General features: G+C 34.9%; 15 protein-coding genes across 17 annotated transcripts; 1 reads left to right on the top strand and 14 right to left on the bottom strand.

The window, feature by feature from the left end:
- Positions 1–1,875: 1,875 nt before the first annotated feature.
- On the bottom strand, positions 1,876–2,391 carry LOC132631335 (miraculin-like). Its single transcript, XM_060346922.1, has one exon. The coding sequence runs from the start codon at positions 2,389–2,391 to the stop codon at positions 1,876–1,878; it is 516 nt and encodes a 171-aa protein (XP_060202905.1).
- Positions 2,392–3,173: 782 nt separating this feature from the next.
- On the bottom strand, positions 3,174–5,564 carry LOC132631334 (proteinase inhibitor type-2 CEVI57-like). Its single transcript, XM_060346921.1, has 4 exons — positions 5,513–5,564; positions 5,406–5,419; positions 5,310–5,368; positions 3,174–3,627 (listed from the first exon to the last, which is right to left on the bottom strand). The coding sequence occupies exons 1-4, from the start codon at positions 5,562–5,564 to the stop codon at positions 3,174–3,176; spliced, it is 579 nt and encodes a 192-aa protein (XP_060202904.1).
- A 4,802-nt stretch (positions 5,565–10,366) lies between these two features.
- LOC132632425 (kunitz trypsin inhibitor 5-like) lies at positions 10,367–11,242 on the bottom strand. The gene has a single exon (XM_060348350.1). The coding sequence runs from the start codon at positions 11,224–11,226 to the stop codon at positions 10,591–10,593; it is 636 nt and encodes a 211-aa protein (XP_060204333.1). The 5' UTR covers positions 11,227–11,242; the 3' UTR covers positions 10,367–10,590.
- A 646-nt stretch (positions 11,243–11,888) lies between these two features.
- LOC132631332 (proteinase inhibitor type-2 CEVI57-like) lies at positions 11,889–14,284 on the bottom strand. Its single transcript, XM_060346918.1, has 4 exons — positions 14,233–14,284; positions 14,126–14,139; positions 14,030–14,088; positions 11,889–12,342 (listed from the first exon to the last, which is right to left on the bottom strand). Exons 1-4 carry the CDS (start codon positions 14,282–14,284, stop codon positions 11,889–11,891), a joined length of 579 nt encoding a protein of 192 aa, XP_060202901.1.
- Positions 14,285–30,796: 16,512 nt separating this feature from the next.
- On the bottom strand, positions 30,797–31,697 carry LOC132632428 (miraculin-like). The gene has a single exon (XM_060348352.1). It carries the CDS (start codon positions 31,651–31,653, stop codon positions 31,024–31,026), a length of 630 nt encoding a protein of 209 aa, XP_060204335.1. The 5' UTR covers positions 31,654–31,697; the 3' UTR covers positions 30,797–31,023.
- Positions 31,698–35,839: 4,142 nt separating this feature from the next.
- Positions 35,840–36,710, bottom strand: LOC132632429 (miraculin-like). The gene has a single exon (XM_060348353.1). It carries the CDS (start codon positions 36,664–36,666, stop codon positions 36,037–36,039), a length of 630 nt encoding a protein of 209 aa, XP_060204336.1. The 5' UTR covers positions 36,667–36,710; the 3' UTR covers positions 35,840–36,036.
- An 8,355-nt stretch (positions 36,711–45,065) lies between these two features.
- Positions 45,066–45,973, bottom strand: LOC132632426 (miraculin-like). The gene has a single exon (XM_060348351.1). It carries the CDS (start codon positions 45,896–45,898, stop codon positions 45,269–45,271), a length of 630 nt encoding a protein of 209 aa, XP_060204334.1. The 5' UTR covers positions 45,899–45,973; the 3' UTR covers positions 45,066–45,268.
- A 9,015-nt stretch (positions 45,974–54,988) lies between these two features.
- LOC132631331 (uncharacterized) lies at positions 54,989–67,093 on the bottom strand. Its single transcript, XM_060346916.1, has 4 exons — positions 66,937–67,093; positions 66,103–66,663; positions 55,801–55,854; positions 54,989–55,699 (listed from the first exon to the last, which is right to left on the bottom strand). The coding sequence occupies exons 1-4, from the start codon at positions 66,980–66,982 to the stop codon at positions 55,140–55,142; spliced, it is 1,221 nt and encodes a 406-aa protein (XP_060202899.1). The 5' UTR covers positions 66,983–67,093; the 3' UTR covers positions 54,989–55,139.
- On the top strand, positions 58,064–58,929 carry LOC132632431 (serine/threonine-protein phosphatase 7 long form homolog). Its single transcript, XM_060348356.1, has 2 exons — positions 58,064–58,339; positions 58,423–58,929. Exons 1-2 carry the CDS (start codon positions 58,202–58,204, stop codon positions 58,909–58,911), a joined length of 627 nt encoding a protein of 208 aa, XP_060204339.1. The 5' UTR covers positions 58,064–58,201; the 3' UTR covers positions 58,912–58,929.
- Positions 67,094–76,442: 9,349 nt separating the features above from the next.
- Positions 76,443–84,534, bottom strand: LOC132632434 (uncharacterized). Of its 3 annotated transcripts, XR_009579387.1 has the most exons (11): positions 84,406–84,534; positions 82,507–82,727; positions 82,244–82,411; positions 81,960–82,136; positions 81,280–81,421; positions 79,878–80,015; positions 79,226–79,788; positions 78,582–79,041; positions 77,832–77,924; positions 76,739–76,791; positions 76,443–76,649 (listed from the first exon to the last, which is right to left on the bottom strand). XR_009579387.1 is itself a non-coding variant. In XM_060348359.1 (5 exons), the coding sequence occupies exons 2-4, from the start codon at positions 82,718–82,720 to the stop codon at positions 81,964–81,966; spliced, it is 555 nt and encodes a 184-aa protein (XP_060204342.1). In that variant the 5' UTR covers positions 82,721–82,727; positions 84,406–84,534; the 3' UTR covers positions 80,992–81,421; positions 81,960–81,963. The 3 variants fall into 3 exon arrangements, 1 of the variants encoding a protein (XP_060204342.1); XR_009579386.1 differs by lacking the exons at positions 76,443–76,649; positions 76,739–76,791; positions 77,832–77,924; ... (1 more) ...; positions 79,226–79,788; positions 79,878–80,015 and adding an exon at positions 80,146–80,984; XM_060348359.1 differs by lacking the exons at positions 76,443–76,649; positions 76,739–76,791; positions 77,832–77,924; ... (1 more) ...; positions 79,226–79,788; positions 79,878–80,015 and having other exon boundaries at positions 80,992–81,421.
- A 2,769-nt stretch (positions 84,535–87,303) lies between these two features.
- On the bottom strand, positions 87,304–88,160 carry LOC132632430 (miraculin-like). The gene has a single exon (XM_060348354.1). It carries the CDS (start codon positions 88,114–88,116, stop codon positions 87,487–87,489), a length of 630 nt encoding a protein of 209 aa, XP_060204337.1. The 5' UTR covers positions 88,117–88,160; the 3' UTR covers positions 87,304–87,486.
- An 8,017-nt stretch (positions 88,161–96,177) lies between these two features.
- On the bottom strand, positions 96,178–97,641 carry LOC132632433 (proteinase inhibitor type-2 CEVI57-like). Its single transcript, XM_060348358.1, has 2 exons — positions 96,973–97,641; positions 96,178–96,887 (listed from the first exon to the last, which is right to left on the bottom strand). The coding sequence occupies exons 1-2, from the start codon at positions 97,019–97,021 to the stop codon at positions 96,343–96,345; spliced, it is 594 nt and encodes a 197-aa protein (XP_060204341.1). The 5' UTR covers positions 97,022–97,641; the 3' UTR covers positions 96,178–96,342.
- A 3,416-nt stretch (positions 97,642–101,057) lies between these two features.
- LOC132632432 (proteinase inhibitor type-2 CEVI57) lies at positions 101,058–102,153 on the bottom strand. The gene is made up of 2 exons (XM_060348357.1): positions 102,049–102,153; positions 101,058–101,773 (listed from the first exon to the last, which is right to left on the bottom strand). The coding sequence occupies exons 1-2, from the start codon at positions 102,092–102,094 to the stop codon at positions 101,211–101,213; spliced, it is 609 nt and encodes a 202-aa protein (XP_060204340.1). The 5' UTR covers positions 102,095–102,153; the 3' UTR covers positions 101,058–101,210.
- Positions 102,154–126,599: 24,446 nt separating this feature from the next.
- LOC132632424 (serine protease inhibitor 5-like) lies at positions 126,600–127,673 on the bottom strand. The gene has a single exon (XM_060348349.1). The coding sequence runs from the start codon at positions 127,524–127,526 to the stop codon at positions 126,849–126,851; it is 678 nt and encodes a 225-aa protein (XP_060204332.1). The 5' UTR covers positions 127,527–127,673; the 3' UTR covers positions 126,600–126,848.
- An 11,450-nt stretch (positions 127,674–139,123) lies between these two features.
- Positions 139,124–139,823, bottom strand: LOC132634161 (serine protease inhibitor 5-like). Its single transcript, XM_060350455.1, has one exon. The coding sequence runs from the start codon at positions 139,808–139,810 to the stop codon at positions 139,139–139,141; it is 672 nt and encodes a 223-aa protein (XP_060206438.1). The 5' UTR covers positions 139,811–139,823; the 3' UTR covers positions 139,124–139,138.
- Between the last annotated feature and the right edge of the window lie 4,356 nt (positions 139,824–144,179).

Here is a 144,179-nt window from a genome sequence, read left to right as displayed (position 1 = left end):
GTGAATCCAACAAAATAATATTTCCAATACTGGTAAAAAATTTAAAAGTCACCAGTTCCAAAGGAGGACTAATTGTAACAAATTAACAATAACAATAAGGAGCATGGTAGGGTAGAAGATAACAACCTAGTTTTGCCACTTAATCGATATTTTTACGTAATTAACATTACAATTATTTGATCAAGGTCAACCTCCATCAGTAGAAGGTGACAATTCTAGTGTTCACCAGAAACAAAATTCACAAAACATCAAGTCAATACTCATTACCCTAAAGACTAACAAATTATACAAAATTAAATAAAAAAATAAAGCTGATAACATGAAAAAGTAGAGAAAGAAAAATAAGATGTTATGTAAAGCTAAGCAAGATTCATGAAAATTAAACATTAAATCACGCATCAAATAATCAAAATATAAGTTGGAGTTCAAAAGATGAAAGCAAAAATAAAGAGAAAGAAGAAGGTATGATGTGTTGTAATGGATAACAAAATATCCTTTTACTTTATGCAAAGCAATTGTATTCCTGTGCTACCTCGAATTGGAGTTATTAGAAGCTCATAAAACTCTTCTACTGCTCAACGTATTGTCCTGGTGGGATTAGTAACCTTAAATATTAGGGTTTTCTTGTTCAAGCAAAATTAGATTATTAATATTACAAAGTAATTAAATTATTTAAGGAAAATAGTAAATGACGATTTTATCTATTGTAAAATCTTTTAATGAAGGGCAAAAAGTTCAATCAATATTTCTAAGGGCCTTCACACTTTTATAGTATAGATTATTTATGATTATAGGCGACTGATAATTAAGACAGAATGCCCAAAAATTAAAGCACACTTATAGAGAATAAAGTGGCAGATGAGCTGGCCAAGAGTGGAAGAACTTAGATGTTTCTGAGAACTTAATATTATATGATGTACCTTTTGCTTTTGTGATTTTTCTATCCAACATATTGTCTAGATATGGATCCTGAACAGATATAACCTATGGTAGTGGACTCTGGTTAAAATAGGCGACTCAAATATACTTTAACTTTAAAATAGGTGACTCAAATATACTTTCACTTCCGTCCTCTGCCTTCTCACTTTAAAACTCCCCACTGAAGCTACTTTCTTCAGCCTTGAAATGGTAGTGGACTCTGCTTAAAATAGGTCACTCAAACATACCAATATTAGTAATATTAGTTTTATGAAGTTAAATTTTAGGGGAGATCTCTGGAATAATTCCAAAAGTTTAACAATGTATTACTCTCTATTCACAACATTCTGTGGTTAGCTAACAGAGTAAATTAGTACAGTAAATTACTTAGAAGTTCATCACTGATAATGTGAAGTTAATTCTAACTTCTACATAAACTTCTAGCACGGTATGTAATTCCCAAGTGACTGTTATACTTCAAATTGCGTTAATTTCAAGCATGATTATTTTACTGCAATCAATAAGGGTAGCGATGGATTGAATAAGATCCCTCCATTTTTAATAAGAGATCTTGAATTTTAATCGTGGATATGAAAAAAATCCTGTTAGGGTGCACTTCCTGCTTGAGGAGACCGCAACACAAATCCAAATTAGTTAGGCCACAATGCGGATACCGGAGGATAGGAAGGAAAAAAGTTTATCTTATTGCAAAAAGAGAACACACAAATTTAGGCCAAAAACAACACAATTGCTTACAAACACTGAAACACCCATAAAAGTTCATGCCATGTCGGCTTATTACATAAGTAGCACTTACTTATTATACTACTATGTTATTAATTATCATAATTCACAATTAGTTGTGCATTGGCTTTTGCCCCACCCGCTAAAGCAAGATGTTTTGTGCATCGGGCTGTCACTTTTACAATTAGTTGTGCATTATTGCTTAGACTAATTTCATGCGTCCTTCACAAACTTCACCTCAACCGGAACATCACTTAAACCCAAACGCTTCTGCCCATTAAATTCAATTACGCCAACATCCTTGCACATTACCTTGCAATCACTGCACACCGATGGGCAATACCTAATCTTATAATTATCACCAAACACCTCAATCTTAAACCAGTTCTTTATCGTCTCTCGACCAGGATTTTCTTTCACTCCGCCAAGTACTAAAAAGTAACTTTTGGCCCGTCGATCGTAAGGGCCCACGGTCCAGATGACATCATTGGACTTAGTACACACTGTGTAGGACAAGTTATAGTCAATGTTCAAGTCGGTGGACAAGCGAATAATGCTCTTTTTAGGATTCGCGGATGAAAATAGCAGTGGGGTGCCAGGGTAATAGTCTTCTTGAACTATGCCCAGTGGGCATGGTTTGTGATGATTGTTAATGCTGGCTAGTTCAAATCCCCAGGCCTCGTCAGGATAAATCGGTTGGACATAATAATTAGCTCCCGCTCGTAACATATTTCCAGTAGAATCATGCACCGGAATGGGTTCGGGTTTGGTTGCTTCACAAAGTCTTGACTTTGTGAAACAGTTGGTCGCAAAGAGGAGTGAAACGAAAAGCAGAAAAATCAATTTCATTATGAAAGCTGAGTGATTAAATAATAGAAAGGATGTTAGCAAATGAATGATAAAATTAGTGATTATATAGACTTTTTTCCCTCAGCAATTTGACATGCATGAAAGTAGATTAGAGCATCAAGTTTATGAATTACAATAACTGAGTCGATGGTGGTCAAAAGCAAATCCTCCTTGAAGTAAACGGGTTTTGACTTCAATCCAAAAATAAAACATAAAAATATTGTCTTTGGTATTGTATTTCATTTTCCGATTTTCGCTATATTTAATTTGATTACCTTTTAAAATCTGACCGAAATATTAATTAAAGCCGCTTGAAGGATTTGATGGGCTTTAACAGTTTTAGTGTTAAATGTGCCCTCGGATTAATTGCAATATTAAGTTTGTGCACTTTTGATTTCTTAAAGTAAAGTTAATTAAGTAAACTAAATAGTACTAGAATTTAGAAGTAAAAGACATTGACTTTTAAAGTAAAGTAAATCAGTAAACTAGCTAATACTAGAGTTTAGAAGTAATTAAAAGAAACTAGTCCTTTATTAATCTCTTGCGCAAGCTGTGGAAAAAGCTCGAGATTAGCATGACTATGCATATATCGTAATGCTTTTATTTCATACAGATACATATTATAGATTGATTAGAAAGCAACAGCTCCCTTAAGAGGATTATTAATGATTTTTAAGATTCCCAGTACAAAGTAAAGATCCATCATGACCATAAAGTTTGCAACCCGCTTTTGCGGTACAACAATTGGTGCAAATTTTAGTAAGCTTGGTCAATTTATTAGATGGGCAAGTCATGTAAGCAACTTTAGGGTCACATTCCAGAGTACAAGCCTTGGATTCAATACTTTCTCCTTCACAGGCAAACTTGCCGTCATGACCAAAATAGTAGCAACCCTTGTAGCCCGTGCAACAGGTGGTGCATCCGGTAGGTTTAATTATCGTCTTTCCTTCTGGAAGGGGACACTTTGAATAGGCAATTTTTGGATCACAATTGAAGGGACAAGCGTTTAGCTTTTTGGGGTCAGATTTTCCTTCACAAATAAAAGTTCCGTCAGCACTGTAATAGTGGCAACCCTTGTAGCCTGCACAACAGTTGGTGCATATGGGATTTTTTGGGAGTCCGGAGCCAAAATGGCTTATTTTTACAGCCATTAGATAAAAATAGTATGTTTTTTTTTTTAGACCAAAATGAGTATTTCGTTGGTTATCCAACGAAATACCCACACAACGTACTGTTCCGGTGCCGATGATTTCTTGCATTTCGCTACATGTGTAGCGAAATGCAAGATTTTTTTTTTTTTAAATTTTCCTTTGCATTTCGTGAATCAATTCACGAAATAGGCATTTTTAATTTTTTTTTTTTGCAATTCGTGCAATTAAATAAAACTGTTTTTTTTTAGCATTTCGTGATGCAATTCACGAAATGGATTTTTTTTTTATTTCGTCAATTAAATGAACGAAGTTGATACGAAATGCAAAAAATTGCAAAAAAAAAAAAACAAAAAACAAAAAACCTATTTCGTGATTTGATTCACGAAATGCAAGATTTTTTTTTTTAATTTTCCTTTGCATTTCGGGAATCAATTCACGAAATGGATTTTTTTTTTTGCAATTCATGAAATTAAAACTGTTTTTTTTTTTGAAATTAAAATTAAAACTTTATTTTGAATATAAATCTAATTCAATTAGATAAAAATATAGGAGAAAGAGTAGTTGTAAATTGTTGAAACTTTAAACAGTCATAACTTTGCGCTCGGATATCCGATTTATGCAATTTTTTTTTTTTGATTTTGCATATTTTTCCGAGATCTAACAGCGCAAACCGGCCGGGCCGATTTTTTAGAAAACCTCTTTTTTCCCTTCCAATTTTAATTTTCCCCCAAATTGGCGGGAAATTTTTAGTTTTCTTTACTTATATTATGATGATGCGCAATAGACTTCAACATAAAAATTTCGGAGTAATGTAGCTATGAATGTCAATTTCACTTATGTGGTTTCAATTTTTGAAAATAAAGCTGACTAATTTTCTCAACATATAGGATAAAACTAATTTTTTTTTATCCTATTTCGTTTTTTAATACACGAAATGCAAAAAAATAATAATTATACTTTCCTATTTAAAGTTTAAACTTTAAAGTTTCACCAATTTACAACTACTCTTTCACCAATTTACAACTACTCTTTCTCCTATATTTTTATCTAATTGAATTAGATTTATATTCAAAATAAAGTTTTAATTTTAATTTCAAAAAAAAAAAAAAACAGTTTTAATTTCACGAATTGCAAAAAATAAAATAAAATTAAAAAATCCATTTCGTGAATTGATTCACGAAATGCAAAGGAAAATAAATAAAAAAAATCTTGCATTTCGTGAATCAAATCACGAAATAGGTTTTTTTTTTTTTTTTTTTTTTGCAATTTTTTGCATTTCGTATCAACTTCGTTCATTTAATTGACGAAATAAAAAAAAAACCATTTCGTGAATTGCATCAAGAAATGCTAAAAAAAAAACAGTTTTATTTAATTGCACGAATTGCAAAAAAAAAATAAATATTAAAAATGCCTATTTCGTGAATTGATTCACGAAATGCAAAGGAAAATTAAAAAAAAAAAAATTCTTGCATTTCGCTACACATGTAGCGAAATGCAAGAAATCATCGGCACCGGAACAGTACGTTGTGTGGGTATTTCGTTGGATAACCAACGAAATACCCATTTTGGTCTAAAAAAAAAAACATACTATTTTTGTCTAATGGCTGTAAAAATAAGCCATTTTGGCTCCGGACTCGATTTTTTGGACTCCCTTCTGAACGTGGGCATATTCCATAGGCAAAATTGCCGCATTCTTTGGTACATTTCTTGGGATGAATATGTTCCACCGTGCTGCATGCTTACAAGTAGAAACATTCCTACAACAAATATAGCTCTATATTAAGGAAAAGCCACACTACTTCTGTATGTGTCAAAGAAGCAAAGAGAAAAACGACAAAGGCAAATCTTACCAAGAACAAGTAGTAGGTGAGCAAGGAAACTAACTTCTTTGTGTACAGCCATTATTTAAAGCAACCTTGTTTTCTTTTTTGGGTAAGGATAGTCTATCTTCCTCCATCTATTTAAAGCAAACGAGTGATCAGATTCAACAAAGAGAAAGTCAGATATATCTATTCATTATTTGCTAATTGACATTTACATACAGCTCGCTCAATTGGTAGAATTTGATTTTTTCTTGTACTTGCTTGTGTAAGTTTGGCAAGCTCTTTGTAGCCATTTGAATTATTAACTTTATTTTTGTCAAGTGGAGATACTAATATCCAAAGTAGAAGTGCTTAGGTTACCAAGTCTAGCTAAATTACTACAATGATCCGAAACTTTAGCTATTCTATTACGGGTATAAGTACTATGACTTTATAAAAAAGTGAAGCCCTTGGACGACCAAGGCCAAAACTGTCATTCTACTCAATTATGAAAATCAACAAAAAGCTCTAGAAGCCTCCTTCAGTCTCTCTACCCGGAAAATAAAAGCATGACTACTCTTCTCTTTATTATTCCAACAATCATCATCAGTTTCATAATTCATACTACTATCTCAGTGGGTGTCGCCACCATTTCAGAGATGCTTATGTTTAGTGATAGTAGAGGTGGTTAGTGACGGTGGGGTAAGGGATGGATGGGGCATGGGGGAGGGGGTGGATGGGGATGGTGGTGGGGTTGGGTAACACCTCGGGTCTTCAGACTAATGCTTGACTCGTTCTAAGAGAGTATAACGGAATTTAGAAGGTTGCGTGTTTTCACAAAAGTGACCAAGAGGCCTACTTCAAGCAACCATAACCCCTTGATAAGTTGAGAATTTGGAAAAGCTTCCTTAATACAAGTTGTAGTATGTTGAAATGCCTTTTCATCCATAGGACCAGACCAATCAGATATCGGAGTAAGAAGTTATGAGCCTTATAAAAATGCTGCAGGAGCAGGCCACGCGTAGTGCACAGGACGCGTTCGCGATGGCCATACGTCACGGGCCTTGCGCACAAAAACTATCTCTCTGACCAAAAGCAGGACCTTCCCTTTCCTTTGACCAACGGGCCCTCAAACCTTTATGATTTCGTGCCTGGTCTCTATCTTCGAACTTCTCGTTCGATGAGACCCCGACGCTGGTATTTGCTTTCCCTTACTCCTGAATAGTGAAAGATTGAGACTTTTTTGTTTAACCCAAGTGTTGGAGTTCTAGAACACACTCTACCTTTACGGGCGCATGATCTCATTGCAGGGCTTGACCACTCATGCTCATCTCGATAAGAAGACTAGACCTCGTTCGCTAGGGCAGCTGATAGCTAGCTTAGGCTTCTCGGCCAGTTTCCCCTGTATTGATCCATTGTCTGGTGAAAGTGGGCATGCTTTCATCGCTTTCGTGCTCCTAGTTTTCCATTGCATTGCCGGTGTACTCTTATCGCTAACCCCGAGAGAGGCTATACTCTAAGAGCCAACCGACTCATTATCCCTGACCGCAAGGATTAAGAAATAGCAATGTATCAGGGGCTGAGCGTACCTTCCGCTCAGGAACAAGAAATGGAGATATTAAGTGTTGGTGCCACTTTCCTTTTTCTAGCTCTTCTTTGGAAGTCTGCAGAGTACCCCGCGATACGGATGGGCCGGGTTTTGGGTCAAATTTTCGAATTTCGTATTTTAAGCCTATATCTAAGGTTGGGGTTTATTTCCCTAGCTCCCTAAAGCTAAAAAATTACCCTAGAGATAGAGAAAACAAGTCTCAAGCCTTAAGAACCTTTCAAGATAAGTTCTTTGATGATTCTAGGTTGAATTCAAGTCCCTAATGCCTTACTAACATGATTAAGCCCTTCTAATCCATAGAATTTTGATTCGGGCAATATTGATTGGTAAGGAACCCTTTTTTATTTTGTTTTTTGTACCAGTGGATATGAATATGACCAAGTTTGGTGTTCATCTTCCATCTATATGCTCATGTTGTTCTATACACCAACAAGAGGATGCATAACATTTGTTTATGAACAGCAGGATCAGTCAACAGGTATGGTTATTTTTTAATCAATTATTTGGCATAACCTTTGGCAATGCAGGCCTGAGGCATCATATCTTCAAATGGTGGATAAATAAAGGAGCTAATCCTCTTACAGAGATGGTAACACAAGTGCTACCAGGAATTATTGTGTGGCAAATATGGAAATCCAGATGCAGTAGCAGATTTGATAACATTAAGATGCAACAATCCAGTACAATTTATCAAATCTAACAACAGCTCATTTTGATAATCCACAAAAAATTTCCAATCATCCCTCCTTTTATGAACTGGAACTTATTTTTGATATCTCTGGAGTATGCTAGAAAAGATGTGAGAGTGCTAGCTGTGAAATGGAAACCACCGAAGGCTGGTTATGTGAAGATCAACTCTGACGGGTGTTCAAAGGGAAATCCAGGATGCAATGGTGGAGGAGGAATAATCAGAAATGAACATGGCCAGCTGATCAATGCCTATGCAGAACCATTTGGGAATATGACTAATAATATGGTTGAGGCTATGGCATTAAGGACAGGAATAGAATGGTGTATCAACTCAGGGTTCTCGAAGATAGAGATTGAATGTGATTCTAAGCTTCTTACTGACTGGATCTTTAAGCATAGTGATCCTCCATGGAGTTTAAGTGATATTATTATGGAGCTACAGAACAAAATTGAAAATTTTGACAACTGGAGCATTGAACACTGTTATAGAGAAGGCAATAAAGTTGCTGATATCCTGGCCAACTATGGACTGAAGTGTACTGCTCTTGTCAACATGAACTCATTTCAGTCACTTCCCAAGGAGGCTAAGGGAGAAATTCATATGGATAAACTTCAACTAGCTTCATTTAGAAGGACAATTCAGAAGAACTCCTTTGTTTTGCACCAGAATATGTTTAGATTTTATAATTTTGATGTCCCTTGAAGGTATCCATGAACTGGAATAGGAAAGGAGGCAGATCCCCTCCTGTGATACCTTCCTTCTTTTGTGAGCTAAGATGAAATCCTACTCTTTGTATAGAATGGAGCCTGTTCCATTCTGAGTAGGTGCAGGGAGATAGCACTCCACTGTTATGTATATTCTTCTATATATATATATATATATATATATATATATATATAAAACGCTTCCACTCTATATATAGAGATGGAGGAAATTGATAAAAAAAAAAATGTGAATCCAACAAAATAATATTTCCAATACTGGTAAAAAATTTAAAAGTCACCAGTTCCAAAGGAGGACTAATTGTAACAAATTAACAATAACAATAAGGAGCATGGTAGGGTAGAAGATAACAACCTAGTTTTGCCACTTAATCGATATTTTTACGTAATTAACATTACAATTATTTGATCAAGGTCAACCTCCATCAGTAGAAGGTGACAATTCTAGTGTTCACCAGAAACAAAATTCACAAAACATCAAGTCAATACTCATTACCCTAAAGACTAACAAATTATACAAAATTAAATAAAAAAATAAAGCTGATAACATGAAAAAGTAGAGAAAGAAAAATAAGATGTTATGTAAAGCTAAGCAAGATTCATGAAAATTAAACATTAAATCACGCATCAAATAATCAAAATATAAGTTGGAGTTCAAAAGATGAAAGCAAAAATAAAGAGAAAGAAGAAGGTATGATGTGTTGTAATGGATAACAAAATATCCTTTTACTTTATGCAAAGCAATTGTATTCCTGTGCTACCTCGAATTGGAGTTATTAGAAGCTCATAAAACTCTTCTACTGCTCAACGTATTGTCCTGGTGGGATTAGTAACCTTAAATATTAGGGTTTTCTTGTTCAAGCAAAATTAGATTATTAATATTACAAAGTAATTAAATTATTTAAGGAAAATAGTAAATGACGATTTTATCTATTGTAAAATCTTTTAATGAAGGGCAAAAAGTTCAATCAATATTTCTAAGGGCCTTCACACTTTTATAGTATAGATTATTTATGATTATAGGCGACTGATAATTAAGACAGAATGCCCAAAAATTAAAGCACACTTATAGAGAATAAAGTGGCAGATGAGCTGGCCAAGAGTGGAAGAACTTAGATGTTTCTGAGAACTTAATATTATATGATGTACCTTTTGCTTTTGTGATTTTTCTATCCAACATATTGTCTAGATATGGATCCTGAACAGATATAACCTATGGTAGTGGACTCTGGTTAAAATAGGCGACTCAAATATACTTTAACTTTAAAATAGGTGACTCAAATATACTTTCACTTCCGTCCTCTGCCTTCTCACTTTAAAACTCCCCACTGAAGCTACTTTCTTCAGCCTTGAAATGGTAGTGGACTCTGCTTAAAATAGGTCACTCAAACATACCAATATTAGTAATATTAGTTTTATGAAGTTAAATTTTAGGGGAGATCTCTGGAATAATTCCAAAAGTTTAACAATGTATTACTCTCTATTCACAACATTCTGTGGTTAGCTAACAGAGTAAATTAGTACAGTAAATTACTTAGAAGTTCATCACTGATAATGTGAAGTTAATTCTAACTTCTACATAAACTTCTAGCACGGTATGTAATTCCCAAGTGACTGTTATACTTCAAATTGCGTTAATTTCAAGCATGATTATTTTACTGCAATCAATAAGGGTAGCGATGGATTGAATAAGATCCCTCCATTTTTAATAAGAGATCTTGAATTTTAATCGTGGATATGAAAAAAATCCTGTTAGGGTGCACTTCCTGCTTGAGGAGACCGCAACACAAATCCAAATTAGTTAGGCCACAATGCGGATACCGGAGGATAGGAAGGAAAAAAGTTTATCTTATTGCAAAAAGAGAACACACAAATTTAGGCCAAAAACAACACAATTGCTTACAAACACTGAAACACCCATAAAAGTTCATGCCATGTCGGCTTATTACATAAGTAGCACTTACTTATTATACTACTATGTTATTAATTATCATAATTCACAATTAGTTGTGCATTGGCTTTTGCCCCACCCGCTAAAGCAAGATGTTTTGTGCATCGGGCTGTCACTTTTACAATTAGTTGTGCATTATTGCTTAGACTAATTTCATGCGTCCTTCACAAACTTCACCTCAACCGGAACATCACTTAAACCCAAACGCTTCTGCCCATTAAATTCAATTACGCCAACATCCTTGCACATTACCTTGCAATCACTGCACACCGATGGGCAATACCTAATCTTATAATTATCACCAAACACCTCAATCTTAAACCAGTTCTTTATCGTCTCTCGACCAGGATTTTCTTTCACTCCGCCAAGTACTAAAAAGTAACTTTTGGCCCGTCGATCGTAAGGGCCCACGGTCCAGATGACATCATTGGACTTAGTACACACTGTGTAGGACAAGTTATAGTCAATGTTCAAGTCGGTGGACAAGCGAATAATGCTCTTTTTAGGATTCGCGGATGAAAATAGCAGTGGGGTGCCAGGGTAATAGTCTTCTTGAACTATGCCCAGTGGGCATGGTTTGTGATGATTGTTAATGCTGGCTAGTTCAAATCCCCAGGCCTCGTCAGGATAAATCGGTTGGACATAATAATTAGCTCCCGCTCGTAACATATTTCCAGTAGAATCATGCACCGGAATGGGTTCGGGTTTGGTTGCTTCACAAAGTCTTGACTTTGTGAAACAGTTGGTCGCAAAGAGGAGTGAAACGAAAAGCAGAAAAATCAATTTCATTATGAAAGCTGAGTGATTAAATAATAGAAAGGATGTTAGCAAATGAATGATAAAATTAGTGATTATATAGACTTTTTTCCCTCAGCAATTTGACATGCATGAAAGTAGATTAGAGCATCAAGTTTATGAATTACAATAACTGAGTCGATGGTGGTCAAAAGCAAATCCTCCTTGAAGTAAACGGGTTTTGACTTCAATCCAAAAATAAAACATAAAAATATTGTCTTTGGTATTGTATTTCATTTTCCGATTTTCGCTATATTTAATTTGATTACCTTTTAAAATCTGACCGAAATATTAATTAAAGCCGCTTGAAGGATTTGATGGGCTTTAACAGTTTTAGTGTTAAATGTGCCCTCGGATTAATTGCAATATTAAGTTTGTGCACTTTTGATTTCTTAAAGTAAAGTTAATTAAGTAAACTAAATAGTACTAGAATTTAGAAGTAAAAGACATTGACTTTTAAAGTAAAGTAAATCAGTAAACTAGCTAATACTAGAGTTTAGAAGTAATTAAAAGAAACTAGTCCTTTATTAATCTCTTGCGCAAGCTGTGGAAAAAGCTCGAGATTAGCATGACTATGCATATATCGTAATGCTTTTATTTCATACAGATACATATTATAGATTGATTAGAAAGCAACAGCTCCCTTAAGAGGATTATTAATGATTTTTAAGATTCCCAGTACAAAGTAAAGATCCATCATGACCATAAAGTTTGCAACCCGCTTTTGCGGTACAACAATTGGTGCAAATTTTAGTAAGCTTGGTCAATTTATTAGATGGGCAAGTCATGTAAGCAACTTTAGGGTCACATTCCAGAGTACAAGCCTTGGATTCAATACTTTCTCCTTCACAGGCAAACTTGCCGTCATGACCAAAATAGTAGCAACCCTTGTAGCCCGTGCAACAGGTGGTGCATCCGGTAGGTTTAATTATCGTCTTTCCTTCTGGAAGGGGACACTTTGAATAGGCAATTTTTGGATCACAATTGAAGGGACAAGCGTTTAGCTTTTTGGGGTCAGATTTTCCTTCACAAATAAAAGTTCCGTCAGCACTGTAATAGTGGCAACCCTTGTAGCCTGCACAACAGTTGGTGCATATGGGATTTTTTGGGAGTCCGGAGCCAAAATGGCTTATTTTTACAGCCATTAGACAAAAATAGTATGTTTTTTTTTTTAGACCAAAATGAGTATTTCGTTGGTTATCCAACGAAATACCCACACAACGTACTGTTCCGGTGCCGATGATTTCTTGCATTTCGCTACATGTGTAGCGAAATGCAAGATTTTTTTTTTTTTTAAATTTTCCTTTGCATTTCGTGAATCAATTCACGAAATAGGCATTTTTAATTTTTTTTTTTTTTGCAATTCGTGCAATTAAATAAAACTGTTTTTTTTTAGCATTTCGTGATGCAATTCACGAAATGGATTTTTTTTTTATTTCGTCAATTAAATGAACGAAGTTGATACGAAATGCAAAAAATTGCAAAAAAAAAAAAACAAAAAACAAAAAACCTATTTCGTGATTTGATTCACGAAATGCAAGATTTTTTTTTTTAATTTTCCTTTGCATTTCGGGAATCAATTCACGAAATGGATTTTTTTTTTTGCAATTCATGAAATTAAAACTGTTTTTTTTTTTGAAATTAAAATTAAAACTTTATTTTGAATATAAATCTAATTCAATTAGATAAAAATATAGGAGAAAGAGTAGTTGTAAATTGGTGAAACTTTAAACAGTCATAACTTTGCGCTCGGATATCCGATTTATGCAATTTTTTTTTTTTGATTTTGCATATTTTTCCGAGATCTAACAGCGCAAACCGGCCGGGCCGATTTTTTAGAAAACCTCTTTTTTCCCTTCCAATTTTAATTTTCCCCCAAATTGGCGGGAAATTTTTAGTTTTCTTTACTTATATTATGATGATGCGCAATAGACTTCAACATAAAAATTTCGGAGTAATGTAGCTATGAATGTCAATTTCACTTATGTGGTTTCAATTTTTGAAAATAAAGCTGACTAATTTTCTCAACATATAGGATAAAACTAATTTTTTTTTATCCTATTTCGTTTTTTAATACACGAAATGCAAAAAAATAATAATTATACTTTCCTATTTAAAGTTTAAACTTTAAAGTTTCACCAATTTACAACTACTCTTTCACCAATTTACAACTACTCTTTCTCCTATATTTTTATCTAATTGAATTAGATTTATATTCAAAATAAAGTTTTAATTTTAATTTCAAAAAAAAAAAAAAACAGTTTTAATTTCACGAATTGCAAAAAATAAAATAAAATTAAAAAATCCATTTCGTGAATTGATTCACGAAATGCAAAGGAAAATAAATAAAAAAAATCTTGCATTTCGTGAATCAAATCACGAAATAGGTTTTTTTTTTTTTTTTTTTTTTTTGCAATTTTTTGCATTTCGTATCAACTTCGTTCATTTAATTGACGAAATAAAAAAAAAACCATTTCGTGAATTGCATCAAGAAATGCTAAAAAAAAAACAGTTTTATTTAATTGCACGAATTGCAAAAAAAAAATAAATATTAAAAATGCCTATTTCGTGAATTGATTCACGAAATGCAAAGGAAAATTAAAAAAAAAAAAATTCTTGCATTTCGCTACACATGTAGCGAAATGCAAGAAATCATCGGCACCGGAACAGTACGTTGTGTGGGTATTTCGTTGGATAACCAACGAAATACCCATTTTGGTCTAAAAAAAAAAACATACTATTTTTGTCTAATGGCTGTAAAAATAAGCCATTTTGGCTCCGGACTCGATTTTTTGGACTCCCTTCTGAACGTGGGCATATTCCATAGGCAAAATTGCCGCATTCTTTGGTACATTTCTTGGGATGAATATGTTCCACCGTGCTGCATGCTTACAAGTAGAAACATTCCTACAACAAATATAGCTCTATATTAAGGAAAAGCCACACTACTTCTGTATGTGTCAAAGAAGCAAAGAGAAAAACGACAAAGGCAAATCTTACCAAGAACAAGTAGTAGGTGAGCAAGGAAACTAACTTCTTTGTGTACAGCCATTATTTAAAGCAACCTTGTTTTCTTTTTTGGGTAAGGATAGTCTATCTTCCTCCATCTATTTAAAGCAAACGAGTGATCAGATTCAACAAAGAGAAAGTCAGATATATCTATTCATTATTTGCTAATTGACATTTACATACAGCTCGCTCAATTGGTAGAATTTGATTTTTTCTTGTACTTGCTTGTGTAAGTTTGGCAAGCTCTTTGTAGCCATTTGAATTATTAACTTTATTTTTGTCAAGTGGAGATACTAATATCCAAAGTAGAAGTGCTTAGGTTACCAAGTCTAGCTAAATTACTACAATGATCCGAAACTTTAGCTATTCTATTACGGGTATAAGTACTATGACTTTATAAAAAAGTGAAGCCCTTGGACGACCAAGGCCAAAACTGTCATTCTACTCAATTATGAAAATCAACAAAAAGCTCTAGAAGCCTCCTTCAGTCTCTCTACCCGGAAAATAAAAGCATGACTACTCTTCTCTTTATTATTCCAACAATCATCATCAGTTTCATAATTCATACTACTATCTCAGTGGGTGTCGCCACCATTTCAGAGATGCTTATGTTTAGTGATAGTAGAGGTGGTTAGTGACGGTGGGGTAAGGGATGGATGGGGCATGGGGGAGGGGGTGGATGGGGATGGTGGTGGGGTTGGGTAACACCTCGGGTCTTCAGACTAATGCTTGACTCGTTCTAAGAGAGTATAACGGAATTTAGAAGGTTGCGTGTTTTCACAAAAGTGACCAAGAGGCCTACTTCAAGCAACCATAACCCCTTGATAAGTTGAGAATTTGGAAAAGCTTCCTTAATACAAGTTGTAGTATGTTGAAATGCCTTTTCATCCATAGGACCAGACCAATCAGATATCGGAGTAAGAAGTTATGAGCCTTATAAAAATGCTGCAGGAGCAGGCCACGCGTAGTGCACAGGACGCGTTCGCGATGGCCATACGTCACGGGCCTTGCGCACAAAAACTATCTCTCTGACCAAAAGCAGGACCTTCCCTTTCCTTTGACCAACGGGCCCTCAAACCTTTATGATTTCGTGCCTGGTCTCTATCTTCGAACTTCTCGTTCGATGAGACCCCGACGCTGGTATTTGCTTTCCCTTACTCCTGAATAGTGAAAGATTGAGACTTTTTTGTTTAACCCAAGTGTTGGAGTTCTAGAACACACTCTACCTTTACGGGCGCATGATCTCATTGCAGGGCTTGACCACTCATGCTCATCTCGATAAGAAGACTAGACCTCGTTCGCTAGGGCAGCTGATAGCTAGCTTAGGCTTCTCGGCCAGTTTCCCCTGTATTGATCCATTGTCTGGTGAAAGTGGGCATGCTTTCATCGCTTTCGTGCTCCTAGTTTTCCATTGCATTGCCGGTGTACTCTTATCGCTAACCCCGAGAGAGGCTATACTCTAAGAGCCAACCGACTCATTATCCCTGACCGCAAGGATTAAGAAATAGCAATGTATCAGGGGCTGAGCGTACCTTCCGCTCAGGAACAAGAAATGGAGATATTAAGTGTTGGTGCCACTTTCCTTTTTCTAGCTCTTCTTTGGAAGTCTGCAGAGTACCCCGCGATACGGATGGGCCGGGTTTTGGGTCAAATTTTCGAATTTCGTATTTTAAGCCTATATCTAAGGTTGGGGTTTATTTCCCTAGCTCCCTAAAGCTAAAAAATTACCCTAGAGATAGAGAAAACAAGTCTCAAGCCTTAAGAACCTTTCAAGATAAGTTCTTTGATGATTCTAGGTTGAATTCAAGTCCCTAATGCCTTACTAACATGATTAAGCCCTTCTAATCCATAGAATTTTGATTCGGGCAATATTGATTGGTAAGGAACCCTTTTTTATTTTGTTTTTTGTACCAGGATTCTTTAAGGAGAAAGAACGTCAAAAAGGTAATTCGATCACCCTATAATAGATTATAGTTATGAATTGGTGATTAGACTCTAAGTTCTTGAGAGATAAGTTAATGGGTTTGATAATAAGAAACTTATGAACTATTGTATGGTTTGGACTATTGACTTAGCGTTGTTGTAATCATATGCGTGATAAAGAATGATGTTAATTATATCTATTTGAGATTTGTAGAATCACCTAGAAGCAAGAGGTTGGGTAATTAGGTGAAGAAACACCATTAATGAAGGTTGTGGAGCTTCATGCCCACCAAATGTTTGATAAAATGCTTAGATGACCAAAGCATGAGTGTCCTTGCTAATATTGGTTCCCCTTAACTTTATTTCTATAGCTTAAAGTTGAAAGGGGCGACAAACATTGTATTACGCTTAAAGGCCGGAGTTAGGGTATGTTAAGCTAACTCTCTACGTGTGGAATGTTTATGATTCTCCCCACGCAACGTTCTTTTACGACTATTCTGAATTGCCTCAGAAATAGAGTTAAGCCTTAGTTTTATGGAAAGTTTCATAACTTCCGTTCTCTAAACGATATAGTTTCGTAATTCGTTCATGATTGCTATTCCGAATATCGTGAACTCATTACTTAGTCAGTATAGACGCGTTGTTGACACCCAATTTTGTCCCTCCTTTATTTGATTTTATCGGGTTTCTAAATTTACTGACGAGCTAAATACTTTATTTTCAAAATATTTTATTGCTACTACTATTAATATCATTACTTATACTTTTCGACGTTATGAGCGTTACTTTATCATAAATTTTGAACAGTTAGTCATCGTTTTCGTTTCGGGTTCGGATTCGTTAAATTAATTACATGACAATACTTTGTAAAATCCTTACTTTCCATATACTAATTACTATTTATCTTCACATAATAAATATTGTACTGGTTACTAAATTAGAAGCTCGAAAATAATTAAAATAGCGGAGGAAGGACCAACATTTTTCAGCCAAATTATCAGCCCATACTCTAATTAATTCAACCAACCCACATTATTCCCTACCCAAAACAATTCAGCCCACATTATTTCCCTACCCAGCCCATTACCTAATTATACCCGGTCCAACCCAAAAAACTACCCGACCCGGTCCAATTCCGCCCTAAAACCTAATTCCCTCATCTTTCTCTGTCTTTTCCTTTTTCTTTCTTTTCCGCCTCATCTCTCCCTTTCCCCTTTTCTCTCCCACTTCTCCGCCTCCCTCATCTCTCTCTCTCTTCTCCTTCCTCCCCACACCGCTACCCCACTCCACGCTCCTCCGCTACCCCACTCTCCACTCATCGCCGCACCCCGCTCCTCCTCTACCATACCTCTCTTTCTTTTCTCCTTTTTATCATCATTGCCGCTACCCCACTCTCCACTCACCGCCACTCCCCTACGCTCCTCTTCCTCCGCTCCACTACGCTCCTCCATTTTTTCCATAAAAAGGGGAATCGAGAACAGAGTTAGGGGGGATTTTTGGGGTATCTTGAAGGATTTTTGATTTTTAGGAATTGATTCAGTGTTTAGGGACACACACCATTTTCCAACCATAGTTTTCACTTTTCCGGTGAACTTTAGCCGGATATTACTCTAAAATCACCATATTTTTATACAATCAAATTTTGGGTTTTAATCGAAGCATCGTTTGTTCGTTGTCTTCGAGTAGATTCGAGACCCCATCGCCCATTCACTGCACCAACAAAAGGTCAGTGCTATCTTCTTTTTCTCTTGCCATTTTGTTCAGATCTTAAGGTGTGTTAATGGTTCTGTGTTAGTCCAAGTATTGTTTTTATATATATGTGTTGTGTATGTAGTCTAAATATCAGTGTATGTGTTAGAATGGTTGGTTTCCTGTTGTTAAGTCTACTAGGCACAATTTGGTGTAGTTAGTCCCCTGTTTGGTTCAGTTTCGTTTTCGGGTGGTTACCCTCTTGTTTTGATTCTGTGTGCAACCGTATACATGATTTTCTTTAGTTTCAATACCTCAGCATGATTTCCCCTTTGATTGTTTCTATTTGGTATGACTGACTTCAGAGGAGTGTTAAAGGTGGGTAAGCTCGAGGCATTCAGTTTCATACCCGTTTAGACGTGCATTAATTGGTATATTTAGTATATAAGGGGGTTGAAAAGGTTTCAAATCAGTCGCATGAAGTTCTTATATGTAAAAAAAAAAAATGAATTCGAGATAGCAGTTAAAAACTCTAGTATGATTATTCAAGCTTATGTGCACCCAATTTGATGTAGAGATTGCATTGAGTTGCTTTACATTAAGATAATACGCCTTAGTCTCTTAACAAAAACATTCCATATATATTCTCTTATATCGATCGGGAGTTAAGCATGAAACTGCCTCTCTACATCATATCTGTTTACTTGCATGATTTCTTTGTGGTTTATGATGTATCAATAAAAGTTCAGGGTCTGTTTGTTCCCTAAGTGTCGTTTGAATTGCTTTATACTTGTTTTGACTCTTCAGTAACTTACTTGAGACTAAACATCTGAGTCTTGTGCCAAATACTTGCCTTGCTTTAAGTCAGGCAATCGTAGTCTAGTTTGACGTTCCTTATCCTTGTCTGATTATTCAAAACTTGTGGAAGAGTTTTTCTCATTTTTGCTTTACAAAGTCTAAATCGCTGAGTCCTGTATAAACCTTTGGTGTCGTTCAGTTATTAATTTTTCTAGTGGAAGGTCTGTCAGGCAAATGAGCTTAATACATAATCACATACGACCTCTGCTGACTAGTTTTAAATACTTGCAAGACTGTTGAGAAAGCCATTTTAATACAATGGTTTGGAACTTAAGAGTCATGTTTTCCCAGGTTGTTACTGTAATGATCTTGTTTGAAGGATAATACTTGGTTTATTGCAGAAAGCAAGAAAGTCTTGAGGTTTATGAGTCATTTGTTTAATTAGAAAAGTTTCATCTAGTAATAACTAGGAATTGGAACTGTTGCTATTATGTTCTTCTTTTTCTTCTCGCTCTCCTCTTCCATGTGAGGTCTGGGTTATGCATTAATTAAATGTGTGAATGAACCAAGTGTTGCCACAAAGGTCCTATTTTCTTATTTATTATCTGACACTCTCAGTTGAGTTTAAATGAGATACAAGCTGATCTGACCCTGGCCCTGGGATGTTCCATCTTTGGTGATTTTGTTCGAAAACCATGAAGCTGGCACCTTTAATTTGGTGTTGGTTCTGGTATTATTAAAAAATCAGAATGGATTCAAAAGCGTCTAAGCATTTAAAAGCCCAGTTTAACAATTTTAAATCTATCCAAGTGACCTGCTGAGTTTTGTGAGGATGTTTGAAACTTCTTTTGTTGGTGAAACATACTAGCTGAGTACTATTTGATCATTTTTAATAAATTGAATCTGTTTGCGTTCACCCGGGGGAATTCTGTAAATTGGATGCATGTATACTATTGTAGAATACTTGTTTGGATCTATATGAAGGGAGGGATTACTGTAGTCTACTGGTAAGCCTAACGAAATGTCACAGTCCTGCTTATGCGAGCGAATGCCGACTGTTTTATGCCCAGATTTGTTTATAGCTATTAGTTGGAATGCTGCCTGCTGGTTTTGTTCTATAAAAGAATAGAAACTACATCAGATAGACTGGCCATGCCTGTGGTTGAAATGGTCCCCCATGCTTGGTGCATGTTGTTGTCCTTTAAAACACTGGCTGCACTGGGAGTTATGCAACTTCTGAGGTGATCACAAGTAAAATAGCAAAAACAATGCATAGAGGCATAAAGTTCTTGGGTTGCTAAAATTGATGGTTACATTAACTAAGTACCAGACTAGTAATTACTAAGTTGGCAGATTGATAGATTATTTATACTCGACTTTTCCATAAAGCATCTACAAAAGGATTTCTCCTAAATAACAGTACATGGTCGCATTTCCTTTAGCTAGGGCAAAGTATATTACATATGACTGAGAATTGGCTGTGAATTGAACACATCATGCCTTGTGCATTTAATATCTTGATATCTTTCTGGAAGATATACACTAACCTAGCTAGTGTCTTGACATAAGCTGTCTCCAAAATGTTATAAAGTGTTGAGTTACTAGCTCAGAAACTAACGCTCCCTCAGTTCCGTTGACACTATCTTTTTTTTTTTTTATCAGTCTCAATAAATTAAAAATGACATCTTCTTATATCTACTATAGAACAATTTAACTTTAACTTATAGCTTTATCCTTAAAAGAACAAACAGATTGTGATTGCTTCTATGTTCCCTATGAATTTGTATACATGGAATATACTAGTTATACATAGCACGTATATGAGTTAATGTGAGTTGTTAATCTGTCCTTCTCTTGAGTTTACATTATGTATGTTTAGCTTTATTCATCAATCATATACTAATCTTTTTCTTTCGTTTTATGCATGACATCTCGTGCGCGAGTTCAAGCGACTTGTCGTCTCCTTCCGCACTTGGCGTTGGGCTAAAGCCCAACACAACTCCTCTCGAATCAGCCCCCATATAGTAGCGGCCAATCCGCAGCCAAACAAGGAAATAAAATTTGGGCCTAAGCCCAATAAATGTGAACAGCAACAGTGACGCAGCAGCAGTCCCTGGAAATGGGCTGAACCCATTTAACCTATTTGCTCCTCCACTTTATTTTTTGTGCATTTAATTGGTAATTGTATGACTGATACTTGTTTATTTTCTTAGAGTAAGTAAACCTTAGCAGAATTAGTAGTTTAGTATGGGTAGTTAATTCCACAAATCACATTCACTTCTATTTTTAAAATTATTTACAGTATCTATAATATATATATTATGCTTACTGTCTTAGAAGTTTAAAACGTCACAAATCTTACACTAACGTTAGCTTATTCTAAGAAATAAAAAGCAAATTAGTTTCAACGGATAACTTTTTTTTTTCACTTTAGTTTCTGTTCAACACTTGAAATACATATTTGTTTGAAACAACTTTAGCACAACATATATACTAGTCTTTATATGAAACCTTTAAAATTTATTTAACATTAATCTTACAATAATCCTTTTAATTTGTGAGTCGGCATAATTCACTTTTTTTCCAAATACAATATAAACATCACATGTTTCGCTTCTGTTAGTTTACTTTAACTAAACTCTTTTATGCAATTACTACTTTTTACCAATTTTACTTTAAACAACTTTATCAATACTCAAAGAAAAAAAAATCATTTTCTTTCTATAATATTATATTTACACTTAGCCTAATTAAATTTTAGTTCGGTCGGTTAACCATTGTTAATGGGTCTTAAAGGTGCCTAATACCTTCCCTTTAGACTAATTGAACCCTTACCTAGAATCTTAAGTTTCGCAGACCTTAAACAGAGTTCACTTTACAAAAATAACTTTAATAAACTTTAGGTGTCCTAATTCACCATAAAATAATTAGGTGGCGACTCCTTAAAACAAATCAACAAAAATAGGAATCTCCAATATGTTGTACTCTAATTTAACTCTCCGGGGTTAAAAAGGGGTGTGACACGCGTGTTTGATATCCCATGAGTCTCAGTCTTAAAAACTCAGTATGCTTATGAACAATTAATGCTTTAAACTCCATAATCAGTTCATGAATACATGTCTCAACATAGTAATGTTCAGTATTCCAGTGATTTGCATCTCAGTATGATTCTCAGTTCCTTAATATGAATATTGAATATATGTATCTTTGCCCGAGGGCACAGTCTCATGTATACGCATACCTGGCCTAGGCCATAAACTGACACACTTACTTGGCCAAGGCCACCGATTTGTGTACTTATTTTGGGCCGAGGCGCCATACTATTAACTTTACTTTACTTCTCTTGTTCAGTTCAACTACCAATATGTTTAGTTTCAATTTTAGTTACAGTACATTATCTGTTTGTTGATTTGGGCTGCCTTTTCCCGAGCACCCCATTTACAGTTCATCTTTCAGTTGCTTTACATACCAGTATAATTCAAATGTACTGACGTCCTTTTTGCCTAGGGCCTACATTTCACGATGCAGCTACACATTTACTGGACGACGGTTCTGCCTGCTAGGATTCGCGTATCAGCTGCTTAGTGAGCTCCAACTCTTTCGGGGCGTTATCATATTTTCAGTCTTTACAGTAATTTAGTCAGTGAGGTGTGCCGGAGGCCTTGTCCCGGTAAACATTTAGTATTTCAGTACTCTTTAGAGACTTCATAGACTATAGCTGCAGTCAGTCAGAGACTTTTATTTTAGCAATGTTGGGCTACAGTTTATGTCTCAGATTATATCAGTGTTTTCACACTATGATTTATTTCATTCAGACTTTTAGAGGATTAGCAAATGTTAGTTTTATTTCCCCATTCCTTATGTTTAGTTTTTGTTTCCCCATTCCGTATGTTTTGATATCACATGTTGATTCAGCCAGCCAGTTGGTTCGCTCGGTCACATGTAGTTAGGCACCGTGTGACGTGTTACGTCCAGGCCCAGGTTCGGGGTATGACATTGGTGGGGTTGGAGGGTGGGGAGGGTGAGGGTGGGGGTAGAGCTGGTGGTTGTAGATAAAGGGACGGTAAAAATTATTGAACAAAAATACCTCTTAATGATATTAAGACTTTGTTCAGGATCTTAACGATTAAGACGTATTCAGACCAAATAAGTGCTTACATCTTAGTGTAAACAAATGCACTTAATAACTTAAGCTCTGAACCATTCATATTCAGACCTCCATTAAGTGCAGACGAATGAGGCCTAAATTAACCGATGTCTTTCGCCAAAAATTTTCATAAAGGTTGAAATAGTGGAGTATTGGGATTTGGAAAAACTATTAAAAAAAAGAGTAACTTTGGAAAAAATCAATTAATAACCTCTTGGACTTTGAAATATTTATTTATTTATTTATTTTGGATGAAGAAAAAGTCTCAAAAATTCATTTATTTTGAAATTGGGGGGAGTATTAAGAATAACTAATCTGGCATGAACAGTCACTTTAGTTCCACTAAAAAACAAAAAGTCCGCTATTTTGCTTTCTTGTTCTCATGACAGTGATCCTGTGGCATAACATTTACTAATGTTTTTACAGATTAGTACTCACATTTTGCTAACTTTAATCCTATACTTGGGAATGCTAATAAATTGGCGCTAACCTCATTTATAAATGTTAACATTATAACGAGTTACGGATGTTCTACTACTAACTTTTGCAAACATGAGGGGCATAAATGGAAATAACGTCAAGAAATTTACTTTAAAGTTACAAAAATTGCACGAAAGCGAACTCACTAGGACTTGAGCAGTTTAGAGTTGATGTCGGACTTATTAATTATTTGTAAAACTTTAGGATAAGGGACTTTTCTTTAAACTTAACTTCGTAATTGTTATACCCCATTTTAACCGGGTTGAAGCGGAGTACAACATATTGAAGATTCCTATTTGTTTTATTTTTAAGGAGTCGCCACCTAATTGATTTTACGGTGAATTAGGACACCTGATTATTAACTAAGGTAAAGCTAATTAAACCTCCGTTAATAGCCTGCTTAATCAGTGTGATTCTAGGTAAGGGTTCTATATCATCCTAAAGGGAAGGGGTTAGGCATCCTTTAGAATCCGTCAAATACGGTTATCCGGCCAAACTTAGGTTAATTAATTAATGCTAAATAAGATGTCTGAATTTTTAAGAAAAGAGCTAAGAAATGTTGCTAAGGTTTTTAAGAAAAATGTAAGAATGCTGCTTAAGATAAGATTCAGAGAAAATATAATGATTTGCATAAAAGTAAATTTTAAATGCCATTTAGAATAAGATATATAGAAAATATAATAATTTGCATAAAAGAAAACTTCAAAAAAAAAGCCATTAAAATAAACTTATAAATGTTGCAAAGACTTTAGGTAATAATGCTATTTAAAATAAAATTTGCATAAAATATATAAATAGAATGAAACGCGAGTTTATGCAATGCTTTAATAAATGTTTGAAACGACTCAAATGGCAAGACATTAATTGATTTCGCGATTTAAGAGCATAAACGAACTATAAAAAAAAAAACAGCTTATGTGAGCTTTCTTTATCCTTTTATTAACTATGCTAAAATATGCGTAATTGACTCAAAATTTAAAAGGTTATTTATAAAATATATTTTGAGGTTATGCTTGCGTATTAGTGGTATTAGAATTCCCAAGATAATGAAATATGATTCCTTTAACTCGGAAAAATGTGAATTTTACGCTATTGAAAATCCATTATTCTAAAAGTGAATATTATAAATACTATAAGTAACTTTAATATAAAGGGAAAAATGAAACTTGTGGAATTAATTATTAGTTTTTCCTTAAATTAACTACCCCTTACTAACACTGAATTCTATACTAATCTACTAAGGTTCATTTAGCTAAGGAAACAAACAAATAAAATGTTAGTTGCACAAATACAAATCAAATGCATAGAAAATGAAATAAGGGAGAAAATAATATCAAAATGGGCTCAGCCCACTTTCGGACTGCTGGTTGGGCTGCTAGTAGGAGTGGGCTCAGCTCACATTTTTTAATGCTGCGTTCAAGGAGCTGCTGTTGGGCTTCGGCCCAATAACAAACTTTCATGGCTGCTGTGGGGGTGGATACGAGAGGAGTCATGTTGGGCTTTTAGCCCAACGCCAAATGCGGAAGAAGAACGAGTCCCTAGGACTCATATGCGATGGTCATGCATAAACAAAAGAAAAGACAGATTAGTATACGATCAATAAGGCTTAAACATGTAAAGATACAAATTCAAAGCAAATTCCATGGATTATATATGTACTATGTATATTTAAGTATATTTCGTACATGCACAGTCATATGGATAGGGATGTATTAAATACACTAACATATATGAATTCAAATAAACCCAAATTTCACACAGATCTGATCCTACCCTCTTGAACCTTTCTCGAGACAGTTTGAGGGCAAGAAAACAGCAAACCAATATTCCAAAGTATACTTACTAAGTATAACAGTCTAGTTAATATATCAGCAGCTTCCAAACAACTAAAAAAAATGAGTTGACAGGTATGAAACTGGACAAGATTAAGTAACACTCTTAACATGCAACTAATATTCCAACACATTAGACATCACAACCACAAGTCCTTGAATTCATATTCATTGCCACAGATAAGGTCAACATGGTTTTAGCATAGACTTCTATAACTCTGACTCCTACGTTCATTGATCAAACAGATAAGATTATACTTCTTACAGTCTTAAATTAACTCTGTCAAAACTACATTCTCAATGACAGATTTGGGAAAAAGGGTCTCTTAGTACAACTCTTCTTTAGTCAACATATAAAAGAGGAAAAGGCATTGAATTGAGTCTCAGACCAGAAAACACACAACTGCATGTTTCCTCAATAAAGAGTTTCAACTATTGATCACAAGCTTCAACAGAATGCCCACACAGTTTTAAATAGCCGGGATTGAATTTAAAAGCTTTTGACCCAAAAAAGAAAAAATATTCTGAGATTGTAGATACCAAAACAAACAACAAGTTGATAACATAGGCCACACGGTTTAAACAGAGTCATTTAAGGGAGCATACAAAGGTCTTGGTTACTTTAATAACTCAAGTCACGTGACATTTCACCCTCAAAAGGTGCAATTTTAAGTTTAGCAGGCATAAAGGTGTTGTCGTAGAGTCAACTAGGCACCTTGCAAGCAATAATGGGTTCAAACAACATATCTCAGATACATTACTCTAGCATATTACACACCATAAGCCATAAATAACCTTGAAGATGACTTAAACAAGTATCGGCATGCTTTAAATGTCCATTCCAGCTTATACATTAGTCTAGGTCAGATAGCAGGTAGGCAAATATATGAGCTTATATACTGCATAGCATGCTCACATCAGGTTGAGCAGTTACAATACACATTAGTGAAAATTAAGCATAAAAAGGCAACAAGATAGCCAATCACAGGGAAACCAACTATATTAATATGATTTTCATATTTCTAGACCATAGCAAAGTGTGACATTAAAACAGTGCCATAGTAGAGAGAGCTAAGCAAACCCATGTTTTAGCTAATATGCAAGGATCAACCATGGCTTTCTTGGTAGTGCTTAAGTCAACAAAACAAACATGATGAGGTTCAGACTAATTGGTAGTGTTATAAGGCAGGGATTACACATTCAAACATAGTCATCTTGACAAAGGAGAGTCTGAACATGCACTTAACAACAACACACTTGAGTTATTTATAGCATCTCTTTATCATTTAACCAAACTATATTTCTATATTTAGCACAATAAATAAGCTAACAAGATTATAAATAGGATTATATCACGTGCTTGGGAAAGTGGCAGGCAGAACATAGACAAATATACACATAACAGCCTGATTCAGGACCGTAATACTTAGATCTTACTACACAGCAGTTCACTAATCTATTTTAACCGAAGCAACACATAAATCAACTAAACTAACATATCATATATTCCTACCTTAAATATACCGGACCAACGTAATACTTAAGACATATTCAATTAAAACAAGCTAAACTAAAACCTAAAACATGCTCAACAGACCTTGCCCATACGTTTCAGGCTAGACTAAGGCATTTCCACGCATAAAACTACATAAATCACATAAGATAGGCTTAAATACATAATTGACATTATCTAACTAATTTACTAACATATCAAAATGCTTTAACTACTGATTCAGCGTAAAAAGAACAGGGCTAGCAAATTACATAAGAGCTAAACAAGTCCAAAACTAATACACAAACAGATCATCCTACTAACATAAACTAATCAACATGCTTAAGCTAAACACATAACACATAACAAGTAATAAAAAAAATAAAATGTAGAAAGAATTAAATAGAAGGAAGATTACTGACCTTTTGCAGGTGCAGCGAAGTGGAGCCTCGAGCCTCCAATCTACCTCGAAATAACACAAACTCCGAGCTCTCGGTACTCAAACTCGAACGAGCAAAAACAGGATGGATTTATTATTTTTTGAGGTAATATCCAGGAAACTGAAACTAATATTAAAAGGGAATTTGAGCGATTAAAGACTTTGTATTTTCGGGTATTCAAAAGGGATTGAAATAACTCCTATTTTTTACGGATTCGAAGCAGCCATGAATAATATTTCTTAGGGGGATCTCTCCCTTGTTCTTTTCAAGGGATTTTCGGGTTCTAGAAGCTTAATATCCTTAAAGGGGTTTCTTGCAATTCCCGAACTTGATTTTTTTTTTTTTCCGATCTCCCTTTCCTTATTTCGAAACTCCTATTTATAAGGGAATTTCTCTCGTTTGCTTTGCACTGTGTTGAATAAAAATAGATACGCGTGGGGAACTGGGGGAATTTGGTAGCAGTGAGCGTGGGGAGCAGGAGAAGATGGGGGGTGGTGACAACGTGTGGAAGTTCAGTGGAACAGAGGGATGGAGAACAAGGGATGGAGAACACGAGAAAATGGAAGTGTCAGAGGAAACGTGGGGAAGGCATGGGAGAGCAGAGAGGGAGAAGAGAGATGAAGGGGGGGAGCGTGTGCGGCGGCTAGGGTTTTAGGGGTAAAGGGAAAGAGGAGAAGAGAAGAGGAGGCGGAGGTGAAAAGGAAAATGAGAATAAAATGGATCGGACCCGGTCCATTTGTGGACTGGGTCGATTTTTAGACCGGGTATTAAAAGAATGGGCTAATAAATTTAAATATGGACTGGTCTAAAATTTGGGTCAAAATATAGGCTGGTCAAAAAATATTTATGAGTTGATTGGACTTTGATTTGGAATCCGATAAATCAAAATACGGACTGAGTGCAAGAAATAGTTTGGCTTCTAAATTTGAATAAAAGACCCATTTTAATTAACGATATACTGAGGGTGACAAAATATTACTTAATACAAAATGTGTGATTATTAGGACTCGGGTAATAAAATGATATGATGTTGCAATAGCCGTGCAATAATATTTTAACAATAAATAAACGTTGTCATTAAAATGCGCGAAATAAAATGCGATGTGTATGCGGAAGTGGGTAAAACATTGAAATGCACATTTTAATAATACTAAATAATAGTAGCGAGTGAATAGCGGTAATAATACTGCTAATAATAACAATGGTACTATTTGTTGTAATGACCATAATAATAATAATAATAATGATAATGGTAAATATAATAATAATCAATAATAATAATAATAATAACTTAATAATAATGATAATAATAGTAATAATAATAATGGTAGTAATGACAGTAGTAAAAGATAATGACAGGATAATGAAATGCCGGTATTAATAAGCTAATTATAGTAAAAAATGCAAATAATTATTTTTTAAAGTTGCAAAAATATTAGAAGTGAAAAATAGGTATTTTGAAGGAAAGGTGGGACAAAATTGGGTGTCAACAGTAATATAAACTTCTCTTTTGATAGTGATCACACACACACTTCAATTTTACGTAGTAACTATTTTAAACTATTTATCATTAATGTAAAAAAAAATAAAAAAATTTATCATGGTACTCAAAGTTGGGCTGGATAATGCAATAGAAAGGAACTTAATCCCAATATAGATAGAAACGGGTGTACCGATTTGTGCACTTATATAGGGCCAAGGCACCATACTATTAACTCAATTAATACAAGTGATTTCATATTCAGAATAGGGAGCACTTATTACTTTACTTATCTTGTTCAGTTCAACTATCACTATGTTCAGTTTCAGTTTCAGTTACAGTATATTATCTGTTTGTTGATTTGGGATGCCCCTTCCCGAGCACCCCATTTACAGTTCATCTTTCAGTTGCTTTACATACCAGTACAATTCAAATGTACTGACATTCCTTTTGCCGGGGGCCTCCATTTCACGATGCAGGTACAGATTTACATAATGACGGATCTGCCCGCTAGGATTGGCATATCAACTGCTTGGCGAGCCCCAACTCTTTCAGGGCATTATCATATTTTCATTCTTTAAAGTATTTCATTCAGTGAGGTATATCGGGGGCCTTGTCCCAGTAAACATTCAGTATTTCAGTACTCTTTAGAGACTTAATAGACTATAGTTGCAGTCAGTCAAAGACATTTATGTTAGCCATGTTAGGCTACAGTTTATGTCTCAAACTTATATTAGTGTTTTCGCACTATGATTTATTTCATTCAGACTTTTAATTAGTAGATTAGCACGTGTTAGTTTTATTTCCCCATTCCGTATGTTTTGATATCACATGTTGATTCAACCAGCCAGTTGGTTTGCTCGGTCACGTGTAGTCAGGCACCGTGTGACGTGTTACGTCCAGGCCCAGGTTCGGGGCGTGACATGGATTGGGTTAGAGGGTGGGTGGGGTGGGGAGGGTGAGGGTGGGGGTCGAGCGGGTGGTTGTAGATAAAGGGACGGTAAAAATTATTCGCACAAAAATACCTCTTAATGATATGAACACTTTGTTCAAGATCTTAATGATTAAGACGTATTCATACTAAGTAAGTGCTTAGATCTTAATATAAATAAATGCATTTAATAACTTAAGCTTTGAACTAGTCATATTCAGACCTCCATTAAGTGCAGACGAATGAGACCTAAATTACCCGATGTCTAAACTTTTCTTAAAGGTTGAAATAGTGGAGTTTTGGGATTTGCAAAAACTAGAGCAACTTTGGAAAATTCCATTAATTATAACCTCTTGAACTTTGAAAAATTTACTTATTTTGGACGAAGAAAAAGTCTCAAAAATTCCTTTTTTTTTTTTGAACGGAGGGAGTATTAAGAATAACTAATCTGGCATGAACAATCACTTTAGTTCCAGCGAAAAAGAAAGTCCGCTATTTTGCTTTCTTGTTCTTGTGACACTGATCTTGTGGCATAACATTTAATAGTAATATTTTTACAGATTAGTACTCACATTTTGCTAACTTTAACCCTATATTTGGGAATGCTAATAAATCAACGCTAACCTCATTTATAAATGTTAACATTATAACGAGTTACAGAAAGTTCTACTACTAAATAAAGTTAAAATACTGACTATAAAAACTAGCCCAAGTTGTTATCTAGACGGCCAATTATAGCTATCTAGTTGTAATCTTTGAATAGAAATATTAAAATTATGGGAACTTTCCGTACATAGGCTAAGCTTCTCAATAGTCAAGTCATTTTTTTTTTGCCTCGATTCACCTTTTATTCAAAGGTGAAAATCTATTCTCAAGTTTACTTATTTTCTTATGTTTGGTGCGTAACCGAAAATATTATCCCAAAAGAATTTGTGTGTAATCTACAAAAATACTATGAGAGGTGGGCCGGAGGGGTATATATTCCGGGAAAATACTATGGGAAGCCCTATACCTATAAATATAACTCTTTCTTCTCCATGCGATATAGAAAAATATCATAGTGTGCATAAACAAGTGAGATTGGTGTTGCGGAAAAAGAGAATGGTGAGAATAAAGAAAAAGTCTAAGTCCCGACTTAGTTATAAAAGAGAAGTTTAATTTGTTGAAAGAAAGTGTTCTTGGTGAAGTTTTGGACTCAACAACTAGTCTGTATGTTGTTTGAGGCATTGAGTTACTATATTTTTGTGGGAATAATATATAAATCAGAATTATTATTATTATTAGACTCATGAAGATTTTATAAAAGTCGACACGAATCTCTTTAAAAAGAACGTACATCGCAATTTACCAACAATTTGTTTATGAGATAGATATAAACACCCATAATGATCATGCCTTATCGGCTTATTACATAAAGTAGAACTTATCTATCAAAGAAATACATACACACACACACGGCACTTCATAGAAAAGAAATACAAACACACACCAAGCATGCATTATTATCACAACAACGGTGTCGTCAAACCAGTCCTGCATACTCAAAACTTTTTCATTAGAGACTTTACTCTCACTGTAAGACCTTCACAAACTTCACCTGAAGCGGAATATCACTTAGCGCCAAACGCTTTTGCCCATTGTATTCAACTATGCCAACATCTCTGCACATGACCTTGCAATCCCTGCACACCGATGGACAATACGTAATCTTGTAATTATTACTAAACTCCTCAATCTTAAACCAATTACTTATCGTCTCTCGACCAGGATTTCCTTTCACTCCACCGAGTGTTACGAAGTACTGTCCGGATGGTCGGTCGTACTGACCGACCTTCCAGACAGTATTCCACCCATCACAAAGCGTATACGTGTTGAAATCAATGTTTAAGTCGGTGTATAAGCGAATGACGCCTTTCTTAGAGTTTACCGGTAAAAATTGTACTGCAGTGCCGTTGTAATAGTCTTGTCCAACTATGCCCAATGGACAACGCTCATCCCTCCCGCCAGTACGGCCAAGCTGAAACCCCCAGCCATCGACTTCTCGATGTACTGGTTGAATAAAATAATAAGTTGTTGCACGGACCAATTTTCCAGTACTGTCACGCACTGCAGGGGGTTCGGCTGCTTCACAAAATCTTGAATTTGTGAAGCAGTTAGTGGCAAAGAGAAGCGAAATGAAAAACAGAATTATCAACTTCATTGCCAGGTTGATGTTTACAAATTACACTGTTTGTTAAGTTCTGATTTAAGAATGTAAAGATGTGAGCAAAATGAAATAAATAATATGTCATTATATAGTGCTTTTTCACCACTAGCAAATCGAATTTTATTGAAGTAAACGGATTTTGACTTCACTGAACTTTATTCTTTCTTATCCTTGGCATTGTATTCAGTTTCCAATATATTCAATCATACCAATTGAGCCACTGATAAATTCATTTGTTTTAAATTCTTACCGGTTGTCTAGTGCCCTGGGATTGCAATCCACATTTCTTTAATGGTATTAAAGGGTAAAGCAAAATTCCAAGAGCCAATGCCAGTAGATTATTAGAATTAAATTTGTGCGAAAATTGATTAGGACATTTAAATATTTAATACAATGAGTATGCTGGGAAATATAAATAGTAGTCTAATACAATTAGTTCTCACTGGAACGCCCTTCCTGTGGATCCCCTAGGAGACACCTAACTATTGCAAACATGAGGGGCAGAAACGGAAATAACGTCAAAACATTTTCTTTAAAGTTACAAAAATTGCACGAAATCGAACTCACCAGGACTTGAGCAGTTTAGAGTTAATGTCGGACTTAATAATTATTTGTAAAACTTTAGGATAATTTCAGAGACTTTTCTTTAAACTTAACTTCGTAATATAAACTTCTCTTTTGATTGTGATCACACACACACACTTCAATTTTATGTAGTAATTATTTTAAACTGTTTATCATTAATGTACAAAAAAGAAAAAAAAATCATGGTACTCAAAGTTGGGCTGAATATTACAATAGAAAGGAACTAAATCCCAATATAGATAGAAACGGGTATACTGATTTGTGCATTTATATTGGGCCGAGACGTCATACTATTAACTCAGTTAAAACAAGTGACTTCATATTCAGAATAGGGAGTACTTATTACTTTACTTCTCTTGTTCAATTCAACTATCAATCTGTTCAGTTTTAGTTTCAGTTAGGGTATATTATCTGTTTGTTGATTTGGGATGTCCTTTCCCGAGCACCCCATCTACAGTTCATCTTTCAGTTGCTTTACATGCTAGTATAATTCAAATTACAATATAATTCAAATGCACTGACGCCCCTTTTGCCTGGGGCCTGCATTTCACAATGCAGGTACAGAATTATAGGACGACGGATCTGCCCGCTAGGATTCGCGTATCAACTGCTTGGTGAGCCCCTACTCTTTCGCGCGGGGCGTTATCATAGTTTCAGTCTTTAAAATAATTCACTCAATGAGGTATGCCGGGGGCCTTGTCCCGAAAAACGAGGTATGCCGGGGGCCTTGTCCCGATAAAAGAGGTATGCCGGGGGGGGCCTTGTCCCGATAAACATTAAGTATTTCAGTACTCTTTAGAGACATCACAGACTATAGTTGTAGTCAGTCAGAGACTTTATGTTAGCCATGTTGGGCTACAGTTTATGTCTCAGACTTATATCAGTGTTTTCGCACGATGATTTATTTCATTCAGGCTTTTAGTAGATCAGCACATGTTAGTTTTATTTCGCCATTCCGTATGTTTTGATATCACATGTTAATTCAGCTAGCCAGTTGGTTTGCTTAGTCACGTGTAGTCAGGCACCGAGTGCCGTGTTACGTCCAGGCCCAAGTTCGGGGCGTGACGTGGGTGGGGTTAGAGTGTGGGTGGGGGTGGGGGTGGAGCTGGTGGTTGTAGATAAAGGGACGGTAAAAATTATTCGTACAAAAAAACCTCTTAATTATATTAAGACTTTGTTTAAGATCTTAATGATTAAGACGTATTCAGACCAAATAATTGCTTAGATCTTAATATAAAGGGAAAAGGGTCAAATATACCCCTCTACTTTAGTTTAACAGTTAAATATACCTTCCGTTAGTCAAAATAGATAAATATACCCCTTCCGTTAGTCAAAGTAGATAAATATACCCCTTCCGTTAAGAAAGTACACAAATATACCCCTCAGTTGATAGAATCCCCAATTCCACCATTAATTACCCGATTTAACTTTAAAAAACCCATGTCCAACCCGCCCCTACCCGCAAATTAAATTCTTTTCATCCAAATATACCCACCGCCACTACAACCGACCCAACACAACCACCACCACCATCGCCACCACTGTTTAGTACTTCCCCCTTTGGTTGATCATATTTCGTCCTTTTCCTTCCTTTGGATCTTTGACGTGCTAAATGGCAGCTTATGTTGCTCTTCAATCTGGTGTAGTATTTATAATCCTCTAGACTTGCCATGTTATCTTTCAGATGCATAGTGGAAAGATTCAATTTCCTAGATTTGTCTGTGATAAAATTCGTCATGTTGCTAATAAGTGATAAGTGCATGAACTTCTTTTCCCGTTAGACATGAATTTGTCCTTTTGTTTTGGAAATTTTCCATTTCCATGTTTATGAATTCATCTTTGAATCAAAAAATTTCCATAATATCTGATTAAAAAAATTAATGCGAAGGGCTGGAAATTTTGTACTATCCTCAATTGTCCATGTAAATTCCAATTTTCGCCCACAGTTTCATCCCTTCTGTTGATCATTTTATTGAATGTCTTTGTCCATGTTGTGTCTTATTATTCATGTTAATACTATATTTTTAATAAACATTTCCCGATGTTGGAAAGGCATGCGTGTTTGAATGATATATGTACATAGGTGGCGGTGGTGGTGGTTGTGTTGGGTCGGTTGCAGTGGTGGTGGGTATATTTGCATGGAATGAATTTAATTTGCGGGTTGGGGTGGGTTGGGCATGAGTTTTTTAAAGTTGAATCGGGTATTTAATGGTGGAATTGGGGATTCTATTAACTGAGGGGTATATTTGTGTACTTTTTTAACGGAAGGGGTATATTTATCTACTTTGACTAACGGAAGGGGTATATTTATCTACTTTGACTAACGGAGGGTATATTTAACTATTAAACTAAAGTAGAGGGGTATATCTGACCCTTTTCCCTAATATAAACAAATGCACTTAATAAATTAAGCTCTGAACCAGTCATATTCAGACCTCCATTAAGTGCAGACGAATAAGGCCTAAATTACCCGATGTCTTTTGCCTAAACTTTTCTTAAAGGTTGAAATAGTGGGGTGTTGGGATTTGGAAAAACTATTAAAAAGAAGAGTAACTTTGGAAAAATTCAATTAATAACCTCTTGGATTTTGAAAAATTTACTTACTTTGGATCCAACTGGGTATGTTGTTGTTGTTGTTACTTACTTTGGACGAAGAAAAAGTCTCAAAAATTCATTTATTTTGAAATGAGGGGACTTTTAAGAATAACTAATCTGGCATGAACAATCACTTTATTTCCAGCAAAAACGAAAGTCCACTATTTTGCTTTAATGTTGTCGTGACGCTGATCTTGTGGCATCACATTTACTAGTAATATTTTTACAGATTAGTACTCACATTTTGCTAACTTTAATCCTATACTTGGGAGTGCTAATAAATTAGCGCTAATCTCAATTATAAATGTTAACATTATAACGAGTTACGGAAAGTTCTACTACTAAATAAAGTTAAAATACTACAAAAACTAGCCCAAGTTGTTATGTAAGACGGCCAATTATAGCTTATCTAGTTGTTAGCTTTGAATAGACATTAAAATTATGGGAACTTTCCATACATAGGCTAAGCTTCTCAATAGTCAAGTCAATTTTTTTTTTTCAAATTTTTATTCAGAGGATGAAAATCTATTCTCAAATTTACTTATTTTCTTGTATTTGTTATGTAACTCAAAATATTATCCCAAAAGAATTTGTATGTAATCTACGAGAATACTATGAGGGGTGGGCCGGTAGGAATGAGATTTGTATATATTCTAGGAAAATACTATCGGAAGCCCTATACCTATAAATATAAAAGTCTTTCTTCAGCACCTGATATAGAAATCATAGTGTGCATAAACAAGTGAGATTGGTGTTGTGGAAACAGAGAATGGTGAGAATAATAAAGAAAAAGTTTAAGTCCCAACTTAGTTATAAAAGAGAAGTTTAATTTGTCGAAGAAAGATGTTGTTTTGGACTCATATTTTGTTTGAGGCATTGAGTTGCTATATTTTGGTGGGAATACTAAGTCAGAATTATGATTATTAAACTCATGAAGATTCTATAAAAGTAGACATAAAACTGTTATTATATTACCAACAATTTGTTTACGAGATAGACACAAACACCCATAATGATCAGGCCTCTTCGGCTTATTACATATAGTAGAACTTATTTATCAAAGAAATACATACACATACACATGGCACTTCATAGAAAAGAAATACAAACACACACCACGCATCTAAATTGCTTTATTATCACAACAAAGGCGTCATCAAACTAGTCTTGCATGCTTAAACTTTTCCATGAGAGACTTTACTGTACGAGCTTCACAAACTTCACCTGAATCGGAATATCACTTAGCGCCAAACGCTTCTGCCCATTGTATTCAACTATGCCAACATCTTTGCACGTGACCTTGCAATCCCCGCACACCGATGGACAATATCTAATCTTGTAATTATTACTAAACTCCTCAATCTTAAACCAATTACTTATCATCTCTCGACCAGGATTTCCTTTCACTCCACCGAGTGTTACAAAGTACTGTCCGGATGGTCGATCGTACTGACCGACCTTCCAGACAGTATTCCATCCATCACAAACTGTATACGTGTTGAAATCAATGTTCAAGTCGGTGTATAAGCGAATGACGCCTTTCTTAGAGTTTACCGGTAAAAATTGTACTGCAGTGCCGTTGTAATAGTCTTGTCCAACTATGCCCAATGGACAACGCTTATCCGTCCCGCCAGTACGGCCAAGCTGAAACCCCCAGCCATCGACTTCTCGATGTGCTAGTTGAATAAAATAATAAGTTCTTGCACGGACCAATTTTCCAGTACTGTCACGCACTGCAGGGGGTTCGGCTGCTTCACAAAATCTTGAATTTGTGAAGCAGTTAGCGGCAAAGAGAAGCGAAACGAAAAGCAGAATTATCAACTTCATTGCCAGGTTGATGTTTACAAATTACGCTGTTTGTTAAGTTCTGATTTAAGAATGTAAAGATGTGAACAAAATGAACTAAATAATAAGTCATTATATAGTGCTTTTCCACCACTAGCAAATCGAATTGTATTGAAGTAAACGGATTTTGACTTCACTGAACTTTATTCTTTCTTCTCCTTGGCATTGTATTCCGTTTCCAATATATTCAATCATACCAACTGAGCCACTGATAAATTCATTTGTTTTAAAATCATACCGGTTGTCTTGTGCCCTGGGATTGCAATCCACATTTCTTTAATGGTATTAAAGGGTAAAGCAAAATTCCAAGAGCCAATGCCAGTAGATTATTAGAATTAAATTTGTGCGAAAATTGATTAGGACATTTAAATATTTAATACAATGAGTATGCTGGGAAGTATAAATAGTAGTCTAATAAAATTAGTTCTCACTGGAACGCTCTTCCTATGGATCCCCTAGGAGACACCTAACTTTTGCAAACATGATGGGCAGAAATGGAAATAACGTCAAAATTTTTACTTTAAAGTTACAAAAATTGCACGAAATCGAACTCACCAGGACTTGAGCAGTTTAGAGTTAATGTCGGACTTAATAATTATTTGTAAAACTTTAGGATAATTTCAGAGACTTTTCTTTAAACTTAACTTCGTAATATAAACTTCTCTTTTGATTGTGATCACACACACTTCAATTTTATGTAATAATTATTTTAAACTGTTTATCATTAATGTACAAAAAAGAAAAAAAATTATGGTACTCAAAGTTGGGCTGAATATTGCAATAGAAAGGAACTAAATCCCAATAGAGATAGAAACAGGTGTACCGATTTGTGCATTTATATTGGGCCGAGGCACCATACTATTGTCACACCCTAATCCCGCTAGGGTGTGATGGGCACCCGACCCCATACTCGGAGCCGAGTGAACCCGCTGACTCTTATTACATACATAATCTTTTGGACTTTTAAATCAAATGAAGATGAAACGCATAGCACAACTTTCAGAAATATTCTTTTTCGTTGCTTTCAAATCAAACAAAATCTGTAATCATATAGAACTTATATCATAACACAATGACACATCGGCTGATGGAGCCGCTTACAGAACTGACAACCAATACCCACGACTCTGTCTGCAAAGTCTCTAACTTCGAACAAAACTTCATAGCACACATACTCTGACTCGGCAACACTCCAGGAGCAAATGGAGTTGCCAATCCAGCTGAAGCATCTTCTAGCAATGTCCTTTACTCATCTGGGTGTACCTGCGTGGCATGAAACGCAGCCCCCGAAGAAAGGGGGTCAGTACGGAATATGTACCGAGTATGTAAGGCATGAAATACAGAAGACAGAACCATAACCGATAAAAAAACCAGTACCAGAGTAGGTACATTATCCAGAATACCAAAATGTTTACCTTCCAGACACAATCGTGTATACCGATGTCGTATGTCAGAAGAAATACAGAAAATAAGTGAATCATCCAGAGTGCCAAAAGAGCTTACTTTCCAAACACGGATCATGCATGTCAGAATCATATATCATATATGCATATAACGTGCCCCGACCCTCCAGTGAGGGGCGCGGTAAATCATATATCATGTATGCATATAACGTGCCCCAGCCCTCTTTTGCGGGACGAAGTGAATAGAATCATCATATGCCATCCTGGCCACCGCCCCGTCATCATATCATCATGTCATCATATCATATATATCGTGCCCCGGCCCGCAAGTGAGAGGGACGCGGTGAATAATGCAGAGAAGTACGCACGGGAACATATCCTGGCCCGGGCTCAGTGAAGGACATACTAAGGCTTGCACGAACAGAGTAGTGCGAAACCATATGCACACAAAACAAGACTCGATAGACAAGTATACTTACCGACACCTGAAGGCTCAGAACAAGTTTCAGATCAATCAGATTTAGTATAAGAAAGTTATGAGCATTTGAAGTACAGAACTTTCTACAAACGTTTCAGAAGCCATTTTTGGAAAATCAAAGCAACAATCATGTTAGGCACCCTTCGAATATCGTTAGGGATCAAGTCAATATGCCGACATCATATATACATATAACCGATTCATGCATGCATACTCATAGAACATCATACAGTGTATTGTTGCGGAACGTGCAGCCCGATCCATAAATATATTGCTGTGGAACGTGCAGCCCGATCCATGAATATAATATATTACTGCCGAGGAACGTTCGGCCCGATCCAAGACTGTATGCAAAAGTTAGAAACATTAATACTTACAGAACCATTTTTAAGGACAGGAACTCTTATACTTGGCTCATTATCCAATTATGCCATAATCTCAACCATACTAAGTATACTCATATCAATAGGCCAATAAGAATCGTAAACAAACTCGGAAGCTCATCAAATAGAGCTTCGGAATCATGGATACGTATCGAAACCATATGAAGTGGCTTATGGAGATCAAGGGTATTAGCCATTCTAGTGGCTCTAAGAATAGGAATTTCTTTGAATTCATAAATATACGTCATTTGCTCGTTTCATAGAGATCATGCCAAAAGAAAGAAAGGGTAAGCCTTACATACCTGTCCCGCGACCAATTCGCTACGCTTATTCGTCCAAACTTGCCAGTCTACATTCAAGAGAATTGACATAATCATTAGACTCATCATCATATACTTGTCTGGATCCTTCAAATGAATTCGTTTATAATCTGCCGAAATTTCGGCAGCATTTCCCCTGTAAATACACCATCCCCGAGAATCTAACTCGGCCAATTTATCAACAACAAACCCGAGAATTCAACTCGGCCAAATTATCAACAACAATAATATCAACAATCATACTAGCAACTTCAACAATCAATCCAAAATATATTCTAACATTAACAACTTTCGTCACACAATTCAACGGCATTCCATTTATATTCAATTCATAATTGTTCACATATTCAAATACTAATCCGAAACCATTCAACAATATTCAAGAACACTTCAACAACCCGCACAACATTCCAAACAGCCCAACCAACACATTCCTTTCTTTCAAGTTCAATTACAACAACCCAACTTACAATCTTCCAAACACATGTCTCACTTTCAAATTCATGAATTATATCTACAACCTACACATTAGCAACTCTATTCTTATAATTATAAGGAACCATACTAATATCGCATTAACTTCTTCCATAATCCGCAAACGATTACAACTTCATTCCCAACCATTAAATCTTCATTTAACATCATAGAATCCACAACACAATAATCAAAATGCTAAATAAAATCAATTCATCATATCTACACAATCACTACCCCTATTCAACCATAATCCCTATATCCATATTCGTAAATTTCATTCATTTCCACCTACTACAACATGCATAAACCATCCATAACATATGTAAAAGAGGATTGAACACATATCTTTCTCACTCCACTTCTTGGCTTGGCTAAGGTTGTAAACTTGCACGAATGAATGATTTTATTGCTCCAACAACCACTCCATGTTAAAGAGGACGTTCCAATTGGTTGGAATACTAGTAGAAATAATTTTTTCTTGATCAATTTTTCATGGCTCAATTTTTGGAGCCATGGCCGAATACTACTATATATTCTCTCTTCTTGAAACTTCTTCAAGTTTCTTGAAATAAAAAGAAGATGAATAATAATCCATGGGCCATATTTTATTTATACACATTTAGCATCCATATGGGCTTTGGCCCAACTAATTTGGACGGCCACATGGCCTTTTAGTTCAAGCCCAACCCCTTTTTTTTTTTTTTGGAATTCATGAAAAATTATTTTTCCCAATTCCAAATTTGCCCTTAGCCTTCCGCCATATTACCATAAGCCATCTTGTGAATTTCTCTTTTTACCCTTAGCCTTTCTCAATATTTCCCACATCCATAATTTTCGCAACGACTTGTACATTAAAATAATTTTGGAAAATAGTCTTGCCCTTAACTTCTCGCCATTATCTTGAATTATCCGAACGTACAAAATACGGGCTATAACAACTATTAACTCAGTTAAAACAAGTGACTTCATATTCAGAATAGGGAGTACTTATTACTTTACTTCTCTTGTTCAGTTCAACTATCAATATGTTCAGTTTTAGTTTCAGTTAGGGTATATTATTGTTTGTTGATTTGGGCTGCCCTTTCCCGGGCACCCCATTTACAGTTCATCTTTCAGTTGCTTTACATGCCAGTAAAATTCAAATGCATTGACGCCCCCTTTTGCCGGGGCCTGCATTTCACAATGCAGGTACAGAATTATAGGACGACGGATCTGCCCGCTAGGATTCGCGTATCAGCTGCTTGGTGAGCCCCTACTCTTTCGGGGTGTTATCATAGTTTCATTCTTTACAATATTTCAGTAAGTGAGGTATGCCGGGGGCCTTGTCCTGATAAACGAGGTGTGCCGGGGGCCTTGTCCCGATAAACATTCAGTATTTTAGTACTCTTTAGAGACTTCACAGACTACAGTTGTAGTCAGTCAGAGACTTTACGTTAGCCATGTTGGGCTACAGTTTATGTCTCAGACTTATATTAGTGTTTTCGCACTATGATTTATTTCATTCAGACTTTTAGTAGATCAGCACATGTTAGTTTTATTTCGCCATTCCGTATGTTTTGATATCACATGTTAATTCAGCTAGCCAGTTGGTTTGCTCAGTCACGTGTAGTCAGGCACCGTGTGCCGTGTTATGTCCAGGCCCAAGTTCGGGGCGTGACATGGGTGGGGTTAGAGTGTGGGTGGGGTGGGGTGGGGAGGGTGAGGATGGGGGTGGGGGTGGAGCTGGTGGTTGTAGATAAAGGGACGGTAAAAATTATTCGTATAAAAATACCTCTTAATGATATTAAGACTTTGTTCATGATCTTAATGATTAAGACGTATTCAGACCAAATAAGTGCTTAGATCTTAATATAAAGGGAAAAGGGTCAAATATACCCCTCTATTTTAGTTTAACAGTTAAATATACAATCCGTTAGTCAAAATAGATAAATATACCCCTTCAAAGTAGATAAATATGCCCCTTCCGTTAAGAAAGTACACAAATATACCCCTTAGTCGATAGAATCCCCAATTCCACCATTAATTACCCGATTTAACTTTAAAAAACCCATATCCGACCCGCCCCTACCCGCTAATTAAATTCTTTTCATCCAAATATACCCACCGCCACTACAACCGACCCAACACAACCACCACCACCATCGCCACCACTGTTTAGTACTTCCCCATTTGGTTGATCATATTTCGTCCTTTTCCTTCCTTTGGATCTCTGACGTGCTAAATGGCAGCTTATGTTGCTCTTCAATCTAGTGTAGTATTTATAATCCTCTTAGACTTGCCATGTTATCTTTCAGATGCATAGTGGAAAGATTCAATTTCCTAGATTTGTTTGTGATAAAATTCGTCATTTTGCTGATAAGTGAAAAGTGCATGAACTTCTTTTCCTGTTAGACATGAATTTGTCCTTTTGTTATGGAAATTTTCCATTACCATGTTTATGAATTCATCTCTGAATCAAAAACAATCCATAATATCTGATTAAAAAAATTAATGCAAGGGCTGGAAATTTTGTACTATCCTCAATTGTCCATGTAAATTCCAATTTTTCGCCCACAGTTTCAACCCTTCTGTTGATCATTTTATTGAATGTCTTTGTCCATGTTGTGTTTTATTGTTCATGATAATACTATATTTTTAATAAACATTTCCTGATGTTGGAAAGGCATGCGTGGTTGAATGATCTATGTACATAGGTGGCGGTGGTGGTGGTTGTGTTGGGTCGGTTGCAGTGGTGGTGGGTATATTTGCGTGGAATGAATTTAATTTGCGGGTTGGAGTGGGTTGTGCATGAGTTTTTTAAAGTTAAATCGGGTAATTAATGGTGGAATTGGGGATTCTATCAACTGAGGGGTATATTTGTGTACTTTCTTAACGGTAGGGGTATATTTATCTACTTTGACTAACGGAAGGTGTATATTTATCTACTTTGACTAACAGAGGGTATATTTAATTATTAAACTAAAGTAGAGGGGTATATTTGACCCTTTTCCCTAATATAAACAAATGCACTTAATAAATTAAGCTTTGAACCAGTCATATTCATACCTCCATTAAGTGCAGACGAATAAGGCCAAAATTACCCGATGTTTTTTGCCTAAACTTTTCTTAAAGGTTGAAATAGTGGGGTGTTGGGATTTGGAAAAACTATTAAAAAAAAGAGTAACTTTGGAAAAATTCAATTAATAACCTCTTGGATTTTGAAAAATTTACTTACTTTGGACGAAGAAAAAGTCTCAAAAATTCATTTATTTTGAAATGAGGGGACTTTTAAGAATAACTAATCTGGCATGAACAATCACTTTATTTCGAGCAAAAACGAAAATCCACTATTTTGCTTTCATGTTGTCGTGACACTGATCTTGTGGCATAACATTTACTGGTAATATTTTTACAGATTGGTACTCACATTTTGCTAACTTTAATCCTATACTTGGGAGTGCTAATAAATTAGCGCTAATCTCAATTATAAATGTTAACATTATAACGAGTTACGGAAAGTTCTACTACTAAATAAAGTTAAAATACTATAAAAACTAGGGAATTCTACATAGCATAACTATCTCTACTACATATTTATATATAGTAGCTATAGTTTAAAATAATTACATTCCATAGCTAAAAGTTGTATGTTAATGATACTTATTAGCTATTAAGGTAAAAATACAGAACTCTCTCCTCCTCCTCCTCTCTCTAATGTCTACAACTCTCTCTCTGTCTCTCTCTCTCTCTCTCTCTCTCTCTCTCTCTCTCTCTCTCTCTCTCTCTCTCTCTCTCTAACGTCCCTTCTGCTCTCTCTTCCATTTTCTCTCTCCTTACCGCCACCACCATGGCCGACGTCACCACCATCCTCAGCTCCTTCCCCTTCTTATCGATCTCAAGAAATAAGGATGGAGGAAAAAGAAACAGAAGTTGGGGAAGCTTACCAGAACATCGATCTCAAAAAATAAGGATGGAGGAAAAAGAAACAGAAGTTGGGGAAGCTTACCAGAACATGGATCTCAAGAAATAAGGATGGAGGAAAAAGAAACAGAAGTTGGGGAAGCTTACCAGAACATGGAGAAGAGCAAAATGAGCCATTATGTATCAATTAAAAAGGGTCGAATTAAGACACACCACCTCATTTTTCCTCCAGATCTGTCACCACTATCGGCACTGCTCCTTCCCCTTCTTTCTTCGGTCATCATCTTCTCCAAATCTGTTGAATTTTATTTTTGTATTTAGTATTTGAGTGTATTCATTAGTTGTTGTTGAATACAGTGAATTTTGAAGTGTATACAAATGAATATAGAGAAATTTATTTCTTTGTATTCAGTTTTTTAGTGTATTCATTAATTTTTTTAGTGCAAAATTCTGTGTTTTGGGGTGTATTTTGAAGGGATTTTTTTTTTTTTTTGTATACAATCGATTTTAAATACAATGTAAAAGTAGCTATAGATGAATACATTTGACATGAATACAGTTGAGTTGAATACATATGACTTGAATACAGTTAAAAGAATTTTTGAAATTTTTTTATTCACTGTATTCATGAATACAGCTAGGCCGTTTTATGAATACAGCGAGCCATTTTTCGAATACAGCGGGGTAACTGTAGCTACGAAATGTAAATATTGAAACTGTAGTTATGGCAAAATTTAAACCCCCAAAGTGTAGTCATTTATGTAAAATTCCCTAAAAACTAGCCCAAGTTGTTACGTAAGACGGCCAATTATAGCTTATCTAGTTGTTAGCTTAGAATAGACATTAAAATTATGGGAACTTTCCATACATAGGCTAAGCTTCTCAATAGTCAAGTAAATTTTTTTTTCCCCAACTTTTTATTCAGAGGATGAAAATCTATTCTCAAATTTACTTATTTTCTTGTATTTGGTATGTAACTGAAAATATTATCCCAAAAGAATTTGTACGTAATCTACGAGAATACTATGAGGGGTGGGCCGGAGGGGTAGGAATGAGATTTGTATATATCCTAGGAAAATACTATCGGAAGCCCTATACCTATAAATATATAAGTCTTTCTTCAGCACCTGATATAGAAAAATATCATAGTGTGCATAAACAAGTGAGATTGGTGTTGTGGAAACAGAGAATGGTGAGAATAATAATAAAGAAAAAGACTAAGTCCCAACTTAGTTATAAAAGAGAAGTTTAATTTGTCGAAGAAAGATGTTGTTTTGGACTCATATTTTGTTTGAGGCATTGAGTTACTATATTTTGGTGGGAATACTAAGTCAGTATTATTATTATTATTAAACTCATGAAGATTCTATAAAAGTAGACATAAAACTGTTATTATATTACCAACAATTTGTTTACGAGATAGACACAAACACCCATAATGATCAGGCCTCATCGACTTATTACATATAGTAGAACTTATTTATCAAAGAAATACATACACACACACATGGCACTTCATAGAAAAGAAATACAAACGCACACCACGCATCTAAATTGCTTTATTATCACACCAAAGGCGTCATCAAACTAGTCTTGCATGCTTAAACTTTTTCACGAGAGACTTTACTGTACGAGCTTCACAAACTTCACCTGAACCGGAATATCACTTAGCGCCAAACGCTTCTGCCCATTGTATTCAACTATGCCAACATCTTTGCACGTGACCTTGCAATCCCCGCACACGGATGGACAATATCTAATCTTGTAATTATTACTAAACTCCTCAATCTTAAACCAATTACTTATCGTCTCTCGACCAGGATTTCCTTTCACTCCACCGAGTGTTACGAAGTACTGTCCGGATGGTTGGTCATACTGACCGACCTTCCAGACAGTATTCCATCCATCACAAACAGTATACGTGTTGAAATCAATGTTTAAGTCGGTGTATAAGCGAATGACGCCTTTCTTAGAGTTTACCGGTAAAAATTGTACTGCAGTGCCGTTGTAATAGTCTTGTCCAACTATGCCCAATGGACAACGCTTATCCGTCCCGCCAGTACGGCCAAGCTGAAACCCCCAGCCATCGACTTCTCGATGTGCTGGTTGAATAAAATAATAAGTTCTTGCACGGACCAATTTTCCAGTACTGTCACGCACTGCAGGGGGTTCGGCTGCTTCACAAAATCTTGAATTTGTGAAGCAGTTAGCGGCAAAGAGAAGCGAAACGAAAAGCAGAATTATCAACTTCATTGCCAGGTTGATGTTTACAAATTACACTGTTTGTTAAGTTCTGATTTAAGAATGTAAAGATGTGAACAAAATGAACTAACTAATAAGTCATTATATAGTGCTTTTCCACCACTAGCAAATCGTATTGTATTGAAGTAAACGGATTTTGACTTCACTGAACTTTATTCTTTCTTCTCCTTGGCATTGTATTCCGTTTCCAATATATTCAATCATACCAATTGAGCCACTGATAAATTCACTTGTTTTAAAATCATACCGGTTATCTTGTGCCCTGGCATGGGATTGCAATCCACATTCCTTTAATGGTTTTAAAGGGTAAAGCAAAATTCCAAGAGCCAATGCCAACAGATTATTAGAATTAAATTTATGCGAAAATTGATTAGGACATTTAAATATTTAATACCATGAGTATGCTGGGAAATATAAATAGTAGTCTAATACAATTGGTTCTCACTGGAAGGCCTTCCTATGGATCCCCTTGAGACTTCTAACTTTTGCAAACATGAAGGGCAGAAATGGAAATAAAGTCAAAAAATTTACTTGAGCTGTTTAGAGTTAATGTTGGACTTAATAATTATTTGTAATATTTTAGGATAATTTCAGAGACTTTTCTTTAAATTTAACCTCGTCATATAAACTTCTGTTTTGATTGTGATCATGCACTTCAATTTTATGTTGTAATTGTTTTAAACTATTTATCATTATAATGCAAAAATAATGAACTCAAAGTTGGGCTGGATGTTGCAATAGAAATGAACTTAATCCCAACATAGATAGAAACGGACTGTAAAATATAATAGGAATAATTACTTGACATAATTACTTTTAAGAGCTATTTATGGATAATAAATACTATTTTCAACAATTATGTTTCGTAGCTACATTTTCATTTCGTAGCTACATGATACAACATCAAGCGGTCGTGCTGGAGTGATTATCGGGTGTAGGCTTTGCCCGTGTAGGTTCGAACATGTATTTTTAATGTACACAGTGTATTTTGAAATTTTGTTGAAATACATTCAAATACACGTGACATCAGATAAGGTTGGATATAACTGAACCGTGTATTCAAATACACTCAAATACAGCGAAAATGTCTAATGGTAGCTACGAATTGTAAAAATGAAAAAGATAGTTACGAATGCTTAATTGCTTCTAAAAAATAGTTATTTATGCAAGTTGCCCAAAATAATATTAAGCTGTCAAAATTATCCAAGTTGCTTTCATTGTTGGCTAGATCATTTGTCACTTTATTTCCTTCTCGAAAGCGTGCTTTATTTCTAACAAAATATGTCTTAGTTATCAATATGTTAACTAACACAAACAATCTTCATTCAAATATTATTTTGACAAATGATCTTGCCAAGAATGAAAGCAACTTGGATAATTTTTACAGCTTAATATTATATGATGTACTGTACCTTCTGTTTTTATTGTTTCTAAAATGATTACCTAGAGACCATGTATCCGGCCCAGACAAATTAAGCTATGTAATAATCCTTTTTAATAAGAGATACTATGATTTGAGTAATATTCCATTACACTCTTTTGTTATTAACTTTGTGAATACATACCATTTTCTTAAAAAATCATTTCCATTATATTCTCTGCTCACTGTTCCATCGTATAATTTATTATTTTCTTTCAATGTTATGCCTATGTAGTGATATAGAGTATCATTAGTCATTCCTAAGAAAATACTTTCAAATTGCATAAATTTCAAGCATGATTATTTTATGGGTTGCATAGAGGAAACTACAGATTTAGGCCAAGAACAACAATTGCTTACAAACACTGAAACACCCATGAAAAGTCATCGGCTTATTAGTGATCAATTACATAAGTAGTAGTACTCAAAATGGAACACAGGGAGTAACTCTTAAGAAATTGATATACTTCAAATTGCATAAATTTCAAGCATGATTGTTTTATGGGTTGCATAGAGAAAAATACAGATTTAGGTCATGCCATACCGGCTTATTAATTATTAATTGCATAAGTAGTTATACGACTATGTTATATAATTTCACTAAAAAAAAATGGATAATCTACGGCGGTTGAAAGTAGCAATTCGCGGAGGTTTTAGCCTCCGCTAGTTGCTAAAAGAGGCTAAAACCTCTGCGAATTGTGACTTTTAACCTCCGCACATTATCCATTGTTTTGTAGTGTTATCACAATTCACAACTAGTTGTGCATTATTGCTTAGACTAATTGTTGACGTTCACGACATTTGATTATACATTGCAATATACATTGTAATTACTTTGTAATGTGGGCTGGCCCATTTTAATTAGATCAGATTAGTTAGCAGTCCATTTACTCAGATTAGATAAGTTAGCCCATTTGATTATTTGTATCCGGGTTAAGGCCCATTATATATATGGACCATAGGGTCCTTCTAGAACACAGATTTCATTTTTCAGATTTGGGAATAAAAGAATTTTCTCTCTCTATCTCTCGTTTCTCTCTCAATGCCTCATTCGAAGTTCTTCAATATTTGTTCAAATCTCCTATTTTAACATGGTATCAGAGCGCAGATTCTAGTTCTCCATGTATTAGCTTACCTAACGGTATTAACCCGAAGCAATTTCGTTGGGATTTGCGATTTCGAGTTCGAACATTTAGGGTTTCGAATTTTGAGATCGATTTGCTGGTTTGCTCTGTATCTTTGCGAGATTTCTTCAGTTTTGTGGCTCATACTCCCGTGATTCAGCCTTCTCGTGTTTCTTTGAAGGATTTTGATGGTAAATTCGCTCCTTACTCAAGTATCTTAGTTGTGCTGATATTTGTTCAAGGATTTGTGCTTATTTTGGTGATTCGACTTATGAATATGCAGTTCTTGTTCATCTCTTTAGCTATTGTGAAGATTGGTATATGCTGTTGAGTCGTGTTTTTTTTGTGTCTTCCTTTTCATTTCGAATTGTTGTTGCGTGATTTTGTAATCATCTATATCGTTTTATCACGATAGTAATCCCTAGCAACTCGACTGAAACCACTAGTGCACAAACAGGAGCTACCAGTACAACAATAGATTACACCAACCCTATGTACTTGTCCTCTTCCGATATCCCTGGTATAGCCCTTGTACCAGTTCCCTTTTCTGGTACTGGTTTTGGGGGTTGGAAAAGAAATATGATAATCTCTCTATATGCTAGAAACAAGTTTGGCTTTGTTGATGGCTCTTGCCTAAGGCCACCTGAGGGTTCCCCTCATGTTAGGCAATGGGATAGATGCAACAACTTAGTCATATCTTGGATGACTAGCTCTTTGACATCAGACATTGCCGAGAGTGTACAATACTCAGACACTGCTGAGAGCATTTGGACCCAATTATGTGCCAGATATGGATCTGCTAGTGGGACTAAGGTCTTCGAGCTTAAAAAAGAACTAGCCTTCACTACCCAAGGGTCTCTTGACATTGCCTCATATTTTAACAAACTAAAGAAATTGTGGGATGAGCTCAAATTTCTATGTACCAACCACATCAACACTTGCACATGTTCTGCTAAAGCTGGGCTTCAAAAGGAAGATGAGGAAAACAAAGTCTATCAATTTCTCATGGGACTAAATGATACTTACATTGGGGTTAGGAGCCACCTACTCATGCTCCAACCATTACCTTTCCTTGACACTGCCTATAACATCTTACTTCAGGATGAAAGGCAGAGGCAAGTGACTTCAATTACTCACTTCTCACCTGATTCCTCTTCTTTCCAAGTCTCACTTAACAAGAGAGCACCTTACCCAAATGCTCATCCAAATGCCCAGAGTTCTTACCCTACTATACCTAGGCAAACTTACAATTCCAACTCTGGTAAACAACCATACAATCCAAGAGTTAACTTTGACCAAGACAAGTCCTCTCTGTTCTGCAAATACTGTAAAAGATCTGGGCATTTAATGGAGAAGTGTTACAGGCTACATGGTTACCCACCTGACTTCAAATTCACTAACTCCAAGGGTAAGAGAGTTGCTGCTAATGCAGAGATGACCATTTCTGGTCCTGCAACTGCTCAGTCCACTTCCTCTTCTGATACCTTTAATGATTTGGCTTCCATGCTTGCTGGTTTGAGCAAGGAACAGTGTGATCAAGTCATGCATCTACTGCAATCAACCCACCTGTCCCCAGACTCTCACTCCAGCCTGCTGGCATCTGCTCACTTTGCTGGTACAGTCCCTTCCATAGATAGCTGTATAGGCAACATTTCGTATGGTGCATGCATGATCACTAAGGTAGACAAATGCATTTGGATTATAGATTCTGGAGCCACTGATCACATGACATCCAACTTAGACTTGCTCTTTGATATTCAACCTCTAGTTGTTCATTCCCTACTTAGTTAGTCTTCCCAATGGATACAAAGTTAAGGTCACCTCTACTGGATCCATCAAATTTTTTTCTCTTACTCTGCATCATGTTCTCTACATACCTAGCTTCCAACACAACCTAATTTTTGTTTCCAAACTTATATCTCAGTTCGATTGTTTTGTTTTGTTTACCAAACTCTCATGCATTATACAGGCCCTTTCAATGAAGAGGCCACTGGAGATTGGTAAGCTGCAAAATGGTCTGTACAAGCTTGTGCAAGCATCTGATTCTGGTCCTAATGACACTAGTAGTTCTCTTTTAAATAATGTCTCTCAATGTAACTCTTCCTTTCCTATTCCTTCAAGTTTAAGTGAGTCTGACTGTAATGTCCCCCCTGATGTGAATAAAACTGAGATTTTGTGGCATAATAGACTTGGTCATGTACCTTTTGTTAGGATGAAGGACATTCCTCAACTCCCTTATAAATTGTCATCTAAACAGCTTTTCATTTGCTCAATTTGCCCTCTAGTTAGGCAGTCTAGACTACCATTTCCTGATAGCTCTATTAAAACCACCCATCCTTTCCAACTCATTCACATAGATACCTGGGGTCCTTACAGCACTCCAACCTACACTGGTCATAAGTATTTCTTGACCATTGTTGATGATTTCACTAGAGCAACTTGGACCCACCTTATGGGGTCCAAGAGCAATGCTTTTCCCCTGATTCAAGCCTTCCTAGCTATGGTCAAGACCCAATTTCATGCTTCTGTTCATACCATTAGGACTGATAATGCCCTGGAGCTAGGTTCTAGCAATTCAGCCAGCCAATTCTTTCTTGTACATGGAATTTTACACCAAAACCTCTTGTTCTCACACACCACAACAAAATGGTGTTGTAGAAAGAAAACATAGACATTTGTTGGAAACCTCTAGGGCTCTACTGTTCCAGTCTAAATTACATCTAAGGTTCTGGGGTGATTGTGTCCTTACTGCCACATATCTTATCAACAGATTTCCTTCCAAGCTCCAACACAACAAAACTCCTTTTGAGCTGTTACATGGACAGCCTCCCTCTTACTCTCACTTTAATACTTTTGGTTGTTTATGCTTCTCCACTATCCCTAAATGCCATAGAGACAAGTTTCAACCTAGAGCTGACCCTTGTGTTTTTATTGGCTATCCTACTTCTAAAAAATGTTATAAACTTTACAACTTGGTGACCAAACTAACTTTTATTTCCAGAGATGTCACCTTCCATGAATTTCACTTTCCTTTTGCTTCTTCTCCCTCCACTTTTCATCCTCTATCTACCCTTTTGCCTTCAGATCACTATCCTAATCCACCTGTTCTGCCTATTATACCATCTGTCCCTGCTGATCCTCCCATTCCTTCCTCTAATGTCAACCCTCTTCCCTTGAGGAGGTCTAGCAGGTCCCACACTTTACCCTCTCACCTTACTGAATTTCATTGTGATTTGCCTCCTTCTATTTGTGGATCTAGTTCTAGTTCCCCTTCCACTGGTCCCTCAGATGCTTCTGTTGCTCTGTAACCCCACTCTTATAAACAAACAGCCTTGGTTCCAGCTTGGCAACAGGCAATGCAGGATGAGTTTGAGGCACTACAGGCCAATGATACTTGGTCCATAGTTCCCTTGCCTGCTGGTAAGAAACCAATTGGTTGCAAGTGGGTTTATAAGATAAAATACAAAGCTGATGGGTCAGTAGAAAGATGTAAAGCAAGGTTGGTAGTTCGAGGTGATACTCAGGTTGAAGGGGTCGATTTCAATGAAACTTTCTCTCCAGTCATTAAATTTACTACTGTTAAGTGTTTGGTTGTTGTGGTTGTCAAAAAGGGTTGGACCCTCTTCCAACTTGATGTCAACAATGAATTTTTGCATGGCGACCTGGATGAGGAAGTTTATATGAAATTGCCTCCTGGTCTGACTACTGATTCTCCTCCCAGCAGTTCTGCCCCTCTTGTCTGTCATCTTCAAAAGTCCTTATATGGGCTCCGACAAGCCTCTAGACAATGGTATGCCAAGCTTTCTCAGGCTCTTCACTCTAGGGGTTATTCCCATTCTCCTAATGATCAATCCCTCTTTATCAAACGATCTCCTTCCTCAATTGTTTTACTTGCTGTCTATGTGGATGATATTATTCTCTCTGGTGATGATTTGGAGGAACTGTCTGATTTGAAGTCCTTCTTAGACTCTCAGTTTAAGATTAAGGACTTGGGCACTCTTAACTATTTCCTGGGGATTGAAGTTTGTTATACTGAGTCTGGTTTGCTACTGCACCAAAAGAAGTTCATCCAAGACCTTCTCCAAGAGTACAATTGTGACATTGCCAGCCCTGTTGCCTGTCCCCTTGACTTATCTGTCAAACTTAAGGCTGGTGTGGGTGATGCACTTGCTTTCCCCGACTCTTATAGGAGCCTGGTGGGAAAGCTTAATTTTTTGACACACACAAGACCTGATTAATCCTTCGCTGTCCAGCATTTGAGTCAGTATTTGCAAAATCCTACTCACATTCATATGAAGGCAGCCCTTCACCTCCTTAGGTACCTCAAGGGTACTTCTGACATTGGTGTTTTCTTCTCCAACGAGCCTGTTTTTTCCATCTCGGCCTATTGTGATAGTGACTGGGCTGCTTGCCCCGACACTCGCAGATCTGTTACTGGGTTTTGTGTCTTGTTGGGTGGTTCTTTGATTTCATGGAAGGCCAAGAAACAGCCTGTGGTTTCCTTATCTTCTGCCGAAGCTGAGTATCGATCCCTGAGTAAGGTTGTAGCTGAACTAGTCTGGTTGTTACGTTTACTCTCTGATTTTGGTGTGGTTGTTGCTCTGCCTGTTCCTGTTTTCTGTGACAACCAGGCTGCCATTCATATCGCCAAGAATCCTGTTTTTCACAAGCGTACCAAGCATATTGAAGTGGATTGTCATTTTATCCGCACCAAACTTGCTGATGGCTTAATTGCGCTGTCTCATGTATCTACATCATCTCAGTTGGCTGATGTGTTCACCAAGCCATTGACAGGACTTACTCACCACTCCATCCTACTCAAGTTGGGTGTTCACAGCCCCTCCAACTTGCGCGCGCGCGCGCGGGGGGGGGGGGGGGGGGGGTGACATTCACGGCATTTGATTATACATTGTAATTACTTTGTAATGTGGGCTGGCCCATTTTAATTAGATTAGATTAGTTAGCAGTCCATTTACTCAGATCAGATTAGTTAGCCCATTTGATTATTTGTATCCGGGTTAAGGCCCATTATATATAAGGACCATAGGGTCCTTCTAGAACACAGATTTCATTTTTCAGATTTGGGAATAAAAGAATTTTCTCTCTCTATCTCTCGTTTCTCTCTCAATGCCTCATTCGAAGTTCTTCAATATTTGTTCAAATCTTCTATTTTAACACTAATTTCATGCATCATTCACAAACGTCACTTCAACCGGAACACTACTTAGACCCAAACGCTTTTTCCCATTATATTCAATTACGCCAACATCCATGCGCATTACCTTCCAATCCCTGCACACCCATGGACAATAGCCAGGGGCGGATCTAGTCATTGCCCAGGGTGTTTGGGTGAACATCCTGGGCAAAAAATTACAATATGTATTTAGGGTAAATTTTTGTGTTCATGTACATATATTAACTTTTGAACACTCTGAACAAATGCAAAAGGCTAGCTCAAGTGGTTCAATTATTTTTCCGAACACCCTGAGTGAAAATTCTGGATCCGCCAATAACAATAGCTTATCTTATAATTATCACCAAACACCTCAATCTTAAATCAATTCCTTATTGTCTCTCGATCAGGATTTCCTTTCACTTCACCGAGTAATAAAAAGTAGCTTTGGGTCCGTCGATTGTAAGGGCCCATAGTCCAGATGACATCATTGGACTTAGTATCACTGTGTACGACAAGTTAAAGTTAGTGGACAAGGGAATAATAATGCCTTTTTTAAGATTCACTGATGAAAATAACACTGGGGTGCTAGGGTAATGGTTTTCTTGAACTATGCCTAGTGGGCATGGCTTGTGATGATTGATAATGGTGGCTAATTCAAATCCCCAGGCCTCGTCTGGGTAAATTGGTTGGACATAATAATTAGTTCCCGCTCGTAACATATTTCCATTAGAATCATGTACCGGTAAGGGTTCGGGTTTGGTTGCTTCGCAAAGTCTTGAATTTGTCAAACAGTTGGTGGCAAAGAGGAGTGAAATGAAAAGCAGAAAAATTAGATTTCATTATGAAAGCTGAGTGAAATTCGATTTCATTATGAAAGCTGAGTGATTAAATAAAATAAAATACTAGGATGTGAGCAAATGAATGATAAAATTACTGATTATATAGAATATTTCCCTCAGCAATTATGCATGCATGAAAGTCGATTAGAGCATCAAGTTGATGAATTACATTAACGGAGTTGACGGTGTTCAAAAGCAAATCCTCCTAGAAGAACGGGTATTGACTTCACTCCAAAAAAAAAAAAAAAACCTCCTTGGTATTGTATTCCATTTTCCTAATTCACTATATTCAGTTCGATTACCATTTAAAATCTTGCCGAACCGTTAATTAATTCTTTTTATACAAATAAATGTTAATTAAAGCCAGTTAAAAGATTTGATGGCCTTCAACGTTTTAGTGTTAATTGTGCACTTGGATTAATTGCAATACTAAGTTTGTGCACTTTTGACTCTCAAAGTGAAGTAATTAAGTAAACTAGCTAACACTAGAGTTTAGAAGTAATTAAAAGAAACTAATGCTTTATTAATCTCTTGCGCAAGCTGTGGAAAAGCTCCAATGCCACATTACAGAGATTAGCATGACAATGCATATATCGTCATACTTTTATTTCATCTATAGACAACTGCATAATTATAGATTGATTAGAAAGCATCAGATCCCTTATGAGGATTATTAATGATTGTTAAGCTCTCTAGTACAAAGTAAAGATCCACCATGACCATAGAGTTTGCAACCCGCTTTTGCGGTACAACAATTGACGCAAACTGGCTTAAGCTTGGTCAATTTAGAAGATGGGCAAGTCACGTAAGCAACTTTATGGTCACATTTCAAAGTACAAGCGTTGGGTTCAATACTTTCTCCTTCACAGGCAAACTTGCCATCGTGACCGAAATAATAGCAACCCTTGTAACCCGTGCAACAGGTGGTGCATCCGGTGGATTTAATTAGCGTCTTTCCTTCTCGAAGGGAACACTTTGAATAGGCAATTTTTGGATCACAATTGAAGGGACAAGCGTTTGGCTTTTTGGGGTCAGATTTTCCTTCACAAATAAAAGTTCCGTCAGCACTGTAATAGTGGCAACCCTTGTAGCCTGCACAACAGTTGGTGCATATGGGATTTTTTGGACTCCCTTCTGAACGTGGGCATATCCCATAAGAAAAATTGCCGCATTCTTTGGTACATTTCTTGGGATGAATATGTTCCACCGTGCTGCTTACAAGTAGAAACATTCCTACAACAAATATAGCTCTATATTAAGGAAAAGCAACACTACTTCTGTAGTTCTGTATGTATCAAAGAAGAAAACAGAAAAAGGACAATGGAAAATCTTACCAAGAACAAGTAGTAGGTGAGCAAGGAAACTGACTTCTTTGTGAACAACCATTACTAGTGGTTAACTGGGGATACTAATATCCAAAGTAGAGGTGCTTAGGTTATCAAGTCTAGTTAAATTATTATTACAACTATCCGAAACTTTAGCCATCCGATTATTGGTAGACATAAGTTAATGATAATAACCTGTTAAATATAACAGATTAACACATTGAGCAAAAACTACATAGACAGGTAATTCAGTGGGGTCCGGAGCCTAAAGGGTATAAAAATACACGGTTTTTACCAAAAGGGAACGTTAAAAATTTATTATACCAAAACGGGTATATCGTGGGCTGATCCACGATATACCCCAATTTTTTTTTTTTAAATTATCAGAAAACGAAAACGAAAAAAAAAAAAATTACAAGTATAACGTGGACTGATCCACGTTATACAATTAAAACTTGTAGAACGTGGACTGATCCACGTTATACAATTTATATTGTATAACGTGGATCAGTCCACGTTATACAAGTTATATTGTATATTTTGACTGATCCTTTTGCCCTAAAATATTTACCTTCGTTCCCTCCCCCTAAAATCTTCCGCCGCTTCTTCATTCCCTTCGTTGTCTTCTTCATTCCCTTCGTTGTCTTGCTAAAATCTTCCATTCTCCTCCATTAATTACAGAAGCTCTATCTTCTTCTACTTTTCCTTCTCCTCTATTTTTTTTAAACCCTGCAAAACAATCTAATTTTTGAAGTAGCTTCTTCAGCTTTATCTATTATTGCTATTTAAATTGAGGTATTTTTTCTAACTCATATAATATTGTATATTTATAATAGATATAGATCTGTTTGTCTTATATATCTTAATTGTTATTTTTTATTTGTGTTATTTAATACGTTTCTGTTATTTTGTGTTATTTTAATTTGAACTTAAAATATGATTGTTAGAAGCATTATTATATAAAAGGTCCTATTTGTTTAGTAGCACTTTTGAAGAAATTTGTTGTTATGTTACTGTTATTTTTGTGGATTCTTATATATAAAAGATCTGAATAACTAAATAATATATTTTGTTAGGAATTGTTATGTTGGTGTTATTTTTGTTAGTGTTGTGGATGTTTGTAAAACGTGGACTGATCCACGTTATACAAAATATAGTGTATAACGTGGATCAATCCACATTTTACAAGTTGAAACATTGTGGAACTGGATATTGCCAATAATAGACCGATGATGACATTTTCGGTACAGGAAAAAAGAATTGTGAAATGTGTCAAAGAATCGAATTTTTTCCTCTCTTTTTGTGAATGTTGCTTTGTTTGATGTATTTATGCATTACCATAGTAATTTATGACTGCAGAACCTGTAATTTCTTCAGTATATTTTGTTATGGATTTTTATACAATATATTTTGTTATGGATTGTTATACAATATATTTTTTTAATAGTGAGTTACTCCAAATAACTTGATCTGGATTTCATTTTTTTTTTGTATAAGGTATGGAGTTTCCACGGGTATGCGTACATCCGGGGCCAGAAGTGTACGATGTGTTAACACTCCAGGAGAAGCATCGATCAGAGGCTGTGTGGGATGGTTCCTTGAGAGGACCGACCGGATGCCTGTTTCCTCGCCGCGCGGATACTGAATTTTGGAAGCATGTGAGGCGTCATCCTTTTCATCCTCGCATCCTTGACTACTTTGGCCTGTGTGGATTTAGGGGAGTAATATAGGTAGGATGTGTATCATATGATTGGGCAGTCATCACTGCACTTATAGAGAGATGGCGTCCTGAGACGCACACCTTTCATCTGCGTACAGGTGAGGCGACCATCACATTACAAGATATCGAGGTCATGTTTGGCTTGGTTGTTGATGGTTATCCCTTGAATAATCTTAATGCTAGATATATCGATATTGGTGGGTGGCAACAATTGATCCATGAGCTTACTGGTTGGGCACCCGGTCTGGATTGTTTTAATGGTGTTAGTAGGTTAGAAGTACATAAATTAATTGAATATATTAGAGGCTTAGATGATATTACAGATCAAACCCCAGAAATTGATGTGCAACAGCGGGTTAGGTTGTACTTGCTATGGCTTTGTGGCGACACGATATTTCCGGATAAGTCCGGTGACTTACTGAATTTAGATTATTTGCTTGATATGCGTGACCTTAGAGCAATGAATGAACAAGCTTGGGGAGCGGTTGCATTGTCATATTTGTATACTTGTTTATGCCGTGCTTCGTTGAGGAAAGCAAAGGATGTGTGTGGATTCATTTCCTTATTGCAGGTACGTGACCTTTAAAATTATATAATTTTATTTGGTTGTCCTATTTGATAGTTATAAGGTTTTTATGTATTTATTTTTATTTTTTAATATAGGTTTGGGCTTGGGAGCGCATTATACCGATGCAGCCACCATGCAGGGCTCTTCCGCCACACACGGCTCTTGCACGAAGGTGGACTCATCGTAAATCCCACGAAAATGAGGCACGTGATGTTTTACCCATATGTAGGGATGTATTGGACAACCTAATAGATGGCCAGGTATTTTATCATAATTATGGTTGTTAATGGCGTTTTGATTGAATAGTTATGCTTATGTGTAATTTATGTTCTTTCTATCGTAGTTTGTGTGGCAGCCTTATTCAGAGGCCATCATCAACAGACTCCCTGAGTGGTGTCTGCGTGGCCGAGATATTTGGATGGCGAAAGTTCCCCTTATTTGTGGGATCTATCGAGAGTGGCACATGGTAGACCGCGTTCTCAGACAGTTTGGTAGGAAGCAACATATTCCGGGTCCATGTGCAGAGATTTATCCTTTTCATTACAAACGTGACAAGCGGTATGCTATAAAAGTGGAGGATCAAGAATATTTTACAGAAACAGACTTTTTGTGGGGAAATCGTCGAGATAGTTTAATTCAGGCCGAGTATGAAACTCAAGATCCACAGTCACTATCAGAGTATCTTTGTTGGTATCGACGTCACTCGCGCACTTTCATAGGAAATCCTGCGCATAAAGTGGATAGAGGATACCAACACATGGCAGGCAGGCATGAGGCACTGGTACGTACATTACATTCCATTAGATGTTTGATGTCTTTATATGTGTCTTAGACCACTATCAAATATCGATTTTTTTTTAGGCTTTAGGACATGAAGAATCATACAGGTTGGCTCAGCAGACTATCCAAGATCCAACCAAGTCTAATGAAGTGAAGGAAATAGCAGAGATGTTTAGCCACATTAATACAGAGTTCATGGCTGCTGCCTCTCTGGGGACGATGTTGAGTTTCGCTCCATATTATACACCACCGGCAGAGTATGTTGAGCCGCCTACTATGCAAGTGCCTCGTCATCAACGACCTAATGTACCAAGACCTGCGGCGCGTGGTAGAGGACGCCAATCAGGTAATAGACGGGGTCGAACTCCCGTGGATCACCAGTTGGTTGATGAGGAAGAGGTTCGTTTTGATCAAGATATGCCCAGCTCAACGATGCATGCAGATGCTGATGCATATCACCCAATAATAGATTTTATGTCCAGCTCATCGACATAACTTTGGTTGGACTATGCAGAGCTGTGATATTCCTGGACCGAGTAGTGCTCCAGATACAACTGAATTAGATGGCGGGAGTATAGTTCGATATCACCCTACTCAAGTAGAGTCATTTACAGAAAGGTAAATATAACGATGTTTTATGAAAACTTTCTCATTTACGTTCTATTCAATGTCTTTGTGCGTTTAACCATCACAAGAATACAACATATTATTTAGTTCTCATGTACTATTTTATAATATAACTTTCAGGATAACTATGTAAATTATTATACTGCAAATTCTAACTAACGTCTTTCATTGTTCATTCATGGAAAATAAAAAGAATACAACATGTTATTTTGTTCTCATGCACTATTTTTATAATATAACTTTATTTTTATTTTTCATTTTGTAATCAGCATGTTATTTTGATTATTTTTTATTTTTTAATTTGTCCTTGGGGTTAATATAATCTTTTTAAATTTTAATTTTATTTATTTATGTAGGTGTAACGATTTTGAAGAAAACCCCGTGTTGACTCAACTCACACAAATTGTGAGCAATAATGACGTAGCTAATGATCACTCCGATAAGTCAGATAGTGATATCCCATTAGATCAAATAGAAACAGACGATGATCACTCATCTGATGGTGATGGTCATTCTGATGAAGACATTACTACTCCGAGTGATGGTAACGTTAGCTACCATTCTAATGCGATTCCATATTTGGACAACACAGAAGAAGGCCCGGATGATTTTGCCTTCATGAGAGATGACGGTCCAATTCGATCTGCACTTTGGGATTGTAATAAACCTGAATTTATCAGATCAGGTTAGTATGGTGACAATGAATATTCTTTTTATTTATTGGACCATTTTTAAGGGGTTGATAATTTTTCTTGTACTATGCAATTAGGTATGTTATTTCAGAACAAGCAGGAAATGAAAGGCGCAGTGAGACTATATTGTCTCAAAGAAAAGAAAGAGTTCATTTGTGATCAATCCAAAGGTAAATTTTGGAGGGTTATTTGCAAGCGTCATATGTTGGGGTGTGAGTGGATGATCCGTTTTAGAGAAATTTCAAGTGGTATGTGGAAGGCAGGCAAAGCGGATCTCCACCACAGTTGTCTGACGGATGATTACAGAAAGGATCATTCCAATTTGAACAGTCACCTAATTGCTACTACGTTGATACCATATATTATGGTCGATCCATACATCAATATTAAGTCTGTTCAGCAAAAAATAAAAGGATTGCATTTTTTTACTCCTAGTTATAGAAAAGCACAAAAGGGGCGTAAGAAAGCTATTGAAATGGTATTTGGTGATTTTGAAACCTCTTTCAAGACATTGCCCCGATACATGGCTGCCTTAAAATATTTCAATCCGGGGACCGTTGTTGAGTGGGAGCACCAATCAACTACAATGCAAGGTGAACACATCTTCAAGTTTCTGTTCTGGGCTTATAAACCAAGCATCGATGGATTCAAAAGTTGCAGGCCTGTCATCTCAATAGACGGTACTCATCTGTACGGTAAGTATGAGATGAAACTGCTAATTGCTGTTGGAATTGATGCAAACAATAACATTTTTCCACTTGCATATGCTATTGTTGCACGTGAGAGCTTTGAGTCCTGGACGTGGTTCCTTGTGTTGTTGTGGAGACATATTGTTCGTGAGAGACAAGGAATTGGACTTATTTCTGACCGTCATCAAGGAATCTTGCAATGTGTCCAAACACATGATTGGTTACAACCACCATCCACACACCATAGGTTTTGCGTTCGGCATTTGAAAAGCAACTTCAATAAAAAGTTCCTCAATACTGACCTTGAGAAGCTAATGTGGTTGGCGGCTACAGAGCACCAGAAGAAGAAGTATAAAATGAGGATGAAACAAATCAAAACAATGTCATCTCCAGCGTATTTGTGGTTAAAAGCTCTTCCGGAGGAAAAATGGACATTGCATAAGGACAACGGTCATAGGTGGGGGGCTATGACAACGAATGTCTCCGAATCTTATAACGGTTTATTGAAGAAAGCTCGTGGATTGCCAGTTACTGCCATGGTCTGTTATACGTTTAAAAATCTTGTTGATCGGTTTGTTGAGAGAAGCACCCTTGCTGATTTGTTGATTGCGGATAAAAAATTTTGGCCGCGCGCTGTTGAAAAGAAGTTTGATGAATACTGGGAGAGGTCCCTAAAGCATACTGACATGCAGCAATACAATGCAACTGAAGGGGTCTTTGAGATTCTAACATTTGCACACGAAGGTAAGGGCGGAAATATACATAAAGTCTCTGCCGAAGGGAAAAAATGTTCGTGTGGAAAGTGGAGAAACTACCATATTCCATGTTCACATGCAATTAAATTTTGTGATATTCGCGGAATTCAACCAAAGACCTATGTTAGCAAGTACTACAGTTGCAGGTTTTATAAGCAAACGTACAGTGAAAATTTTTCACCGTTGGGTGATGAGGCATATTGGCCACCTTCTCCCTTCAGTTTAATTGCAAACACTGAATACGAGCGAACTTCAGGAGCGCGGAGTACAACTAGAAGGAGGAATGAAATGGATATAGCTCCTGCTCGCATGGCTAGAAAGTGTAGTACGTGCAAGCAAACAGGTCATAACAAGAATCGCTGTCCCGATAGAAATCAGTAGTTGTTGTTGCTTGTTGGTTTTTATGTTTTTTCTTAACTTGCACAATTGTTGTTTCTTTATGTACTCTTTCAAGAATATATAACATGTCTTGTGCAGTTTAATAGTTAGTATGTAATTTAACATTTACCATTTAGTTAATGTGTGACGTTTATTTAACTTATATTTAATTTTTTATTTCTGTTCGCATATATAACACATTTAATTATTTGCATGTGTTAAAATATTTATTTGAGTTAATCATGCTTTAAAAATTTAAAAAATCAATAAATTTTTTTTATTGATAACATAACCGAATATGATTTAAATCTAGACAACGTTATTTGGAAAACGAAAAAAAAAATATTTACAAGTATAACGTGGAAGGATCCACGTTATACAATATAAATTGTATAACGTGGATCAGTCCACGTTATACTTGTAATTTTTTTTTTCGTTTTCGTTTTCTGATAATTTAAAAATAAAATAAAATTTGGGGTATATCGTGGATCAGCCCACGATATACCCGTTTTGGTATAATAAATTTTTAACGTTCCCTTTTGGTAAAAACCGTGTATTTTTATACCCTTTAGGCTCCGGGCTCTAATTCAGTGGCTGGTTGTTCAGTTAACAAATTAAGTTGCAATAGACATATCTAGATGAAAAAACAGCATAGAAACATAAATGTCATTAATATGTTAAAGAAATGGATCTTGAGCCTAACTTAACCTAAAAGCTAGCTCATGATAGGAGGATTGCCCCATTTACCTTAAACTCAATGATGTGGGATCCAACAAAATAAATAACAATTCATTTTGTTTATTTAGAAATATAGGAGTAATGTATAACTTTGTGATTTTTTTTTGTCTTCCTAATGTAATAAATAAATAAATAAAATACATTTATTTGTAATATAATGATATGTGAATTTTTTTTTCCGACCTCTTGGAAATGGGAAGACGGAAGAATCTAGCTGAAATTTTTAACAGTATTTCGAGGAACTTGATAGCCTTTTTGTCCAAGTAGTTAAATTTAGAGTGCTATAATATGCAACTTTTCAGAATTATTCAATTACTAAGGTAAAGTTTCTAAATTCTTTATTTTATCCTCAAATTGAAAATGCATACCAAGTCATCTTAAGAACTTGAAAAAGAAATCACATATATATATATATATATATATATATGGCACGAATAATCACTTTATTTTATTTCCAGCAAAAACAAAAATAAACTATTTCTCATGACACTAATCTTTTAGCATAACATTTACTACTAATATTTCTACAAATTAGTACTCGGATTTTTGCAAACTTTAATCCTATACTAGGCAATGCTAATAAATTAGAGCTAACTTCATTAAAAATGTTAACATTACAACGAGTTACGGCACGTTCTACAAAAGGTAAATACTATAAAAACTAGGAGAACCTTAATCTATTCCTTAGTTGTGATCTAAGACGGCCAATTATAGCTATCTAGTTGTTAGCTTTGAATTGAATATTAGAAATGCTAAAATTATGGGAACTTTCCATAGATAGTCAAACTGCCCGATAGTCAAATGATTTTTTTCTTTTACCTCGATTCACTTTTTATGAAACATATACACGATTGTCTGTGTTTTATAGATGTTATTGGGGGGAGTCCCTGGATGGAGCGTATTAAAAATGGACTGGGGAGATCTGGAGGCGAAAGTATTGGGCGAATTTTTATTTCGGGAAGTAAGTTCAAAAACTCTCTCCAAATTAGATTGAAAATTGCTAAACAAGTGCTTAATTTAGTACCAAAAAACACTGAAATTAACGCTTTCTTCGTCTTCTACTAGGTAAAGGAAAAGATTAAGAATTTATTAACTGCAAAACAATAATGCATCATCCTTCATAATTTGCTCTGGTGGACGCCTTTGAATGTGGGTTCCTTCTTTGCTTTTATTTCTTTACAAGTCATTTTGTGCTTTCAAGTTTGTTTATAAATTTCTACTCATTTTTTAAAGAATATAATTAGTTTTTTAATGAAATAATTTTAATTATTTTTTAGACAATTGCTGATTTTATTAGTGTTTAAGATGAAGCAGTTTATATAATTATTTTATTAATTTAAAAATATTAAATTCATTGGGCTAACGCCCAGTGCCTCGAGGCTAACGCGACGCCTCATATCATGAAAAATGCATTGCTTTACATCCCGGCCTTTTAAAACACTGTTGTAGATTATAAGAGTGCTTGGCTTGTAGCAACTCTTTCTCATGTTCAGGGAAGATTTTTATTTTTTGGCAATAATCTCATAGAAATGCTAAATTAATTGATACAAGGAGTAAAGCACCATTTTGAAGTTCGCAAATGGGGCTTCTCTCCATTTTTCCTTCACTCCATCTTCCGGCGTTCTTACTTGGATTTGTACCCTTACAACTTGTTTGGATATGTATAAACACTACATATACATTGTATATATAATGTGTATGTTTTGTATAATTATGTATAAACACACAAAAACAACTCAAATTGTAGTATATAGATAATATGTATGTTCCTAGTTTTCCTATTTTCTAATTGTAATAAAGTAAACAAAATAGACAACTCTTAGTGTCGTTTGGCGAATAAGAACTTTTGTCTGAATGCTAAAAGTAAATATGTGTCTTAGCCAAAAATTAATGAAGCAATAATAGGAGAGAGTCGTCAATTAGTTCCGTTCACATGTAATCACTTTGTCATCAGCAATGCACTAGTCCAATAGATTCTTTATTATCCTTTACTGTTTGTTTATAAGCAGTTTTTTAATGGCTAATTATTTCTCCATTAGTGTCTAATCCTTTCTCTGTCACTGCAAGTGTTCAGCAGACGCTAGTTATTATAATGCGTAACTTATGTTTCTCTAGGCATAAGTTCGATTTTGAAGAGCAAAATTAAAAACCAATCCATTTGAAGGGAAAAAATTAAAAACCAGCACAAAACAGGGACAAAAGTGCAAATGACCCCCAGTCTCTCACTTTGGGCCCAGTGTATACTCAACTACACATTCAATTTTGGGTCATTTGCACCTTTGTCCCTATTTTGTGCTGGTCTTTAATTTTTGTCCCACAAGACAAATAATTTTTGCGCAGTTAAGATTATATTTTTACATCATAATATTTCATAAATTGTGCCGAATCTCTTAAAGAACTTATACCTCGATAGGCATAAGTTAGTTTCTGAAACCAGAAATACAAGAATAACATATCTTTTAAAATATCACTATAAATATAGCAAGTTTCATAACAGACATAGCATTTGGAAAAGAAATATGGGGTCAATTTCCATCAATGTATTTTTTACTACATTTCCTCTTTTCTCTCTCTCTCTATGTGAGGCGCGAGTGTCGTTAGGTGCCTATGGGAAAATTGAAGAAGAAATTGCACGGTTTAATTTACCCTTCAAATGGGCTGGTCTTTAATTTATGAGAGAGAGAGAGAGAGACCACTCGATAAGGACAATGCATTTTGACTCACATTTTGGAGGGACACAATACTATTTTGACGAGGTCCTAAAGTTGATTGAGAAGGATGCATTTATGTGAAACTTTTATATGTCACGGGGTATGGATTTCTCAAGCCACAGTAATACTTTTGAGGAGCTAAGGGATTTTAGCCATACTTAATGTGTTTCCCAAGTTATATTTGCTACTGTATCATTTATGATTTTGACTACATGAATATATAACTATGTATTTTAATTTGATAAACTTAAAATACCTAACCAATGAAAGAAAATATAAAACTTAATACTGCTTGTATTAGACATAAAAATCTTCTTTATTGCATTGATTTATGCAAATTTAGATTGTGTGAGATGAGATGTATTTTAACTAACTGATTAGAGTGGGAGTGGCTTAATTAACATGTTTGATCTGAGATAGATTTGTGCACTTTTGACTTTTAAAGTAAAGTAATTGACTCGACCAGCTAGTACTAGATTTTAGAAGTAAAAGAAACTAGTGCTTCATTAAACCCTTGAACACCTTTGTGGAAAACAACTTTAATGCCCACATCACAGAGATTAGCATGACATGATTGCATATATCATCATGCTTTTGTTTCATACATTAATAGACATACAAAAAATTATTGATTAGAAATAAGCAGGTGCCTTATGCTGCGGAGTTATAGCTTTGAGGCTCCCCGGTACAAAGTAAAGATCCATCATGACCATAAAGTTTGCAACCCTCTCCTGCAGTGCAACAGTTGACGCAAACTTGATTAAGCTTGGCCAATCCAGATGATGGGCAAGTCATGTCAGCAACTCTAGGGTCACATTCCAGAGTACAAGCCTTGGGTTCAGTACTCTCTCCTTCACAGACAAAATCGCCATCTTGACCGAAATAGTAGCAACCCTTGTACCCCGTGCAACAAGTGGTGCATCCGGTGGGATAAATTATCGTCTTTCCTTCTGAACGGGGACATTTTGAATAAGCAATTTGTGGATCACAATTCCTGGGACAAGAATTTGGGTTTTTAGGGTCAGATTTTCCTTCACAAATAAAAGTTCCGTTAGCATTGTAATAGTTGCAACCCTTATAGCCTGAGCAACAATTGGTGCATATGGGATTTTCCGGACTTCCTTCTGAACGTGGGCATATCCCATAGCCAAGATTACCGCATTCTTTGGTACAACCCTTGGCATGTTCCACCATGCTAACAACTAGAAACATTCCTACAACAAATGTATATAAATTATACAGTAAGAGCTTTTTATAATAATCATTGTCTATAATAATATTTTAGTATAACAACCAAGTCTTTTTTTGAACCGATTTTCATGTTATGTTATGTTATATGTTCTCTATAACAGTATTATAGAAACCAAAAAGTATTCGGACAAATAATGTCGTTAATCGTTATAAAGAGATTTGACCGTATTAAGGAAAAAAAAAACACTTCTATATCAAAGAAGATCAAAGAGAAGAAGGACAAAAGAAAATCTTACCAAGAACAAGTAGGTGAGCGAGGAAACTAACTTTCTGAACAGCCATTATGAATTCTTTTTCGTGATTACCTTGTTTTCTTTTTGTGTAAGGTGGGTCTATCCTCCTCCACCTATTTATAGTGAACGAGTGATCAATTAGAGCCAAAAGATAGTCGGATTCATTCATTATTGGCTAATTAAAACTTTTTTTATATATTACTACTTGCTATATATTACTCCTCCTCAATTGTATAATTTTTGTAATTCAACTTGCTATATAAGTTTGGCAAGGTACTTGCCTTTGCTTCTTTAATTAATTATTTATCAAACGTGGTACTATTAGTGCTCGGTCGTAATTCTTCTACCAAACATTCATTAAATGATTTAAAGTTTTCACTGACATGAAAAATGCATTTTACAGTCATTTCATCTATAAGCTAAGTAGATGTCCCTGATAAGTGTTACTGATATTCTGATCAAAATGGTAAGTGACTTGCAAAAATAAATTTATACTTGTAGTGTAAGAATATTTACATTACCGTGTACTGTATAACTCAAACCCAACAATTAAGCCGCCCTTGCGCTTGAGTGCTAAGGATGAGAAGGAAACTATAATAAGAAATGCAGAGTGACAAATCATCTAGAAAAAATTTAAATCTACAACTTGTTCAAGGAATACTCTTTCTGGACCTTTCAACAGTTCGAAAGTCTGTATAACAAATTATTGTAAGAGTTAAGGGTCAAAAACACATCTCAAGTATCACTTTTTTTTTTTTACTAAACTATCAAGTGCGAGAGTTTCCTACCTAAACTAGTTAGCAAAACAGGCTTGCCTCGAATTGGACTCTTATAACTAAATCGTTCTATACTCAATTAAGGAATCGAGATCAAAAAGTTTTTATTTTCATTGTTTAATCAATTATTTCCTATTGATTTTATTTCAGAAATCTAAAACAAAAAATGGATATTGAAGACGGTATGCCGCCACTTGGACTCGAACCGAGATGCATTAGCACTGCTTCCTAAGAGCAGCGTGTCTACCAATTTCACCATAGCGGCCCGTCTTGAACTCATAATAGCCTCTGAATAAGCAATCGTCGAGATTGAGGAAGCTATTTTAGTTTATTAAGGAGTCAAATGGATTAATAACAATAAAAAGTTGTTCAATTTGAAAGGCCGATTCCCGAAATGCCTTTCTGGATATTCCTCAATGTCCCGACTATTCATGAAACATGAGAGGCAGATGATTAATCATCTGTTTCCAGAAGAAATCGAAGAATGTTTTGGGAATCCTACAAGATTCGTTCGTTCTTTTTTCTCTGATAGATGGTCAGAACTTCGTCTGGGTTGGAATCCTACTCAGAGGTCCACTAGAGATCAGAAATTGTTGAGGAAACAACAAAATATTTCTTTTGTCCCTTCCAGGCGATCAGAAAAGAAATAAATGGTTAATATCTTCAAGATAATTACGTATTTACAAAATACCGTCTCAATTCATCCTATTTCATCAGATCCGGGATGTGATATGGTTCCGAAGGATGAACCGGATATGGACAGTTCCAATAAGATTTCATTCTTGAACAAAAATTCATTTTTAGATTTATTTCATCTATTCCATCGGAACAAGGGAGGATACACGTCACACTACGATTTTGAATTAGAAGAGAGATTTTAAGAAATGGCAGATCTATTCACTCTATCAATAATCGAGCCGGATCTGGCGTATCATAAGTTGAGTTGTGTTTTGCTAACAAGTTTAAATAGAAATCTCTCACACCTGATAGTTCAGTAGAAAACTACAAAAAAAAATGACGCTTGAGGTGTGTTTTTAACCATTATCTCCATTTTTAATACTTTGTGTTGCCGTGCACATTTTCATTCTCATCATCTCATGACCTTCAATTGAAAAAATTTCATAACGTAATCATTTTGTCATTATCGTTTTTATCTTTGCTTTAAAACTAATTTCTAGGGATGATATAGATAACTCATGTTGTTGCTTTGTCTTCTATTATATCAATCATGATATTATCATGCCGATCGCCATTACCATCCTTCTTGATATTCTTCTAACTGCATTCAATTTTTTTTTTTTTTTAATTCTTTGAAGGATCTGGCAAAACACAAGTAAATCAATGCCTTAAATATTGGCTGAATTAAAACGACGTGAAGTAGATTCATGTACCAGGCACACATCCTAAGCACACTTAGTTTGAACATAGAACAAGTTGAGAATTAACTAAACTTATTCCATTGTTTACATTAAAATATCGTGCCTAAATCCTAACATGTATTTGGTTGTATGTTTGTACCTATGGCGTGATGTAGTGGTGGATATTCTCTCTTCTATGTCTTCATTGTCAAGTTGCAATATTAGTGTATCTATTTTGTGGAAAATTCTCAAAAAAAAAAAAATCCAATATATTGGATAAGAATGAATAGATTGGGAAGAAAAATCAAAATACTATTATCTTAAATGAAATATGTTGTGAATTGGATAAGAATGAATATTTCAAATGGCAACCTCTTATTGGTTCTCGTCTGTTTGATTTTCCGATACTTTTCAAAATAACCAAAAATAAAATACTAAATAAATATCCTAGACTAGAAAAGTATATAAGCAAACCCAAAGACTAAAGAAAAAAATAATCTAAAATCATTAGCTAATTTATTAAAAAGCTAGATTAAAAGAAAACATATTTTTGTAAATTTCTTTTTCTTTTGCAAATGAAAACATAATTTATATCTAAAATGCGACTATCTTTTATAGTTTTTTGATTTCTCAAATAAAACATAAAAAACTGAAATATAAGTCAAAAAGTCAAGATTAGACTTAAAAAAATCTATTGGTAAAAAGGTGTAAAACTCAGATTCGATTAAAAATTAAGTGTTTACACAGAACATAATTTGGCATATAGTATTGCGATAGCATATACGAAACACTAAGTTTGAATTTGAGACATTATGATCTGAAGTGCTGAAAAGACTATTGAATATATTTCATCTACATTAATCTATTTCAGTAAGACACTTTTTCTTTGAGTAAGATGGTGTAATATTCATAGATACTTTCTCTAATGAGTCTTACGGCTTCCGTTAATTCCTTGGTCCCAATTCAATAGAGAAAGCAATTTAATTATGAAAAATAACGTAGCACCTTAATCACATGCTTAAGATTATATAATATATTGCAAGCTGACATAAAAGAAATACATATTTCTGACTTCTGAGTAAATAATTTATTCGAGGCATCGCGCGCAAAGTCCAAACACCATTCACCAAGAGAAAATGTAGAAAACTATTGTCCTTTCAAACAATGTGAAAACAAGATCCTTACATCATGCTCCAAGAAGAGTGTTATCCTTTCACAATTTTTTAATTATATCTAAATAGTATTTATGAAGTTGCTTTGCACTCCGAGGAAACTTCATCTACCCCTCTGTTCACTTTTACTTGTTCATTATAGATTTTGCTAGGAGCGTTCATGGTTTGATTAAAAACCGAGTCAAATCGAAAATCAAAACCAAACCGATATTTACTTGGGTTAAATTTGATTTGGTTTTGAATTTTTAAAAACCGATAATATTTGATTTGATTTTGGTTTTACTAAAATCAAACAGAAGAAAAAAAAACGAACTGAACTGAAAAATTTCATACATAATTTGTATATATACACACACACACACAAAATATAGTATTTTTTATAAATACTTTTAAATAATTTATATAGTTTTTAAGCAAAATTTTATTTATCTCTAATAGGCTAATGAACTTTATACCTTAAGTTGATTTTAAAAAAGAAATCCATGAATTCAAACTCATTTATTCAAAAAAAAAAAAAAAACTATTGAGATTTACCTAGATTTATTTTTTGTATTTCTTATAAACTTTATTCACTTAATTAAAATCATAAATCCTAAGACATTTTCTCCATAATGCAAGAAACTGTAGCTACCACAATAAAAAGGTAATAACGGATTATGAGTTGGAAAATGATAGAAATAACGGATTTTGAGTTGGAAAAATGATAGAAATTTCTCTCCTAATTGTAGGAAAAAAACATGAAAAAGAAAAATACCGTTAATTTTCTTAAAAATCGAAAAAGTGACCCAAACCGACTACAACCAAACTGATGGATATGTAGTATATTTGGTTTGGTTTGAATAATTTTAAAATCGACTAGATTGGTTTGGTTTTGATTTTCACCCAACTTAAAACCGATCAAACCGACCCATGAACACCCCTAGACTTTGCACACTCTTAAAAAATAATAAATGAAGTACATATTTTACCATTTCATATTAATTGGTGTATAATTGTATTGGATTTAAAAAATAATTTGGAATGAGTAATTAATACTAAACAAATTACTTTTCTCTTGATACGCAAAAATGAATAAGTAAAAGTGAAAATTTATTTTTAAAATAGCGGACAAGTTAAAATGAAAAGAGGGAGTACAAAGTTACGCAGAGGGAGCAGAAAGTTACATCTTTCAGTAATTAAATAATCATTAATTATTGGTCAAATGTAAGGTGATCCAGCAGACGATATTTTTATGGCATAACTTTGTCATATTATCCACTAATTTAATTGTCCCACCAATATTTTAAGGGAGATTCTAATGATTAAAAAATTTAGTGATTCACGACAAGTAAACTAAAATTAATTATACAGATTATTATTTTTCCACGTGGATATTGACACTGGTAGTCGTCGGGTAGGGGCCTTTTCGCATAAATGCTCCTACTGTAAATTGTTTCTCGTGGAGTCGTAACTTTATTAAATTAATGAGTCTAATTACTACTTGCATTAATTGTTTGGTCCAAAAGAATGGATGAATTCCAATTAAAGCAATTAAGTTAAGAAAAATAACAAAATATCTTCGAATCATATATTTCAAATTATTTATTTATGCATATAAATAAACACACATCATAAACACGCTTAGGCCTCATTTGTTTTCATTAAGATTAAGACGTCTGAATCTGAATGTACATATATATGAATGATTAAGACTATTTATTTTTCAACATAATGTATTTATTTAAAAATAATAAATATATAATTTAAATAAAAAGTAACTAAATATTAGAAAATAAATACAAATTTTATATAAAAAAAATCTTATTTGATAAAAAAAAATTAAACATTTATGTTCGCTAGTAATAGTGGAGACGCTTTATAGTGGTGGTGGGTGGGGTAGGCGCATGATGATGGGTGGGATTTTTGTGGGTGGAGGGGAGTTGGTAGGTGGGGAGTGGGTGGCGGTGGGTCTGGGGGTAGGTGGGGGTGGGTGGTGGTGAGGGGTGGTTGGGGTAAGGTAGGTGGGTGGTGTGGGGTAGGGAGTAGGCTGGGGGGTTAGGTGGCGGTGGGTTGTAGGGGTGGGGGTGGGTGGGAGTGGTGGTGGGTAGGTGGGGTTGGGGTGATGGTGAGGAGGGGTAGGGTTGGTGTGGGTGGTTGGAGTGGTGGGTGGCGTGGGGTGGGGTGGAGCCAATGATAAAAATAATCAATACAAAATACCTCTTAATGATATTAAGACTTTGTTCAAGATCTTACTGATTAAGCCACATTCAGACCAATAAGTACTTAGATCTTACTGTAAACAAATACACTTAATGATCTAAGTTCTGAAACATTCAGATACAGACCTCTATTAAGTACAAACAAATGAGGCCGTAGTTTAAATGTCGAAATAAAAGAGAAAAATTTGAATGTCAGAAGTTGTAAATAATAGCACTTTTATTCTTGTTGAATGATATGTGCACCGAAATCGCGTCTCTCTTGTGATGCTTAGAAGAACACAACATGACATTTCCATAAAAAAAGAAAAAAAAGGAAAACATAATGTACCGATCTCGTGAGGTCGGTATTTTAAGACCTCCTGAGGTTGGTTTCGAAAAGCGGCCAAGCTTTTACCGACCTACGCCTGATGTCGATTTTTCATGAAAACCGACCTCAACAGGTCGATTTTGAACGTCGTTTTTTTTAACACCTTATCTTGCATCCAGATTTGTCCCGCTCTGATTCCATGTTAAAACAACAATTAGAGCTCACTGGATATGACTGTCACGACCCAACTAAGGCCATGACGAGTACTCAGAGCTACCCTCCCGAGCACCACTTATCATACTTAACATCAAACTCATCCTGTGTATACGTCATGCTCAACACAACAATCATCATAGGATAATCATCATCGCTTCCATGCATATAGACATATATATACAAAAACATGAGCCTGCGAGGCTACCGAAATGATATACAAATATACACTGAGGGGACTATAAGGCATCTACTACCCACACATATGTATCTACGAGCCTCTACTAGAATGCTGAGACATAAGGACGGGACGGGACCTCGTCATATGCATGTATGTACACAAAGGAATATAACAAAAATAGCACCTCCGGAGTAGTGGAGTGCTCCTATGTGTCTGCTGATAGGTACCTACGGATTTGCGCAGTCTCCGTGTCTACCTGTGGGCATGAACACAACGTCTATAAAGAAAAGGACGTCAGTACGAGCAAAGTACTGAGTATGTAAGGCATGAGTAATATAATGATATGAATAAGAAGTAAGGAAATAGAAAGTAGATAGATGAACTGTATTGGCTGCCTTTTTAGAAGAAACACACATGTAATTTCCTTTAACACTTTCATATATACATATATGCTTTTATACTATTGCTGCGGAATGTGCAGCTCGATCCATATATATCATGTTCTCATTATACTTATTTATCTCCATATACATATATGTTGCCGTGGAACGTACGACCCAATCCATATGTCATATCAACATCATATATATATCTATACAGTGCTGCGGAACAAACGGCCCGATCCATTTATCCATATATCCCGCGTCCGGGACGGTATCATGTGCTAACTGATCAGGTGGTTATGCGTATATAACGCCTCTTCCTTTTCCCTATATCCCATACATGCATATCCATATATATATATATATATCATATACCATAGAAACATATAGAAGAACTTAAACAATTGTTACAGTTACATCGGAGTGACATAAGTCGTATCCTCCGATTATGTTATGGGACACTTTCCATCACTAAGTCTCACCTTGGTGGAACTACAGTCCTAATGTGAGATAACAAACAATGAATAACGTCAATGAGATTATACAATGGGATCATCATCATCATAAACATATATCATCTTCTTCTTGTAAGAAACCATTAAGACTTATTAGCTTTCGACACATTGGGGCATGAGAGGATTATGGAAATTTACGAAGAATTCCGATATCAGAATCATGCCTTTGAAAGAAAGGGGCAAGCCTTACATACCTTTGTGTCTCCTTAATGCTAACCGATCTTCTTCCAAGCTTACGATTCTACATTCAAGAGGATTGTACTAAGATTAGATAATCGATAATACTCTTAAGCTTAAGCTAAAGCAATTTAGGGCTAATGAAAATTGGGTAAAATTTCCTTTGTTTCTATAACTTTCTCCATATACTAAACAACTCCCAACATCAATAACAACGCCCACAATATCGTAATCAACAAACTTCATTAAGCTAGACATTATTCAATCCTCACAATTCCATTTCAAAATCATCTACAACCATGATTACCATACGACATCATTTTTTTATTCACTTATAACACTTCTTCAACATTTTCAATATCATTCATCACAAAATTATACTCATTGCATGCCAAGAACTATGATTCAATTCAGGTTACCATTCAAGAATACCATTGTTTCCATATTTGAACTCCATATTCTACCTTCTTCAATAATTCACATCTTTCAACCACTCAATACTCTTAATAACATAAAATGATCATAAAACTTCCCTTTGATTATATAGGAACAATCTTTGGATGAAGATACTTCACTTGGAGAAAACCCAACTTCAATTCCAAAGAGATTATTGGCTTCTAACAACCCTAATGGGCACCCATATACTTGATTTCCTTTGGTTATTGGTGTTTGATATTTGATATACATTGGATTTATGTTGATCTAGTGTGAAGAAGGTTCTAGAGGTGTGGAAAGGGTTTTTGGGATATTTAGGTTCTATTGGTGAAGAAAAATGAGAAAAAGCGAAGTGGGCCAAATGTATATGTTACAGCCTGCACTTTCAGTGTTACACCCCGTATCTCGGAGAAGCACTGGTTAAATTTGAATGTAAGTATGTCAAGCTATGGCTAGGTAAAACAACTTTGGAGTGTGAGGAACGAAGCATTATTAAGTATATTTTTTAAGTAAAGGATGAATTATGATCTTGTAAGTCGTAACCGGGAAGGAAAATCTTGGAACCAAAGGACATCACCATTATCAAGTATTACTAGTGATAAATATCATGTATGGAGAGTTCCGGAAGATTTCGGGACCAAGCAAATCGAAGAAAATAAGTTTGACGAAAATTTGAAAAAAGTTGGCAGGATTTTGGGCAGATTTTTAGTCAACTTTGGAGGGGTATATCTCCTAGTATATTAGGAGTTTTAAGGTGTTTCAAAAGCCTCAAATGAAGCTCGTCGAGTTTAATTTCCAATGCAATAAACCGCTCGTCAATACAACGTCGGAGTAGAGAATTATGGACGTTACAAGTTCGGCTGACAAAACAGAAACGCGTGCTACATTACTGCTACAGTGATGCTACAGTGCCACTGACTTTTCCCACCTATAAAAGTGTCAAGACCCCATTTTTCAGCTCCAAAAACAGATCCTAAAGCCCAGCACACATATAGGGGAAAATATGTCATAAAAAGTGAGGGTTTGAGGTGATTTTTGTCAATGAGGTGTGCTGGAGGCCTTGTCTCGATAAACATTTAGTATTTCAGTACTCTTTAGAGACTTCATAGACTGTAGCTGCAGTCAGTCAGAGACTTTTATTTTAGTAATGTTGGGCTACAGTTTATGTCTCAGACTTATATCAGTGTTTTCACACTATGATTTATTTCATTCAGACTTTTAGAAGATTAGCAAATGTTAGTTTTATTTCCCCATTCCGTATGTTTTGATATCACATGTTGATTCAGCCAGCACTACAAGAAAAATGGCCTTTAAGGAAGGGAAATCTGGTCCCTAAAAGTTCAAATCTGGTCCCAAAAGGGGAAATTACGACGAGAAAAAGCTGGTCGCCACCCGTCGTAATAGCCTCCGCCGCTAAAGGTCAACCGCGACGGGTTTGATAATCTGGTCGTTAAAAGTCTTCTGAGACGGGTAATATATCTGGTCGTTAAAAACCTTTAGAGACTACATATCTCGTCCCTAATGGATGATTAATATCATCATAAATAAATGATTTCCGGTCGTTAAACCTTTTTAGGGACCAAATGTTACTGGTCCTAGATTATCTTTAGAGACGAGCATTATTGGTGTTTATTTACAATAATTGTAATAATTTTCACAACCATATTTTTGGTCTCTTATTGACCACATGTCGTCCCGAAAGCTCAATGTCACAAAAAAAATATTTTATCAATAAATATCGGATTCCTACTAAAACATTTGGATACAAAAGCATTATATATATATATATATATATAAAGAGGAAGATAGAGTTATTAATTACAGTAAAATTGTTAACATCCCATGATGTTAGTTTCAATATTTGCTCGACACCTTAACAAAAAAACATTGCTAACACTCGAGCTAGACTACGATAGCGAGTGCATAACATTCCTAGCAAAATAATGAGCTTGTGCATCTTCTAAACTTCCATCTTGACTTGTCAAATTCAATCTTCAAAACCTATAAGTACAAAATTTTGGAAAGACTTGAATAACTATTAGTAAAATAAGATATATAAATTCTACACTAGTAGTAGTTATACCACTTACCCCAAAAGCAATCTAATAAATTCATTAGATGTCATCCAGCAAAAACATCAAGGCTGCAAGAGTATAAGAAAAATTAATTAGAAAAGTTTCGGGATGCATTAACCAAGAATCAAAGTCTATTTTAAAACGCAACTAAAACAATAACTGTGACAAGCATAATGGAAGTGTTTAAACTTAAGGCATTGTTTCCCGTGGCAAAGTTAGAAATATAAAGAAAAAACCTTAACGGCTCCCATGGAGCTTTGAGCTCTTTTCGGCCTTTCATGGCTTCTTAGGCCACCGAGCAGCAATGGTATTATCCTATGCGTATATTGAAGTGGGATCCTTGGTTTAATCATGAGGAAGAGACTACTATAACCATTACATGGATCTCGTTTCCAACCCTAGCACCTAATTATTTTGGCCAATCTCAGCTCTTTTCTATGGCAGCAGCAATAGGGAAGCCTTTGAAGTTGGATATGGCTACTAAGAATAAGACAAGGCCAAGTTGTGCTAGAGTAGAGTTAGAAGTTGACTTGCTTGTTAATCATCCTAAAAGGGTACAGATTCAGGTTACTAATACAACTAGTGCAATCAAGGGCTAAATGGGTGAGAAATTTGCAAGTAGTAGCAACAACAGGAGGTATTCTTAAGGCAATTACTCAGCAACAACAACAACAACAAGGAGGTATTCTTGCAAAGCCTCAAAATAATTTACCAGTGGCAATACCATCTATTATATGTTCCCAACTAAAAATAATTCCATCGTAGTAGGTGTTAATTCTTTTTAACTTCCACTAAAGTCTCTTGTAAATCAAGAAGTATTCCAAATCAAGTGAGACTTTGAACTCTTTCTGGTTCCAAACCTAAAAGGGTACAGATTCAGGTTATTCCTAATACTATCAAGTAATTTACATATTTAGTATACCAAACATACATGTTTCTCAATTGCTTTAGGTTCAACAAGCTTGTTATCTTTCTTACGAGTCTAAAAGAAAACAGTCCCCAAATCTGGTGGATTGCCATATTTCCCCCCCTTTACATCAAAAGCAAACATGTCAAATAACATCTCATAAATATTTCCTCTAGGAAAATAGAAATTTTATGATAATACCTTTTGATAAATAATCTCTCGAATATGCTTGCTACCAATATGATGAGGCATCTTTAACTTAGCTCGATTTGCTGCATTCCTGTTGCTTCTCGCCTATATGTGTGAAATAATAAAGCTTAGATGTAATAATTGTAATAAGCTTAAAAAATATACATAGATTAGTTTTCAAGTATAGTGGAAAAAAGATATCTAGTGCTACAGAGGGGAATTAGGGAAATCATCAGAATATGTAGAATAAACAACTGCATTGAAAAAGGTTATTCTAGACTCTTTTCATGTTGCTGTATCGCACACTGAAATAAATAACATAGCTGTTTTGCCATTCAATCCTACCGAGACTAGCCCTAAAGAGAAATTTTTTGATGTACCACTCTGCTACTCATTTTACTTAAGGCGTATTTGAACCACAACAGCCATTAAGGATAGACAATGACAATATATACGGGACTTATGGCAGGTGTGACATCCAACATTCAGGGCGTATCTCGTTCCGTATTTGCAAACGAGATACTTTAACCTACGTCTTCGGCTTCAAGCTCTATTAACTAGATAGAAGTTTTCAAGTGTAAAATTGTTTTCTTAGTTACTGGTTTTTGAGAAGTCTACAGTGCAAAAGCGAACAGCCCTAAGTCGGCTGTGGACAGGTAGTTCTATAAGTAACCATGCTTCAACAACAGTGTGAGGGCAGGTTTTTAATACAAATTATGAAGAATCAGATGAGCATCAGAGGTTGTGGAAGTAAGAACCTACTTTGATCTATAACATTGAATAGCTTGATACAGGAAACTAATATGTCCCAGTCACGCTCATTACACCAAAAGGGGAATAGGCTATTCATGCATTTGACTTTTGTCTGCACCTGTAGGAAGAGAAGTCACATGGATGCAGAAAAGGTAACCAATATTACGGTAATACATGTCCTTCGATGGCAATGATGAGATATAGATATTCACATCTATTACAACACAAACAAACAGGAGGTAATGTTCTCCACCATACAGAATAGAATGAAAACTGCCATTGAAATTACATTAGAAGGGAATCTTGGTGTTTCACCCATGGGAAGTATATATATGTCCATTTCTGGGTTGTGGTCCGGAATAGTTTGGGTGTATATCTTCTGATCAACAGGAATTGCATCATCAACCTTTCTAATGGCAACAAAACTAGCCTTGCACAGAAGGCATGCTGAAAATTTTCTGCTTGATACCTATGATGATGACATTGTGGAAAGTAAATATCAATTGCAACAAAAAAGAAACATCCCAGAATCAGAAGCTGCACTTGCATGCACAGATGAAATTATAACATCTCATCACGATGACATGCCAAAATTGGAAATGAAAAGAAAACTTCCACCAGACAAAATTAAAAAGACAGATAGGAAGATTTACCGTACGATTGGCCCACGTCTGGAGGCATGAGAAACAAAAACGATGACCACAGGGAAGCGCCCCCTGGATGAACTAAAATCTGTCCAACATATGACACAGGATAATGCGGTTGATGTAGACAATTTGCACATATTATCACTCTCATTTTAGACCCCATCAACAGCTGGGCATGGCTCTTGTTGATTTCCAGTGAAGTTAGACGAGGCACCTTCGACATGTAAACTCTGATCACCATTAACAAGAAGTCTGTTGACTTCAGTTTCCTTAATACCATCTAGGTCTATGCTACTTGGCTCCGACTCATAGCAGTTAAAACAAGATCCATGCCTGTTGTTCACAGAGACTCAGGCATTTCAACATCCAAGTTGTAAAATTGAGTTGAAGATTCAGGTTCCTGATGAGCTGGTATTCGGGATTTCTGTTTATCTGAACCCGAAATAATATCCACAAGATCCCCATAATTGTTCTTCTTCATCGATCTATGACTTCTGCGAGAAGTTTCTGAAAATTCAGAACTTCTCTTCTTGGGTTTAAGCGATGCAGGGAAAATTCAGTTCTTCAATCTACACCCAAAAAAAAAACGAAAAGAAGAGTATCAATTATAAGTTTGGAAAGTAATGCATCAAATAATGACAGTCATAATTGTTATTACCGCTGTCCTATGTGAGCCTTGTAACGAGTGCTCATCAGAACAATATTTGCTGCTGGAGGGGTGATCCTTGTTCGTAATATTGGCATTTGATTTCCTCTTTGGTCTATCCTTGTGTTTACCCATCTTAGGAAACAAATTCTGCAACCAGTGCCATACAAGCAAGAAATGAAGCTGTGTTTTATATAGATATGTTTCGGCACACATTTTATAGTACAATATATATCCAATAACTAAAGTCATGGAGAAGTTTGGACGAACATTTCTCTAAAGTAATATTTTAAATCGGAATGCAATTTAAGAGTACATATGCACACTTGAATTAAACTGAATCAACATGTTGTTTTCCTTGATTACCAAAATTGAGGTGCTAGTTCGATGAAAATTCTTCCAATTATTTTATTTTAGATTTGACAATTGACCTTCAACTCCTTTTAGTGAAAGAAGAAAAAGAACTTTTCGTCTACTGCTCAATCAGACCAAAATCAACACCTAACTTGAAACTAGTATGAACCATTTGAAATAGATGGAACAAAGTAAAGTAAGAACATCTCTATTCAAAAACACAAATCCATTTTATGTGAAAATTCCAGAGCAAGAGACTGCAGTAACCAGCCACATAACGGCCAACAATTTAAAGTGCTGAGCAAGAAAGCCATTAAGATGGTGGATAATTGAGTCCAAGTATACAGGCAAGAGAAACGAAAAGCAAAGAAAAAGAATAAAGGAACTAGTTTGTTTTCAGAAAACTAAGGAGAAAGGAAATAAATGAAGAGCAACATAGAGTTAGTTGTTCCAGGTGGCTGCTATTTTAAGAATGCAAAGGTGCTTTTAAGGAGTTAACTGAGTACACAATTTACAAAGATGTTGAGCTGCTACCACTAGACCGGTCTCCTATTTTATATTACATAGCACTTTGTTATAAACTGTTTGAGTTGTTGCCATCCCTACCTACATTATTTGACCACTGCATTTGTTAATTCTCATCCGTCTCACTGAAAGAGCCCCGTATTTCACGACACGTTGAGACATGTATTAAAATCGGAAGGGCACAAGAGCTTCCAGATTAAGCACATACTGAAGTAAGGTTGGTGCATGATCAACTTCGACCTACAATGCACTAACTCTTTTTGATAAATGACGTAGATTACAATAGTTACTAGCCAAGGCATACAACATCTACGGCATGAATCGATAAAAAATTGTACTGGACAAAAGTTAGCTATAGGATGAAGTTTGCACTGCAAAAGTTGAAACATATATCCAGGAATAGCAGGTTAGCGTGGTTCAATTGACAACCCAAAGGCACATCTTTGAGCTTGAACTTTTAAATAAATGCACTTTGAACTACCCACGAGATCTATTTATGAAAATGATAAAGAGCATTGACGAAAAATGAATGCACCTCTTTTAACAAAGTTGAATCCGTCCAAGAGTTGAAATCCTCTTTAGATTCAATATGAATAGCTGATTCTTTGGAGTGATTCGATTGTAGAGTTTCTCTAAAAAGTGCATTATCCAACATTAACGACTCCACCTCTTGACCGCTGCAAATAATGAATGCCAAGGGATAAGACTCCGGCTGTAGGACTGGAGATATAATTGATAGTAAGCAAGCTATACAACCAACTTTCAGATGAGCAATACAGTAGCTATCAGACAGGCAAGTTACAAAGAAAGAAATTGTTACATTCTTCTAATAAATCAAATGTTGGTTAACAAATTATAAGATATTTCGGTCTGATGTACTTCACAAGTAAGAAATAGGAATGACTGTTACAAGCTAAATTTTCTGTCTTGAGAAGAATAAATGAAATAATACTGCAGATGGATTTTCAAGAGAAATCTGAAAAGGATAATGTAGTCATGCATATACATTTTCTCTTTAGAAATTTATAAGCGCAAACGATATTGATTAGCTAAATTTTTGTCTTTTCTTGATTCACAGCCATTAGATGACTAAACAGAAATATTTATGTTAGTAGACATCTGGAAGCATAAAGATCTCATCAAGTAAATAGCATCAGCAGAACATGACATTTTAGTCCAAAAGTAATACAGATTTAATTGTGAGAAAAAACATACTTATTTAAACTTTTTGAGTGTATTGCTTAACTTGATCAGTGGATGAAGGCAATGGACTATCAAATTGCATATACTCTTTCTCAAGAACCATGGAATTTTTATGTATCATTCCCATTCCTTGACTAGCAGACACTGTAGAGTTTTTAAGACTTTGTCCTCGTCCCATCCCTGGAGCACCTGAGGAAAATAAATCATATTAGTAAAAGCTTTGAAATTCAGTTTAAGTTATATAATATATATGCAATTAAAAACCACAATAGATTTAATTTGGAGAAAAAACATACTTATTTCAACTTTTTGGGTATATTGCTTAACTTGATCAACAGATGGAGGCAATGGACCATCAAATTGCATATACTTTTTCTCAAGAACCATGGAATTGTTATGTATCATTCCCATTCCTTGACTAGCAGACCTCGTAGAGCTTTTAAGCCCTTGTCCTCGTCCCTTCCCTATAGCACCCGAGGAAAAGAAATCATAATACTAATACTTAAGCATTTAAATTCGGTAACACAAATTAAAATAGTAGATTAATAAAAATTCTTACTTGTTTCAATTTCTTGGATGTATTGCTTAACTATATCACTAGATTGAGGAAATAAACTCTTAGTTGGCATATTCTCTTTCTCAATCAAAGATCTAAGCACTCCTCGTCTTCGTCCCTTTCCTATAGCACCTATAGCACCTGGCGCAACGAATGCATATCTGGTAGTAGTCTTCATAGTTGATCCCACCTCATTTTCAGTCTTTGATGGTTTCATATTGAACCTGCAAATAGCCAAAGTAAAAAAACAATAAGAGAAAATGTGTGACAATGTAGTAATAAAAGAAAAGTTCCATCAGAATGTGTAACAATGCACTAATTCATAAAGAGATACTTCACCTCATTAGTTCTATCCTTAAATAGTACTGCTTGTTGGTGGTTGATGTGAGATCATGAATCCTTAAATTATTAAAATGTATCAGGTTTCATACTCCCTGCTATTTCTTTTTTCTTAAAAGACACGCACCCATATTTCTCTTGCTTAGTTATATGGAAGAACAATATGTATGAATACACTGGTAGTTGTATGTTTGACATTACTTGGCTCATAAACCAACTTCTCCCCATAGTTCAGTATGCTACTCTCAGTCTGAAACTAATACATGAAGAAAGAACCCCAAACATTAATAAACATACACCAACATATTCATCTCATTACATAACATTACCCTTGCCATTGAGTAGCAAAACAGTGATTTACATGTTATATCGGCTATATGTCCAAACTCCAGAACATTATTTTAAGGATTAATGTTTATTCTAATACTAGAAAATTAGAATTTGACCATGTACTCTTAACCTCCTCATTCTTTTTAAAACAATGAGAGTAGTTTTTACAATTAATAGTAATTTGAAATTTGTCAAGAACAGGGAAAATGGAAGCTATATAGTTCTTCAATAACATATAAAATGCAAGAAAGGAATAATTTTTTCTTGTTTTAACTTTGATGTTATACTAATTAGAGCTAACAGCAGCAGCGACGTCCTACTCTTTGAAATCCTTCAAATAGTTGTGATTATTCAGTCGTTCCAATTTACAAATTGTACCTTCTCTTTAGAACTAATGGTTTTGTGATTTCTGTTAAAGCTAACTTATGTGATGGATTTACAGATGCTCATAGTGGAGGTAGAAATTTATTCAAGTTTGGCCATAAAAGTTAAATTCACATATTTGGTTAGGCCTTGCTTCAAAGCACGGGTTCCATAACTTTTTCAATTTTTTTTCCTATCGAGAGTGAAAGAGTTGAACACAGTGAAAGGGAATTGCTATCTTCCCATATGCTATTATTTCCAGGTATACTAAATACAAATGACAATAGAGAATTAGATAGGCCATGAGGTATAAATGAATTTAGTCGAAACCTTTACAGATGTAAAATAAGAAAAATTGCAATAGAAGTAACAAGACAAGTCCCTATGTGGCTCGGAAAATCTCAACACTGAAAAGGTCTTACTGATCCTAGCACAAAATAGATAGCACGAATTATCAAAAACTAAACAAAGAGGCATTCATACAACCAAAATAAGCACACAAATCCAACTCGGCTTGTACAAAGCTATAAAACGAAATCAAGATTGGGTCTTAAAATAGAAATAAAAGGTTTTTTTTTGTATCATAAACACATACCCAAAAGAATAAACTCAAAAATTCAACTAGGTACATACACAAAACATGAAATAGAATCAGAAGATTAAGTTTTAAAATAGAAATAGCGGGGTTTTCACCTCATAAACACAGATCCAAAACAATAAGCTCAAAAATTCAACTTGGAGCATATACAAAACATTGAAACTGAGTCAAAATATTGAGTGTTTACCTTTCTGATTTTAAACAAAGAAGTAATAGAACAAATAGCACAAATTATAGAAAATAAAATGAAGAGGGAGAAGAATCTATAATACCTTGAGAGGTTTTTGATGAACAAGAGAAGAATCTGAGGAGATGAGAAATTAATTGGTAGAACTAGGGCAGAGCAGATGATGGAAGCGATGTGTAGAAACTAGGTGTGTTTGTGTTTTCCGAAGAGAGTTTTGATTAATATTTGGAATTTTTTATTTCAGTATATACAACTCAATTAGTTTTGGCGCCTTAGTTTTTGATGAAAACATGAGTTTTTATTTCACTACACTTGATTTGGCGCCAGATTCTTGAGAAAATAGTAGTTTTTTTAGTATTTTAATATTATATTTGTTGGCATCTATCCCTTTCATGGCCCATAAATTGCAATTTGGGACCAGTTACAAAATTCTTTTGAGACTAAATTTAATCCCGTCGCAATAAAATGTAGAATTCAGGACCGGAATAAAATTTCATCCCAAAAAATGTACTTTTAGAGACGGGATTATTAACTCGTCCCTAAATGTTGGTCGCAGATAAGCCTTTTTCTTGTACTGCAGCCAGTTGGTTTGCTCGGTCACATGTAGTTAGGCATCGCGTGTCGTGTTACATCCAGGCCCAGGTTCGGGGTGTGACATGGGTGGGATTGGAGGGTGGGTGGGGTGGGGAGGGTGAGGGTGGGGGTGGGGGTAGAGTTGGTGGTTGTAGATAAAGGGACGGTAAAAATTATTGTACAAAAATACCTCTTAATGATATTAAGACTTTATTCAGGATCTTAACGATTAAGACGTATTCAGACCAAATAAGTGCTTACATCTTAGTGTAAACAAATGCACTTAATAACTTAAGCTATGAACCATTCATATTCAGACATCCATCAAGTGCAGACGTATAAGGCCTAAATTAACCGATGTCTTTCGCCAAAATTTTTCATAAAGGTTGAAATAGTGGAGTATTGGGATTTGGAAAAACTATTTAAAAAAAAAGAGTAACTTTGGAAAAAATCAATTAATAACCTCTTGGACTTTGAAATTTTTATTTATTTATTTCGGACGAAGAAAACGTCTCAAAAATTAATTTATTTTGAAATGGGGGGAGTATTAAGAATAACTAATCTGGCATGAACTATCACTTTAGTTCCAGCAAAAACGAAAAGTCCGCTATTTTGCTTTCTTGTTCTCATGACAGTGATCCTCTGGCATAACATTTACAAATGTTTTTACAGATTAGTACTCACATTTTGCTAACTTTAATCCTATACTTGGGACTGCTAATAAATTAGCGCTAACCTCATTTATAAATGTTAACATTATAACTAGTTACGGAAAGTTCTACTACTAACTCTTGCAAACATGAGGGGCATAAATGGAAATAACGTCAAAAATTTTACTTTAAAGTTACAAAAATTGCACGAAAGCGAACTCACTAGGACTTGAGCAGTTCAGGGTTAATGGTGGTGGTGGTTGTGTTGGGTCGGTTGCAGTGGTGGTGAGTATATTTGCGTGGAAAGAATTTAATTTGCGGTATGGGGTGGCTCGGGCATGAGTTTTTTAACGTTAAATCGGGTAATTAATGGTGGAATTGGGGATTCTATCAACTGAGGGGTATATTTGTGTACTTTCTTAACAGAAGGGGTATATTTATCTTCTTTGAATAAGGGAAGGGTATATTTATCTACTTTGACTAACATAGGGTATATTTAACTATTAAACTAAAGTAGAGGGGTATATTTGACCCTTTTCCCTAATATAAACAAATGCACTTAATAAATTAAGCTCTGAACTAGTCATATTCAGACCTCCATTAAGTGCAGACGAATAAGGCCTAAATTACCCGATGTCTTTTGCCTAAACTTTTCTTAAAGGTTGAAATAGTGGGGTGTTGGGATTTGGAAAAACTATTAAAAAGAAGAGTAACTTTGGAAAAATTCAATTAATAACCTCTTGGATTTTGAAAAATTTACTTACTTTGAACCAAGAAAAAATCTCAAAAATTCATTTATTTTGAAATGAGGGGACTTTTAAGAATAACTAATCTGGCATGAACAGTCACTTTATTTCCAGCAAAAACGTAAGTCCACTATTTTGCTTTCATGTTGTCGTGACACTGTTCTTGTGGCATAACATTTACTAGTAATATTTTTACAGATTAGTACTCACATTTTGCTAACTTTAATCCTATACTTGGGAGTGCTAATAAATTAGCGCTAATCTCAATTATAAATGTTAACATTATAATGAGTTACGGAAAGTTCTACTACTAAATAAAGTTAAAATACTATAAAAACTAGCCCAAGTTGTTATGTAAGACGGCCAATTATAGCTTATCTAGTTGTTAGCTTTGAATAGACATTAAAATTATGGGAACTTTCCATACATAGTCTAAGCTTCTCAATAGTCAAGTCAATTTTTTTTTGTTGTTGCGGGGATTCATCTTTTTATTCAGCGGATCAAAATTTGTTCTCAAATTTACTTATTTTCTTGCATTTGGTATGTAACTGAAAATAGTATCCCAAAAGAATTTGTATATAATCTACGAGAATACTATGAGGGCTGGACTGGAGGGGTAGGAATGAGATGTGTATATATTCTAGGAAAATACTATCGGAAGCCCTATACCTATAAATATATAAGTATTTCTTCAGCACGTGATATAGAAAAATATTATAGTGTGCATAAACAAGTGAGATTGGTATTGTGGAAATAGAGAATGGTGAGAATAATAAAGAAAATGCCAAAGTCCCAACTTAGTTATAAAAGAGAAGTTTAATTTGTCGAAGAAAGATGTTCTTGGTGAAGTTTTGGACTCATATATTTTGTTTGAGGCATTGAGTAACTATATTTTGGTGGGAATACTAAGTCAGTATTATTATTATTAAACTCATGAAGATTCTATAAAAGTAGACATAAAACTGTTATTATATTACCAACAATTTGTTTACGAGATAGACACAAACACCCATAGTGATCAGGCCTCATCGGCTTATTACATATAGTAGAACTTATTTATCAAAGAAATACATACACACACATTGCACTTCATAGAAAAGAAATACAAACACACACCACGCATCTAAATTGCTTTATTATCACAACAAAGCCGTCATCTAACTAGTCTTGCATGCTTAAACTTTTCCATGAGAGACTTTACTGTACGAGCTTCACAAACTTCACCTGAACCGGAATATCACTTAGCGCCAAACGTTTCTGCCCATTGTATTCAACTATGCCAACATCTTTGCACGTGACCTTGCGATCCCCGCACACGGATGGACAATATCTAATCTTGTAATTATTACTAAACTCCTCAATCTTAAACCAATTACTTATCGTCTCTCGACCAGGATTTCCTTTCACTCCACTGAGTGTTACGAAGTACTGTCCGGATGGTTGGTCATACTGACCGACCTTCCAGACAGTATTCCATCCATCACAAACAGTATACGTGTTGAAATCAATGTTTAAGTCGGTGTATAAGCGAATGACGCCTTTCTTAGAGTTTACTGGTAAAAATTGTACTGCAGTGCCGTTGTAATAGTCTTGTCCAACTATGCCCAATGGACAACGCTTATCCGTCCCGCCAGTACGGCCAAGCTGAAACCCCCAGCCATCGACTTCTCGATGTGCTGATTGAATAAAATAATAAGTTCTTGCACGGACCAATTTTCCAGTACTGTCACGCACTGCAGGGGGTTCGGCTGCTTCACAAAATCTTGAATTTGTGAAGCAGTTAGCGGCAAAGAGAAGCGAAACGAAAAGCAGAATTATCAACTTCATTGCCAGGTTGATGTTTGCAAATTACACTATTTGTTAAGTTCTGATTTAAGAATGTAAAGATGTGAATAAAATGAACTAACTGATAAGTCATTATATAGTGCTTTTCCACCACTAGCAAATCGAATTGTATTGAAGTAAACGGATTTTGACTTCACTGAACTTTATTCTTTCTTCTTCTTGGCATTGTATTCCGTTTCCCATATATTCAATCAGACCAACCGAGCCACTGATAAATTCATTTGTTTTAAAATCATACCGGTTGTCTTGTGCCCTGGGATTGCAATCCACATTTCTTTAATGGTATTAAAGGGTAAAGCAAAATTCCAAGAGCCAATACCAGTAGATTATTAGAATTAAATTTGTGCGAAAATTGATTAGGACATTTAAATATTTAATAGAATGAGTATGCTGGGAAATATAAGTAGTAGTCTAATACAATTAGTTCTCGCTGGAACGCCCTTCCTATGGATCCCCTAGGAGACACCTAACTTTTGCAAACATGAGGGGCAGAAATGGAAATAGCGTCAAATTTTTTACTTTAAAGTTACAAAAATTGCACGAAATCGAACTCACGAGCACTTGAGCAGTTTAGAGTCGGAGCCCGTTTGGATTGGCTTATAAGTTGTTTATAAGCTGTTTTTAGCTTTTTTGAGTGTTTAGCTGGCCAGCTTAAAGTCATTTTATGCATAAAATAAAGCCCAAAAAAATAATTGGACCCATTTGACTTAGCTTATCTAAAGCAGCTTATAAGCTGAAAACAACTTATAAGCCAAAAAAAAAAAAAGTTAGCCTACCTCAATTTTTTTTTTTTTTTGGCTTATAAGCTCTTATTTTAAGCCCATCCAAACAGGCTCTTAATGTCGGACTTAATAATTATTTGTAAAACTTTAGGATAATTTCAGAGACTTTTCTTTAAACTTAACTTCGTCATATAAACTTCTCTTTTGATTGTGATCACACACACACACTTCAATTTTATGTAGTAATCATTTTAAACTGTTTATCATTAATGTACAAAAAAGGAAAAAAAAAAATCATGGTACTCAAAGTTGGGCTGAATATTGCAATAGAAAGGAACTAAATCCCAATATAGATAGAAACCGGTGTACCGATTTGTGCATTTATATTGGGCCGAGGCGCCATACTATTAACTCAGTTAAAACAAGTGACTTCATATTCGTACAAAAATACCTCTTAATGATATTAAGACTTTGTTCAAGATCTTACAGATATTAAGACTTTGTTCAAGATCTTACTGATTAAGACGTATTCAGACCAAATAAGTGCTTAGATCTTAATATAAAGGGAAAAGGGTAAAATATACCCCTCTACTTTAGTTTAACAATTAAATATACCCTCCGTTAGTCACAATAGATAAATATACCCCTTCCGTTAGTCAAAATAGATAAATATACCCCTTCCTTTAAGAAAGTACACAAATATACCCCTCAGTTAATAGAATCCCCAATTCCACCATTAATTACCCGATTTAACTTTAAAAAACCCATGTCTGACCCACCCTTACCCGCAAATTAAATTCTTTTCATCCAAATATACCCACCGCCACTACAACCGATCCAACACAACCACCATCACCATCGCCACCACTGTTTAGTACTTCCCCATATGGTTGACCATATTTCGTCCTTTTCCTTCCTTTGGATCTCTGACGTGCTAAATGGCAGCTTATGTTGCTCTTCAATCTGGTGTAGTATTTATAATCCTCTTAGACTTGCCATGTTATCTTTCAGATGCATAGTGGAAAGATTCAATTTTCTAGATTTGTCTGTGATGAAATTCGTCATTTTGCTGATTAGTGATAAGTGCATGAACTTCTTTTCTCGTTAGACATGAATTTGTCCTTTTGTTCTGGAAATTTTCCATTACCATGTTTATGAATTCATCTCTGAATAAAAAATTCCCATAATATCTGATTAAAAAAAAATTAAAGCAAGGGCTGGAAATTTTGTACTATCCTCAATTGTCCAAGTAAATTCCAATTTTCGCCCACAGTTTCATCCCTTCTGTTGATCATTTTATTGAATGTCTTTGTCCATGTTGTGTTTTATTGTTCATGATAATACTATATTCTTAATAAACATTTCCTGATGTTGGAAAGGCATGCGTGGTTGAATGATCTATGTACATAGGTGGCAGTGGTGGTGGAAATGGTGGTGGTGGTTGTGTTGGGTCGGTTGCAGTGGTGGTGGGTATATTTGCGTGGAAAGAATTTAATTTGCGGGTTGGAGTGGGTTGGGCATGAGTTTTTTAAAGTCAAATTGGGTAATTAATGGTGGAATTGGGGATTCTATCAACTGAGGGGTTTATTTGTGTACTTTCTTAACAGAAGGGGTATATTTATCTTCTTTGACTAACGCAAGGGGTATATTTATCTACTTTGACTAACATAGGGTATATTTAACTATTAAACTAAAGTAGAGGGGTATATTTGACCCTTTTCCCTAATATAAACAAATGCACTTAATAAATTAAGCTCTGAACTAGTCATATTCAGACCTCCATTAAGTGCAGACGAATAAGGCCTAAATTACCCGATGTCTTTTGCCTAAACTTTTCTTAAAGGTTGAAATAGTGGGGTGTTGGGATTTAGAAAAATTATTAAAAAGAAGAGTAACTTTGGAAAAATTCAATTAATAACCTCTTGGATTTTGAAAAATTTACTTACTTTGGACGAAGAAAAAGTCTCAAAAATTCATTTATTTTGAAATGAGGGGACTTTTAAGAATAACTAATCTGGCATGAACAATCACTTTATTTCCAGCAAAAACGAAAGTCCACTATTTTGCTTTCATGTTGTCGTGACACTGATCTTGTGGCATAACATTTACTAGTAATATTTTTACAGATTAGTACTCACATTTTGCTAACTTTAATCCTATACTTGGGAGTGCTAATAAATTAGCGCTAATCTCAATTATAAATGTTAACATTATAATGAGTTACGGAAAGTTCTACTACTAAATAAAGTTAAAATACTATAAAAACTAGCCCAAGTTGTTATGTAAGACGGCCAATTATAGCTTATCTTGTTGTTAGCTCTGAATAGACATTAAAATTATGGGAACTTTCCATACATAGTCTAAGCATCTCAGTTGTCAAGTCAATTTTTTTTTTTGTAGCGGGGATTCATCTTTTTATTTCGCGGATGAAAATTTGTTCTCAAATTTACTTAATTTCTTGCATTTGGTATGTAACTGAAAATAGTATCCCAAAAGAATTTGTATATAATCTACGAGAATACTATGAGGGGTGGGCCGGAGGGGTAGGAATGAGATTTGTATACATCCTAGGAAAATACTATCGGAAGCCCTATACCTATAAATATATAAGTCTTTCTTCAGCACCTGATATACAAAAATATCATAGTGTGCATAAACAAGTGAGATTGGTGTTGTGGAAACAGAGAATGGTGAGAATAATAATAAAGAAAAAGACTAAGTCCCAACTTAGTTATAAAAGAGAAGTTTAATTTGTTAAAGGAAGATGTTATTGGTGAAGTTTTGGACTCATATTTTGTTCGAGGAATTGAGTTACAATATTTTGGTGGGAATACTAAGTCAGTATTATTATTATTATTAAACTCATGAAGATTCTATAAAAGTAGACATAAAACTGTTATTATATTACCAACAATTTGTTTACGAGATAGACACAAACACCCATAATGATCAGGCCTCATCGGCTTATTACATATAGTAGAACTTATTTATCAAAGAAATACATACACACACATGGCACTTCATAGAAAAGAAATACAAACACACACCACACATCTAAATTGCTTTATTATCACACCAAAGGCGTCATCAAACTAGTCTTGCATGCTTAAACTTTTTCACGAGAGACTTTACTGTACGAGCTTCACAAACTTCACCTGAACCGGAATATCACTTAGCGCCAAACGCTTCTGCCCATTGTATTCAACTATGCCAACATCTTTGCACGTGACCTTGCAATCCCCGCACACGGATGGACAATATCTAATCTTGTAATTATTACTAAACTCCTCAATCTTAAACCAATTACTTATCGTCTCTCGACCAGGATTTCCTTTCACTCCACCGAGTGTTACGAAGTACTGTCCGGATGGTTGGTCGTACTGACCGACCTTCCAGACAGTATTCCATCCATCACAAACAGTATACGTGTTGAAATCAATGTTCAAGTCGGTGTATAAGCGAATGACGCCTTTCTTAGAGTTTACCGGTAAAAAATTGTACTGTAGTGCCGTTGTAATAGTCTTGTCCAACTATGCCCATTGGACAACGCTTATCCGTCCCGCCAGTACGGCCAAGCTGAAACCCCCAGCCATCGACTTCTCGATGTGCTGGTTGAATAAAATAATAAGTTCTTGCACGGACCAATTTTCCAGTACTGGCACGCACTGCAGGGGGTTCGGCTGCTTCACAAAATCTTGAATTTGTGAAGCAGTTAGCGGCAAAGAGAAGCGAAACGAAAAGCAGAATTATCAACTTCATTGCCAGGTTGATGTTTACAAATTACACTGTTTGTTAAGTTCTGATTTAAGAATGTAAAGATGTGAACAAAATGAACTAACTAATAAGTCATTATATAGTGCTTTTCCACCACTAGCAAATCGAATTGTATTGAAGTAAACGGATTTTGACTTCACTGAACTTTATTCTTTCTTCTCCTTGGCATTGTATTCCGTTTCCAATATATTCAATCATACCAATTGAGCCACTGATAAATTCATTTGTTTTAAAATCATACCGGTTATCTTGTGCCCTGGCATGGGATTGCAATCCACATTCCTTTAATGGTTTTAAAGGGTAAAGCAAAATTCCAAGAGCCAATGCCAACAGATTATTAGAAGTAAATTTATGCGAAAATTGATTAGGACATTTAAATATTTAATACCATGAGTATGCTGGGAAATATAAATAGTAGTCTAATACAATTGGTTCTCACTGGAAGGCCTTCCTATGGATCCCCTTGAGACTTCTAACTTTTGCAAACATGAAGGGCAGAAATGGAAATAAAGTCAAAAAATTTACTTGAGCTGTTTAGAGTTAATGTTGGACTTAATAATTATTTGTAATATTTTAGGATAATTTCAGAGACTTTTCTTGAAATTTAACCTCGTCATATAAACTTCTCTTTTGATTGTGATCATGCACTTCAATTTTATGTTGTAATTATTTTAAACTATTTATCATTATAATGCAAAAATAATGAACTCAAAGTTGGCTGGATGTTGCAATAGAAATGAACTTAATCCCAACATAGATAGAAACGGACTGTAAAATATAATAGGAATAATTACTTGACATAATTACTTTTAAGAGCTATTTATGGATAATAAATACTATTTTCAACAATTATGTTTCGTAGCTACATTTTCATTTCGTAGCTACATGATACAACATCAAGCGGCTGTGCTGGAGTGATTATCGGGTGTAGGCTTTGCCCGTGTAGGTTCGAACATGTATTTTTAATGTACACAGTGTATTTTGAAATTTTGTTGAAATACATTCAAATAAAGTGAATACATTTAAATACACGTGACATCAGATAAGGTTGGATATAACTGAACCGTGTATTCAAATACGCTCAAATACAGCGAAAATGTCTAATGGTAGCTACGAATTGTAAAAATGAAAAAGATAGTTACGAATGCTTAATTGCTTCTAAAAAATAGTTATTTATGTAAGTTGCCCAAAATAATATCAAGCTGTCAAAATTATCCAAGTTGCTTTCATTGTTGGCTAGATCATTTGTCACTTTATTTCCTTCTCGAAAGCGTGCTTTATTTCTAACAAAACATGTCTTAGTTATCAATATGTTAACTAACACAAACAATCTTCATTCAAATATTATTTTGACAAATGATCTTGCCAAGAATGAAAGCAACTTGGATAATTTTTACAGCTTAATATTATATGATGTACTGTACCTTCTGTTTTTATTGTTTCTTCTTTCTAAAATGATTACCTAGAGACCATGTATCCGGTCCAGACAAATTAAGCTATGTAATTAATAATCCTTTTTAATAAGAGATACTATGATTTGAGTAATATTCCATTACACTCTTTTGTTATTAGCTTTGTGAATACATACCTTTTTCTTAAAAAATCATTTCCATTATATTCTCTGCTCACTGTTCCATCGTATAATTTATTATTTTCTTTCAATGTTATGCCTATGTAGTGATATAGAGTATCATTAGTCATTCCTAAGAAAATACTTTCAAATTGCATAAATTTCAAGCATGATTATTTTATGGGTTGCATAGAGGAAACTACAGATTTAGGCCAAGAACAACAATTGCTTACAAACACTGAAACACCCATGAAAAGTCATCGGCTTATTAGTGATCAATTACATAAGTAGTAGTACTCAAAATGGAACACAGGGAGTAACTCTTAAGAAATTGATATACTTCAAATTGCATAAATTTCAAGCATGATTGTTTTATGGGTTGCATAGAGAAAAATACAGATTTAGGTCATGCCATACCGGCTTATTAATTATTAATTATTAATTGCATAAGTAGTTATACGACTATGTTATTATAATGTCACTAAAAAAAATGGATAATCTGCGGCGGTTGAAAGTAGCAATTCACGGAGGTTTTAGCCTTCGCTAGTTGCTAAAAGAGGCTAAAACCTCTGCGAATTGTGACTTTTAACCTCCGCACATTATCCATTGTTTTGTAGTGTTATCACAATTCACAACTAGTTGTGCATTGTTGCTTAGACTAATTTCATGCATCATTCACAAACGTCACTTCAACCGGAACACTACTTAGACCCAAACGCTTTTGCCCATTATATTCAATTACGCCAACATCCATGCGCATTACCTTCCAATCCCTGCACACCCATGGACAATAGCCAGGGGCGGATCTAGTCATCGCCCAGGGTGTTCGGGTGAACATCCTGGGCAAAAAATTACAGTATGTATTTAGGGTAAATTTTTGTGTTCATGTACATATATTAACTTTTGAACACTCTGAACAAATGCAAAAGGCTAGCTCAAGTGGTTCAATTATTTTTCCGAACACCCTGAGTGAAAATTCTGGATCCGCCAATAACAATAGTTTATCTTATAATTATCACCAAACACCTCAATCTTAAATCAATTCCTTATCGTCTCTCGATCAGGATTTCCTTTCACTTCACCGAGTAATAAAAAGTAGCTTTGGGTCCGTCGATTGTAAGGGCCCATAGTCCAGATGACACCATTGGACTTAGTATCACTGTGTACGACTAGTTAAAGTCAATGTTAAAGTTAGTGGACAAGGGAATAATAATGCCTTTTTTAAGATTCACTGATGAAAATAACACTGGGGTGCTAGGGTAAAGGTTTTCTTGAACTATGCCTAGTGGGCACGGCTTGTGATGATTGATAATGGTGGCTAATTCAAATCCCCAGGCCTCGTCTGGGTAAATTGGTTGGACATAATAATTAGTTCCCGCTCGTAACATATTTCCATTAGAATCATGTACCGGTAAGGGTTCGGGTTTGGTTGCTTCGCAAAGTCTTGAATTTGTCAAACAGTTGGTGGCAAAGAGGAGTGAAATGAAAAGCAGAAAAATTAGATTTCATTATGAAAGCTGAGTGAAATTCGATTTCATTATGAAAGCTGAGTGATTAAATAATATACTAGGATGTGAGCAAATGAATGATAAAATTAGTGATTATATAGAATATTTCCCTCAGCAATTATGCATGCATGAAAGTCGATTAGAGCATCAAGTTGATGAATTACATTAACGGGTATTGACTTCACTCCAAAAAAAATAAAAAATAAAAATTCTCCTTGGTATTGTATTCCATTTTCCTAATTCACTATATTCAGTTCGATTACCATTTAAAATCTTGCCGAACCGTTAATTAATTCTTTTTATACAAATAAATGTTAATTAAAGCCAGTTAAAAGATTTTATGGCCTTCAACGTTTTAGTGTTAATTGTGCCCTTGGATTAATTGCAATACTAAGTTTGTGCACTTTTGACTCTCAAAGTGAAGTAATTAAGTAAACTAGCTAATACTAGAGTTTAGAAGTAATTAAAAGAAACTAATGCTTTATTAATCTCTTGCGCAAGCTGTGGAAAAGCTCCAATGCCACATTACAGAGATTAGCATGACAATGCATATATCGTCATACTTTTATTTCATCTTTAGACAACTACATAATTATAGATTGATTAGAAAGCATCAGATCCCTTATGAGGATTATTAATGATTGGTAAGCTCTCTAGTACAAAGTAAAGATCCATCATGACCATAGAGTTTGCAACCCGCTTTTGCGGTACAACAATTGACGCAAACTGGCTTAAGCTTAGTCAATTTAGAAGATGGGCAAGTCATGTAAGCAACTTTATGGTCACATTTCAAAGTACAAGCGTTGGGTTCAATACTTTCTCCTTCACAGGCAAACTTGCCATCGTGACCGAAATAATAGCAACCCTTGTAACCCGTGCAACAGGTGGTGCATCCGGTGGGTTTAATTAGCGTCTTTCCTTCTCGAAGGGAACACTTTGAATAGGCAATTTTTGGATCACAATTGAAGGGACAAGCGTTTGGCTTTTTGGGGTCAGATTTTCCTTCACAAATAAAAGTTCCGTCAGCACTGTAATAGTGGCAACCCTTGTAGCCTGCACAACAGTTGGTGCATATGGGATTTTTTGGACTCCCTTCTGAACGCGGGCATATCCCATAGGCAAAATTGCCGCATTCCACCGTACTGCTTACAAGTAGAAACATTCCTACAACAAATATAGCTCTATATTAAGGAAAAGCAACACTACTTCTGTATGTATCAAAGAAGAAAAGAGAAAAAGGACAATGGAAAATCTTACCAAGAACATGTAGTAGCTAGGTGAGCAAGGAAACTGACTTCTTTGTGAACAGCCATTACGGATGCTTTCTTGATCGTGATAAATTACCTTGTTTTCTTTTTTGGGTAAGGAGGGTCTATCTTCCTCCACCTATTTATAGCAAACAAGTGATTAAAAAAGAGTCCATTCATTATTGGCTAATTAACATCAACATACAGCCTCCAGTTCTCAATTGGTAGAATTTTTTTTGTACTTGCTAGTGTAAGTTTGGCAAGCTCTTTGTAGCCATTTGAATTTTTTTTTTTTTTTGTGGTCAACAGAGGCGTAGCCAAGTGTAACTGAGGGGGTTCGGCCCTTGGCAGAAAATTACAGCGTATATTGAAGGTTAAAGTTATTTTTTATGTATATATGGTAGATGTTGAACCCTCTTGGCTTCTTCGTATGTTTACTTCATATTTTTGAACTCCCTTACTGAAAATCCTGGCTCCGCCACTCGTGGTCAACTGGGGATACTAATATCCAAAGTAGAGGTGCTTAGGTTATCAAGTCTAGTTAAATTATTATTACAACTATCCGAAACCTTAGCCATCCGATTATTGGTAGACATAAGTTAATGATAATAACCTGTTAAATATAACAGATTAACACATTGAGCAAAAACTACATAGACAGGTAATTCAGTGGCTGGTTGTTCAGTTGACAAATTAAGTTGCAATAGACATATCTAGATGAAAAAACAGCATAGAAACATAAATGTCATTAATATGTTAAAGAAATGGATCTTGAGCCTAACTTAACCTAAAAGCTAGCTCATAATAGGAGGATTGCCCCATTTCATATAAGGAGACCAAATACCCTTAAACTCAATGATGTGGGATCCAACAAAATAAATAACAATTCATTTTTTTTATTTAGAAATATAGGAGTAATGTATAACTTTGTGATTTTTTTTGTCTTCTCAATGTAATAAATAAATAAAGAAAAATACATTTATTTGTAATATAATGATATGTGAATTTTTTTTCCCGACCTCTTGGGTGAGGTGCTGGAAATGGGAAGACGGAAGAATCTAGCTGAAAATTTTAACAATATTTCGAGGAACTTGATAGCCTTTTTGTCCAAGTAGTTAAAATTAGAGTGCTATAATATGCAACTTTTCAGAATTATCCAAGTAGGTAAAATTTCTAAATTCTTTATTTTATCCTCAAATTGAAAATGCATACCAAGTCATCTTAAGAACTTGAAAAAGAAATCATCTATATATATATATATATATTAAGAAAGAACTAATTAATCTGGCACGAATAATCACTTTATTTTATTTCCAGCAAAAACAAAAGTAAACTATTTCTCATGACACTAATCTTTTAGCATAACATCTACTACTAATATTTCTACAAGTTAGTACTCGGATTTTGCTAACTTTAATCCTATACTAGGCAATGCTAATAAATTAGAGCTAACTTCATTTATAAATGTTAACATTACAACGAGTTACGGCACGTTCTACAAAAGGTAAATACTATAAAAACTAGGAGAACCTTAATCTAATCCCTAGTTGTGATCTAAGACGGCCAATTATAGCTATCTAGTTGTTAGCTTTGAATTGAATATTAGAAATGCTAAAATTATGGGAACTTTCCATAGATAGTCTTAAACTGCCCGATAATCAAATGATTTTTTTCTTTTACCTCGATTCAACCTTTTTATGAAACATATACACGATTATCTGTGTTTTATAGATGTTATTGGGGGGAGTCTGGGGAGATCTGGAGGCGAAAGTATTGTGAGGCTTAGGCGTTGGGCGAATTTTTATTTCGGGAAGTAAGTTCAAAAACTCTCTCCAAATTAGAATGAAAATTGCTAAACAAGTGCTTAATTTAGTACCAAAAAACACTGAAATTAACGCTCTCTTCGTCTTCTACTAGGTAAAGGAAAAGATTACCAATTTATTAACTGCAAAACAATAATGCATCCTCCTTCATAATTTACTCTGGTGGACGCCTTTGAATGTGGGTTCCTTCTTTGCTTTTATTTCTTTACAAGTCATTTTGTTCTTTCAAGTTTGTTTATAAATTTCTACTCATTTTTTTAAAAATATAATTAGTTTTTTAATGAAATAATTTTAATTATTTTTTAGACAATTGCTGATTTTATTAGTGTTTTAAGATGAAGCAGTTTATATAATTATTGTATTAATTTAAAAAATATTAAATCCATTGGGCTAAGGGCCCAGTGCCTTGAGGCTAACGCGTCGCCTCATATCATGAAAAATGCGTCGCTTTACGTCCCGGCCTTTTAAAATACTGTTGTAGATTATAAGAGTGCTTGGCTTGTAGCAACTCTTTCTCATGTGAAGGGAAGGTTTTTATTTTTATAATCTCATAGAAACGCTAAATTAATTGATACAAGGAGTAAAGCGTCATTTTGAAGTTTGCAAATGGGGCTTCTCTCCATTTTTCCTTCACTCCATCTTCCGGCGTTCTTACTTGGATTTGTACCCTTACAACTTGTTTGGATATGTATAAATACTACATATACATTGTATATATAATGTTTATGCTTTGTATAATCATGTATAAACACACAAAAACAACTCAAATTGTAGTATATAGATAATATATATGTTCCTAGTTTTCCTATTTTCTAATTGTAATAAAGTAAACAAAATAGACAACTCTTAGTGTCGGTTTGGCGAATAAGAACTTTTGTCTGAACGCTAAAAGTAAATATGTGTCTTAGCCAAAAATTAATGAAGCAATAATAGGAGAGAGTCGTCAATTAGTTCCATTCACATGTAATCACTTTGTCATCAGCAATGCACTAGTCCAATATTATCCTTTACTGTTTGTTTATAAGCAGTTTTTTAATGGCTAATTATTTCTCCATTAGTGTCAATCCTTTCCCTGTCACTGCAAGTGTTTAGCAGACGCTAGTTATTATGATGCGTAACTTATGTCTCTCTAGGTATAAGTTCGATTTTGAAGAGCAAAATTAAAAACCAATCCATTTGAAGGGAAAAAATTAAAAACCAGCACAAAACAGGGACAAAAGTGCAAATGACCCCCCGTCTCTCATTTTGGGCCCAGTTTATACTCAACTACACATTCAATTTTGGGTCATTTGCACCTTTGTCCCTATTTTGTGCTGGTCTTTAATTTTTATCCCTCAAGACAAATAATTTTTGCATAGTTAAGATTATATTTTTACATCATAATATTTCATAAATTGTGCCGAATCTCTTAAAGAACTTATACCTCGATAGGCATAAGTTAGTTTCTGAAACCAGAAATTGAAGAGATTTTTACCCTTCACCACATTAGTTAGTGAGAAATAAATACAAGAATAACATATCTTTTTAAATATTACTATAAATATAGCAAGTTTCATAACAGACATAGCATTTGGAAAAGAAATATGGGGTCAATTTCCATCAATATATTTTTTACTACATTTCCTCTTTCCTCTCTCTCTCTATGTGAGGCGCGAGTGTCGTTAGGTGCCTATGGGAAAATTGAAGAAGAAATTGCACGGTTTAATTTACCCTTCAAATGGGCTGGTCTTTAATTTATGAGAGAGAGAGAGATAGAGAGAGACTACTCGATAAGGACTATGCATTTTGACACACATTTTGGAGGGACACAATACTATTTTGACGAGGTCCTAAAGTTGATTGAGAAGGATGCATTTATGTGAAACTTTTATATGTCACGGGGTATGAATTTCTCAAGCCACAGTAATACTTTGAGGAGCTAAGGGATTTTAGCCATACTTAATGTGTTTCCCAAGTTATATTTGCTACCGTATCATTTATGATTTTTGACTACATGAATATATAACTATTTATTTTAATTTGATAAACTTAAAATACCTAACCAATGAAAAAAAAATATAAACTTAATACTACTTGTATTAGACATAAAAATCTTCTTTATTGCATTGAGTTGTGCAAATTTAGATTGTGTGAGATGAGATGTATTTTAACTAACTGATTAGAGTAGGAGTGGCTTAATTAACATGTTTGATCTGAGATAGATTTGTGCACTTTTGACTTTTAAAGTAAAGTAATTGACTCAACCAGCTAGTACTAGATTTTAGAAGTAAAAGAAACTAGTGCTTCATTAAACCCTTGAACACCTTTGTGGAAAACAACTTTAATGCCCACATCACAGAGATTAGCATGACCTGATTGCATATATCGTCATGCTTTTATTTCATGCATTAATAGCCATACAATAAATTATTGATTAGAAATAAGCAGGTGCCTTATGCTGCGGAGTTATAGCTTTGAGGCTCCCCGGTACAAAGTAAAGATCCATCATGACCATAAAGTTTGCAACCCTCTCCTGCAGTGCAACAGTTGACGCAAACTTGATTAAGCTTGGCCAATCCAGATGATGGGCAAGTCATGTCAGCAACTCTAGGGTCACATTCCAGAGTACAAGCCTTGGGTTCAGTACTCTCTCCTTCACAGACAAAATCGCCATCTTGACCGAAATAGTAGCAACCCTTGTATCCCGTGCAACAAGTGGTGCATCCGGTGGGATAAATTATCGTCTTTCCTTCTGAACGGGGACATTTTGAATAAGCAATTTGTGGATCACAATTCCTGGGACAAGAATTTGGGTTTTTAGGGTCAGATTTTCCTTCACAAATAAAAGTTCCGTTAGCATTGTAATAGTTGCAACCCTTATAGCCTGAGCAACAATTGGTGCATATGGGATTTTCCGGACTTCCTTCTGAACGTGGGCATATCCCATAGCCAAGATTACCGCATTCTTTGGTATAACCCTTGGCATGTTCCACCATGCTAACAACTAGAAACATTCCTACAACAAATGCATATAAATTATACAGTAAAAGCTTTTTATAATAATCATTGTCTATAATAATATTTTAGTATAACAACCAAGTCTTTTTTTTTAACCGATTTTCATGTTATGTTATGTTATATGTTCTCTATAACAGCATTATAGAAACCAAAAAGTATTCGGACAAATAATGTCGTTAATCGTTATAAAGAGATTTGACTGTATTAAGTAAAAAAACAAACACTTCTATACCAAAGAAGATCAAAGAGAAGAAGGACAAAAGAAAATCTTACCAAGAACAAGTAGGTGAGCGAGGAAACTAACTTTCTGAACAGCCATTATGAATTCTTTTTCGTGATCACCTTGTTTTCTTTTTGTGTAAGGTGGGTCTATCCTCCTCCACCTATTTATAGTGAACGAGTGATCAATTAGAACCAAAAGATAGTCGGATTCATTCATTATTGGCTAATTAAAACTTTTTTTTATATATTACTACTACTATACAGCCTCCTCAATTGATATAATTTTTGCAATTCAACTTGCTATATAAGTTTGGCAAGGTACTTGCCTTTGCTTCTTTAATTAATTATTTATCAAACGTGGTACTATTGGTGCTCGGTCGTAATTCTTCTACCAAACATTCATTAAATGATTTAAAGTTTTCACTGACATGAAAAATGCATTTTACAGTCATTTGATCTATAAGCTAATTAGATGTCCCTGATAAGTATTACTGATATTCTGATAAAAATGGTAAGTGACTTGCAAGAATAAATTTATACTTGTAGTGTAAAAATATTTACATTACCGTGTACTGTATAACTCAAATCCAACAATTAAGCCGCCCTTGCGCTTGAGTGCTGAGGATGAGAAGGAAACTATAATAAGAAATGCGAGTGACAATATCATCTAGAAAACATTTAAATCTACAACTTGTTCAGTGAGCCAAAATGGCTATACGACTCCAAATGTCTGACATGACATAACTGACTTGTCTAGTCTATGAAACCTCTATCATGAGTCTGACTGGAAAAAATACTTACTGGGACAAGGCCCCCAGCATACCTTTAGATGCAAAACTAAATAAAGAAATACAATGTCTAAACCCCGAATGAGATGGGGCTCACCAATAAGCTGGTACGTGCAAATCCTAATGAGTAGAAGCGTCGTCCTGTAAATCCGTACCTGCATCGTGAAATGCAGGCCCCCGGGCAATAAAAGGGGACGTCAGCACATTGAATGTACTGGTATGTAAAGTAACCGAAAGAAACAACATGGGACATGGAATAACATGATAAGAATTGAAACTGAAAACCTAGACATGAACATGAGCATGTGTACATACGTATATATATAACATAAGTAAAAACATGATAAGTAGGGAGAGCATTTCATAAACCGACACATAATATCACCACGTGGATACGTGGAGTCTGGTACCTCGCCTGACCAGCAGAGCCCCTATACCTTGCAAGGGTATAAGGTGGTAACGTGCCTAATGGATCCATTCAGTGTAAAATTAAGGTATCGTCCTAACTGGGCGGAGCGATCCTTGTCCTATGCTGGCTACATAGTTTTAGGCTATCTGAGCCTTCTCGGTAATTCGTGCAACTCCCAAAACATGAACATAATATAGTTTGCTAAGAAGTCCATGACTTTCGTGAATTAACTTGTACTTGTCTTGTAAGCATGATTTCACGAAATAACTTGTAAACATGGTTTCATGAAATAGCTTGTAAACATGTTCTTGATTTATGAATAATACAATAGTTCGTAATCATATATTTGTAATTGACTTGAAAACATGCTTGTAACTTGCAAAATAAAATCATACAGTTTCATATGAACATAATGAGAACACATGAGGAAGAATTCATGATTCATGGATTAAGCTAGGATTCCTAATATTCGTAATGGAAGATTAGGAATACAATAACGAACATAGATACAAAATTCATGTACATACATACATAATTACGGGCTACCAATATATTGGGTTTAATGCCCTAGGATTTGAACTTCATAGATTTTACGAAACGGATCATGGGGAAGAACGTAGAGATTCCCACATGTGGATGGAAGTCACTACAACAAATGTGATATTTAGCTACAAAATCATTAGCTACAACATAAAATTCGTCACTAATTATTCACTTTTTGTGACAAAAATTACATTTTGTCTTTAAATACGTGAGCTACATACTTTTAGTGACGAAACTCAAAATTTCGTAGCAAAGTTTCGTCCACTAAAGTTTCCCTCCAAAAAATGAGTTGGCGTCATTTATTGAGTAACATTAGCTACGAATTTTAAGTGATCAGTGACACATTATTTTGTCACTAATAATGTACTGAATTTGTGACAAATCATTATTTATCTTAAATTTGGACACAAAAAAAGATTCGTCACAAAGAGTATGTTCTTACAATAGCGACAAATTAGAATCTGTAGTTAAATGTTGTAAGTTTTAGCCACAAAATTTTATTTTTAATTGTGACCTTAGTTTTTGTCATTAATAATATAAAAAATTAGTGTCAAACAATTTATTGTCTCTAATTAGCATGCGACTTAGTGACAAAAACGTTTTGTCACAAAATATGCAACGTTTTAAATAGCGACGACTTCAAATTTGTTGTTAAATAAATTCAACTATTTGCGACGAAAAAATTCGTAGCTAAATAGAAATGATCTTTGGCTACGATTGTTTATGGTATGACAAGCGACAAGTGACAAATACTTTTCCAAGTGCTCTTCATAGGAACCAGAAAGATGAAACCATAGAATAATGTGGTAATGACAAGGACGGCTCAGTAAAATTTGTGGCCTAAAGTCAAATCTTAATAAGAGACCTTAAACTTATTTTTTAACAAAATCATATATACTTTTATTTGAATTAATTCTTCTAATTTTTGAGATAGAAAGTCATCAATTATTTTAATCAAACATATAATTGAAATCAATGACAAATATATTCAGTACAATTAATATATCTTTATTTGAGAAATTGTTGATATTAGGTAAGACGTTATTAATTTTAATTTTAAAATATTTGTTTCTATTAAGTCAACAATATACAAAATTGTACTATACACAAATTGTGTAGATCAACAATTCGTTGATATTATACAAACAAATAATTTGATTCTGTAATCTCAAAGGACTTACTCTCTGACTTATGAATAAATCAAATGTAACAAAGAAAAATACTTGATTGCAAAAAAATTGAAACTAGAAATTGAACTCGTTTTAAACAGTATAAACGAATGGATGTACGAGGAGGAGTGAGAAAAAAAAGAGAGAAGTAAATGCACTACTTAATTAAAGATAAAAAAATTATTTTAATTTTCTCACTTACTCGAAAAATTTAAACCAAATCCAACAAAAAAAAAACATAAAGTTTAAAACCTTCTAATATTAATAAATAGATAAATATAAAAATTTAGGGCCTAAAGCTTTTAATAAATAAATATAAGAATTTGGGGCCTAAAGCTAAAGCTTTAGCAGCTTTATGCTTTGGCCGACCCTAGGTAACGACATCTACATTTTATGATAAGGCAAGTGTCAATGCAAACATAAAACATAATGTTAGGCAGGGTTTTGATTCCACGAAGAGAAATTATTCGAAGATAATGTGGACTTGCAAACCTATACTTGGTAAAGGTGTTTAATGTTTATGTATCTTTAATTAAATATTTACCACCAATGTGAAAATCGAAATATATCAAAAAATGAAAGCACTGATGAAAGAAATTAACCAACTATGATTTCAAATAATTATGATAAAAGCACGATAGTAGTCAAAAACTATACATACCGAAGCGTGATTTTAATCTTTTCAGCGTCAGTGAATTCTCAAGATCCACTACAAATTTCAATACCCCCGAAGTCCTCTCGAACTTCAGACTAAGGATATAGCAAAGCATAACCTCCCATAGGCAGAGTAGATGAAAAAGATGTTCAAATTATTCCAGACTAAAATATAATAGAACACTGAACTATAAGAAAGAGTCCCGACCCTGAAGAAGATCCAACCATACATCCACAAGTGACAACACACAAAGAGCATGACTATGCCGATAATGCCACCAATCAGCATTTACACCCCCATATTATGGGAATCCTACACTTACACCCTCTGTAAGGTATATCCAAAACTAAGTATATTGAAATATAATTATTAAAAGATAAATTAGAATCATAAATAGAAACTTTTTTTTTAAATGTAATTTTAAGATAATTTTGAAGTGAAAGAACAAATATACAAACTAAAATAAAAATCATATAATAAAATATTATAATTAATAAATATACAAATAACTTACATGTTAAAGTGCGGAAAAATTATTACTATTAATAGTCGGTATATCTTTTAAGTAATTAATTTGTGTTCATTTCTTATTTACAAAGATACATGTTTCAAAAAAATCTTTGTTATAATCAATTGCATGAATAAAGATATCCAACATTTTTTTTTATCTTCTTTATGAAATTTCATAAATTTAAAGCATAAAACTTCTTATTTTAATTTTCTTTTGAATATTATATTTACTTTATGAATATCCTTCCTAGGGAGTGTAAGTGTAGGATTTGTATAGTATCGGGCCTAGAAGTGTTTAATTTTTAAATGTGTATCCAAAACTTAGTAATATTATTAGAATGTTTAGTGTAGTTAACCTTGTTATTATTATAAAATAAATAATTATTTCAATGTCCCTTTTGTGTTTTTACTCTTTTTCAGATTTGCACCAATATTAAGTCGGCAAAGTTGCCTCTTTTTTCTTTTCCCAAATCCCTCTTTTAATATTCAAATGACACGCCTCCCCCCATTTTCTCCCCCATAATCTCCACTTCCTATCTCATAACCTCCAATGTTTACCTCTATTTAATACTAGTTTTTTTCATTATATTTCAGCATGAAATGCAAAAGACTATATCGTCAGAGTAAGATAACACCCCCCCCCCCCCCCTTCTCTTTACTTTTTGAAATTGAAGGAGTTTTGTTTTTTTGTTTTTTTTTTTTGTGGTGCAGTATATGCAAAGGAATGCAAAAGTGTAGAGTTTTGTTCTATCAACACCCAATTCGAATTCATTCATTGGGATTGAATTTTCAGGAAAGTATGGAGTATTTTCCGGGCAGGCAATCGCTGGTGGAGATGGTGTCTCCTACAAGAAGATTTTCAATTGAACACTAAAATGATGAATAATGGCTAATTTACTGTGTAACTTCGATTAAAATTTGGAAATATTATTTTTTTAGATCATGATATCCAAAATTGCACTAACATCATCTATTCTTTTCTTTTCACACAAGTACATGAAGGTGGAAACTAATTCAAGAGTAAAAATTCTAGATGAGTGAAGCTACATGAGCATATGAGGAAGCAACATATTTTGTCTTTTAATTTATCAATATTCATGTACTGCAATTACACTTTCATGTTGAATAGATTTAATTTCATTATTATTTTTTAAATGTAAGGAATTTGTAATGAGATATTATCTCAATATAATTTTAGTCATTCTTAATGATTTTTTTTTAGTACCTTGCACGTTTTATTATGTTATCCTGATTTTGTATATTAAAGAATAAAATATATATTTGCTCAGTTGACTTAATAACTTTATAGAATGGATTCTATTTTTTGTTAATCCTTAAGGGATTAATTTTGACATAATGAATAAATTAGTACCATTTTTAGGAGAATCATGTTTTCGTTACCAATAAATTAGTTCGTAGTAAATGATTATCTTTGGTGACAATAATTTGTCCTGAAATCATCACTAACAATCACAATTTATAGTGACAATTTTATTTTGTCGGTGAAAGCAATATTTTTAGCGACGACATGATTAATTTCAACTACAAGATTTTTTTTGTCACCAATTTGTACATTTAATGCCGAAATATTTTTTGTATATAAAAGATAGCTTTTAGTGACAAAATTACAATTTTTCCACTACAAATTACATATGACTTTAAAGACAATCATGATTGTCACTAATTAAAATAAAAGTTAGTGACAATGTTGTTTCGTCGGCATTAATTGCCTTTTTAGTGACAAAAACGCACTATCAACCACAATTTTTTATATATTTTTTTTTTACGAATAAGTTCGTCATAAATAGTATGCCTTTGGAGACAAAATGAAATTTCGTAGTTAATGCAACTTCATTTAGGGACGAAGCACTAAGTTGTTTCTGTATACATTTAGCGACCCGCATTTAGGGACGAATGATTGACGAAATTTTTTTCGTCACGGAAGATTTTTGGTGACGAAATATGAATCTTTAGTGACAAAATAAGTCATCCCTGATAATCAAATTTGTTGTAGGTCTACATACCTTAACTTCCTACTTTTGAGCGTATCACAATGTCCTCCAATCCCTTCAACTTTAATCTATAGCAATACAGGTCATAGGAATTCTATATTAGCAACAATATACATGCTTTGTTCATCTAAACATTTTATCAAACACTTAGTGGGCATGAAGCTCCACAACCCTCATTAATGGTGTTTTCTTCACCAAATCCCCATGCTATTACTTCTAGCTAATTCTACAATCTAAATTAGATGTAATTAACATCATTCTTCATCACCCATATGAATACAACAATCCCAAGTCAACAATCCAACAACTCTAGCATAGTTCATATAATTCTCTTCATCAAACCCAATTATTATTCTCCCAAGAATTCATCAATTCACAACTATAAATGATTAGGGAGTAGAAACATTACCTTTTATGAGTAGTCACCACGAAATCAACATCCCCAAGTTTGATTTTTGGCTTAGAATGACGGCAACAACTTGTACTACACTTTATCCTTCACGAGCCTCGGGATTCGGGGCCTTCAACTTGGTTGATTCTCTACTTTCTCTCTCTAACTCTCCCCTCTCTCTCTCTCTCTCTCTCTAAAATCTGAAAATGTGCTGAAATGTGGCTGCTAGGGTTAACATTTCCCTTAAATACCAAGGGGAAATGGGTTTGACCCAACTTGAAATCGGGTTGGGACCTTTCTGTCTTAAAATGTCCATATCTCCCTATCCCGATGTCACCTGTGGGCCCACGGCCTATGGTTGGAAATTTATTTCAATTATCTACAACTTTCGTTCTTTGAGTTTTCCCAAATTCCCAATTTATGATAGGGTTATGGCCTCTCGAAGTCAGGTGACCCGAAACGTACTTACGGACCAAAATACGCCCCATGTTACGGTCCCGTAACACGAAGTACGGACCGTAACTTGGGACCGTACCTTGTTGAAAATTTCCAGTGAGGTTCTGGAAATTTTTGGTGTGTTACGGCTCACTGTTACGGCCCGTAACACGAGTTACGGCCCGTAACGTCACCGTAACGCAGCCAGAATTTCCAGCGAACAGGCTTCAGTAAAATGGGCATAACGTTTTGTACAGATATCCGTTTGACCCCCATAATATACCGTTGGAAATCTATTTCAAAGGGATACAACTTTCATCAAGGAAGTTTTCCAAAATTCCCAACGGATTTTCACGAAAATTGACTGGAAGGCAGACGTATCGAAAACTTAGCCGATTCTATAGGATTTCAAGTGCCTTACTATTAGCCATATTGAGACGATCATATCTCCTTGCTCCGATATCTGATTGGTTTGGTCCTTATATCGTTAGAAAGGTATTTCTACATACTACAACCTCATTGAGGTTACTTTCCCAAATTCCAAACCGATCAAGGAGTTATCGCTGCCCGAAATAGGCCTATCAACCATTTTCGCAAAACGTTCAAACCTTCAGTGTTTCCACTAGAACTCTAATGATATGAGCTTAAACTCAGTTCCAAGATGTGGGGTGTTACAATATCTCCCCCTTGGGATCATTCGTCCTCGAATGATAGGTCATGGTTAAGAATATGGCTGGACATGGCTTGATTACATGAACGTGAAGGAAACATGACATGAAACATGGAGACGGAACTAACATGACATGGTTATATGGAAACATGAATACTGAGGCATGAACATGGGCACTGGATTGCTGACATGAGCGTGGAACATGAGACATAACATGACATGGGGCATGGAAACTGACATGACATAGTTTCATGAAAACAGCAGTGCCCAAACATGAGACATGAATAGCGAATACATGAACTTGAACGTGAAACGTGAGGCATGAATACATAAGGGACATGACATGAATACTAAAGGTATTTACCTTGAAGTCTATCTACCTGCTCTTCAAACAAGTGAGGATATCTGGATTTCATGTCTTCTTCGGCTTCCCATGTAGCCTCTTCAACCTTCTGGCTCCTCCATAAGACCTTTACTGAGGCTACTTCCTTAGTTCTCAACTTGCGAACTTGACGATCAAGAATGGCTACGGGGATCTCCTCATAAGTCAACCCATCTTTAACTGTTATAGTATCAGTAGAAACAACCAACGATGGGTCTCCTACACACTTCCTCAACATGGACACATGAAATACGGGATGTACAGCAGCCAAGTCTTGTGGCAACTCAAGTTCATAAGCCACTAGACCGACCTTTCGTAGAATTCTGTAAGGTCCAATATATCTGGGACTTAGCTTCCCTTTCTTGCCAAATCTCATAACACCTTTCATGGGTGAGACTTTAAGGAACACCCAATCATCAACTGAAAATTCTAAATCCCTTCGTCTCACATATGTATAAGACTTCTGGCGACTCTGAGCTGTTTTTAAACGCTCCTGTATTAACTTGACTTTCTCCATATCTTGATAAACCAAATCTGGTCCTAATAACTCTGCTTCACCTACTTCGAACTAACCAATTGGTGATCTGCACCTTCGCCCATACAGAGATTCAAATGGTGCCATCCCAATACTAGCATGATAACATTTATTATAAGAAAACTCAATGAGTGGTAAGTGATCATCCCAATTACCTTTGAAATCCAAGACGCATGCTCTCAACATATCCTCCAGAGTCTGAATAGTACGCTCTGCCTGGCCATCTGTTTGTGGATGAAAAGCTGTGCTGAGGTTCACCTTGGTACCCAATCCTTTCTGAAAGGATTTCCAGAAGTTCGCTGTAAACTGAGCACCACGATCTGAAATAATGGACACTGGTGTCCCATGCAATCTGACAATCTCATTAACATACAACTTGGCATAATCTTCTGCTGAATCTGTGGTCTTGACGGGCAAAAAGTGTGCTGACTTAGTAAGCCGGTCAACGATCACCCAAATGGAGTCATGTCTCCTAGATGAACGAGGTAAACCCGATACAAAATCCATATTGATCATTTCCCATTTCCAGACAGGAATATCAATATTCTGAGCCAAGCCACCAGGCCTCTGGTGTTCGGCTTTCACCTGCTGACAGTTCGGGAATTTAGCTACAAAATCTGCCACATTCTTCTTCATATCGTTCCACCAGTAAATCTCCTTGAGATCATGATACATCTTAGTGGAACCTAGGTGAATGGAATACCTGGAATTGTGAGCTTCTGACATGATTCGCTCTCTGAGTCCATCTACATCTGGGACACATAATCTGCCTTGGTACCTCAAGGTACCATCATCTCCCCCTTGTTCAAAAGCCGTTGTCTTATGCTTGTGAATCCCCTCCTTCAGCTGCAATAAATAGGGATCACTAAATTGTTTCTCCTTGATTTCAACGACTAAAGAGGAAAGAACACTATTTTGAACAACCACACCACCATCCTCGGAGTCCAAAAGTCGAACTCCAAGATTGGCCAAACGGTGAACTTCCTTTGTCATAACTCTCTTATCCACGTCCACGTGGACTAAACTTCTCATGGAATGCCGACGAAGAGCATCAGCTACAACATTCGCTTTCCCCGGATGATAGAGAATATCCACATCATGATCCTTAAGCAATTCGAGCCATCTCCTCTGTCTAAGATTTAGCACCCTTTGCTTGAAGATATACTGCATGCTTTTATGATCTGTGAAAATATCAACGTGCACTCCATACAAATAATGACGTCATATCTTAAGTGCAAAAATTACAGCTGCCAACTCTAAGTCATGAGTCGGATAATTCTTTTCGTGAACCTTGAGCTGACGAGATGCATAAGTTACAACCTTACCATGCTGCATTAAGACACATCCGAGACCAACTCCCGAAGCATCATAATAAACCACGAATCCTTCAGTTCCCTCTGGCAAAGTCAAAACTGGAGCAGAAGTCAATCTCTTCTTCAACTCCTCAAAGTTTCGCTCACAAGCATCTGACCATTGGAACTTAACTTTCTTCCGAGTCAACTTAGTCAACAGAGCGGAGATAGAAGAAAATCCTTCTACGAAGCGTCGATAATAGCCTGACAGACCCAAGAAACTTCTTATATCAGAAACTGAGGTGGGTCTGGGCCAACTCCTCACGGCATCAATTTTCTGAGAATCAACTTTAACACCTTCACCCGAGATCACATGGCCTAAGAATGCCACTGATTTAAGCCAAAACTCACACTTTGAGAATTTTGCAAAAAGTTCGCGATCTTTAAGAGTCTGCAACACTATTCTGAGATGTTCTGCATGATCAGCCTCATTGCGGGAATATACCAAAATATCATCAATGAAGACAATGACGAATAAATCGAGATAAGGTTTGAAGACCCTGTTCATAAGATCCATGAAAGCAGCTGGCGCATTTGTCAACCCAAATGACATAACAAGAAATTCAAAATGGCCATAACGGGTCCTGAAAGTTGTCTTCGGAATATCAACTTCCTTAACCTTCAACTGATGATAGCCTGTTCTGAGGTCAATCTTGGAATAACATTGGGCTCCCTGCAGTTGGTCAAATAAGTCATCTATTCTAGGAAGTGGGTACCTGTTCTTAATGGTGACCTTGTTCAACTGACGGTAGTCTATACACATACGTAAGGAACCATCCTTCTTTCGGACAAATAAGACTGGCGCTCCCCAAGGCGAAACACTGGGCCTAATAAACCCCTTATCAAGAAGATCTTTCAACTGGGCTTTTAACTCTGCTGGAGCCATCCTGTATGGCGGAATAGATATCGGCTGAGTATCGGGAAGTAGATCAATTCCAAATTCAATCTCCCTGTCAGGAGGGACTCCTGGAAGATCTTCTGGGAAGACTTCTGGAAATTTATTTACAACTGGAACGGATTGAAGAGTTGGAGTCTGAGCATCTGAATCCTTGACTCGAACTAGGTGGTAGATATAACCTTTGGAAATCATTTTTCTGGCTTTTAGGTGAGAAATGAATCTACCCCTGGGTACTACTGAATTACCCTTCCATTCTATGACTGGCTCATTAGGAAACTCGAATCTTACCACCTTGGTTCTACAACATACTGTGGTATAACATGAAGCTAACCAATTCATACCCATGATCACATCGAAGTCTACCATTTCTAATTCCGCTAAATCAGCTATGGTTCTGCGGTGATAGACTAAAACTGGGCAACCCCTATACATATGTCTAACTGTGAGTGATTCCCCAACTGGGGTGGACACCTCAAAGGGTTCATATAATTTTTCAGGTTCAATACCAAATTTTTTAGCAACAAAAGGGGTTACATAAGATAGGGTGGATCCTGGGTCAATAAGGGAATATACGTCGAAAGTGAAAACTATTAGTGTACCTGTCACAACATCTGCACGAGCTTCTGTATCCTGACGGCCTGTCAATACATACAAACAGTTTCGCCCCCCGCTTGTGTTTCCAGACCTAGCTGCATTGTTCCCCTGCTGGGCCTGATTATTACGAGGTACTACTGAATTTATGGATTGCGTCACATTACCTCCAGTACCCTGTCTGGCTGATGGACAGTCTTTCTGAAAATGACCCTTCTGACCACATCTAAAACAGGCATCGGTACCCACACAACAATCACCTGAGTGTCTCTTATTACACTTGCCGCACATCGGATGAGTATAAGTCGACTGACCCCCACTAGCCTGAGAGTAAGAACTTGATGGCCTGAAATTCTGCTTCTTATCATTACGGAACTTAGGAAGTGGGGCACTTGCTGTGGACGGAGCAGGTACTGCTGACCTGTTCTTAAAGAATTTCCTGTTTCGGTTCCCGTTGAACTGTCCGGTAGACTTGACCCTCTTGTTGAACTCCTTGTTTTTCTCTTTTTGTAAGGTTTCTTCCTCCTTTAGCCTTGTCTCATTGCCCTGTACAAAAGCAACCATCTTGGAAATAGTCATTGCCCTATTATGTGTAACAATATTGGCTCCATCATACAAATGGGAATCAAGACCTCCAACGAATCTTCTCACTCTTGCCCTCATATCGGGTAACATGTGTGGGGAATGCTTAGCCAGGCTAACGAACTCCAAATAGTAATCTTGAACTAGCCTGCCATTTTGTTTGAGCTTCAGGAATTGTTCAGCCTTAGCCTCTCTGACCTCTACTGGCATAAAGTGGTCTAGGAATGCACTAGCAAATTCATCCCATGTAGCATCCGGCGCATTCTCACCTCGGGACAATTCCCAAGATTCATACCACGTGTTAGCAATGCTCTGCAGCTGATGAGCTCCAAAAGTAGCTGCTTCGGTTTCTGTAACTGTCATAATCCTGAAGATCTTTTGGAGAGCATCAATGTAGTCCTGAGGGTCTTCATCTTTCTTTGTCCCCGTAAAGACTGGGGGATTCATTCGGAGAAAATCTTTCGTCTTAGGAGACTCTCCATTACCTCCTGAACTTGACCCAGATTCCTAACGTTGGGCCTGAGCTGCTACCAGTTGGGTGAGCATGTTGATAGCACTCCTAACATCCCCGTCTGAAGCATTAGGAGGTGTAACTGTAGGGGCGATTGAAGCTGTTGCCTGAGTCGGAACAGTATCTTCGTGAGCTACTTCAGCGGCAGCTCTTTGGCTGGTGGCTGTGTTTCTCTTCTTGTAATTTCTTTTGTAAGGCATTTTCTGAAAACACGTACACGCACGAATTAGGAAGCCATCCTAAAAATACTGCTCTAACTGCACGATCTAGAATATGAAAGAAATGAGACAATCCTGAATGTCTTGGTGGTCAACTGTTTATATGTGTGGGGCCCTCACACATATAAAAGAGACCCCACTGGACACGGTTTCATAGACTCCCTAAAGATCCTTGAACCTAGGCTCTGATACCAAGCTTTGTCACGCCCCGAACCATGGCCTGGACGTAACACGGCACTCAGTGCCTGACTGCATGTGACCGAGCGAACCACATGGCATGCTGAATCATCATGATACATAACATAAGCGGAATATAACGTGAATGCATGATGAGCCTTCATAAAACGTAGTAAGTCATAATACTTAATAAAGTACTTGTTTAAACATGAGTGAGCCAAAATGGCTATACGACTCCAAATGTCTGACATGACATAACTGACTTGTCTAGTCTATGAAACCTCTATCATGAGTCTGACTGGAAAACATACTTACTGGGACAAGGCCCCCAGCATACCTTTAGATGCAAAACTAAATAAAGAAATACAATATCTAAACCCCGAATGAGATGGGGCTCACCAATAAGCTGGTACGTGCAAATCCTAATGAGCAGAAGCGTCGTCCTGTAAATCCGTACCTGCATCGTGAAATGCAGGCCCCCGGGCAATAAAAGGGGACGTCAGCACATTGAATGTACTGGTATGTAAAGTAACCGAAAGAAACAACATGGGACATGGAATAACATGATAAGAATTGAAACTGAAAACCTGGACATGAACATGAGCATTTGTACATACGTATATATATAACATAAGTAAAAACATTATAAGTAGGGAGAGCATTTCATAAACCGACACATGATATCACCACGTGGATACGTGGAGTCTGGTACCTCGCCGGACCAGCAGAGCCCCTATACCTTGCCAGGGTATAAGGTGGTAACGTGCATGATGGATCCATTCAGTGTAAAATTAAGGTATCGTCCTAACTGGGCGGAGCGATGCTTGTCCTATGGTAGCTACATAGTTTCAGGCTATCTGAGCCTTCTCGATAATTCGTGCAACTCCCAAAACATGAACATAATATAGTTGGCTAAGAAGCCCATGACTTTCGTGAATTAACTTGTACTTGTCTTGTAAGCATGATTTCACGAAATAACTTGTAAATATGGTTTCATGAAATAGCTTGTAAACATGTTCTTGATTTATGAGTAATACAATAGTTCATAATCATATATTTGTAATTAACTTGAAAACATGCTTGTAACTTGCAAAATAAAATCATACAGTTTCATATGAACATAATGAGAACACATGAGGAAGAATTCATGATTCATGGATTAAGCTAGGATTCCTAATATTCGTAATGGAAGATTAGGAATACAATAACGAACATAGATACAAAATTCATGTACATACATACATAATTACGGGCTACCAATATATTGGGTTTAATGCCCTAGGATTTGAACTTCATAGATTTTACGAAACGGATCATGGGGAAGAACGTAGAGATTCCCACATGTGGATGGAAGTTCTACATACCTTAACTTCCTACTTTTGAGCGTATCACAATGTCCTCCAATCCCTTCAACTTTAATCTATAGCAATACAGGTCATAGGAATTCTATATTAGCAACAATATCCATGCTTTGTTCATCTAAACATTTTATCAAACACTTAGTGGGCATGAAGCTCCACAACCCTCATTAATGGTGTTTTCTTCACCAAATCCCCATGCTATTACTTCTAGCTAATTCTACAATCTCAATTAGATGTAATTAACATCATTCTTCATCACCCATATGAATACAACAATCCCAAGTCAACAATCCAACAACTCTAGCATAGTTCATATAATTCTCTTCATCAAACCCAATTATTATTCTCCCAAGAATTCATCAATTCACAACTATAAATGATTAGGGAGTAGAAACATTACCTTTTATGAGTAGTCACCACGAAATCAACATCCCCAAGTTCGATTTTTAGCTTAGAATGACGGCAACAACTTGTACTACACTTTATCCTTCACGAGCCTCGGGATTCGGGGCCTTCAAATTGATTGATTCTCTACTTTCTCTCTCTAACTCTCCCCTCTCTCTCTCTCTCTCTCTCTCTCTCTCTCTCTCTCTCTCTCTCTCTCTCTCTCTCTCTCTATCTCTCTCTCTAAAATCTGAAAATGTGCTGAAATGTGGCTGCTAGGGTTAACATTTCCCTTAAATACCAAGGGGAAATGGGTTTGACCCAACTTGAAATCGGGTTGGGACCTTTCTGTCTTAAAATGTCCATATCTCCCTATCCTGATGTCACCTGTGGGCCCACGACCTATGGTTGGAAAGGTATTTCAATTATATACAACTTTAGTTCTTTGAGTTTTCCCAAATTCCCAATTTATGATAGGGTTATGGCCTCTCGAAGTCAGGTGACCCGAAACGTACTTACGGACCAAAATACGCCCCATGTTACGGTCCCGTAACACGAAGTACGGACCGTAACTTGGGACCGTACCTTGTTGAAAATTTCCAGTGAGGTTCTGGAAATTTTTGGTGTGTTACGGCTCACTGTTACGGCCCGTAACACGAGTTACGGCCCGTAACGTCACCGTAACGCAGCCAGAATTTCCAGCGAACAGGCTTCAGTAAAATGGGCATACCTTTTTGCACATATATCCGTTTGACCCCCATAATATACCGTTGGAAAGCTATTTCAAAGGGATACAACTTTCATCAAGGAAGTTTTCCAAAATTCCCAACGGATTTTCACGAAAATTGACTGGAAGGCAGACGTATCGAAAACTTAGCCGATTCTATAGGATTTCAAGTGCCTTACTATTAGCCATATTGAGACGATCATATCTCCTTGCTCCGATCTCTGATTGGCTTGGTCCTTATATCGTTAGAAAGGTATTTCTACATACTACAACCTCATTGAGGTTACTTTCCCAAATTCCAAACCGATCAAGGAGTTATCGCTGCCCGAAATAGGCCTATCAACCATTTTCGCAAAACGTTCAAACCTTCAGTGTTTCCACTAGAACTCTAATGATATGAGCTTAAACTCAGTTCCAAGATGCGGGGTGTTACAAATTCATCCAATTTCATCAGATCCGGGATGTGATATGGTTCCGAAGGATGAACCGGATATGGACAGTTCCAAAAAGATTTCATTCTTGAACAAAAATTCATTTTTAGATTTATTTCATCTATTCCACCGGAACAAGGGAGGATACACGCCACTCTTCGATTTTGAATCAGAAGAGAGATTTTAAGAAATAGCAGATCTATTCACTCTATCAATAACCGAGCCAGATCTGGCGTATCATAAGTTGAGTTGTGTTTTGCTAACAAATTTAAGTAGGAAACTCTCACACCTGATAGTTCAGTAGAAAACTACAAAAAAAGTGACGCTTGAGGTGTGTTTTTAACCATTATCTCAATTTTTAATACTTTGTGTTGCCGTGCACATTTTCATTCTCATCATCTCATGACCTTCAATTGAAAACTTTTCATAACGTAATCATTTTGTCATTATCGTTTTTATCTTTGCTTTAAAACTAATTTCTAGGGATGATATAAATAACTCATGTTGTTGCTTTGTCTTCTATTATATCAATCATGATATTATCATGCCGATCGCCATTACCATCCTTCTTGATATTCTTCTAACTGCATTCATTTTTTTTTTTTTTTTAAATTCTTTGAAGGATCTGGCAAAACACAAGTAAATCAATGCCTTAAATATTGGCTGAATTAAAACGACGTGAAGTAGATTCATGTACCAGGCACACATCCTAAGCACACTTAGTTTGAATATCGAACAAGTTGAGAATTAACTAACCTTATTCCATTGTTTACATTAGAATATCGTGCCTAAATCCTATCATGTATTTGGTTGTACTTTTGTACCTATGGCGTGATGTAGTGGTGGATATTCTCTCTTCTATGTCTACATTGTCAAGTTGCAATATTAGTGTATCTATTTTGTGGAAAATTCTCAAAAAAAATAAAAAATAATGAATAGCTTGGGAAGAAAAATCAAAATACTATTATCTTAAATGAAATATGCTGTGAATTGGATAAGAATGAATATTTCAAATGGCAACCTCTTATTGGTTCTCGTCTGTTTGATTTTCTGATACTTTTCAAAAAATAACCAAAAATAAAATACTAAATAAATATCCAGACTAGAAAAGAATATAAGCAAACCCAAAGACTAAAGAAAAAAAAAATCTAAAATCATTAGCTAATTTATTAAAAAGCTAGATTAAAAGAAAACATATTTTTGTAAATTTCTTTTTCTTTGCAAATGAAAACATAATTTATATCTAAAATGCGACTATCTTTTATAGTTTTTTGATTTCTCGAATAAAACATAAAAAACTGAATATAAGTCAAAAAGTCAAGATTAGACTTAAAAAATCTATTGGTAAAAAGGTGTAAAACTCAGATTCGTTAAAAATTAAGTGTTTACACAGAACATAATTTGGCATATAGTGTTGCGATAGCATATACGAAACACTAAGTTTGAATTTGAGACATTATGATCTGAAGTGCTGAAAAGACTATTGAATATATTTCATCTACATTAATCTATTTCAGTAAGACACTTTTTCTTGGAGTAAGATGGTGTAATATTCATAGATACTTTCTCTAATGAGTCATACGGCTTCCGTTAATTCCTTGGTCCCAATTTAATAGAGAAAGCAATTTAATTATCAAAAATAACGGAGCACCTTAATCACATGCTTAAGATTATATAATATATTGCAAGCTGACATAAAAGAAATACGTATTTCAAACACCATTCACCAAAAGAAAATGTAGAAAACTATAGCCCTTTCAAACAATGTGAAAACAAGATCCTTACATCATGCTCCAAGAAGAGTGTTATCCTTTCACAATTTTTTAATTATATCTAAATAGTATTTATGAAGTTGCTTTGCACTCCGAGGAAACTTGATCTATCCCCTCCGTTCACTTTGTCCATTATGGACTTTGCTAGGAGTGTTCACGGTTTGATTAAAAACTGAGTCAAATCGAAAATCAAAACCAAACTGATATTTACTTGGGTTAGATTTGATTTGGTTTTGAATTTTTAAAAACCGATAATATTTGATTTGATTTTGATTTTACTAAAATCAAACAGAAGAAAAAAACGAACCGAACTGACAAATTTCATACATAATTTGTATATATATACACACACACACACAAAATATATTAATTTTTATAAATACTTTTAAGTAATTTATATACTTTTTAAGCAACATTTTATTTATCTCTAATAGGCTAATGAACTTTATACCTTAAGTCGATTTTTAAAAAGAAATCCATTAGTTCAAACTCATTTATTAAAAAAAAAAAACAACTATTGAGATTTACCTAGATTTATTTTTTGTATTTTTTATAAACTTTATTCACTTAATTAAAATCATAAATCCTAAGACATTTTCTCCATAATGCAAGAAACTGTAGCTACCACAATAAAAAGGTAATAACGGATTATGAGTTGGAAAATGATAGAAATAACGGATTATGAGTTGGAAAATGATAGAAATTTCTCTCCTAATTGTAGGAAAAAAACATGAAAAAGAAAAATACCGTTAATTTTCTTAACTGACTACAACCAAACTGATGGATATGTAGTATATTTGGTTTGGTTTGGTTTTAATAATTTTAAAATCGACTAAATTGGTTTAGTTTTGATTTTCTCCCATATTAAAAGCGATCAAACCGACCCATGAACACCCCTAGACTTTGCACACTCTTAAAAAATAATAAATGAAGTACATATTTTACCATTCCATATTAATTGGTGTATAATTATATTGGATTTAAAAAATAATTTAGAATGAGTAATTAATACTAAACAAATTACTTTTCTCTTGATATGCAAAAGTGAGTAAGTAAAAGTGAAAATTTATTTTTGAAATAGCGGACAAATAAAAGTGAACAGAGGGAGCAGAAAGTTACATCTTTCAATAATTAAATAATCATTAATTATTGGTCAAATGTAAGGTGATCCAGCAGACGATATTTTTATGGCATAACTTTGTCATATTATCCACTAATTTAATTGTCCCACCAATATTTTAAGGGAGATTCCAATGATTAAAAAATTTAGCGACAAGTCAACTAAAATTAATTATACAGATTATTATTTTTCCACGTGGATATTGATACTGATAGTCGTCGGGTAGGGGCCTTTTCGCATAAATGCTCCTACTGTAAATTATTTCTCGTGGAGTCGTAACTTTATTAAATTAATGAGTCTAATTACTACTTGCATTAATTGTTTGGTCCAAACGAATGGATGAATTCCAATTAAAGCAATTAAGTTAAGAAAAATAACAAAATATCTTCGAATCATATATTTCAAATTGTTTATTTATTCATATAAACAAACACACATCTTAAACACGCTTAGGCCTCATTTGTTTTCATTAAGATTAAGACATCTGAATCTGAATGTACATATATATGAATGATTAAGACTATTTATTTTTCAACATAATGTATTTATTTAAATATAATAAATATACAATTTAAATAAAAAGTAACTAAATATTAGAAAATAAATACAAATTTTATAAAATAAAAATATTATTTGATAAAAAAATAATTAAACATTTATATTCGCTAGTAATAGTGGAGACGCTTTATAGCGGTAGTGGGTGGGGTAGGTGCATGATGATAGGTGGGATTTTTGGGGGTGGAGGGGAGTTGGTAGGTGGGGAGTGGGTGGAGGGGAGTTGGTAGGTGGGGAGTGGGTGACGGTGGGTCTGGGGGTAGGTGGGGGTGAGTGGTGGTGAGGGGGTGGTTGGGGTAAGGTAGGTGGGTGGTGATGAGGGGGTGGTTGGGGTATGGAGTAGGCTGGGGTGGTGGTTGGGGGGGGGGGTTAGATGGCAGTGGGTTGTAGGGGTTGGGGTGGGTGGGAGTGGTAGTGAGTAGGTAGGGTTGGGGTGATGGTGAGGAGGGGTAGGGTTGGTGTGGGTGGTTGGAGTGGGGGGTGGCGTGGGGTAGGGTGGAGCCAATGATAAAAATGATCAATACAAAATATCTCTTAATGATTTAAGACTTTGTTCAAGATCTTACTGATTAAGCCACATTCAGACCAATAAGTACTTAGATCTTACTGTAAACAAATGCACTTAATGATCTAAGTTCTGAAACATTCAGATACAGACCTCTATTAAGTACAGACAAATGAGGTCGTAGTTTAAATGTCGAAATAAAAGAGAAAAATTTGAATGTCAGAAGTTGTAAATAATAGCACTTTTATTCTTGTTGAATGATATGTGCACTCAAATCGCGTCTCTCTTGTGATGCTTAGAAGAACACAACATGACATTTCCATAAAAAAAAAAAAAGGAAAAACTAATGTACCGATCTCGAACAAAGGTTACCGATCTCGTGAGGTCGGTATTTTAAGACCTCCTGAGGTTGGTTTTGAAAAGCGGCCAAGCTTTTACCGACCTGCGCCTGATGTCAATTTTTTGGTCGGTTTTCATGAAAAACGACCTCAACAGGTCAATTTTGAACGTCGTGTTTTTTTAGCACCTTACCTTCCATCCAGATTTGTCCCGCTCTGATTCCATGTTAAAACAACAATTAGAGCTCACTTGATATGACTGTCACGACCCGGCTAGGGCCATGACGGGTACCCGGAGCTACCCTCCCGAGCACCACTTATCATACTTAACATCAAACTCATCCTGTGTATACATCATGCTCAACACAACACTCATCATAAGATAATCATCATCGCTTCCATACATGTCAACATATATATACAAAAACATGAGCTCGCGAGGCTACCGAAATGATATACAAATATACACTGAGGGGACTATAAGGCATCTACTACCTACACATATGTGTCTACGAGCCTCTATTAGAATGCTGAGACATAAGGACGGGACAGGACCCCGTCATACCCATGTATGTACACAAAGGAATATAACAAAAATAGCACCTCTGGAGTAGTGGAGTGCTCCTATGTGTCTACTGATAGGCACCTACGGATCTGCGCCGTCTCCCTGTCTACCTGTGGGTATGAACACAACGTCCATAAAGAAAAGGATGTCAGTACGAGCAAAGTACTGAGTATGTAAGGCATGAGTAATACTAATGATATGAATAAGAAATAAGGAAATAGAAAATAGATAGATGACCTGTATTGGCTGCCTTTTTAGAAGAAACACATGTAATTTCCTTTAACACTTTCATACATACATATATGCTTTTATACTATTGCTGCAGAACGTATAACCCGATCCATATATATCATGTTCTCATTATACTTATTTATCTCCATATACATATATATGTTGCCGTGGAACGTACGACCCAATCCATATATATATATATATATATATATACATTGCTGCGGAACGAACGACCCGATCCATTTATCCATATATCCCGCTTCCGGGCATCCTGCGTCCGGGACGGTATCATAATTTGCCAACTGATCAGGTGGTTATGCGTATATAACGCCTCTTCCTTTTCCCCATATCCCATACATATCCCCCATACATATCCATATATTCATATACCATAGAAACATATAGAAGAACTTAAATAATTGTTACAGTTACATCGGAGTGACATAAGTCGTATCCTCCGATTATGTTATGGGACACTTTCCATCACTAAGTCTCACCTTGGTGGAACTAGAGTCATAAGGTGAGATAACAAACAATGAATAACGTCAATGAGATTATACAATGGGATCATCATCATCATAAACATATATCATCTTCTTCTTGTAAGAAACTACTAAGACTTATTAGCTTTCGACACGTTGGGACATGAGAGGATTATGGAAATTTATGAAGAATTTCGATATCAGAATCATGCCTTTGAAAGAAGGGGGCAAGCCTTACATACCTTTGTGTCTCCTTAATGCTAACTGCTCTTCTTCCAAGCTTACGATTCTACATTCAAAAGGATTGTACTAAGATTAGATAATCGATAATACTCTTAAGCTTAAGCTAAAGCGATTTAGGGCTAATGAAAATTGGGAAGCATTTCCTTTGTTTCTATAACTTTCTCCATATACTAAACAACTCCCAACATCAATAACAATGCCCACGATATCGTAATCAACAAACTTCATTAAGCTAGACATTATTCAATCCTCACAATTCCATTTCAAACTTATCTACAACCATGATTACCATACGACATCATTTTTTATTCACTTAAACACTTCTTCAACATTTTCAATATCATTCATCACAAAATTATACTCATTACACGCCAAGAACTATGATTCAATTCAAGTTACCATTCAAGAATACCATTGTTTCCATATTTGAACTCCATATTCTACCTTCTTCAATAATCCACATCTTTCAACCACTCAATACTCTTAATAACATGAAATGATCATAAAACTTACCTTCGATTATGTAGGAACAATCTTTGGATGAAGATACTTCACTTGGAGAAAACCCAACTTCAATTCCAAAGAGATTCTTGGCTTCTAACAACCCTAATGGGCACCTATATACTTGATTTCCTTTGGTTATTCGTGTTTGATATTTGATATACGTTGGATTTATGTTGATCTAGTGTGGAGAAGGTTCTAGAGGTGTGGAGAGGGTTTTTGGGAGTATTTAGGTTCTGTTGGTGAAGAAAAATGAGAAAAAGCGAAGTGGGCCAAATATATATGTGACTTGGAACTTTTCCACCGACACAAACTTACGGTGGACATACGGTTCGTATGTCATACTTACGGTCCGTATGTCTGACCGTATGTTGGCCAAAATTCTGCACAACTCTCTGATGTTGTTTTACGCCTCTCAGGCATGATAGACGGTCCGTATGTCACTTTTACGGTCCGTATGTTGGGCCGTATCTCTGCCCAGTCAACAAACTTTCACGAAAAGTACTTTCTTCGATTATCTTAGCCTCAGAACCTTTAGGGTACATGCTTAATAATTGTCAAAAGTCTTTCTTTAACCTGATAGGGGTATCATAGCCTCTCTGGCTTACATTAGTTTGCTTACGACGTAATCGACGCGAAAATTTTCAAGGTGTAACTATGACAGTTTCTTATATCACAATTGTGTTTACAAGTTGCTGCAATGCATCTTATGAGCCCGTTTGGATTGACTTATAAGTTGCTTATAAGCTCTTTTCAGCTTTTTGGGGTGTTTGGCTGGCCAGTTTAAACTTTAAAGTCATTTTGTGCTTAAAATAAGCCCAAAAAAATAATTGGACTCGTTTGGCTTAGCTTATCTAAAGCAGCTAAGCTGCTTTTTTTAAGCCCATCCAAACAGGCTCTATATATACTCGTAAAGCTGCATTATCCTTGGAAAAGTTCTCTAGGACTATTATGCCGATCTAATGAGGTTGTAAATAAGAGTTCTAGCTCTAATGACTAAGTAACATATAAGAGTTATGCTTTGCTTAGGTGCAGGTAATGGCTAAGGTTACTGTTAGATTAGGAGTCCTAACCACCAAAAGCGGATTCAGGATTTAAATTTAATGGATTCAACGTTTGAAATTTTTCGCATTGGGTTCATTGTACTTATACAATTATGAGTTCATAGCTTATATTTATTGACATTTTAATAGGTTCTTACTTATATAATTACGCTTTATATCAAAAGTTATGGTTCACATGAATTCGTAGTCAAAAGGATGCATTCGCCCCCGCTAACCACCCTACCCTGGTTGTCATACATTAAGCTACCACAAACATGAAGTAGTGACCTTAAAATATGGGAAATAGCGTTATCCTAGCCCCACCTATTCATCACTCTGTTATGTCTCACCCTGAAATGTATGAGGTAGTGGCGTCCAAAAAAAGATTGAGTACAACGTTACAATACTCAATAAATATCATTCTCTCTCTAACTCAAAGTAAAAAAAAATATTATTAAGAAATCAAGCAAGCATCATTTGATATAAAAAATAATAATTTTTTTATTAAATCACGATTTTTAATATTTGAAATGAAAAGTCAAGTGTAATTCAATCTCAAATCAAATTTATAAACTTTCAATAATGAATGGATAAATTTGTTCTCAAATATGATTAGTTTAAATAAAATCATTAATTCTATTTCAATTGAAATAAGTCATGGAAATCACTTTCGACTCGACAGACCTAAATGTATTTACATTCTGTTATTATAATCGGAAGTATTATAACATCGACACAAAATTCCAGATCAACTAGGTTATGTACCTAGTGACGAAAATCATATACCACACTTTCTCAGGATGTGTCATCATAGTGTCGTCCAAATCGATTCAACTATGCCAAGGTCATTAGCACAATCTACCCTCTCATGGGGCACTCTGTCGAAGTTCCACACTATTAGATAGGATCTACGCTTACAACGGCAAGTGGAGTTTTGTGGAAACATCGGAATCATCCGAAGCCAATCTTGACGAACACAAGTAACTTTCAACATATTTTTATAGCCAAAATATTTGAATCTTCCCCCATAAGCTCCTCCTTTAACAAAAGGACAAAAATAATCTGATCTAGAATTCCGTCACTGTCATTTTGTTGCTATGAATGATACTCAATTTGAAGTTTAATTGTTTGCATTTTCTTTCTCTTATATATATATATATATATATATATATATATATAGTTGGGGGTTTCAATTTTTTTTTTCACTCTTAATATTTTGTGGTATATATATATATATATAGTTGGGGGTTTCAATTTTTTTTTTCACTCTTAATATTTTGTGGTACAAATTTTCTCTCTCTTAAACGGACACGACCAAATACACACATACACAAAAACACGCACACAAAATAAATACGATGAAGAAATGCATGCACCATATAGTGTTCTGATTCCTCTGTTCCTGTTTGTTATTGGGCTACATTGGTTCAATGATACTAATATGGTGTTCACAATACTAAATTATCCAACACCATATAATTAAATAAAAGATCTTTTTTACTTTCCATTTGAGACATTGTTGACACGGTCCAAATACTTATCTGATATTATTCCATATTTTTTAATTAGTCAGTTACAATACAAATGACGCATTTCTAGGTTTAAAAACGCTTGAAGAATACATAGAGAAACACTCCAGATAATCAACCAGAAGGAAAGAGCATTTATTAAGAAAGCCATGTTAAATATAGTATATGCTTAGCACAGGTTTATTTAGAAAGCTAATATGCTAAAACATACATAGAGAGCCATGCGGCGTTGTTAACTAGACTTTTCTGAATTGCACACCAAGAGGCTGGTCTTTCACTAGAGCCAAACGCCTCTTTCCATTTTGGGAAACCACACCCACTGTTTGACACTCATCAACAGGGCAGGATGGACAAGTAAAGGGACCCGGACAATACAATAAGTTGTAACCCAATTGTGGTGCTTTCACTATCGTGAACCAGCTGCTATCTTGTTGGCCTAAGGTTCCACCAGTCTCCAACAATCTTGCCCCTAGAGATGCATCGTAGTCCCCGACTTTCCAAATTGTATGATCAACACACAGTCTCGAAGTTGCAATGTCGAATTGAATGTTAATATCCTCAGTTTCATGGATACCAGGTCCAGAACGACCATACTTAATGAATCTAACAGGTGTCCCACTGGGTCCAACATCGGAGTTGTAACGAAACACGCCATCAAGACAAGTGGCAGTTGAATTAGGGGAGGGGCCTAGGTATACATCACCACCTGCTGCTCCCCGACCAATGGAAACAATACGGTAACTTGCACCAACTTTAAGTGCTTCACCGTTCACGTCTCGTACTAAAAATATCACAGGGAGAGCATTATCAGAAGTAGCAGTGGGTAAGTCAATGGGATTTTCGGAAGTAAAAGTCGATGAAAAGGCCACAAAGGGAATCAAACACAAAGATAAGAGGAATAAGCACTTAATCATGTTTACACAAGGAATTAAATAAGCTACTGTGAGTTGTGTATTTGCTCTACTAATGACGCCTTCTATTTATGGACTCACACTCATTATATTCCTTGCCATGTTTTAGACAAGAATAATATTAATTATATTATTCCTTAGTGGTTATCCATCTCTATAAGTTTTGCACATCTTATTATACTAGTCTCTATGTAATCCAGGCCGCCCAACCATCACAAAAAAAAAAAAAAAAAAAAAAGGTAAGTTATTTGAATTACATTACATTTGTTTTAAGGCGGCATGGATTAAGCTGTCTCGGAGTACAAAGCAACCTTATATATAATATAAAATAACAAGTTACTCTCCGTGTCCCAATTTAATATACTTTTCATTTTTAACCTGTTAAAAAAAGAATTAACATTTTTATATTTAGAAATCATTTTGTTTTAAACTTCCTCTTTTACCCTTAATGAATTATTTACAACTATTTATGGTTTATTTTAGATATGCGACAAGTTTAAAAATCTACCTTTATTTTTTAAACTCCTTATCTAATCAAATCATATCACATAAGTTAGGATAAAGTATTAGATTTTGGCAAATGGTTTAGGGATCTTATCCTGTATGCTGACTCAAACATGTGGTGTACACGTTGCCTTGAACAAGTCAGTTGACATTTCTCAAATGTAGAATGTTAACAAGTTAAGCTTATGTTAGACGGTATCCATTTTAATTTATGTGAATTTATTTGATTGGACATAAAGTTTAAAAGAAAAAAAAAAGACTTTTGGATTTGTGGTGTAAAATGAGGTATATATATTTTGTGTGGTTATAAATTACATAAAAATAAATTATTTTCAAATATGAAAAGGGGTCATTCGTTTTGATAGGAAAAATTAAAGGAAATAGGTTCACATGAATTAAAAACGGAGGGAGTATAATTTAAGTTTTTGACTATGTTATACGTTGTTAAAGATCAATTTGTAAGGGTCGAACTTTAAGGAACTTTCCTAGAATCGTTCTTCTACATTGAGCCAACATCGTAGGTATTTCTAGATTTGAATATCACAGCAGGCATGCCATTGTGTTCTTGGCGATTGGAGATCACAGAGGTGCTCAGGGAATCGTCTAAAGATAGTCGCATATGAAGGGGGTTAATTTCCAGTAGGTATCGGGCAACATTTGGTTCATATCACTCGTTGGGACACCTACTTTCCACTTTCATGCCGAACAACTTTTTATTTATTTTGTTATTTTTTTTAACTATATAGAAGCATGGGTTTAGGCTCATGCTTCGTCGTCCGTTGCCATTAAAAAAAAAAGTGTGGGCCCCATTCTAAACACCAACTAATATTTAAAAAAAAAAAGTGAAACCCACCATGTCCAAACTCGCGGAAAAAAAAAAGTAGACCTCATATTAACAAAATCAAGCAATATAAAAAAAAAGTGAATCCCATATTAAAAAAACAAACAATGTCAAAAAAAAGTGCATCCTTTATTAAAAAATCAAACAATATTCATGTAATTTCCAAAGTATCTCATTAAATCAATAATGATGGATTCATTGTCACATGCGTATCAACCCGTCAGTGGGAGCAAATGAAATTATTGTACAACAAAAAACATGGACCTCATATTATTGCTTTTTTCTTCAAAAGGTTAAGTAGCCAAATCGTATAATTTTTTATTTTTTTTTATATTAGCCTGAGATGTAATCTAGATATTAAACTGTTGTATTTGCTATTCCGCCATGTTATTTATTTGTTATGTTTACTAAAATAAATATACTTAAAATACTTATATTTTAAAATAAGATAGAATAAATTACTTTTTCATTTTTTTCCTTACTCTAAAAAATGTGAAAAGAGATTAATGTCATAAAAAAATTTAAATGGAGATCAAATAATTAATAAGGTAAATTAGTGAAATTATAATTCTAATTGGCGTTTCCTTAAAAAATCGTGCAAAAGACAACATGACAAGTAAAATGAGCTAAACCAAAAATATTTACCAAAAATTAAAAAATAGAAGTTTTTCATTTAAATAGAAAATCAAATTTCTATTTTGTTTCATTTTAAACATGTAAAATTAATATAATAATTTGAATTAGAATTATCCAAATCAAAATTTGATAAAAAAAAATAATAGGTATTGTTTAGGCCCAATCTACATATATTAACAATAGAATATTTTACACCTTTAAATTAATCGAATTAAAATTCAAAGTATCAACTGATGCTTAAATATTGCTATTGTTTTATCTCAAAAAGAGGAAAATAGTTTTCGTTTAAATAAGTCTTCTCTTTTAAAAAGTATTAATAATTTTTTTCCAACTTTGTATTCGTAGCAAACACTAATATAATAAAGTTTTGTATGCGGAGCACAAACGACAATGTTATATTAATCACATTTTGAACATATATATATATATATATATATATATATATATATATATATATATATATATATATATATATATTACTTTACTACTATACAGAAGAGTCGGTTTATAAGCAAGATCGTCGTCCGTCCTTTGGTCCCACTTTTTTATTTAAGGACAAAAAAATCTTTTGTGGTCCCCCCCACTTTTTTATTTAAGGGCAAAAAAATGACATTTTATACTTTATATTACCAATTCTTCTAAAAAGTAGATAGAAATACTTTATTATATTTCTATTTTTCTACTATATAGAAGCATCAGTTTACCCATGCTTCGTCGTCAGTCACTCTTAAAAAAAAGGTGGACCCTATACTAAAAACGCCAAGCAATATTAAAAATAAAAGGAAAAAAGTGGACCCCACCCTCTCCAAACTCATGAAAAAAAAGTGGACCCCACCCTCTCCAAACTCATGAAAAAAAAGTGGACCCCATATTAAAAAAATAAGCAATGTCAAAAAAAAAACGTGCACTCCATATATTAAAAAATCAAACAATATTCATGTAATTTCCTAAGTATCCCCATCAAGTCAATAATAGTGAATTCATTGTCATATGCGTATCAACCCATTAGTGGGAGCAAATGAAATTATTGCACAGCAAAAAACATGGACCGCATATTATTATTTTTCTTCAAAAGGTTAAGTAGGCAAATACATACAATTTCCTTTCATTTCTTATATTACCCTGAGATCTAATCTAGATATTTAATTGTTGTATTTGCTATTCCGCCATGTCATTTATTTGTTATGTTTACTAAAATAAATATACTTAAAATATTTATATTTTAAATTAAGATAGAATTTAATTACTTTTTCATTTTTATTCTTACTCTAATAAATGTGAAAAGAGATTAATATCAAATGGAGATCAAATAATGCATAAGGTAAATTAGTCAAATTATAATTCTAATTCATGTTTCCTTAAAAATCATGCAAAAGACAACATGACAAGTAAAATGAGCTAAACCGAGAATATTTACCAAAAATTAAAAAATAATATTTCTTCGTTTAAATAGAAAATCAATTTCTACTTTGTTTCGTTTTAAACGTGTAAAATTAATTTAATAATTTGAATTAGAGTTATCCAAATCAAAATTTGATAAAAAATAATAAGTATTTTACACTTTTAAATTAATCAAATTAAAATTGAAAGTATCAAGTGATGCTTAAAATATTGCTATTGTTTTATCTCAAAGAGAGGAAAATAGTTTCCTTTTAAACAAGTCTTCTCTTTTAAAAAGTATTAATAAATTTTTGTCGACTTTGTATTCATAGCAAACACGAATATAATAAAGTTTTAGATATAGAGCACAAACTACAATTTTATATTAATTTTGTTTTGAACATAGTGTATATATATATATATATATATATATATATATATATATATATTATCACTATCCAAACACAACTACATACACATAAATACACTATAATCCAAAGTGTTGAGCTCGTGCGTAGCACGGGCATAGGCCATCTAGTTAAATAGAAAAGCCAAAAGAAATTTTTCACACGTTATACATTGTTCCGATATTTCTAAATAAATGAATTGTTATTTATTTATTATTACATGCAAGTTTATGTCATGTTTTTCATCTAAATATGTCTGTTATAGTATTTATGTTTAGTTTTTTGTGCCCGCAATCAAATCACTTATTTGTCTGTCCTTGCTATATGACAATCCTCCACAATTTCATTCAGAGTTTGTATAACATCATATAACAACACGAACTCTCGTTTTGAGTATTTGTATTTCAAATCATATATTTTAAGACTTTCTAGAGATTGGTATTATAATTTGGATTTGTTGATAGGGCTTGGATTGGGGCATGAGAGGCTCGTGGTTGTTCAACATCGATAAATTGTCGATGAATAACGAAGACATGGCAAGAGATGAGCCATAACCATTAAGGTGCGACTTCTTCCATCTAGCTCCATGCATGTGAACTGCAACTCTCTTGAAGATCGGTGTGTTTAGCTGTCCAATTCAAGAAGTAGATGAAAACAAAAAAAAAAGAGAAGGTAAGAGGGTTTAGAAGAAAGAAGAAAGAAGAAAGAAAAAAGAAGAAAAACAGGATCTCAAAAATCTTAATTTTGAGAGTTTTGTTGGAGGCCGGTTATCTATGTTACTGTGAAATTTTTAGGGCAATTAGCAGGAATGCCCCTATTATGGGGTGTCTTTAAAATGGTGGTCCTTCGCTAGGGACCGCTTAGTCATGAGTTCAAACCCTCACTCAGGCGAAAATTAAAAAACAAATTCGCAAGGCATAAGTTCATAAAAAAAGCGGAGTTGTAGACAGAATTTGCAAATTCTGCCCATTTCTGCCTAAAGGCAGAATTTGCAAATTTTGCCCCATGCAAGTTCTGCCTTAAGGCAGAAATTCTGCCTAGCGAAAAAAAAAAAAAAAAATCACTAAGCAGGGGTTCGAACCCGTGACCAAGGGGTCCCTACCGAAGGGCAAATCTTAAAGACCACAAATTTGGAAGGGAAAACTTAAAGACCACCCCAAATAAAGGGCAATCCACACACAACAACAAAAAGAAATTTTTATTGTTATATTCTAAAGTTTTATTGTTATATTCTAAAGTGAAATAACGATGTAAGTTACTTACCATAAGTATGAAGTTTATTTTGTATATATCTGTAAAACTTCCTATTTTAAATATGGGTGCTAAAATTGGCTACCTGATGTCATCTTTACCTGTAATCACCAGTCACCACCATTATGTTGGATAAACAGTGAATCATCAGCTTATGCTTTTCATTCGAGTGGCATTATTGACTTACGTTCTGCACTTTTAACAGGGTATTTAGGAATAGAAAGTACTGTTAGACAATATTTATAGATTTGCCAAGCATGATACGGTGAAAGGGGAATAAGCTTATGTTTATTTGTTTGTTCTATATTTTAATTAAGAAAATAATTATAGTAGTAAACAAGATATGGTAATATTTTGAAAAAAGAAAAAGAAATTGAGAATGAAAGCTACAATGGTAACTTAAAATTGAAAAGTATTAAAATAGAGTCTTGTCTTTCATACAATATTTATTTAAAGATTATTATTTTTAGAGAGCTTTGTAGACATAAGAATTTTTTGGAATTAAAATCCATATTAAATTTTGGATAAATTCTTAATTTCATGAAATATCAAGTCCAAATCAAGACTGAATTATTTAATCCTAGACATGGATTTAAAGTAAAGTCCAACTTTATTTGGGTTGGTACATTGAGTTGGTCTTCACATGATGAGCCCATTCTATTAGCCCAAGGTTTATGCCACGTATCATCTGACGTGATGCGCCAAGTCAAGTCAAGGGCCAATAAAATCCTGCCAAGTACATAAGTGACACAGCATGCCAAGTCAATAGAAGAACCGATCAAATGTCGCAAAGTGTTTAGATCACATAGTTCAATTAGTCATATACACACTCTGACTCTCCCTGCAACTATAGATAGGGGTCTTCATAAAGCCAAAAGGCATAAAGAAAAATACATAGAGAAGCTCTCATCCCCAAAGGTGATCCGCAAGCCTTCCGCATACTAAGAAGTCCCCTCTCTCTCTCTCTCTCTACACACACACACACACACACATTCTCTCGGTCCCAAATGGATTGACACTTTTCGCTTTGCCAGAGTCAAACGAGTTGTTCTTTGACCGTAATTTTTTCATACATCTTTTAAATACTTTAAATTATTAATTATGGTGACTTATAGTACTTTTTACGTAGTTTTCAAATATGTAAATTTTATTTCGAAAAAATAAAAGATTTTATGTTAAATCACACGGTCAAAATGAAAAAGTTTAACTTATATATCTATATATATATATATATATATTTTTTTTTCTAATAGAATATTTACTTACTTAATAATAAGCCTATGGTTGATTTAAAAAAAATTACTTACATATGGAATATTAAATATTGTTGTGTCAATTTGTGGTTTGATTGTTTGCATATTCTCTCTCGTAAACAGACTAGCAATACATGCCCGTGCGATGCACGGGTCGAACATGTCTATTCACTTTAATTAGTCAGTCTTTAAATTTTTTTTTAAAAAAATAACTTTTAAAAACATTTTTATTGTTATTATATATAGCAACATATACAAAATGTATTTTATGTACCATTACTTTAGTTATAATTAAAAAATGGAGTTGATGGAATTAAGTCTTTGAGATGGAAAGAGTCGGACTTTTTTCTCATTGTCATGACAATGAAATTTGTTCATAGATATAAAAGAAAATTAGTAAGAATATGAGGGAAAATTAATATTTTGATTCTAAATTTTTTCTTTTAAATTCTTTAATATTTTATATATATACTGACAGGTTGATATCCATTTCAGTTAAGCAACTGTTCAGATCCAAACATATGAACCATTGTTGTATAAATTGGATTTTTTAAAAGCAAAACTAATAAAGTATTTTTATTAAATTAATTAAAAAATGTATTATAATTTTTTATATTAACAGTTACTGATAAAACAAATTGTTATAGAGAAATCAAAATTAGTAAGATATATGTTATACCATTAATCACCAAATTTTAATTCTGAAATGAAAATATAAAGGGATACATTTTATAAATGTAAAGAAACAATAATCAGAGACTGCAAAGGAGAGTAGTATTGACAATGAGGGAAAACGGGGATAAAAATCACTCCCTCCCTTTACTTTTACTTGTCGACGTTAACATATCAAGGGAAAAAAAAAGTTTTTCTTCTTATTTTGCCCTTCACATTAATTATTTATTTTCAAATCATTTTCTGAGGCTATTGAGACTATATACCAATAAATACAGATATTATGATAAAATATATACTTTATTGATTAATTCTCAAAGAACGTGAAAAGTCAAAAGTAAACAAGTTACGTGTAGGAGAATTAAAAGAACTTTTGGTACAAATTTGCATTGCTGTTGTTCGTCCTCTCTTCACGTTTAGAGTATTGAAAAAGAAGGAAAACGGGGATAAAAGTCACTCTCTCTGTTTACTTTTACTTATCCACGTTAACATATCAAGAGAAAGAAACTAATATGGCAATTATTAATTAGTATGAAACTTCAATTATGTTGATTTTGTATAAAGATAACAACTACGCATATATTATAGGCATACATATTTGTATACATGTCATCCTTTTTCTTGTATTCCTTTATTTATCATGGGGACCATCAAGCTAGGCAACGCAAGAAGAGTGGGGAGTATCATGCAGAAGGGGATGGCCATTAATTTTCATGGAATTAATGAGTGAATATTTGTGTGTTCTTATTATTAGTTTTACCTTTTAATTACTCATTTTCAAATTATTTTCGAAGGCTATTGAGACTTACACCAATAAATATGAATATTATGGTAAAATATATACTTTCTCTGTCTCATATTACTTGTCACTTTCCCTTTTGCACGCCTCTTAAGAAATCAGTATCTGGCCATATCTCTCTCCAATAAATGCATTCTAATCAAAATTGACTATTTTCAAGAACATTTATTACTAAGGGTAAGATGAGAAAGATTTAATTAATTTTATCTTGATTTTGTAAATGAACAAGTAATTTGGACATATATTTTTAGTAATGTGGCCAAGTAATATGGGACGGAGAGGATAAGATGTGAAAGATTTAATTAATTTTATCTTGGTTCTGTAAATGAACAAGTAATTTGGACATATATTTTTAATAATGTTGAGTACTTCATTTATGAACAAGTAAAAGTGCACGGATGAAATAAATATGTATCGGACAATTAAGATTAAAGTGCATACTTGTATACATGAGCAGAGAATAAATATTCATTAAAAATGTAGTTTAGTAATGTAGCCAAGTAATATGGAATGGAGGGAATACTTCATTTATTAATTCTTAAAGAATTTGAAAAGTCAAAAGTCAACAAGTATAAATGCACAGAGGAAATAAATGTGTCAGAGAAGTGCATACGTATATACATAAGAAGAGATAAATATTTAGTGCTATGACATATGACACGTGGGATAAAAAAGTAATTGGTTAAAATGTACCATTTATATATTTTGTGGTACAAATTTCTATTGTTGTGTTAGTTCTCTATTCACACTTAGATATATTAGAAATAGAAAAGAAGAAAAATATAGAACAGAAAAATAGACATATATTTTTAGTAATGTGGCCAAGTAATATGAACGAAGAGAGTACTTCATTTTTATTAATTCTTAAAGAACGTGAAAAGTGAAGTATAGTAATGTGGCCAAGTAATATGGGACGAAGATAGTACTTCATTTATTAATTCTTAAAAAACGTGAAAAGTCAAGAAATGTGGCCAAGAAATATGGAACGGAAGGAATACTTCATTTATTAATTCTTAAATAACGTGAAAAGTAAAAAGTGAACAAGTAAAAGTGCACGGAGAAAATAAATGTGTCGGATAATTAAAATTGAAATGCATACATGTATACATGGGAAGAAAATAAATATTCAGCAAAAACGTGAAAAGTCAAAAGTGAGCAAGTAAAAGTGCACGAAGGAAATAAATATGTGTCGGAGAATTAAAATAGAAGTGCACATGTGTATACATGAGAAGAGAATAAATATTCAGTATTATGGCATATATCCGCGTGGAATTTATTAATTCTTAAAGAATGTGAAAAGTCAAAAGTGAACAAATTAAAGTGCACAGAGGAAATAAATTTGTGTAGAGAATGAAAATTGAAGTGCGTATGTCTATACATAAGAAGAGAACAAATATTCAGTTAGAACACGAAAAGTCAAAAGTGAACAAGTAAAAGTGCACAGAGGAAATAAATGTATCGGAGAATTAAATTTGAAGTGCATATGTGTATACATGAGAAAGGAATAAATGTTACGTATTATGACATATATCTACGTGGGATATAAAAATAGTTGAATAAAGTGTACAAGTTATATAGCTTCTGATACAAACATTCATTACGTGTATAATTTGTAAAGCTCATGGTATAAGCTGGAGGAGCGGTGTTCGTCCCTCCTCCACGCTTATATCTCTCTTGTAAACAGATACGGGCCAGCCCACACGATTCTTTTTTACTTTCCATGTGAAATTTTGTTCACACGGACCTAAAGGTGTCAACCGGTTCATTGTAACCGGTTTTAACCGGTAACCGGACCGGTTAAACCGGAACCGGTATAACCGGTTAACCGGATATTAGTTTACCGGTCCAGTTCTAAATTTTTTTTAACCGGAACCGGACCGGTTAAACCGGTTAAAAAAAAAAAAAAAAAGGAAAGAGCCGTTGGGCCTCGGTAATGGACCGTTGGCAACGGTCCATTTGCAAAAATGGTCGTTGCCAAATGGTCATTTTCTTAATTTTTGGCCCCCAATTTTTTTTTTTTAACACTTTAACCCCTCCCCCACCCCTATATAAACCCTTCTTCATTTTCATTTCAATTCACTCTTCTTCATCTTTCTCTCAAATCTCAATCTTTAGCTGAAGCCGATCTCGCTATTGATGATGAGTTTAGAAAAGTTTTTACTCATTATTCTAGTTTGGAAGAACGTGCTACACCCGTTGCTCCACGCCTACTACTTCTCAGAGTAGCAAAAAGGGCTTGTCGGGTTTAAAAGTTTTACATTCACAGCCAACTTCTTCTTCTACTGCAAACTTTGATGAATTTAACTTTTATTTGATGCAGCCAAATGTGGATATCAAGGATGACTTGGACGTCTTAGCATGGTGGAAGAAGTACAAGGCAAGCTATCCGGTACTTTCAAGAATGGCTCGAGATATCCTTACGGTTCAAGTATCAACCGTGGCTTCGGAGAGCGCATTTAGCCAAGGAAGACAACAAATTGGAGACCATAGACATTCATTATCCGGCTTTAGCTTGCAAGTACTAGTGTGCATTCGAGATTGGATTAGATCGGAGCGACGCAACCAAAACTCAGAAGCGGAGCAAGGCGAAGAGGAAGAAATTGAAGATTTGATAGCTAGTGGACCGGACCAAATGGAAGACTTTGAAGATATTTCCATGACCGAATATGATGTGGGGGAAATTAACGAAATGGTTCAAAATTGGTGATTTTATTATTCTACTATTTTTGTATAACTCATGTATTATTTGCAAGTTAAAAAAAAATACAACTTGCAAATAAATGTTATCCAAGAATGAATAAAATATATGGCTTATTGAGCTTTCTTCTATTTACTTGTGTTCATATTTTTACTTTTATTAAGTTAGGAATATAAGTATATATAGTATATATAGTATATAAGTAATATATAAGTAAGTATATATAGTATATAGTACATATATATAAGTATATATAGTATATATACTATATATATTAAGTTATACACATATATAAGTATATATATTATATAAATATATATAGTATATATATTAAGTATATATTGTATATATAGTAGATATGTATACATAGTATATATATTAAGTTATACCTATATATATATATATATATATTAAGCTATACCTATATATAGTATATAGTACATATATATACATATATATAGTATATATATTAAGTTATACATATATATAGTATATATATTAAGTTAAGTATATAGAGTATATAGTACATATATATAAGTACATATAGTATATATATTAAGTTATACATATATATAAGTATATGTAAGTTATACATATATATGTGTACGAAAAGCACTATTCTGTATTGCTGACTTGCTGTTAGGCTGTTAGTCAGTAAATATTTAAACTTTAATTATAAAGTTGTATAACATATGTAAATATACCTACAATATACAAATAAATAATATAATATATATATATATATAATACAAAAAACAAAAAAAAATATTTTAACCAATCCAAACCGGACCGGTTCCGGTTTGGACTTTAAAACCGGTTAAACCGGAACCGGCCGGTTTCCTAACCGGTTTCCTAACCGGTTCCCGGTCCGGTTCCGGTTGGAACCGGTTGACAGGCCTACACGGACCCAATATTTTATGTGATGGTAATTCCGTTATTAAGTAGTCATTTATAACGGAAATGACACATTAATCCTAGGTCTGAAAACACTTAAGAGGATGCATCGACAAAAACTCCAGATAATCAACAAGAAGTAAAGACAATTTATTAAGAAAGCCATGCTACAATATGTATACATAGCACTGATTTATTTAGAAAGCTATATGCTAAAGCATAGTAGCTACAGGTTCACATAGCCAGCCATGCTAAAATATAATATAGCAGGCGTTGTAAACTAGACTTTGCGGAATAGCACACCAAGAGGCTGGTCTTTCACGAGAGCCAAACGTCTCTTTCCATTTTTGATAACTTGGCCCACTGTTTGGCATTGATCAACAGGGCAGGATGGACAAACAAAGGTGCCTGGACAGTAGAGTAAGTTGTAACCCCCTGGCCCTTGTGTTGCTTTCACTATCTTGAACCAGCTACTATCTTGTTGGCCTATGGTTCCACCAGTCTTCAACAATCTCGCCCCTAGAGATACATCGCAGTCCCCGACTTTCCAAGTTGTATAATTAAGACACAGTCTCGTAGTTGTAGTGAAAAATTTGATGTTAATGTCTTGGTTTTCAAAGATACCTGGTCCGGTATGATCAGACTTAATGAATTCAACGGGTGTAACACTAGGTCCGACATCGGAGTTGTAACGAAACACGTCGTCTAGACAATTATAAGGGGAAGTTGATTTTGGGGAGGGGCCTAGGTACACATCACCACCTAAGGCTCCCCTACAAATGGAAAGGATACGGTAACTTGCACGAGGATCAAGTGCTTTACCGCTCACGTCTACCACTAACTTAGCAGAAGTAGCTGTGGGTAAGTTAATGGGATTTTCCGAAGTGAAAGTTGATGAAAAGACTACAAAGGGAAGCAAACAGAGAGATAAGAGGAATAAGCACTTCGTCATGTTTAAGTTACTCACGTTGTTGTGTATTGCTTGCTTGCATTTAAAATTTAGTTCGTTGTTTTTGATTCATGTATATTAGTATGCTAATGATGATATGTGATAAGAATTACAAAATAATTGTGTATATATTTTTTTTTAAGTCTTATTTTGGCTAAAAAAATATTTTTATCTGAATTGGTCATGGTTTTGGAATTCTGATTTTTGGTGAACTCGGATTGATCCGAAATTTGGTATGTTCATCAGAAATGATCCACTGAGCAATACTAACGAGATTTGCTCGTGACCTAGGCCCTTTTTGGCCATCTGGGATAGTTTAGATGGGTTTTTGGGTATTTTTCTGTTTTCTAAATTTTTTTTGTTAAATAAAATTTTTATTTCTTGAAACAGTGGTGCTAGGGTTCATTCTATATGGTCTCCATTGTATATAACAATGCTATAATGAGTTTATATGTTGACATAGGTTTTCTTCCCCACAGGATAGATTCATTATGGTTAATTACAGTGCTTCAATCCCTAATTAATTGATAACTTGTCTTGACTCTCCAACTGAGTTTCATGTTGGTTCAAAGAAACTAGGGTTTATTAAAAGTGATATTTACCTAACTTAATTAGTAGCTTACTCTCCATCTGAGTTGGTTCTGTTTTAATTTATGGGGTAAATTATCTGGTATGACTCATTTAGTTTACATGAATAGTTAAGTTTCCCTATCGAATCTAGCTATTCAGTGTGGAGGGTTGTATGTATGACGTGTGTTTTGAATTTTATTATTGGCCAAAGTCATAAGCAGCCCCCTAAACTTGTCCCGATATTCCTCATGGCCACCTAAACTGACGGTAGTTCTAATTTGATACCTAAATCATTCCGAATTTGTACCACATAAGCATTTTTTTAACAATCAGTGAAAAATATGAGTGTGAGTGGTTCACTCACTTATGGTGTGGCAAAATTGACAAATTAAATTATGACACGTGGCATTTGGCCTCAAAATAATTATTAAAAAATATCAACTAATTAAAGCAAATAGTTAAAAAAAAAAAAGGACTGACCCATCCCCCAACCCAAACAACCCACCACCACCTTCGCCGTTCCCCACCCCCAGCAGCCATCCCCGAACCCCACCAATAATTATTCCCCTTTTCTTCCTTCATTAAGGTCCACCAATGCCTTTCCAAGACCCACCCCTCCTTTCTTATCCCTTTTCCCCCCCTCTTTAGGATCCCTTTTTTACTTTTTCACCGTCGAATCCGGCGATGGCCACAGCTAGACCACCATTAAAATTATGGTCCTTCAATCTTTAAAGTTATTGCTAAATAAGTTGATCAATGAAAGGTGAGAATGCACACTTCATAAAAAAGAGAGTGCTAGCAGCGGTGAGTCTCCATTTTTTCCGGTGAACAAGATGGTGATGGTGCTTTTCAGATTTAGAAAATATAAAGAAAATGGTGATCAAAAGAAACATCTAATTCACAAATTATTTTTATAGAAATAATCAAAAGAAACAGAAAACAAAAGAACTAAAGAAAATTGAAAAAGAGAAGCAGTGGTGGAGAAGATGAAGAGGGGTGAGGGCAGGTGACTGACGGGCTTAAATCGCATGGTCCAGTTTTTAGTTTTTTTTTAAAAAAAATAATTTAAGTTATATTTTAAAAGAGGTAAGCTTTAACGGAAAAAAATAAAAATAAAATTAGTATTGAAGAGTAGGTGACGCATGCAAGGAAAGTATATTTCACTTTTTTTGCTACATCAGCAAAAAGTATTTATGTGGTACAAATTCACAGGGGTTTAGGTGTTCAATCGGAACAAGAGTCAGTTTAGGTGGCCATGAGGAATATGTGGAAAAGTTTAGGGGGATGTCTATGAATTTCATAAAAAAATCTTAACATAAAAAAATCATTTTCATAAATTGTTGATCATGAGTTGTTTATTTGCAAAAAGATATGTTTTTCAAGAATTCAGGTTGATTGTCATGACGTGTGCATCTGAATGAGACTTCTTCCCTTCTCTGCTGTGTTTGACGGCTGAAGCTTCAGTTCTTTTGTGCGGAATTTTTGAGACCCTCTCAAAAATTCTGCCCCAGTTTTAAAACTCGCTCTGGCAAATTGATCCTTGGGGTTAGCAGGTGTTGGTGGAAAAACATTCATTTGACTGGCGTCTCTTAGTTTGGCAAACAAACTAGCCCTTGATTCTGGTAAAGGAGTGAATGCTCTCGGAGGGTTCTTTTGGGGTGCCTCATAATTTGCTGGTGGAGGCTGGTTTTGGATTGTCTGATTTTGTGGAGCTTGGTTATTGGGTGGCCTTTATTATACATAACTAATGATATATTTAAAGATTACATCTCAAATTCTCAATAGACTTTATCCAGCCCACTTATTACTAGTCAGGAATTTCTTCTGATAAAGATAAAAAATTAATTTAAAAAATGCATTATATGTACCTTATGCTAGAAAGAATTAATTTGCAGTTTCTAACCAAACAAGAGATGGATAATTAGTTTATTTTTCTTGTAACTCTTGTGTTATTGAGTTTGATAAACATTTTATCTCTTGTGGTACATTGATGTGTGGACACTTTAAATTAATATCTCTTCTGAACTGAATAACGTTAATCTGTCCCATAAGAGAATTTTTTTCGGGAATTGAATGAGCTTATCTGTGACACTTGTGTCTATATCATTTTAATCTGGATAGGATTTCGAAGTTGGTCAAATGATGAACTTTTCAGGTTCATTGAAAGTGGAGTCATTACCAACTTGTAAGTCCTATTTAGATGGAAAAATGACTAAGAGACTTTTTCTCTTAAAAGGAAATAAAGTAAATGATAAGCTAAGCTAATCCATTCTGATTTGTGTGGTATAATGAACTTCAAGGCAAGAGGTGATTTTGCGTATTTTGTGACATTCATAGAGGATTATTCATGATATGAATATATTTATTTGATGCTCTATAGGTCTGAATGCTTTGAAAATTTCAAGGTTTTTAAGGCGAAAATAAAAAGCATCACGGAAAATATATTAAGTCACTGTGATTTGATCGTAGTGGAGAGCACCTCTTTGTAGAGTTCATTAGTTACTTATTAGATAGAGGGATTTCATTTCAATTGTGTACACCAAGTATTCTACAATAGATTAGTGCAGAAGAGAAAACAAATATGACTCTTATGAAGGTAGTAAAATTCATGATTGACTTATTCATATTTGCTTTTTCATTTTGGGATATGTCTTAGAAACTGCGAGTTACATTCTTAGTTTAATTCCTTCTAAGTTAGTACCTTTGATACCCATAGAATAGTGGATTGGATGTAAGCCAAATATGCAATATGTTCGGATATGAACTTGTCTAGCACATGTGTTCAAAGGAAAAAAAAATAAGTGGGAATCAAGAACGGATGTACGCATGTTTAATGATATCCAAAGGGAATGACAGGTGGTTTATTTACTGTCCTAAAAGAAAATAAGGCAATTGTTAATACAAATGCCAAATTTTTAGAAAAGGACTATTTAGTAAACCAAGTTCCTAGAAGTAAACTAGTTTTATAGGAACCTAGCAAAGAAATAGCAAATGAATCATTTAAAAATTCAGAAGTTCAGGACATCTAACCGACAAGTCAGGATTGACGTTCCATTGCATTTAAGTAGTACGAGAATCGTTAATAGACGCAAGGAAAGTCACTACCTCTAAGTGTGGGAGTTATGTTGAGCAAAGAACACTATGAAATCGTTAATGTTTCAATACCGAAAAGCAATGAAGATAGTATTAAGACTCGGGAATATGATAGTGTGACTATAATAGTAGTAGTACTTTGTCGTAGTGGGAGAACAATAATCAATATCGGTTCGGTGTATACTCTTGGGATAGTTTCATGATAGGATCTTGAAAAGAAATACATTTTTGGGAGAGTTTCATGATAGGATCCCCACAGATCTTAGTACAGAACCGGTCAGTTATGATGAAACACTACTAGACGAAGTTGCATCACAAAACAACTTGGCAAGTTTTTTTTTTGGAAAGAGCTTATTGGCTAAAACTTTTGATAGTCGAGCAAAAGAAATACATGTGAAAGTTGTAGATGCATGGTTAAGAGTCTAAGTGGAAGATTGTTGGGGGATATACAATTAACCATCTATATTCTAACAATTGTCATGGTTAAAAGTCTAAGTGAGAGATAGATTCGAACATATTCATGCATGTTCTTAACGTGCTTAATAATAATAGATCATCAAGTGGGTAAAGATTTTAGAACCTTAACAGCTTAGGCGGAAAAGAAATGGATAATCGATTAATAGTTGGAGAGCCAGAGGGAAGAGTGAAAATGTTTTTGCACAAAGGAAGAAGACCAGCATGAAAGTTTGGCTGCAAAAAAACAGAATAT

The sequence above is a fragment of the Lycium barbarum genome, chromosome 3 (assembly GCF_019175385.1).
Source record: "Lycium barbarum isolate Lr01 chromosome 3, ASM1917538v2, whole genome shotgun sequence".
Taxonomy (NCBI): Eukaryota; Viridiplantae; Streptophyta; class Magnoliopsida; order Solanales; family Solanaceae; genus Lycium; species Lycium barbarum.
The sequence above is the reverse complement of the archived record's forward strand: the minus strand, read 5'-3'. Positions and strand labels throughout refer to the sequence as shown.

Coding starts and splice junctions, on each gene's coding strand:
- LOC132632426 (XM_060348351.1), bottom strand. CDS start 45,898: ATGAAGTTGATAATTCTGCTTTTCGTTTCGCTTCTCTTTGCCGCTAAC.
- LOC132632430 (XM_060348354.1), bottom strand. CDS start 88,116: ATGAAGTTGATAATTCTGCTTTTCGTTTCGCTTCTCTTTGCCGCTAAC.
- LOC132631331 (XM_060346916.1), bottom strand. CDS start 66,982: ATGGCTGTTCAGAAAGTTAGTTTCCTCGCTCACCTACTTGTTCTTG. Junction 66,664..66,936: donor CGCTCACCTACTTGTTCTTG/GTAAGATTTTCT, acceptor CATTTGTTGTAG/GAATGTTTCTAGTTGTTAGC. Junction 55,855..66,102: donor AAGCTATAACTCCGCAGCAT/AAGGCACCTGCT, acceptor GTTAACCACTAG/TAATGGTTGTTCACAAAGAA.
- LOC132631332 (XM_060346918.1), bottom strand. CDS start 14,284: ATGGCTGTACACAAAGAAGTTAGTTTCCTTGCTCACCTACTACTTGTT. Junction 12,343..14,029: donor TGCCCACGTTCAGAAGGGAG/TCCAAAAAATCG, acceptor TGGCTCCGGACT/CCCAAAAAATCCCATATGCA.
- LOC132632431 (XM_060348356.1), top strand. CDS start 58,202: ATGCAGCCACCATGCAGGGCTCTTCCGCCACACACGGCTCTTGCACGA. Junction 58,340..58,422: donor ACAACCTAATAGATGGCCAG/GTATTTTATCAT, acceptor TTTCTATCGTAG/TTTGTGTGGCAGCCTTATTC.
- LOC132632428 (XM_060348352.1), bottom strand. CDS start 31,653: ATGAAGTTGATAATTCTGTTTTTCATTTCGCTTCTCTTTGCCACTAAC.
- LOC132632433 (XM_060348358.1), bottom strand. CDS start 97,021: ATGGCTGTTCACAAAGAAGTCAGTTTCCTTGCTCACCTAGCTACTACA. Junction 96,888..96,972: donor TGCTCACCTAGCTACTACAT/GTTCTTGGTAAG, acceptor CTTAATATAGAG/CTATATTTGTTGTAGGAATG.
- LOC132631334 (XM_060346921.1), bottom strand. CDS start 5,564: ATGGCTGTACACAAAGAAGTTAGTTTCCTTGCTCACCTACTACTTGTT. Junction 3,628..5,309: donor TGCCCACGTTCAGAAGGGAG/TCCAAAAAATCG, acceptor TGGCTCCGGACT/CCCAAAAAATCCCATATGCA.
- LOC132632432 (XM_060348357.1), bottom strand. CDS start 102,094: ATGGCTGTTCAGAAAGTTAGTTTCCTCGCTCACCTACTTGTTCTTG. Junction 101,774..102,048: donor CGCTCACCTACTTGTTCTTG/GTAAGATTTTCT, acceptor CATTTGTTGTAG/GAATGTTTCTAGTTGTTAGC.
- LOC132632429 (XM_060348353.1), bottom strand. CDS start 36,666: ATGAAGTTGATAATTCTGCTTTTCGTTTCGCTTCTCTTTGCCGCTAAC.
- LOC132632424 (XM_060348349.1), bottom strand. CDS start 127,526: ATGATTAAGTGCTTATTCCTCTTATCTTTGTGTTTGATTCCCTTTGTG.
- LOC132634161 (XM_060350455.1), bottom strand. CDS start 139,810: ATGACGAAGTGCTTATTCCTCTTATCTCTCTGTTTGCTTCCCTTTGTA.
- LOC132632434 (XM_060348359.1), bottom strand. CDS start 82,720: ATGAAACCATCAAAGACTGAAAATGAGGTGGGATCAACTATGAAGACT. Junction 82,412..82,506: donor CATCCAAGAAATTGAAACAA/GTAAGAATTTTT, acceptor CGGGTGCTATAG/GGAAGGGACGAGGACAAGGG. Junction 82,137..82,243: donor TACCCAAAAAGTTGAAATAA/GTATGTTTTTTC, acceptor TATTTTCCTCAG/GTGCTCCAGGGATGGGACGA.
- LOC132631335 (XM_060346922.1), bottom strand. CDS start 2,391: ATGTTACGAGCGGGAGCTAATTATTATGTCCAACCGATTTATCCTGAC.
- LOC132632425 (XM_060348350.1), bottom strand. CDS start 11,226: ATGAAATTGATTTTTCTGCTTTTCGTTTCACTCCTCTTTGCGACCAAC.